The sequence below is a fragment of the Aulostomus chinensis genome, chromosome 21 (assembly GCF_037954235.1).
Source record: "Aulostomus chinensis isolate RoL2024-O1b breed Wild chromosome 21, RoL_Achi_v1.0, whole genome shotgun sequence".
Classification (NCBI taxonomy): Eukaryota; Metazoa; Chordata; class Actinopteri; order Syngnathiformes; family Aulostomidae; genus Aulostomus; species Aulostomus chinensis.
In genome coordinates this window covers 2,100,503-2,244,681 of record NC_141340.1, presented here as the reverse complement: position 1 = coordinate 2,244,681, position 144,179 = coordinate 2,100,503, and the positions used below count along the sequence as shown (strand labels likewise).

Below are 144,179 nucleotides of genomic sequence, written 5' to 3'. Positions count from 1 at the left end.
AGCTTTTATAAGTAGATGGAGAGATTTAAGAATGAGGGAATAAAAGTAAAGCGATAGCCGGGGAGACAAGGCTGAATGAAGGGAGGAAGTAGGTGTGGGGATGGAGGGTGCTCGGCGGCGCCTGAGCGGACTGATGCCGCGTGAAGGTGACCTGGGATTACTCTGCTCCCAGTCCACAATCTCAGCCTGGTATCTGAAACTCATCGCCCGGTGGAATGAGCTCAGCTGTCCACATCCCTAAGTAAGTCTTGGGCGGAACAAACAGACAATGCCACCGGGTGTTAGCTTGCTGTAGATGTGGAAGATGACATCTGGTCGCAGGAAGCTGGCGAAGATTCCCTGCAAGAGTGGGATAATGAAGGCTTGTACTGCAGGCCCAATGCCTGATGGGAAACATCCTGGTCCTGCTTGTCATTACAGAGTGATTGTTGTGGCAGCAGAAGGTGATGTAAACACATTCAGAGAGATTCACGCGCTGCCCGCCGCTGTGTAGCCGCACACGCTGTCGTTTCCTGTGCTAACAAACATGCTTTTTCCAGTGTTCAGCTGCAACATGGTCCCATTTTATAAAAGCAGGAAAACATTCAAATGGGCACTGCTAACTGACTGCACGGCCACCAGCAGATATTTCACACATTCAAATGAGACTTCGCCCAAGTTTGTGGAGGTTTCTGGAGCTTGGAGCTTGCGTTTCTTCTCTAGACTGCAGACAGAGCCTCATGTGTTCAACTTGAAGCTACTGACAGCTAAAAAAACCAAACAAACAGCAAAACTGTCCAAAAACATCAGTTTGTGAGCTCTCAAATGCGTCACCTGGTGTATCCTGTACGATCAAAAACAGCTGGATTCGCTCGTGAAACGATCCCGCTGACCGCTCCTCGCCAACCTGGTGTCGGCAAAAAAGTTCTGCCTCTTTCTCAAGGACACAGGACGCGAGGTTAGAAGATTCATCACAAATCCCTCAGGGTAAAGCAACATTCCATTTATTCCAAAAAAAAAAATGCAACAAATTCGGACATAATCCTCCAACAATACAGCCTGTTGGAGGATATCTCCTCCAGCTGTCAATCGTCGAAGAATCATAAATTAGAAATCAGCTATAATTACTTCCCTGAGATTGTCACTAGCTCATCAATAACAGATTAAAAAAGGAGTAGCCATCCATAATAGAAACCATGTTTATCATTATGTTAATTCGTTATAGGGCTGATGTACTCGACACACAGCAACATAGCCAGGCCCCGAAGAGCGTTCTGACGAACAACAATTAAATCTGGAGTTGATGAGGAGATCTCACTCAGTCACTCAAAAGTTGCCACAAAACGAAACCAGGCCGACTTGTTGCGGATGAAATGATAAAACTTCCCTGGTTTCATCGGCTGTGTCCATCAGCTGCACTTCTCTGGCAAACAAGGCGAGGGAGATACGGGCGAACGGCGGCAGTTCGCTGGAACGAGCTAATAGAAGGCAGAGGAGATGGAGAGACGGAGGGAGAGGGAGATGGTGCATTAGAACAAAGGAGGTCTGGGAGAGAGGAGGGAGATGCTGAATAGATGGGAGTCAAAGGGGTATTGACATGAACCAGGGAGAGAGGGGGGGATTTACATTTCATTTGAATGAGATAATGAGCAACGCGCAGCGGTGGGGAGATAGTGCAGCGGCGCTCCCGCAGCCCTCCGGTGGAGCCGCGTTCAACATAAATACTCTGCCATTTCAAACCCATCAAATAAAAAGGGACACACTCATCATGCCCTTGTATTCACTCCTCACCTCTTCATGCTATATTTGCTTATGCACACGGGTGAAATATGGAGCCGCTGCAGCCCCACTCCTGCCTGTGTGAGTGTGTGTGTGTTAAAGCTTAGGGGCAGCTTTAATTAAAAAAAAAACAACAACAACTTGTGATTGTAATAGCTTTCTTCTGGTAAGCTGCAGCCTTTCCGTGGTTGAGTCTTGATTAATGAGATTATCATACACTCAACTCCTTGTTGGTCCCAAAGTATCATTGGCGAAGAAGCCGCGCGGCTAAACAGAAGAACTTCATACAGCCTATGGACAAAATACAACTAATGAAATACTGTCAGCTCAGAGCTCTATGCAAATGAAAGATGCGACAGGAGACCTGTCAGAAACGCTGCAGGATCCGACTCAAGTAAACGCCTGCTTTAATCGATTGTTTAACTTTTAAAAAGGAACACACCAACCTTTTTGGGATATACATTATGCTAGTACATTATCATCCTCAGAGCCACACAGTACGATGAGATTAGGGAGCTGAGACCCACGCTAGTTGGCTTAGCAGAGGAAGTGCTGGCATACCGGAGTTTGAGTAGAGAGTTGCACGTAGCCGGAACTACTTTCCTGACTGGGCGCAGTGATTTGACGCAGCACTCTGGAACTTGGATCAACAGAGCCAAACGTTTGTTGAGGACGAGAAGAGCGACTGCTGCTTGATGCTAAACCTTCCCACCCACTACCAGCCATTGTGCTAAGCTAACAAGCCTGGACCTGAGCTAGCTGATGCTAACACTTCCCACCCACTACCAGTCATTGTGCTAAGCTAACAAGCCTGGACCTGAGCTAGCTGATGCTAACACTTCCCACCCACTACCAGTCATTGTGCTAAGCTAACTAGCCTGGACCTGAGCTAGCTGATGCTAACACTTCCCACCCACTACCAGTCATTGTGCTAAGCTAACTAGCCTGGACCTGAGCTAGCTGATGCTAACACTTCCCACCCACTACCAGTCATTGTGCTAAGCTAACTAGCACAATCTAGGATGGAAAAGAAACAACTTCACTCTGAAACTTGAACATGAAGCTTAAGCTTTGTTTTTACTGGTTATTCTTTTCCTATATTGACAAAAAATACAGTGGTGATGAGGCCAATTGGTTTCTCTTGCTTATGTTTTTCAATGTTAGCTGGCTATTTTGTACCGCTGCATTGCTCCAGGTTGTCACCCACCGTTCAACCTATTAAATCAGAGTTCAGTGGCCTGTGTTGGCTTTGTGCAGTCTGACTCCTCAGTACATATTTACAGAGGTCCCCCTTCTGGCCTTTGTGGGTTTTCTTATTCAGCTCCTGCTTGCACTCAGATGATACTCTTACCGCCCGTCCCTGAGGTTTGAACTTGGCAAACAGGCCTTTATGTTCTCTACCCCTGCAGCCTGGAACCACTTATAGACAGATTTACAGAGAGATGAGCTTATACCGACGAGGGCATTCAGAAACATACTGAAGGACTTGGAGGCAAATTCAGTTGGAACTTGCAATAACGTCATTCGTTAGATCTGTTTCCTCCGGAAAGACTGTGTGAGCTGTATGTTTTGTGTCATGTGCCTTTCGTATTGATGCAGCGCTGTCTTGAAAAGGATAAAAGATTAAAGTGATTGTTTCTGTGTTTTAAACAGAGGGTGTTGAAAGAGAGAAGGAGTCCTACGTAGGCCTTCCTCTGGTCAAACCTTTGATTTCGGCTCTGAGGAGACCGATTCGTGTGACATGAAACAGCGATTCCTTGGTTGATAAACCATTGATCTGCTGAAGTCCACAGGGACTGAAGCTTAAAACACACCGCCGCCTCTCATATGACATGCATCCATGGCGTTCTCAGCACAAACAGGATGTGTCACACTGTAGCGCATCAACATCATCAGAACAGCGTGAAATTTAGATGAAAAGTCACAAGTTAGATGTGTCATGACGGGATTGTGCAGGATATACCTCACGATATTCCTCGTCCCCAACCAGGAGCCTCAAAACATCCATTAGTTATAAGGCCAAGTGACGGATAGCTAGTGTTTCCATAGAGCAAAATTTAAGTGAACTTTGGAAAAACCCCAGCTACCCCAGAAAGTCACGATTGTTGTGTTTCAACTGGTGACGTGTTTTTCAAATTCGACCAGCTCCGTCCATCTTTTTCTTACATGATGTGCATCACAATATGCATTATTAATGACACCAGGAGGTGAAGAGAGGAAGTAGGGACGCATCGGGACCTGGGATGAACAAAAGAACCTTTTCTCTGTCGCTCTTCAGGGGCTTTAACACTGGGGAAAAAAACCCACAAACAACAGTCCAAGAGACAGTCGGAGTTCCTTGTTTAAAATAAAGTGGATTGCTAAGTTCTATTTCCTCATCATTTATTCCCCATTAACTGGATATCCATCCATCTTCTCCCTCTTATCCTGTTGAGGGTGGTGGGGGTGGAGCCTATCCCAGCAGCCTTCCCCCTGGACAGGTCACCAGTCCATGGCAGGGCCAACACATAGAGACAGACAACCATTGGCTCTCCCAGCCACGCCTACGGTCAATTTAGAGTCTGGATTAACCTGGTCCCTCTTGATGTCTTTGGACTGTGGAGGAAGCTGGAGTACCAGAGAGAACCCACGCAGGAACAGGGAGAACATGGAGACTCACCCAGAAAGACCCCGTGCTGCAGCCGGGGCTCCACCCACAACCTTCTTGCTGGGGGCCACAGTGAGGACCACTGCTCCACCGGGCCACTCTTCCTATCTGGCATTTGGAATTTTTTTAATCATGAAACTGCTTCCATGTCATTCCTAGCCACTGACACAGTTGGGACTCGACTGGGAAGCTAATTTGTCATTTTTTTCCCCAACACCTCGACATGAAGAATGTCCTGCTCCAAGGGCCGTATAGCTCACTAGTAGCCCGTTAGCTTGTTTAAGCCACCAGTTTCCACAGTCAAGCCAAGCTGCTCTCGTCTGTTCAACAGCATTTTAAAAACTAGAAACACAGAAATGATTTGCAGACACAGTTTATGGAGGTAGGAGTGGATGGATGGACTCCCCTCTGACTCGCGGTCAATTGAGAGCTTTGTGAAAATGAGACAAAACGCTTTACATTGGAGTTCACATACAGACTCAAAAAGGGAGACAGGTATGTCAGTATGGGACAGTGCCAGTATGTGATGACCTGGAAGTAGAACCAGCTTGGATATTTGAAACCCACAGAGCAAGAGCGAAATATATATATATATATATATATATATATATATATATATATATATATATATATATATATATATATATATATATATATATATATATATATATATATATATATATATATATATATATATATATATATATATATATATATATATACACACATATATACACACACACACACACATACATATACACACACAGAGTATCAGAGTTTAGCTTACAGGAGTGGAGACAAGTCGTCTCAGAGTAATGGCAAAGTTTGAAAAGCTGCAAAACACTGACGACGTTGGAATCCATTTTAACTGCTGAAGTCAAGCTGCAGTTACTGTGAGGAGCCGCTGAATGTTGTGTTGTGGGCCAGCAGGCGACGGACCGGTGTGAGAAAAGGGGACCGGTCAAAACATTTAACTCTGCTATCACGGGCAGGATGTCTGGAACCTCACTCTGAATTGTGGGAGAGCAATGAGGACGCATCTGTGGAGAGGGGCATCATTACTGCAGACTCGGGGGTTCCACTTTTGCATGACGCCTGTCTGCAGGATCACCAGTCAGCGGTGCTTAATTGGCACAAATTGCTGGTGATGGGACGTTTGTCAGGAGGGCAACACTTGCTGAGCTCACTCTCACTGGGCCTTTGTGGTCAGACCTCCACCTGAAGATGATCCCACACTAAAAATGAAATACTGGCTCATAATAACAGCTGCAAAGACAGTTAAAAACGTTAATGCCTTACACTCCCGTTGTACTCATGTCTATGTTGCTCCTGAGGTTTTTAGAGGTATTTTTGTAGTCCAGCAGGAGGTCAGCATCTCTTCCCTTGACCAAAAGCTAATGGGATTTGTAAAAATAGTGTTATTGCCAAAACATCCCCTTTGTACAAATTAAATTTTATGAGATTTACACATCTTGTTTAGGAAGAAAGGGCGGCATGGCTTGGAGGTAGAATGACCGTCTAGCAACCGAGGGGTCGCTGGTTCGATCCTCACTTCCCCCGGTGACCATGTCCAAGTGTCCTTGAGCAAGATACTGAACCCCTAAGTGCTCCTGATGGCCCTGCGACAGACTGGTGACCCGTCCAGGGTGAACCCCGCCTCTCGCCCAATGTCAGCTGGGACAGGCTCCGCCCCCAGCCCTTAACGGATAAGCAGTATAGAAAATGGATGGATGTTTAGTGAGATAATCTGCAATGCTGATGATCGTACTACATGAACACACTTCCTCAGCTTTGATGACGTTAAATTTCAGCAGCAAACTTCTTTAGGCCCTTGGGTAGAATTTCGATATTTACAGCCATAGTTTGGGTCGCAGAACAAACGTTCAGTTGTCTTCAGCTCGTTTACCAAAGCAACCATGCATTTCTAGATTTAGGGCTCGTGCCTGCGTCGCTCTATTACAGCAGTATCTGTTATTAAGGTGGGCTTTAGATTTATTCCTCCATATTCTGATTTAATTAATAAATTATTGTGTTTCTTATCCAAACAGGACTGTGAGGCGTCCTTGCTGTGAGCCAACTCAGGCAGAGCACACTTACTCTTAAGTGCAAGAATGAATCATTAAATCATTTACCCCCTTGAATCAACTGTTCAGCTTCTACCACAAAAGTTCCCTGAAGGTCCAGCAAACTGTGTTCTCCGGGATTTTTACCACCTCTGAAACATCATCAGCAAGGGCTTTCAGCTAATGAGGATTTTGGTGGGAACGCCATCGTTTTTCTGAGTCCTGTCTGGAGAGGCTTCTCTGCGCACGCCATGCATTCATAAAGAGCTTCTGTCTGACTCGCTTGCTTCGGCTAATGAAGGTACACCGCACATCCAGTAAGGTGAAGTTTATGAATCTAAAGTTTTGATTGGGATAATGCTGCCTCTTGCCTGGATCTCAGTGACACCTCAGCTATCCTGGAAATTTTGCCACAAACATATTTAAGGGAAAGAGTAGGGCAACTAAAAAATAAAGTCAAATATGGCACTTTTCAAGTATTTTTCATCCGTAGGTACACTAAGTCGAGGTATTTCCATTCACTTTCTGACAAAGTAAATTAGAGCCTGTCATGATCAAAGACTGTTTTGAAAAAGCCACTACCTCAAATGTGAAAGCTACAAATTGAATCAGATTGATGGCAAGTCAGAAATTAAAAATGTGCCTTTCAAATGGAAAATTCTCTTTTCTTTCTCTCGCTTTTTTTTTTTTGCCTTTTAGTTCAAGTCTGTTATGGAAGGAAAAGCTGAGTCACTTTCAAACTTCTGCTCCTTTCCTTATAAATTACTTCAACCTCATGAAAATGAAAACCACGATCCCCATGAAAAATCAGCACAGCGGGGTACCCACCGCTCTGAATTTTAGAATATCTTTAAAGCGCCCTCCGTGGCCCCTGAAAACTACAAAGGTGTTGTCTTCCTCCAGCTCCAGTTCCTCCTCATAGACCTGAAGATTGGCTTCTGGCTGGTTTAATTTTCACGTCACAGTGAAATGTCCAGACAGGAAATGGTTCATGTTGGGATGTCATCATGAGAACAGTGTTTGTTCCCACTGGATCGTACCACTGGCGGCTCACCTGCAGTCAGGGCCTCCTGCTTAGTCTCGTTAGCTGGATCAGCGTTGCAGGTTTGTCATTCTCGTCAGCGCGCTCTGCAAGAAGCTAGCTAGCCGAGGCAAACGCGCTTGTGGTGGGTACAATAGAATAAATGATTAAAATGACCTAGTCGCAGATAAAATAATAAGTGCATTTATTAATTATTCAGTTTGCAGTCACATTTCGATGCATTTGCTGCATGCGGCATAAATTAAAATGACACAAAGATGATTTTATGACAATCTACTTTTATCTGATTAAATTTACTCTACTGAATTTTTTTCTGGATGTGAAATTCTTAAATATTGTATCGAGATGAAGGAACTGCATTGAAACCGGTTTAACAGACTTGACCTTTTCTGCAAATTGAAAGTAAGATAAGTCCCTGACAGAATTCGTTAAGATGGAAATGTTTTGCGGCGCCTCCGACTTGATCCTGTGTGATGCTGCGCTTTACATGAACATCAAATTCCTTCCAGCGTTAAAGCTCTGCTTTGCTTGTCTCTTCTCACCCTGACATTTATTTTTCTAAGGTCGCTTTCAGTGTTTGGAATTTTTCCACTTTCGTTATCTTCTTTTTCCTTTCTTTCTTTTTTGTCAAGTCTGAAGTCAAAGTGAACCAAAAAGAAACTGTAGCGAAATGTCGAGGGGTGAGAGGCTCAACCTTTCGACATTTACAGAGGTAATCAATCAGGTTGACAGTTGCAGAGAACGCCGCTCGGGTTTCCTGATGCTGGAGAAATACGGCGGTATCCGGCCGTGCAGAGGGGAGCAGGAGCTCTCAGATGTAATTAATTTCCAAACATCATCACTGGAAAGACCAATTAAGAAAAAGGGGTCGGAGTATGTTTGGCCCCGCCGCCTCATTAAGGGCTTGAGAGAAGACGTACAGTCACTTTATGTGTTATTAGATTAGCTGAGTAGGCCATAATGGTCATTAATAAGCTGCTATCAGTGTAGCTTACATGCTAGCAGAATATAGACAATTAGCATAACAAATTCATGATTATGGACATTAATGGAATGTGTGCTCTTAGCAGTGAGGATGGAAGGCCCGAACCTCCCTCCCTGATTAAAACTGGAACGAGACAGACTCCGTCCTCTTGGGTTCGTCAGCACCTCAGAGTTTGTCAGAACTGTCAACCAGACTTGTTTTCCATTTCTTTTTCCAACTGAAAAAAGATCTACAGAGAGGTGAATGAGTAATATTGGCTGACAAGGACTCATAGAGCTTTTTAAGTTGTTTATAATGGTACAGCCACGCATTATTTTGCTCCAACTGACTCACCAAAACTAGCGTCATGTTGGAGACACAGATTCTTTAGGAATGCGCAGCCCCGTTTGTCATGGTTGTGTAAGCAAAGGGATCATCATAAGACCTGATCATTGGGTGCTGTTCCGTGATGATATGAAGATACCAGAGATGCTGGGCAACAGCTGGAGCGGCGGCAGCAAGTGCTGCTGCAGCTGTTGCATTCGTGGTCTGCAACGAGACCCAAACCCAGCAAGACCCTATGGCCCCGACAAACTCAGATGATGGTTGTGGTTGATTCATAGATCAAACCAAGAAGAGTACCATGAGTGAACTAAAGTTAACGGAGGACAAGCACAAGGCTACTAGCGAGGGGTACATCAGTACTACGACCAACAGAGATGAAGACACGTAAACGGTAAATGGACTCATTTTTATAGAGTGCTTTTCTACCTTAGCGGCACTCCAAGCTCTTTACAGTGTCATCTCATTCACCCGTTCACACACACACTCACACACTGATGGTGGAGGCAACCATGCAAGGCACCAACCTACTCATCAGGAGCAATTACGGGTTCAGTATCTTGCTCAAGGACACTTGGACATGGTCACCGGGGTCGAGGATCGAACCAGCAACCCTTCGGTTGCTAGACGGCAAGTGGGGCGATGAGGGTTGGTGGCAAATTCTGGAGAGTTTGAGATAGTTAGGAACGGAACCACTGACCTCAGTGGAGGGATTTGGGACCTTCATCCTGTACACCGTTGTACTCAGAACTAGGGAGAAACAATGACTATCAAACACAAGAAAACGCGATGGAGCGGTCATTGAGGTCTTGAACTTACTCAAGCTCACAGCGCACACTGACAAGCTAACAGATTTAGCTTTTTTATAAATGTTTTACTGTGTTACAAGTGGTCGATGAGGAGGGAGGCTGGCGTCCCCCTCAGGAGATGAGGGGAGGGACTTTAAGTTGAGCCGCTGCTCCTCCTACGGTGGTTTGGACATCTAGTCAGGATGCCACCTGGGCACCTCTCCAGGAAGGTTTGGCCACAGGGCATATTAGAGGCAAGGTGGAGGGACTACACCCCCACAGTGGCCTGGGATCCTCCAGTCAGAGCTGGTCCATGTGGCCATGGCAGAGCAAGAGTTTGGGGTTCCCTGCTGGTGCCGCTACCTCCACGACCCAATATTAAAGGTTGCTGCAGGTGCTTTTCCTGTAAAGATGCACACTGGAGATCTGAATTTTCAACTTCAGACTTGCAGATGAATGCAGGGTAAGACATGGCCTCACCAGTCCACCTTGATAAAGCTAGACCAGGATAACAATGGCCCTGGAACACAGATCCTATGGCAAAGAGGAGTACCCCCATTCAACTAAAACTCCTAATATACTCTGCTAATGAGGGTACTGTGTTGCTGTTGTTGTAAGGAGGGAACTGGATCAGAAACTTTATAAATGTGTCCGTACAAAACAAATACGCTGCCGTATGTATCTGTGTCTAGTGAAACGTTGTGGTAGAGTTTTTAAATTAAAAAATACCAACCCTGGCAGGTTCTGATTAAATTCACAGATGACCAAAGCAATTATTACAAAAAAAAAAAAATACTAGGAGGTACTACGTAGTTCAACAGGGATCAATAAGTAATGCATGTGCTCAATTCCAGAAGGGGGATTCTGATCTTCAAAATGCACACACCATGGATGGCTGCCTCCTCCTCCTCCTCCTCCTCCTCCTGCTCTCAAATATCATGGTTTTGTCCTGGAAGGCTATTGAGAGGAAGCCCTTGTCCCTCCAACACCAACCAGAAAGAGTTTTAGTGGGACGAGAGCATATCGACTAATCACGGGAGCCCGGAGCTAATTATAGTCTCGAGTTTTCTCCCTGAGAGGTCGTTCTATCAATGGTCATTCTGGAGGCTGTAATTTGTGCTGCTGTTGAACTGCACTGGGTGATACTGAAGGATGTTCCCACCAGTTTGCCCGTCGCTCTGATGTGAATGAGTTGGCCGAAAGAAACGTCTCTCATGTCATCATGGCGCAGCTGAACAGCAGCACAAATTACACTTACAGCCACCGAGATGACCACTGAAGCGCAACAACGCCTCTCAAAATAATTCCACAAAAACCGAACATGATAATCCTCGTGTCAAGTGAGTGAGATGGCACGCGTGTTATATTCATAGAATCTACCACAGCACCCGGAGTCATCCGCACACCGTCAGCAGAGACGGTGTGACAGCTCATTTACCAACTGAAAAGCATTAGTTTGTAAAGAAGAGAACATAAAAAGTGAAGAGTCAGAAGAGCAGATGTGAAAGAAGGCTGGGCAAGCGTTAGAGACCAATACCGCCGGAATTAATTAGCGAATCCACCTTGAACCACAAGAGCTGAGCGTTAACATCAAAAGTAGCACCTTCTCCTTGATATTTTTATATCAGACTGATGCAGTTGAAGTGTAATTTAAAGCCAAAGCTTCTTTTTTTCACCTCCCTGCATTCTCAAATCCAGGAGCGTGTCGAACTAGAAGGACACCGGGAGCCCAGACCTCTACCAAGGCCGATGCCCCGCTGCTAAATCAACTTTTACGAGGATCACCACAAAGTTATACCTCCTGAGAAACGCTCAAGAAAGTGAGCGGGAGTTTACGGCTCAGCATCACGACCTGGACCGGCGTTCATCCTCGGTCTCTTGGCTAAAGTCTGAGCCCAGTCAAACTAACTACTTGCTAGTCAAAACTTTATCGCCCACTTTAGAAATCCTGCAGTGACGCATGTTGCCGTATTGCACAGGAAACCCAAAAGTGCAATGCGCAAAAACTACCTCCAATTCTTAATAATAATAATAAAGATTCACACTCACTTATGTGGTTTTTGCCTTCTTTTTTAAGAATGAGTAGCCGTACAAAACAGGAGATGGAAACACCTTGGGGTAATGAACTCTGACAAAGCAAATCTGGAACTCATATGACTGACCAGTTGTGTCTGCCGCCGCCGCCGCCATCTTCCCGGCTGTTCCCAAACTTTGTCTTTGTCTCCGGTGATGCAGCAACGTGTCTGATAGCTAGAACCAAAGAACTAGTGCTGTCGAGGGATGGCCAAAACCAAGGCAAGGAGAGCGGGCCAGGCTGGACTTGAGTAAACTAATTTAGGTAACTAACTAAACGACAGCTTAACTGAGAAACTCTGGGTAACAAACAGGCTAGAAAAGCTAGAGAGAGAAGAGACGCAAGATCGGGATCAGACAACCAAACGTGAATATTAACCAGGTAAAGATGCTGTAAGGCAGGTGGAGACCACAAGAGCAGGAAGGAGCTGGTGGTCTGAGACTGACGGGGCCTCATTAACTTGACAAGACACAGGTGAAGCGCTCGTAAAAGGCGGGAAACTGACAAAGATGGAAAGTGACAAGCACGCGACATCACAAGAGGAAAGAGTTACCAAAATAAAACAGGAAGTGAACAGAGTGAACTGACACACATACCAGAAAACACAGTGGTGAAACACAAGAAGCACGACGACTCGGGCTGAGGTGCTGACGGCCCGAAGCGCCCAGGTGAGGAGGATGAGGATGAATGCTGGGCCGGAGGGCGTAACTGGATCTGGAATGACGGAGAGGAGAGTCTTGTTTTGACAGGCCGGTTGGTCATTTCTCTGACTCCAAATCTCTCCTGAACATTTTTGACATGATACTTCTGGGAAATAAATGTTGGTGTCGAGAGATGAAATATAATATTTGTCGCTGTTATGTTTGGTATTTGACTTATTGACTTGACTTTTAACGGCTCCGAAGAGCAGGATGTGGGAGGATCCGGTACAGGCGGCTTTAATGAGAGGAAAAAGGGGTTAAACAGCAAAGGTCGTGCATGATGTTTAGTTTTTTCTATATCCTGCAAAATATGTCTTTTTTCCTCAATTGCTTGTTACTTCAAGACTCCAAATTACCAGTAGACATCAGCACCAGACTGGATGGACCTCGTTCCGAAGCATTTTATTGCTCTTATATGATCATTTTGTGTCCTAGGAAATCTTTAGCGGAGTTTTTTTGTCTCTTTTTCGTAAACCGTTCCGAAATGCGCACACCGGCTCCAGCGGGGGATGAAAACCAAACATCTCAAAAAGTTGTCATGTTCCTTTGAATGCATCATGAGAGCCACTGATATGTCAGAGATGCCTGAATTTATGCCCCCACCCATCTTGTGTGTCTGGAGTGGCAAGTGCTACTTTCAAGGCCCCATAAAGAATGAAAACGTTGTCTGTGACGGCGCCAACGTGCACGAGTCCGGACAGAGTGAAGAAGATGGATGATGGAAGTAAATCCCTGAAGTGGAAAACAGGATCGTGAGTGATGCTGAATGTCGTGTAGATCTCAGCACATTTAGACGCGAACTGTTCATTTGTTGCTTGAGTGGGGAAGCCATCAAGTCTGCCCAAAAGTCATTTCCCTATTTGAGATGTTTTCTCGCTTCCCCCCTGTGGGCTCCCAACTTGCATGTGTGAGAGAAATCTGGCGGTTTGCAATGAGAAATGTGACAAAAGAGGAGCAGCCTGGCGTCAGAGGTTGTGAAGGACATCTGTTGGTGACCTCAGACCTCGCCAGCTGCAGCCGCCCTCATCTAAACACTCCTCCAAGGCCTCGGCCAAACCTTCGCTCTTGGCATTGCATGACAAACTTTCTGCAGCGCTCCTGCTTTGCCAGCTTTCCCACTCTCCATTTTCAAAGGATGGTTCACCCTCTGAATTTATGAGGTCCTGGAACAGGGAAAGCCCAGTTCGGATCAACTCAGAAGTTTTCTACCAAGCGTAGAAGTACCACGTACTGCTTCTAATTAATTTAAGTGAATTAAAATTAAACGAACACCAAAGAAGAATGCTGCTATCCATTTTTCTCCTGTTGTATTTTCCCGTGTCAAGACACAGGCAGACATTTTCTGGGAATTCAGAGCACACTAATTCATATGAAAATTGAACAGACACACTCAAACATGCCAGCCGACTCAAAGACGACTTCAACAAACTTGTGCGTTTGTACGTAAAAAGCTGCGGGGAAATCTTCAAACATGACTTCTGAACACGTTCATGATTCATACTCACTTATCTTGATTTAGCCATATCCCACACTGAGTAAACGACTTTCCCGTGAGAGGGAAACGAGGCCTCATATCTCCAGCAGAGCTCCGGCCACACCAGCAGGGAGGAGAGTGAAATGAAGGGGAGCGGTTTCGGCCATTAATGGAGTTTTGCTTGAGATGAATTTGAGTAGACAGAAGTAGTGACAAGTGGGAAGAGTGAAAGAGTTGCGGTTTTGATAACGCAAATATATTTGAATTTTATGCCATATTTTAAAATCCTTGTCTAGCTGAATGTATTTTTTATCTTGGTGCAAAGAGAGCTGGGCCTCCCCGAGGATCTCTGGGGAGGCCCGGTGACTGGAGGTGAATATTAGTAATCAAAGAAAATCATTTACAAAAGCCTCTGTGGTTTGTTGAAACATGGTTAGAAGATACTGCAGCTTCAGGAAATGTTCCAAGAGTCTGAATCTAATAAGTGACTCACAGCTTTCATGTATTTGGTGAATCTGAAGTTACGTGAAACAGCAAGGTTAAGTAGAAGCAAAACTTAAACAGACTTCATGTAGCATCCTCACTCCGTTATTCAACCATCTCTCATTCCACAAAGAATTTCATGGCGCTCAAAATCCATAACGAGATAAAAGTTTATCAAGAAAACAAGAATCCAAAATGGCTTCCACAGGAATTCGATTCGATTCCATGGATGCTGGCTAACAGCTAGCATAAAATGTATGAGCTGCAGTTTGGTCATGAACTGAAATAATATGTTACTAAGTGTAACTGTGTTGTTCCTCACGTGGGTCACTTGTAAAGGTTAATAATGGAGCACAATAACAAAGATTACAGTCATTAGCATTCGTTGTTGTTGAATTGCTGAAGAAATGTTAGCTTTTAGCTATCTGCAAACTGTTAGCCAGGGTGCCAAAGAAAAGATGTTTGGATCGCTGATAAAATAATGTTACGTTTGCTAACGGCTAACCATTCGCCACGGCTAAAGACCGGTTGTAAATGTGACTTATGGCATGAACTAACAAGTATTCCAGTTGTTATTGTTATATTTGAACAGCAGACAAAGTGATGCTAGCTGTTAGCTAAGCCTGAGAAAGGGGCCATGACCTGTCTCACCCAAACAGAGAATGAAATTGAACAGGCTGATAAATCATAATCTCTAATGTCTGACTTTTTCCCAGAGGTCAAAATCAGAACACATGCTGGGTGACAGACTTCTTTTCAAGCATAACCAGCTTCAATTCAACTTCAATTTTCTCCTCTAGTCTGCTGGCTTTTATTTTGAAAAGCTGCATCTTTCGTTTGTTGTGATCAGACCAGCACTGCCATTCATGGTTCACTCTGCTGCTTCTGTGTGCTGTGTTTGCTTCCTAAAAACATGACACCATGCATAAAAATACACAGGGTATTTAGACCAAGTAGCCAAGACGATACACACGCTGGTGTTGCATTGCTGTTTTTCCACGCAATTCCCTTGCAGTGTTTCTTTATTTTTTTCCAGAGGAATCCCATGACTTCCCAAGAACCTACGTGGCTGCAACGCTCTCAAGATGAATGAGACAGAGAAAGCTGTGAGAAAAGCAAGAATTTGGGGTGTAAAGAGTTTTAAAAGTTGGCGTAAATCAATAGCGAGGTCTGAAATCACCACAAACAGAAGTAACACACACACACACACACGACTTCTTTGCCCTATTTGATGTTTTGATCTCAGCGCTGTAAATAGATAGCTACAGGGTTCTGGGTTTGGATAAAAGGGAATGTGTGAGGACTACGGGCAGCAAACACACCTACACACACACACACACACACACACACACACACACTTTTACCAGCTGCAGCACAAATCAAATTCATGTGAAGCAGCCAAAAAATGAGGTAAATGCAAATCATTGGAAGGATGTGAATCTGACGTCTAATCTCACACACACGGAGCCGTCGAGGTGAATTATTGATGCCTTCTCACACTTGTGTGGGTGATAACAGGACACGTCGCACCAATCGCCTCCGCCACCACTCGGTGGCGTCATGTGGAGCGGAATCGGCCACAAAGATGAGTTCAGGTTGTCGGAATCAACATTTCTGGCCTTATGGGAAGACGTGTTCACCACAGTGCAGCGGTCACAGGGGAAGTTTGCCCTGAAGGCTTTCTGTCAGGAAGTCTAGTGGAGAGCAGTTGTACTCAGCGGTTAATGGTGTGAAAGACTGTCTTTAAACCCAAAACAGTAGCCTGTAGCAAAAAGTAGAAATACTGCATTACTCGTGTGTGCCGGTCACAGCTTGACCTTTGACCCCCAAGATTCCAAAGATAACAGGTTAATTAAAATGGGACGCGTAGCCAGAAAACCTCCTGTGGCCTTGAGGAATTCACTCACTAATTTAAGAAATTAACTCGAGCTCACCAACGTAAACTTGTACCAACATTCCTTTCCTCCAGACAGTCCAGTTTGACTCCTCCCAGCGCCAGAACCGAACCTGGATGCTGGTCCCAGGCCAAAGCACTGAAATCCCTAAGTTCCCTCAGCTGAAGACGACTTACGCTTTTCCACGGTCGAGTGACGTCTCCGTGGTCCGGCGTGGTGGAGAGTCACCGTAACGTCTAACCGTAGGGTCCATAATTAGGGATCCTGCAAGTTAGATAAGAGTTTAAAGAAAGAAAACAGCATGAACAGGGATTTCCAGTGTATTTCTGATATTTTCGATAACGTGGGTTCATATCAGCCGGTACCTCAGGGCCCTCTTACATAGAGACTGTGCTCTCTCAGCAGGAGGAGCCCTGGAGGACCAGAGGATCCAAACCCACGCGGGTCCTGGGTTGGGTCTCGGGTCCTCTACCATAAATGACACACTGTTCCACTTTCTTGCCGCGAGGACGCCGATCGCCACATTTTACAGTTAATGAGGAACTGCATAAAAGTACAGAAAGAGTTTTTAAACCAAGTTTATGTGCTGCTCTCACGGGGCAGATTGTTCCGTGTCAGTCAGTATTGAACGGAGGAACCGGCCACGGACCTACAAGACTGATCTACCAGAGGAGAACCGGTAGACTCATGTGGTCTCCCAGGATAAAAAAGATGGCGGCAGGAGCGAGGAGGATTTATTTATAAATCTTCAGAGGGGAAACGTCTCCCCCTCGACGCCCACTGGAATTAAAACTATCCTCTTCTTATTCTTCACCACAACTTGAGCACTTCCAGGGACGCACGATGACACTTGACCACATGACACGGAACTTTTTCTTGCTTTTCCGTCCTCTGAGACGTTTCAAGTCCCATCAGGGTGCAGTGGTGCAGATGAGAGGACGGCAATCAAAGTGGCAGCGTTCCTGCTGACGTCGCTAATGGGAAGCATATTTAGAACGGGCAGAGGTGGATCCCTGAAAATGAGGAGAGCACAAATTCGGAGGTTCTTTAACTCCGCACAGACGTCCCGCTCACATCAGTGTGCGTTTGATTTTATGTCAAACTCCTGCAAACATTATTGCATCAGGGTTTTATGGGCTTTCCTCAGCAAACAGAGCTGTCACTCCACATCATAATTCCTGATTTATACTGTTTCTAACTCTGCTGTGGCGCCGAGCCCATGCTCGCCGCTCACTGAAGACCTCATCCATCGCCCGCTCTCTCGATGACATCTTACACCCTGGACAGAGGAGGAATACAAGAGCGCGGAAGAATAGAGGAGTCAGGAGAGGTAACGCAACAGAGAAAGGGAGAGGTGTGTGTGAGTGAAGAAGATGGAGTGAGACTTGTTATGTTCTGAGTGACCTTCAGGGTTCCACGCGTATTTGTTCACCCACAATCGCGGCTCCTGGGAAGAGAGAGAGAGAGAGTTCTGCGAGAGCGTAGGTGTTCTGGAGGAACGCTCCAGCAACGCCCCGCTGTCAGGACCATGATCGATAAGGTCGGCTTTAATTTGAACCGCGGTGGAGCCGATCAGCCAAGTTAAACTTTAACACCCCCACGCCACGCACCGAACTAGGAGAATAACATCCCTTTTACCAGCACCGTTGTGCTGGCCGGTGACGTCCTGCTGGACTGGGAATTACAACTGGGACAGACTTGATTTCTGGATCTGACTGCGTTCCGCACTGGATCCGAACGCTATTTAAGGTTAGAATGGTTCAACGTTGGGTCCTCGGCCTCCTCGTCGGCAGCTCGTCTGTTTTGCCTTCCAAGTCCTCACAAATAGGTGTCCTGATCTCACAAAGATGTTGGTTTTCTCTCCCTCACGACTTCTCAGTGACCAGAACGCAGACAGAGCCTGACACGTACATTCAGCCTGAAGCTCACGGAGGTGGACGGCCAGCAACAGTAACACTGTCCGTTTACAAACTCTCAAGGTCACCGTGTGCCATGGCCTGCCGCTCCCTTCAGCTGTGGCGGCACTTTTTCGGTGAAGTATCACTTTAGAAGCGTTTAGCATTGTGGATTGCTAACAAGAGTCTGAAGGAGCCAGCAGAGGTCGTGGAGGTCATTAAAGGTCATCAGGGGGAAACACAAGAAGCCTGGAGCTTAGTGGTGGTGACCTTGAAGTCATCTGACCCTGGTGTAGCTCCTTCCTTGGCTTAGCATCGCGAACCGTAGCATCCAGGCTTCCAGCATCATCTGAGGGTTCATGAGTGAAGATGATCTTGATGAACTGAACCTGGAAGATCATCAACTTCTGCTCACCAGAGCTGATTTACTGGTTCAATCACCACAATCACATGGAGTGATCCTATTGGCTGCTGGGGGAGGAGCCAGGAGATGACCACTTCCTGTTGGTGGAGGAGCCAGGAAATAACCACTTCCTGTTGGTGGAGGAGCCAGGAGATGACCTCTTCTTGTTGGTGGAGGAGCCAGGAGATAACCACTTCCTGTTGGTGGAGGAGCCAGGAGATGACCTCTTCCTGTTGGTGGAGGAGCCAGGAGATAACCTCTTCTTGTTGGTGGAGGAGCCAGGAGATGACCACTTCCTGTTGGTGGAGGAGCCAGGAAATAACCACTTCCTGTTGGTGGAGGAGCCAGGAGATGACCTCTTCTTGTTGGTGGAGGAGCCAGGAGATGACCTCTTCTTGTTGGTGGAGGAGCCAGGAGATAACCACTTCCTGTTGGTGGAGGAGCCAGGAGATAACCACTTCCTGTTGGTGGAGGAGCCAGGAGATAACCACTTCCTGTTGGTGGAGGAGCCAGGAGATAACCACTTCCTGTTGGTGGAGGAGCCAGGAGATGACCTCTTCCTGTTGGTGGAGGAGCCAGGAGATGACCACTTCCTGTTGGTGGAGGAGCCAGGAGATGACCACTTCCTGTTGGTGGAGGAGCCAGGAGATGACCACTTCCTGTTGGACTCCAAACCAACATCATCTCTGACGATAACTTCCTGTCAGACGACAGAAATGCCTCATTCCTGACAGGCTATCTGCCTATTGGACTACAAACACACTCCATTCCTCACGCGCTAACTTCCTGTTGGGAAAGCAAACGCACGTCTAAAGAAGTCACCCGAGACTCTCTATCTTCTCTGTGACAGGTCTTCTTGACTTGTTAATTGTTTGTTAGATAATCACCGTGTAATGACACAGTGGTTAAGGGTTTCCAGACACAACTCAAAACTTTGGCTCAAAACTATTGTTCCATTTTCCTGACGTATTTGCTTTTTTGCTGAGGAGATTTTGGGCATCACTTTTATCTCTTTACAAACCACAAAATACTGCCAACAGCAATAAAAATATCAATTTTCACCATTTTTTTGAGGGGGGGAATAAAATGTTTCATAAATCAGGTTATGAATCATATATGAACCAACGCCTCGGTAAAACTTTCAGAATATAGATTGGAATATGACTGGAAAGTGTGTAAGTGGAGATTTCTGGCTCAGAGGACGAACTCCTTTTGAAAAAACATGTTCTTTCATTAAATTTTACTGAATTAACACACAAAACATCTCAATACAGAGCAGTTCTGAACCGAAAGACACATTAATAAACTATTGCTTATTTGAACGATGAACTGTTTGAAGTTTATCGTTTGTTTGTGCCTTAATTAGCTTCAAGTTCCACATACATGGCTGGCTCTTCCTACATTCTAGAGGCACAAAGAAGTGACGCAGGAGGGAAAAACACATCTTTCTCAGGCTACCAGGTTTTGATTGGTTGAAAGGCAAAATACACTTCTTGGGTGCAGGATCACTTCATCCCTGGAGACCTGAGTTGGACCCAAGACACGCTGAGACAAGACAAGACCATCATGTCCTCGGCATTGTCTTGAAGCCTGAGTCCTGCTGCTGGATATCAACTTTTTGACACAAGTATCTGCTAAAAAAAACATCTCCAATTCCTATGTGGCAGATCAGCTATAAACATGTCACATGTTGACACTGAGGAGGGGAGAATTTGGGGGGGGGGGGGTTTGAATAAATATAAGCAGCAACGATAAAAAAAAAAGTTATTTTCAAGGAACTTGTCCAGCCTATCAGAATAATTGTTTTCTACTCAAGTCTCAAAATGCCAAGTGCATTTCACCCACCTCATCATGGCAGCGCGCGTAAATAAAAGGCTGTAATTATCTATGTCCTGACACGCGGTCGGGGACCTACCTGAGTGGAGGTGTGTGTCAGGAGAAAGGTCTGTCGATCGCGGCAGTAAAACACCTCAAATGACACCTTAAAATTTCCTTTTAGCGCCATTTATGGATGAAGCAGCTGAGACGTTGTTTATTTGACCTTCCAAAAATATGCAAGTTTCCTCCTGCATCCCCCAGAACAGGAACTTTGGCTGAATGTTGCTGAGGTGTTCTAGCAATACGAGCATAGCTAACTGCCCTTCGGGGCCAAAGATAAGCTGATTATGGGTGCTTCAGCTCATGGGGGGGGGGGGTTCGCTGGTTTGAAATAACTTTATTTTAGGGCTCCTGTGTGTTTACGAGCAGAAGCTGCGTCTCATAAAGTTTGCGGCACGAGTCTTAACGGCAGGTTCGTTCATTCGAGGCAGATGCATGCGCAGCAAGGAAGGCTTCCCTGGTGCAGAGGACCCGGAGCTCTCACCTTGGATGCTCACTCAAGTTGCATGTTAATAGCACTATTGGGAGCCCCCCCCCCTCGCCGCCACCGCCGCCCCTCCTCCCCCCTCGTCCTTTGGTCCAGGTGATTACAGAACTTACAGAAGTCTATGCACTTTCTTTTCACTCCTTTACCTCCGGCGTCAAGGGAAATGAACCTCTGACGGTTTGCCAGGTGAAGTGAACGATGGAAAAAGCACTGGAAGGCGGTTGCGATTCATCATGAGGCGCTTTTCATTTTGTGGGAGTACGCCTGGCACAGCTGTTTGAAATGGCACCCCTCGCCTGCAGACTTTGGGGAAGGGCGCTTTATGAAGATGCATGAGTCGGAAAACAGACTATTAAAGTTAGTGAGAGTTCATTAACCTTGTAGAAGTAGGCTCCGGCTCACATAAAGCGCCATATTTCAGGATTCTGCCTGTCACTTTTTATCATAAGTGCTCTTGGTGGCCTGATAGTTCATTTCACACGTGAGGAGCATTAAATGAGACAAAGACAATAGGAGCCACGCGCACGTGGCGGCTAATGACTGATTTTGTGGCGTGTTATTAAATGAGGAATTAAACTCCGGCGGTTCATCAGGTTTTCTGCCTCTCAAAATGGGTCTCAAACTTAGAAACACCACAAGCTGGGTATAAATGAAAAAACACAGAAGGTAATCGTTATCGAACGAGATGTTGTTGTTGTGCTAACACGCCTAATCACGGCCGGCTCAGAGGGGGGTTGCGCGGCGAGCAATGTGGAGCGATCAGTCCACGAGGAAGGCGATGCAGAGGAAATGAGCGAACCAAGATGGCAGCTTTGACTCAGAGACAGAGTGATAATAGTTTCTCCACCATCTGTGTGAGTCATCTGCTCTCTCCTGTCACCACGTCGCAGGTTCTCAGCACCATCACCATTATCAATGCTGGATGTTCCCCCCCTTTGGGCTCCACTTCAGATCATCGCAGTGAAAATAAACATGGAGGGTCTGGACAGTCCCAGAGAGGAGCTTATGAGCAGTTCTGTATAAAAGTATCTGGATTTTTTATTGAGCTGTTTGCGTGGATATTATCTTTGTGGGTATAGAGCCAGTGGCACATTAGGATAACCCCTGCCAAATTATGGAAGGAAAATAATGTGAGCAGATGTACAAGCAAAAACACACACACACAAAAAAGTTAATTTATGCAAATCACTACTGGGCTTTATTAGTTGAATCTGAGAAGAAAAATAGGCACAGCACTCCCCACATTGTTTTTTAATTTCTATTGAGCTCACGAAGATGCATTTTGTGCCCTGCGTACGTCTTTGTACCTCTCCGGAATGCAGAAAGTGCTCGCCGTGTACTTTAGCTCAAAGCTAATGGAGGCTAACAGCAGCAAAACTATCCAAAAATGTCTCAACACACTGTAGAGTTCGTCATGATCCAGGCCGTCTTTATCCAGCTGTACGCTGGGTAATCAGCAAACACTTTGATTTGTTCTTAGAACGCACAAGAACACACTTCCTGTTTGCAACAAGCTGGCGCCTTCAGTCAGAGCGACTGGTTCAGCCACGCTCGTTCACTTTAGCCTTGAAGTGGATTGTTAGTCTAGTTGTAGCTTTTAATTAAAGCGTCGGTGGATGATTGGGAGTACGGCTGGATAAAGAAGAGGAGGATAATCCTGGATGATGCACTTGAGAGTTTGTACAGTTTTGCAGTAGTTAGCTGTCAGTCACAATTAGCCTCAAGCTAAATTTACACGGATGGCACAGAGAAGCAGTGCAGGAGGGAATAAAAACATCTGCTTTGGTTTAACAAGCCTATTTCTGAGAGCTTGAGAGACTAAATACACTTTTTCGAATGCAGTATCACTAAACCTGAGACACAGACGCCAGTCAGCAGACGTGCATCTGGTGCCAATCACTCACGCGTCTCCTGCCATGCAGCCTCCAGGGGAAACTCCCACCAGGGCACCGCACAGCCAGCAGCTGCATCCATCTGCAGGGTGTGAGGGAGGCTGGCTGTCCAGTGCTGGGGTTTAGTCAGCAGACAGCGGCTGTTGAACGAACACACACACACACACACACACACACACACACACACACACACACACACACGTAGCTTTTATTAGACCGTTACCAACGGCAGGAAGCCGGCCACTCGTCCTGCTAATCATGGCTTTGAAAGGATATTTAGTCAACTTGCATTTACGTGACTCACCAGAGTCGCTACCATGAAGGTTTGGTCTCATGCTTGCTCATGCCTGTATGAGTTCTGTTATGATGGAGTCTTGGTACTAAGTAACCAGTAATATCTAGAAAGAGTGATTATTATTAATTATATGATTTTACGGAGCAAAAGGAGACAACAGAAAGTTGCAGGAAGTCTTCAAACGTTTTGACAGTTGAAAAAGTTGCGATCCAGCAGACGAGCGCGAATGTTGGTGGACGAAGAGCGAGGCAGCTCATTATTTTCACCTACAGACTTTTAATTTGTTGACACTTTTCTGGATCCACGACGTGAATCCAACACTTCCCTGGAGCCACAGGGCCACTTTGATGGTGGGAGGAGCCGCTTCACTTCATCAGTCGTCCAGACGGCTGAGCCATCAACTTCAAGACTGTTTATAATGCGCTAAAGTCCAATCTACTCCCTGAAATCATTTAAAGTTCTTTGTTGTTAATTGAGCGCTGACACTTGAGAGGCGGCTGTGTTTGTTTCAGTCCTCGGCGAGCGCCTCAGCGCTGCCTACCACTCAGATCTTGCTTCCACATCCCTTGCACTCATTTGTGTGAAATCAGAAGATGAGAGGAATTAGTTCCTGTCTCTTTACCCCCTCCTCATCCTCCTCTTCATCCTCCTGCAGGAGTGGAGATGTGGTGGCTCCTTTGAGGGCCCATCTGTTGTGCTGCTGGAGCTTTGGCCCGGTCCATGCCTGACTGGAGGCCAGATGATTAGGCCTCCATCCAAGGCAATCGGCCCAGGTAAGTCACAGCTCCATCGCCCTAACCGGCCCTATCGAGGAGAGGCAGGGGACGGGTGTTAGAGCAAAGCCATCGCGCAAAGCCTCAAGTTGTGCTCAAATGAGGAACACGAAAGTGTACAAGTCCATGACATGAAAACCTTTTCATGCATTTGCCAACGAGGACGATGTCTTCACACGGCTGACGTACGTGTGAGACGTGAGAGGACACAGAGCGCCGCCCTGCAGCCCTCGGGGAGCCCGACTCCTGAGGCTTTCACAGTCGAGCCGACACTCCTCGGTGCGGCCGGATCAACAAATGAAATGAAAAATCCTACTAATGCCCTCTTTTACTGCCTTGCACTATTTTATTATTTTTATCCTTCCAGCTGTGACCGACAGAAACACTGGGAACCAAAAACACATTATTCATCATCATAAGTGCTAAACAGGCAAACGACAGCCTGTTTGGAATAACAAATGAAGGGGCTGCACGGAGACTCACCCAGCGACCTTGTGCTTGAGGCTTCTCAAATTGGAGTTTGAATTTTGTGTGTGTGTGTGTGTGTGTGTGCGCGCGCGTGTGTGCGTGTGCGTGTGTACGGGGGCACATCAGTCTTTGGGTGATATGATTGGCTGCTGAACTTTTTTTTCAATCAAACTTGCCTTTCCTCTGCAGGGTGCTCGAAGTCTAAACTGTCGCAGCTTTTCCATCACTCGGGCAGCAAACCAACGGTGAGCGAGTGAAACTCATGCAGGCTGCAGCGACATTCTGACAAACCAATGTCTGCTCTGACGCATTGGTTCGGCGGTTTGTACTTACAAACACTTTTCATGACGCTAACCACACCCTTCACCTGTCATGACTCATCATATTACATTGGCTTCCGACAGTTAAAGTCATTCCAAGTCAGTGAGAAACAAAACAAAAGTTCTCTGAACAACAAAATCCGATCTTTGTGTGGTTGAACCTCCACTAAAGGATCCCACCTGACACCAACCAGTCTCTTATTGTCAATCATCTCCAGAGACAGACAAGAAGATGCAGACCCATGCAAGTTAGCTAAGCACAATGAATGGTAGTGGGTGGGAAGTGTTAGCATAGCTCCATCTGAAGTCATCAAAACAAGAAAACCTTTGAAAACCAATGGTTTGTTGAGGACAAGATGAGCAACTGCTGCCACTGCTGGACACACAAGCATCCTGGACCTGAGCTAGCTGATGCTAACACTTCCCACCCACTACAAGCCATTGTGCTAAGCTAACTAGCCGTCACCTGGTTCAGTCGAGTAGTGTTAATGAATTAAACTTAAATAAATTCATCCATCACCGTTTTCCAGTATTCAACTCCTTCTGAGGATCCCTCCCAAGCCAACTGGGACATCGTCCCAGCTCCGTCTCGCCCTGAGGTCCTCCTTCGTGTCCGTCCAGCCAGATGGCAGACGTACAGACGCCGTCCTCACAGGAGCCCCGTCACAGAGCAGCAGCTTCTGTTTCTTTCAGATGGTCTGAATGCTCCAAGAGTGGAGGAGAGAGAGGCCAGCCACCCTGCAGAGAAACCTCATTTCAGGTGATTGTGTCCTCAATTCCTTTCCATCAGAGTCCTTGGTGCTGGCTGAGAGGGTTGGGATGAAGATGGACTACTAAATACCACCACTATTTCACTGCCTTTGCTCAGAATACAGCCACAACAAAGTGGCGAGCTCATACACTCCCAGCGATGTGAATGTAAGCAGGAAGTGCGTGGCTGTAACTTCAAAGCCCTGACACTTCTTCCTCTGTGACTCTGAAACGCTGCGCTGCTCATCTGCAGAAGTGTCGTTCACGCAGCGATAGTTCATTTGTGCCTCGAATCCCGTTAACGTGTCAGCGAACTGACGAATGACATCATCCTGACAGCTGTTAATCACTGTGAAGACTGGAAGTGTTCTCTAGGCTGTACAAGAATATCACTTCTGTCCAGCAGGATGTTGAAGTATAACTTTGGAAATTATGATATCAACTGCAAGTACGCAGGGAAAAGTCAATGCTGTATAATTCTATCTGCACTGGAAAGTAATATACGTATATTTGTATGTGTTTGGTAAATGTATTCGTTTTCAACCGCATGGATCACTTCTTGGCCACTGTTAACATCCTCTTTGTCTCAGCTAGCTTTTCAGTTAGCTCCGAGCACGCGAGAGCGGCGCTGGGGGAGGCGGGGCAGACGCACAGAGCTCGGCGGAGGAATGAAAGCCTCCGTTCTGCTAATCACAAGTGAGAGAACCCACAATGTGATGTTGGATCTGACATTTTGAAATGCAGCGGAACGTTTCTTGTAAATTGCCGTTGTGCGATAAAAAAAACCTCCTTTGCTAGAAAATCTCATTAAACGGCAGAAATGATCGGTGCCAAATTCAAGACGCAGAAATGCCCGATGAGGAGAAAATGTGAAACAAAACTAGTGAAACTGTCCCTCCATGTCCTGATGTATATCATATGAAGGTGGTAGGATCCTGCCGTGCTGCAGCAATGATGTGTGGGTCCTGTTAATTAACCCATGAATGACCTGTCTTGTTTCGGCGGCGTTTGTTGGACCGTCTCCCAGCAGGATTACGCCAAACTACAAATCCCACCAGACTTGGTTGGAGGAGTGTAGTTTTGGAGAGAGGAAAGATCATACGACGTTGACCTCAATGGAAGTTCCTGAACTCACCAAAGTCTCTAGTTGGAGGCACCATGGAAATCAGTGAGGATCCTTTTTCGCACAAATTCCCTGGTTCAACTACGACAGAGTCCACATCATGGTTACCAAGCAACAAACGCCGGAGAACCGCTTCTGTCTTATTTACAGCATCGGGCTTCGCAGCTTTGACCTCAAGCAAGTATTTTTTGTTCCTAAACAAAATGAGACCTTGACCGACACATCATGACTCTCCAACAGCGAATTTCATTTCAAGAACTGTTGTCGTTGAATGAAAATAAAATTCATGTTTTGCTGAAGTACAAAAGAGCAATAACCAGCACCCAGAGCGCATCCGCTGCAGAACCAGGCATTTCCTGCGTCCACCACAACAAAAGGACCCTTAACTTACTCTCTATTGTTTCCACGGCGCTGGCACGCAACTTGAACAGATTTATTGGCATTTCCAAAGAGGTTTCAACTTCCTGTCCCAAACCCAGGCTGAAAATTTACATCACAAAAAAGCAGCACATTGCATTTTTTAGCAAATATCACTCAAAGAAGAAAGAGGGTTTATTGGGGAGTAACTGAGCAGCAGATTAATTACTGTTTGGTGCTCTAGTGGGTGTTTCTGACAGCCGAATGGTGGTAAAATAAACTGCAGTGTGTGTGTGTGTGTGTGTGTGTGTGTGTGTGTGTGTGTTCATACTTGGGCTCATTGATGGGTTTTAATAGTTTTCCTACAACAATGGAGCTTTGTGACACAGGGGAACGAGGCATTCAAGGTTTTTTGATGCGCACGCACACACACAGACACACAAATAGCCTCACTTCGTTGTTGAGATCACTTCTAAAAAAAAAAACAAAAAACAAAAACGACGACAATCTGAAGATTTACCAAAAAAAATTAACCGACTCGTGTGTTGAGCACTTATGAGGCTCCAGGTAGGAAAAGAAGTCAGAGATGAGATGCTTCCCGCTGTCGCCTGCGGCTCCTTCACCATCCCGTCAGCCTCAAACGAAACGATTAATATAGCCGGCCTGTTGAAAGGTTACGGGAGGTTACTGCAGCGAAGTCGACTAGTTCACCCACATACGGCTGTTCAGAACTCCTCGAGCATCCCGACCTCGCTTCAAATGAAATTACAAGCCACCAACATGACTGTTTGCCTTCCAGCTGGCAGCGCTCGTTTAAAATAAGCAGTTTTAAAGGGAAGATTTGCACAGCATGAATGAATCTCTGCTAATACCCTGAAATATATATTCTCCATGCTCTCCTTTTAGACGAGGGCGCGCTATGCAAGAGGCGCAGATTACGGCGGAATCAGAGATTGCCACCTCGGCCGTCTTTCCCCGCGCGCCGGCTCATATTTACGTTAGATAACAAACAAGAATTCCAGGGGTAAACATCCTGGTTTACAGTGATTTCTGGAGCATTTTTCTCCTTTCTTATCTGGAAACAGAGGGGGTGGAATATTTCTCTGGCTTCTGTCAAGGGTTGCTGTGTGCTTAGAAAGTGCAATAATTTCCATTATTCCCAGTGAATGCATCAGCTACTCTATGACCTGATTCGGCACCACCCCTGTCGAATGGGGCCCTGAGCACAAAGGTGGTGAGGCTCGTGCTTCTCTGGGCCTCTTTGTTAAGCTGGTGGGAGTTTGATTTGCTTGAGGGAAGAAAGAGGAAGCGTTCTGACGGGAACGACGCCTTGTTTTGATTGCTCTTATTGCAAAGCCGCAAACAGAGCTGGGGGCAATAAAGGAGGTCGGGCTGCCTGATCAATACACACGTTTTCACTCTAAACACGTTGAATATGTATGGAAGCAGAAGCGATTCCTCCTGCTATTTCCTGGGCCAACGATATGTGAGATGCCAGCTTGATTTTCTCGGTAAATGACACGATTCGGATGCAAGATATTTGAGCAGGGGGGCGGGGGAACTGAGAGCTGAGCTCCCACATCACCGACACATCCCTCACGCGAGAGGCAGCGGCTGGAACGTAGAAATAAGAAGGTGCTCGCTAGCAGACGTGTTGGCCTTTAGCAGCCTGTGTGTTCTATCAATCGCTCTCTAAAACCTTTAGAGTTCGAGCAAATAAACGCAAATAAAGAGCCGTGGCGTTCCCTGTGATACACAGAGCTAAGAGCAGAGCTGCTGGTTCCCCGCTCGCCCGCCGGCGGTTCCAGAGACCGGGGAGAGCCTGCTAGACGTGTTCAGCAGATGCTCCTGTGCAGTCGTCTCCCGTCCGTCCAAAGCTCACATCTTCATTCTGGGCCGTTTCTCCAGCTGCCAACAGGTCAACTTAAAAAAAAAAAAAAAAAAAGACGACTGTGGTGGATCTGAAATGTTGCGTTGAAGCGTCTGTGGGTGTCAGGACGTCAGTAAATGTCTCCTGGTGCAAAGGCCTCTATGGTTCCGTCGGTGTTTGGTTGCCTTGTGTTTCTTTTTTAAAGTTTCAGCTTTCATCCCAAGGAAGTCTAAATGAAACCCCTCCTCCACTGCCCCCCCCCCCCACGACTTCTCCCCTGACGTTAAAAAACAAGAAGCTGGTGGGAAACTTTCCAACAGTCACTGGATTAGAGGAGAAAACAGCCCCGAGCTGCTGTGGCGCCATGTGCAGCTCCGCCCCTCGTTCTCTGTCATCCTCGCATCCTTCCCATCATGCCGCAGGCTTTTTAATAATTGAATTAATTATATTGACATTGTTGAGTATCCTCTCCGCATAGTAATGGGATCACTGAGCCGGTGAGAACGTCTGTCAGGCCAAGGCTGCTCCCCTAGAGCTGCTCCCCTAGAGCTGCTCCCCTAGAGCTGCTCCCCTAGAGCTGCTCGAGTGGAGCTGCTCACCGAGAACTAGTCACCCAGAGCTGCTCACCTGGAGCCAAGGACCTAGAGCTGCTCACCAAGAGACACTCAAGTAGAACCATTCACTTAAAGCCGCTCACCTAGAGCAGCTCAGCCAGAGCTGTTCATCGAGAGCAACTAACCTTGAACTGCTCATATAGAGTTTAGCACCTAAGTGCACCTAAGTAGCACCCAAACTTCTCACCTAGAGCTGCTCGAGTGGAGCTGCTCACCTAGATCTAGTCACCTAGAGGTGCTCACCTAGAATCAGTCACCTAGAGGTGCTCACCTAGAACTAGACACCTAGAGGTGCTCACCTAGAACTAGACACCTAAAGGTGCTCACCTAGAACTAGTCACCTAGAGGTGCTCACCTAGAACTAGACACCTAGAGGTGCTCACCTAGAACTAGACACCTAAAGGTGCTCACCTAGAACTAGTCACCTAGAGGTGCTCACCTAGAACTAGACACCTAGAGGTGCTCACCTAGAACTAGTCACCTGGAGTTGCCCACCAAGAGCTGCTCATATAGAACCATTCGTATAGATCCTCTCACCTACAGCTGCTCACCTAGAGCTCATCACCTTAAACTGCTGACCTAGGACAACTCAGGTAGAGCTGCTCACCGAGAGCTCATCACCTTAAACTGCTCACATAGAACCCCTCACATACATCTTTCCTCCTGGAGCTGCTTACCAAGAGCTGCTCAAATAGAACCGTTCATCTAGACGTGTTCACTGCACCTAAAGCTGCTCACCTAGAGCTGCTCACCAGAACTGCTCTGGCTTCTTACAGAAACATGACCAGTCCAGTAGTCACACGTGGCTAGAACAGAGCTGCCGGGGTGGGGATGAGAACATCAGCAGTACCAGTGGTGTATTCAGTAGAGGCTCTCGCCATGTTGCTCCACTTGATGTCTCTTTAATTGTCTCATCACGGTGGAACACCCTCACACCCCGTGACAAGTCAGCTGCTCACAGCTCTCACTAAAGACTCCTGAGAAACTTTCTGTTGGGTTAGACTTTCGATATCCCGCCAGGTTAGAGATTTTGTCAGCAGGTGGTCGTCAAAAGAATCCGATTAATCCGACTCCTTGTAACTTGAGTTAAGTATGATGGACTTATCTGCACACAACTTCTAAACTTTGATGTTAGAAAATTAGCAGGTGCGTCTTTAGAAGGTTTTCCATCATCTACATTTCAAATATCAAAATCTCACGCCATGAGGAAGTCCGTCTTTATCAAAGCTCCCATATGCAAGCCCGGTGGGCACCGGCGCTGCCTGAATAACAGAAAATTAAGAAATGGAAGAGAAGGCAACACAGATGCAAATTGTATAAATGTCAAAGGTGGTAAAAATCCTTTGGATGAAAGTCACTTTCAAGAGGCGATTTAAAAGATGATAGTCAAGTTGCTCCAAAGCTCTCAGAGATCTGACAGGAAAAGCCTTCTCACCTTTAGATGTCAAGTCTGCTAACACTTTTGATTCCAGAACGTGTTACATTACTGTGTGTCGGCGAGGCGCACGTGCAAAAGGTTCCAGATGAAGGGAAGTTTGGTTCTGTAGAATCGCAGAAGGTCACAGGCGAAACTGGGGGCGCTTGGTTTGACCCGAGTGGTTATGACATCATGCAGTCTGAATATCAGAATATAGACGCAGGTTGTTGCAGCAATATGTTCGTCATTTCTTATGTTGTGTAAAAACTTTGGGTAGAATCACGAGAAGATTAAAGTGGCCAGAATAGAGCGCTGCAGGGATGAGGTGTTTTTGTAGTCCAACGGGAAGTTAGCATGCTGGAAATGAGGTAGTTTTATGGTCCGAACAGCAAGTTAGCATGTCAGGGATGAGGTATTGATGTCGTCCAATAGGAAGTTAGCTTGTCAGAGATGATATATTTTTGTGGTTAAACAGGAAGTTAGCTTGTCAGGGATGAGGTGTTTTTGTTGTCTAACAGGAAGTTAGCTTGTCAGGGATGAGGTATGATGTAGTCCAACAGGAAGTTAGCATGTCAGGAATGAGGTATTGATGTCGTCCAACAGGAAGTTAGCATGTCAGGGATGAGGTATTGATGTCGTCCAACAGGAAGTTAGCTTGTCAGAGATGATATATTTTTGTGGTTAAACAGGAAGTTAGCTTGTCAGGGATGAGGTGTTTTTGTTGTCTAACAGAAAGTTAGCTTGTCAGGGATGAGGTATGATGTAGTCCAACAGGAAGTTAGCATGTCAGGGATGAGGTATTGATGTAGTCCAACAGGAAGTTAGCATGTCAGGGATGAGGTATTGATGTCGTCCAACAGGAAGTTAGCATGTCAGGGATGAGGTATTGATGTAGTCCAACAGGAAGTTAGCATGTCAGGGATGAGGTATTGATGTTGTCCAACAGGAAGTTAGCTTGTCAGAGATGATATATTTTTGTGGTTAAACAGGAAGTTGGCATGTCAGGGATGAGGTGTTTTTGTTGTGTAACAGGAAGTTAGCATGTCAGGGATGAGGTATTGATGTAGTCCAACAGGAAGTTAGCATGTCAGGGATGAGGTATTGATGTAGTCCAACAGGAAGTTAGCATGTCAGGGATGAGGTATTGATGTCGTCTAACAGGAAGTTAGCATGTCAGGGATGAGGTATTGATGTCGTCCAACAGGAAGTTAGCATGTCAGGGATGAGGTATTGATGTAGTCCAACAGGAAGTTAGCATGTCAGGGATGAGGTGTTGATGTCGTCCAACAGGAAGTTAGCTTGTCAGAGATGATATATTTTTGTGGTTAAACAGGAAGTTGGCATGTCAGGGATGAGGTGTTTTTGTTGTCTAACAGGAAGTTCGAACTTCTGTTTGCAGTTGTGTCAAATAAAGTTGCTACGAATGTTACGAGTCTCCACTGGGAAGTCGGTTGTTTGTGGTCATCGTCCTCTCTCAGGATACTCTGATACTTGATAGAGACACAAATATTCACTCATACGAGCCAAACACCTGTCTGACTGCTATCAGGATTATTCAAAAACTACAGGACCCATACTCCCTGCATTTAATGCAGCATTAAGGACAGCCTGTTAAATATGGGGCAGATGCGTCCACCAGAACGGACCACTGAGTTCTGCTGAGGTCTCAACCTCACACACAGTGTCTTCAACACAGGGCTTCACACCGCGTTCTGCTCATTTCCAATAATTAGACTTCGCTAAACAACATTAGACATCAGAAACCCCACATTGAAAATTCTCAGCTGAACCGGTGGATCCTTCCTATAAAAAGACCCTGCTTGCTCTGCTGCACGCTGGAATTCATACGTCTAAAAACGGACCTCATCTCGAGGTGAACGCCTCCGATGTTCAGCTGCAGGCAAGCTGCTTGTTTGTGGCACGAGAAAGTGTCAGGGTGCATCATGTCGGAAATTCTGGGGAGCAGAGATAGATCAGACGCCCCGCTGTAATGGCCTGTAATTAGAGAGCTGATTAGTAGAACTAATGACCCAATAAATGGTCCTTCTCTCATATCTCACTGTCTTTAGAACGAGGCTGGAGCAGCAGATAGGGGACGAGCGGCGTGGCGGGATGACGCCAGCCTCGCTCTCGTTAACCTAATTAACATGGATACAGGTGATGATGGAAGAAGATGGGAGGTGCCAGCTGCATGGTTTTACTCTCATCCCCGGCACGGGAGGAACTTCGCCTTCTCCTCCTCTTCTTCTAGTTTTTTCCAAGTTGCCTCTCCAGTGTCTGAGGAGCTCCCTCTCTGAGCGCGCTGCAGGCCGCGGGCTAATAGATGGCTCGGGGCACGTCAGACGGAGAATAACAGTGCTTATTATCTTCTCTACCTCCTTGAAGTAATAGATGAAAGCCTCGCCATCATGTAATGGGCTACTTAAGTCTGTCAAGGCAGGAGAAATTTTTTACCCTGTCCTTATTTGCCTGGCTCCTCGCTCCCCTCTTTTGTGTTAAATACATTTTGTCTGAATGCTGCAGGGTCTTTTTCCTCCCTCTTCCCTGACATGATAATAAAAAACCACACAGGCGATGTGCTTTTAGTACCCTTCTGGCTAAAGCCCTGCAATCAGGAGTCATTTAAGATATGACACATCCAGGCGCTAAAGAGCCGTCTGGCCAGACAGGAATAATGACGCTGTTATCCATACTCTGACATCATTAATGAGGCGGAAGAGAGGGACAAACCCCGAGGTGAGGAGGGGCAGAGCGAGGCAGATAAATGGGCTTGTTTTTCACGGAGATCAGTGCGCTGATGTTTTTTTGGCGTGCATCACTTAGCTCTCTGCGGCGAACTCAGCAGGGCGTGTTGAGATGTCGGAGACGAGGCCAGTTGATAGCAATGATGTGAGAAGCCATGTTGTCTCCGATGACCCTCCTGATGACTGCTGAGGTCTTTGTTCCAAGTTCAGCCCTATAGTCCCCTCAGCGGATCTCTACACAAACCTCACCTGAGGTAAGAAAAAGCTCCACAGCTCAGCCACGACCCAGCGCCATGTTGCTGTGGACGCACGTGTGTGCATCCCGAGATCAGGGATGACTCGTCCCAGCGTACTCGGCGCTCCACGGCGACCAGGAGAACGAGAGAGCAACGTTGGCACCATCAAGTGGAGCAGCTCCTGAGACTGCGAGCAGAGGAGGAGGTTTAAGAGTTCTGGAGCTCCAGTTCTTGGGGCTGAAAACACACAAACAAACCCAAAACAAATCCAGACCGGTTCAGCAACTATCAGGTTCTCAGAACGTTCTCCCGCGTCACTGACGCTCTGTCCCCCTGGAGGACAGACCGCAGATAACAGCATGAATTCTGAATCTGCTCGCTGACTATCCGCTCCTGGACTTCAGCTGGACCACATCTGGCAGAACCACCAGGGAGCTCAGAGACTCCCTTTCCCTTCCTGATACTCCAAATGCTTTGGCTTTTTCCGGAACCCGTGGGAGGTCCGAAGGGCTTAAAGGGTTAAGATGATACAACCTTCAACAACAACACCAATCTGACATGAATGTTTCTGAAATGGAGGCCAGGCTGGATCCTGACGCTGCTCCCGCCACTTTCACGTCAGCTGTGGATGCGGAGCAGCAGAGCTGGGAGCTGGAACTCTTCCACAAGCACCTTCGAATCTGACAAGGAAAATCATCATTTAAAGTCTCGCTCAATATTTCACCGGATCACTGGAGCGCAGAAGAGACGGCCGGACCGGATATGATTACCATCACACGACATGAAAGAGAGAGAAGAAGAGCATCAATAGTTTCTAATCATGTAAATCCACACTGATACACATGAAGTCTTCCACCTCAGTCGCTCCAAACACGGCGCGTCAACCAGAGCCACAAAGAGAGAAACAGGAAGGAAAAGCATGAATTACCTGAATGAGAGCACCTGGAGCCGCACTCCTACGCGTGATGGACGACAGGAGCTCTCCTGGGGGGCAGAAACGTGACGCCATCCACAAAACAACCGCCAGATGACACGACTGAAAAGAGCCGGTCTGTTTGTGTTAGTGAGGTGAATCGCAGGTGTAGAGGGGTGGAAGCCACGCCCCCACACAACACCTGTACTCCTCCTCCATGACACACGCGCACGTTTATTCCACTATTAGTCAGGAAATTCCAATATTCTGAGTGGGTCTGGGGTGTATTATGATCATACACATACATTATTAAAAGGTGCTACATGTAGCCATCACAAGTGTCTGCATGCTGACATCAGAGATCGAAGACTGAACCGACCAGAGGGCTGAGAGGGAGAAGGTGCTTCTACCAGCCCGTCAGCTCCCTCAGCACCAGCACAGTTCTGGCCCTGCACATCCTCAAACAGAGCTGAACATCCACTGACAGCGCTCACAAGACCGGCGTCGTGCCACCAAATCTTCCTGCTATCTGCTGCTAGCTTGGATCTCTGTGTGGTGGTTCAGCTCAAAAGTTCTGGTGCCCAAACACAGCGTGTAGAACCACCAGGGTCCGCCCATCCCCCACTGTCCGACTCCTAGGGACACCGGCTCCAGGGGAAATGTTTAAGTTCAGCTGTTTCAACCTCTGCTCATAGTGGAGAGGTGAAAAACAGGCCTTTCACCTCCAGGGACAAGCACCTACGGGTCACAGCATCGCCTCCACAGGTGGTTCAATCACGCCAACAAGTCGCATCACAGTTAATAGAAACAGACACTTAATACCCTCTTGCACTGTGATTGGTGGCATGAGGTGCAAATGCTAATCTCCAGCATAATGCAGTTTACTTCACATGTGGTTTTGTGCCCAGTGTGTAAATGTCATCGTCGGATGCTAGAAGCCAGACAGCTGACAGCAGGGGCACAAATCTCAAATTAATGCACCTAAAATTGCTGCTTGAGCCGTTTGTCCTCCTGGATGAGTCAGTCACCCTGGGATCAGGATGCAGGTGATGGTCGAGCTGCGTCTCAAGTGTTTCTGGCAGAAATCAGGCTTTAGCGGGAGTCGCCGTCCTCCCAGTTCCAGTAATCAGAGCTCTGTAAATTACAACGGCTCGGGAGATAAGCTGTTTGGAAGGCTCGCCGCGGATCAAATGGGCAATCTTGATTCAGGCCAACTACAAAATTAGCCAGCCAGTCTCAGTTATTTTTCATCCTGTTTTTTCCTCCTCCTCCTCCTCTTCCTCCTCCTCCTTCCAGTGAGAGTTTAGTTTCAGCCCGTATGCGCAGGGAGGTTGTTCAGAGATCAGATGATAACAAGATTACAGGCCGAGCAGGAAAAGAAGTTTCATGATTTTAATTCCTTCATAGCTGCCCTCGAGCGCATGAATGTGGCCAGATGAGAGGATTAGTGTATGGATTACATACATGATTAAATGTAACAACACTTAAAATGAGAGCGTCTGGGACTCTAAAAGATGAATTCGTACATGTTTGGTCCAAGTCTAGCAGGGTTTTATGAAATTAGTTTGGGTTTTATATCCCAGGGCGACTTTTTGTTTTACATTCCCAGTTAGATTGCTGCAGAACAATCATAGAAACATGGCTTCTTAGAGCACATAAACATAGCGTCATCCTGATATTTGATTGTTCTGTGGACTGTAAGCTAATGTCAGCTAAGCAGCAGTAAACATTCCAGCAGCCATAAAGTTCCAGAGACAGAGCAGCGAGGACCAATCACAGGCCGGACCTCTAATTGGAGCTGCTCCCCGCAGGCTCATCAGAGACGGTGGAATAAACGGGGCAATTCTCTTTTATTTCCCCCAAATCTGATCAGAGGTGTGATGAACAATGAGAGAGAAAACAATCCAGTGCTTTGGGATTCGCCCTTTTTTCTCCATTTCTGTCTGAAATGGAGAAAAAAAGGCAGAGAGTTGTTTTTGAAAGATGACGTTCCTCTCCAGTACTGCACTGTAGCAGTGTGATGGTGCGTTCAAGTGGAACGCTTCAGCTTGTTCATTTGGATTTCTCTTGTGCACATGGTAAACATGACCACATCTGAAGTAGTAGCAGTAGAATTAGTAGTAGCAGTAGCAGTAGTAGCAGTAGCTCCAGCTATGTATGTGCTTCAAAGCTGTAAGCTGAGGCGTGATGTGGTCTGTGCGTCTGGCCAAGTCTCTGGAAGTTTCAGCCTCTTCCAACTTGGGTTATTATGATTTTTTTTTATTCTGATTCTACAGAAACAAACCGACTCAATCCGACTGAGACGCGGTGAACTGATTCTGTCCTCCAGTGTCGCTGGGATGGCAGAGAAATAATTTTGTTTTTGCAGTGGAAAATCTCAGCTGGAAATATGCAGAAATACATTTTCAAAATACTAGTAAAGGAAGTGGTATTTTTTCAAAATAAAACACCTGACAGATTGGTTCTTGTAGGACAGTTTGTGTGTTGGGAGGTTTTGATGAAACGACAGGAGTTTCATCTCACAAGATGAAGTTAATTTAGCTGGATTTGACTTTAGCAACACCCGTGAGCTTGACTACAGACACAAAAACGACTGTTTTAACACCATAAAGCATCTCAACCGTGACAGAAGCCAAGAACAAACCAAGATAAAATGACCAAATCAGCAATCTGGGCAGACGGAACATTGCGCCTCTGAAGCAGCGAGCATCCCTCGCCGACCAACATCAGAGCAGAAGTTAGCGAACGAGGAGTTCTTGCATATCCCGACAGCTGTTTAGGAGGCATGGATGTGGAGGGAAGCTGGGCCGTTTGAAGTCAGCTAAAATCAGCGGGAGCTGTCAAACCGATGTTTCTCTAGTTTTAAAGGTAAAATGTGGGGGGAGCACATGTGAAAACACACTTCGGCCAACATCAGTTTCAAAAGTGACAGCTCTGATTTCTGCAGCCGGCTCCTCTTTTTAACGACTCCTCTTTGGCTGTGGCCGTTTTCCTGCAACTGTGCAGTCCAGGCTCGTGCTCCATGAAGGACGTTTTCATTCCTACACAGAGGCTAGAAAGCCTTTTTTAAAGGTGTTATTGATGTCCATCTGAGACAGGTCCAAGATCCTCCATAACCTGCATATTAAATCATTAAAGACAGAAATGGAAGGACAGAAAATAAATCCATGCAGCCCTCCGGCTGCGCCATGGTTTGAATACGTCCTCGTGTTGTTATTACGACCACGGAGACTAACTTTACACCACTCTGTCACTGAGCTACGCAGTCTCATCTCCGCATCTCTCAAATCCATCACCGACCGTTTCAACCAGAGGAATAAGCTGCAAAATGACCACAGGATTTTTTTTTTTTTTACAGTCATTTGGAGTTACTCTCTCCTCGCAGGACGACTTTGTCCCCCAGTTTCACCTCGCTGGAGAGCATCCAGGGAACACTTAGCCGCCGGTCAGGACAGTTGTTTTCTGACAAATTTAATAATGAAGAGTGGAGAGAACTGAAGAGAGGACGAATCAAAGGACTTTAAATGTGGACAGAACCAACCAGAAGCGCCTCCCACAAAAAATTAATGAATGACTCAATAGATAAAGCAGAATGCAATTAAATGCACCACCGTCACATTACAATGAAGGCAGACAGTAATTAACTGATAAATCGTGATTTTTGTTTTCATCGTTTCTTCTCCTATTTGCTTGTGATTTGGGAGTTTCAGTCCTTCGCGACCCAGAACAGGAGCCGCGTGATTCCTCCGTTCAAACCATCAAAAGCTGAGTTCGACGGCACCGAATGATCCCCAACGTACGACATCGAGATGCGTTGGCGATGATGCGCCCTCGCTGCCTCACACACCGCATCACCGTGAATCGAGGATCTCACTGTAGTTCCTGACAGTGTTAGAGCCCCTCAACCAATCGCTGGAGGGTTCAGAAGGAGGCGAGGTTGTGTGTTGCCATGACATCATCCATGAGTTAATGTTTGTGTTTTACCGTGGCGACCATATTCCATCACGTCTGCGGCGAAGCTCGTTGGTGTAACGCGGTGATGTCACGCATCTATTCAGGTACGACATGTAATACAATTTTAGTGGACTTTCAATTTCATGCTACATTTACTTCAACGCCACCGTTTTACACCGGCAGACATGTTGTTGTGCTGTGTATTGATATCTAACATTTACTCACCGACGCTTTAGCAGTTGCATTTAATAGCTTGAAAGGTTCCGTGAAAATGAAAAGTCCATCTTCATGTTTCACTCCTTTCCTCGTACGTGTCAGACGGAACCGCAGCAGCGGAACATCCCTCCATGTCTCCTCTCCTCTCGCAAACAAACATCCTGAACTCTTTTGGCTTCCAGCGAAAGGTCTTTGTAACCCTCGAGAGGGCGGATAGAGAAGTGGTTTTAGCGTCTCACCGCCCCGGTGAAAGGATTCATCTCACTCTCATGACTCGATGCCGCATGTCTGATCACATCCGTAAAAAAGCTGCAAGATCCAAAGAGGAAGTGCTCTAGTTTATATTGGACTGGACCATGACCCCGATGACCTCATGGTTGAACAGTTGTTAGCTGTCAGGAAGCTAACGGAGACTGACGGAGCGACTGGCTCTTCATGCATTCTGGAGTCACAGATTCAGGGGGAAATGTGAGCTTGTGAGCACTTGAAAGGCAAAACACACTTTTAGAATCGCTTCAATTCCAACGTTGCAATTTAACAGCATCCCAATTTCCTTTCCTATTAAAATCTGATGATTTTAGCTTTACGTTAGGTTTCTTGTTCAGACATTCTTGGCAGCGGGAAGATGATGGAGGAGGGGTTTCAGGACTCTTTTGAAATGTTGAATAATTTTTAAAAAACAAAGGGAGAGAATCGGCATCTGATTTAAATGTTTCTGAATCGATGATAGGAAACGGGGGGGGGGGCTTGTTCTTAAGGAACAATAAAATAATAGATGAGACCTCGATGAAGAGATGGAGGCTGAGAGGGAAGATCTTTAATGCCCACAACTATTTGCTCACCACTCGTTTTTCAAGATGTTTTATGGGCTGAGGTATCGAAACAAATATGAAGACTGAGCAGTCTCAGAGAGCTCCATCTGTCCACTGGAGAAAGTAAAAAGTACTTCCCAGCACTGTGTGACCCTCTCAACTCCAATTACATGCACAGCCTCTTCTTGAGAATCTCACCCAGCTCACCTCAGGTGATAGACTCCAGCTTCATTGGCGATGCAAGAGGTGTGCGCTTCTTGCACCATCTTTGTTCATTACCTCTTGTCTTCCATTTACCTCTGAGAAGGCTTCCATCTCCTTGAGTCGAGATGAAGAGCGAGCAGCTTGAAGAGGACCATTAGTCCACACTTGGTCCAAGTTTCAGCTGCAGAAGAAGAGGAAGTAGTGAACTTCAACCTGATATGTTGCCTGAGTGTGAAACCAATGTAAAGTTGCATGGAACATGGAAATATCCCAGGAAATTGTTCTCCCAAGAGCCAGACAAGAAGATAGAAACCCTTCTCTCGGGAGCTGAGACCCAGGCTAGGTAGCTTAGCATAATGAATAGTAGTGGATGCGAAGTGTTAGCGTAGCTCCGTCTCTGCCAGCATTAATATCAGGAGAGTTGTTGGTAACCTTGGTTATGAGCACCAGTTTAAAATGAGAAGACATTGTCGTGGTAGAATCAGACTCGTAGCCAGAACTACTTTCCTGACTGGGCGCAGTGATTTGACGCAGCACCTCCAAAGCTCCACTGGAACTTGGGTCAACAGAACCAAACGTTTGTTGAGGACTAGAAGAGCGACTGCTGCTACTGATGAGGAGGAGGAGGAGGAGGATTCCTGCTGGACACACCAGCATCCTGGACCTGAGCTAGCTGATGCTAACACTTCCCACCCACTACCAGCCATTGTGCTAAGCTAACTAGCCTGGACCTGAGCTAGCTGATGCTAACACTTCCCACCCACTACCAGTTATTGTGCTAAGCTAACTAGCATGGGTCTTGGTTCCCAAATGTGACAGAGGGGAGAGCCTAGTTGACATTAAGGAAAACAACATTTCTCCCCAAATTTGACGTCTGCTAATGTAGTCACGGATTAGCGAGGGAACAGGACCCAAATGCAGACAGCAGCCAAGGGGAGTGCAAGAATAAGGATTTATTCCAAAAATCCAGACAACACAGGGGGTTCAAAGTCCAAAGGAAGGGAAAAATAAAGTATCAACAAGGGTCAACAGGCCTCAGTCCTGGGCAAATTAAAAGTACAAAGAAGTAACACAGAAGGACATAAAAAGAAGGACTTACGGGAAACACGGAGGAGCAGAGAACAAGACAGGGGATCGACCATGACAAAGGGAACAGGAATGCCGATCACGGTAACAGCAACAATGACCCGACAAGAGACAACGGGAAACACAGAGGTTCAATACACAAGGAAATGAGACACAGGTGGCGCAATCATACACAGGTGAGACACGTGAGGTCATCACAGCAAGGCGCACACAGGAAGACAAGACCCGAACTTCAAAATAAAACAGGAACTAAGGACAGACAAAGACAAAAGGGAAGCACAAAGGAAGAAAGAACAGAAACAACAACATAAAACCAGAAATCAAGACACGGACGTGACAAATGTCGTCTAAAGCCATTGTACTCCATGGCAACACAGCACATGCACTTGTTTTTTTTTTTTTTAACAAATTCCACTTTTCTATGTTTGCTGGCACTGCCAAAGCGTTTTGGCACTCAGAAGCTGGGCTGGATTGGCGTGGACAGATTACCATTACAGATGGACGTGCTTCTCCTTTCACCCCACGTAAACACAGGGCTTCCCCCATCGTGATGCACGCTTGTCCCCAACCCTCCACGGCTCAAACCCTGCTCATTTGCAGATGATTCCTTCATTTTTAAGACACAGTGCCTTCCCGTGAACCTTTTAGGGAAGTGGGAGGTGCAACTGTGATGTCACAAATTGGTTTAGCGGGCTCCTGTTTGACGGCTTGAGTTGCCCACACACTCACGCTCTAAAGCAGTGGTTCTCAAGCGGGGGGTCGGGACACCTGTGAGGGTCGCAGGTTCATTTCTGGAGGCTGTGTGGGACATCCTTCCACCTGTTTATGGGGGTTTGGTCTAGATTTGAGTGAGTGTGTGTGAGCGCATCTGCACTTGAAAACTAGAGTCAGCAACATGAAACGTTCATGTTGGCAGTCCCTCAGGACTAAGAATAAGTTTCTGTCCATTTGAATTCTTTTAGGTCTGCGGTGCACAGGCTGACTGACGGTGCAGTTGTTTGAATGAATCTCAAACCAAAGTCAAAAGGGAGCTTATTGATCCGTCTGGGGGCAGAGAGGTCCAGGCGGCCGAGGGCAGCGCGGGGCACGAACGGCTACCTGACTAATCTGGAGAATCACAACTGAAGAAATTTCGTGTCTTTTAAGAACTCTTTGGTAAACCGCTTCCATGTAGTACTGAGTTAAGTGGTTATTTTTGTGGTAATTTCACGTATTTCTAAAAGGTCACACTTGCCGGGGCATGCAGTCACCTGTGTTTTTGGTGGTTAAAGGGCTGCAGGTTTTTTGTCTCTGAGGGATATTGTGCTGTGGTGCGTGGCTGTGGAAGTATCCCGTCATCCAATCCTGAATATTTGCAAAGAAGCAAAGATTTCCTGCAAGATGGGAGATGCTAACGTAGCTGAGAAAGCCTTAAAACCTGATGGTTTTGTCGTGAAAATGTCCTTTCATCTCTGCTAAACAGTCACCAATGAGCCTCTGGCTGAATTATGATTGACAGCTGCCGAAGACCAGGTGTTGTCCTCCATTTCAATTACAAAACTGTTGCGGGTCGATGTTTGCTTGAAGCTGGGATACGGAGCGTGTTAAGGATGAAGGACCCGCTCTGGCACCAGCTGCCGGCCTCCACCCAGCCCCTGATTATGGCACCGCGGGGAGGATGGCGGCGTGTCAGTTTGAAATACTATGGCCCTGGGTTAGCGTGTTTTGATGCCAGCAGGTCGGGTGAAAACCCCAGCTGGATCATGACTTTATTCAAGGTGTGACGAGAGCACCGGCGAGCGGGGGCTGAGACGGGGCCCAGACGAGGGCATTTGCAAGACCAATAAATTACGTGGTGCATAAGGAGCTGAGGTGACAGCCGGCTGTATTTACTCTCTGCCCTTCTTGACAGCTCTGTGGATGCAGTGTTTCTCTTCTTCTTTTGAAAGTATCTCGCCTGCAGAGGGACAATTAAAGAAGCTCGGTTTTAGAGATAGAGGGCCACTGCTGCATTGATTTGTTTCTGTTTTTCTCGGCGATGGATGACAAATGCTGCAGCAGCTGACAGAGCGGTTGAAGAAGTAATGCATTTGCTTGGGTCTGATGAGAAATATAACAGATAAAGTGCTGGGCTGAGGGAGTTTTTCCTCAGGACTCTGAATATGTGGAGCACTTCATTCTGCACATGTTGTTCTCTTTATTTACTCTGCATTTAATAACCTGGAAACTGACGTGACACGCAAGGTGGACTCCAGTTCTGGTCCCGGTCGTCTGGATAAGGCTGAGTTTGGTTCACAACTCAGGAGAAGAAGAAGAAGGGTTTGTCTCAGGCGGTGGATGCTCTGACTTCAGGAATGTTTGGAAGTGATTATCCGCCCAAATTATTCTGTAGTTTCAGGGCTCAGCACGAGATCCCCGGAGCTCCGTTTCCACATATGGAAATCTGGTGTTTGTAGTTTTAAGGAATCTTTAACTCTGCGTAAATTCTTTGTGAATACCAAACACCAGAATAAAGGTGGGGGGCAACAGTTTGTGTGACATCGTCTTCATCTCAGCTCCCATCCCAGCTTGAGTCCAGGCTGGTTCTGCTTCTGTCTCAGTCCAGCAGGCTGAAGTGGTACCGTAGATCAGAACCCTGCCACACAAGGTCTTCTCTCATTCACACCAAATCTCCCGAAAGTCTTGAGGGAATTTCAACCTACAAATTTGGCACAAACGTCCACTGGGACTCAAGGACAAACTGAAGAATGTCGGTATTTCCAGTTTCTGTCCGTCAGAACCTTTAGATCGGACCGCCGGCGGCCAGGGAGTCTGGAGTGCTGCTGACTCACCCCGTGAACTCTGGGAGAACCCGTCCTTTTATCCATCATTCTGTGTTGTTTGTGCTGCCGGTTTCAAGAAGAGGAAAATAAAAGCAAAATAAATGAGGAACGAGAGAAATTTGAGTGAAGTGGTGGATGGAGAGACAGCCAGAGGAGGGAACAGAGAAAGTTGGAGGTGAGTGAACTTTGTCAGCCTGAGATGAACTTCCCCCTGAAACATGGATGAGCTGCATTATAAATGGCTGCGCTCTCACTCGCAGTGCAGCATTTTTCTGCTTGTCACAGCGCCGACGAGAAGCAATAACACAAACTGAAAACACAGCAGAGCGCCGTCAAGTACGCTGGGGTACGGTGAGCTCAGTGGCTCGGCCGGACGCGGGTTCAAGACCGGGGTTGGGTTAAAAACCTGCTAGCGCCTCACTGTCGTGATAACAAACCCTGAAGACGTTTGAAATCATGTTAAAAGCAGTAAATGTCATTGACTCGATCTGGAGGCAGATCTGAAACCTCATGCACGATGATTTTTATCTCTGCTGTCAGCAAAAATGTGGATAAAGCTGTTAAGTCCAGGGACAAAAAGCTTCTGGTTTCCCGGGAGAGAGGATGAGCGATGTTCTCCCAGTTGGTGAGCCTCCTCGCGTGCTGGGAGCCCAAACTACCAAATAAAGAATAAAAACTAATTATTCCATAAATAGGAGCAGAAATTACACAAAACTAACGTTAGCATGAATGACATTAGCTCTTTTTTGTTGCTTCTACCTGCATGAAACATTGAGAACCTTTTAATTTCTTCTTTTCATTTTAATTGATAGATTGAGTTTCAGTTTGTGTGTAAGTTTTCACATTTCGTTCTCTTTTTTTTTCTTTTATTATTTTGTCTTTGCAAAAATCAGAAAAACTCAATCAAGTTAAAATCAAAGGAGAAGTCAGTTGGGGGTTTATTAACTGCATAATTATCTTTTTCTCGTGAGGTCATCAGGTCACCTGCCTCTCCGTCTCAGGAACAGCTTGAGGGGATTTCCTCCCGCTGGGTATTTGGAGGTCAAAGGTCACTGTGTCCGACACTGACTGTGTAAGATGTGTTTTCGAGCTAACGTTATTTCTGGTGCATTTATGTGAGTATTTACTGGAGAATTCACTGTTTATTTTGGATTACTGCAGTTTTGGTACACGCAGCTCGTCTGTTCCTCAGTAATGTGACTTCTCCTGCGGTTTATTTCCTCCGTTGGCTTCCTGATCATCCGTCAGCGTTTGCCAGTGTTCCTCTCAGAACTCGTCTTGGACAGCTTCAGTCTGCCTGAGCCGGGACAGCGTGGGCTTGTCTCAGTCAAACAAAGTGATTGTTCGATTCCTGGATCTGTCGCCAGTGAAAAGGAAAAACCTCCCGACCAGATTCAGGAAAACTGTCTGGGTTGCCCCTTGGGTTTATTAAAGCCCTGCGGCAGCAGAGCGGTCCGACCGCATGTGGTCCTGTCTCGTGATACGCTTCTCATCTCATCTACACAATAGCACACGAGTGCTGAGCTCATTACGGTTTGACCCTAAAAGTAATTGAAAGTCTACTTGCCAACGCAGGGAATTAATCTCATGTTTCTGAGCAATGATGAATCAATCGCATTCAGACGAGATAAATCACAAGAGGCCAAACAAACAAACGGCAGCGACTGTAATTATCAAGAGGACTTGGTTTTGTTGCTTCACCTGAGAACAGGCAGACACTCCCGAGCCTCCACGGAGGACGCCGCCGCCAATTATTTTTCTTTGTCAGCCACAATTGATACGACACTTAAGGGAAGGCTACCGACGTCTGCTGAGCGGAGGAAGACTCTGATAAACAGACGCCATTATTTGCCTCGATGGTGCTTCATTGGACAGTCGGCAACCGTGGGCGTCACTGTGCACCTCCACATTTACAGTTCCAATAACATAAAAAACACTACACATGTCTGAGGATAGCTGCATTTCCCTTAAAGCTACAGTATGGAACGTTTGTTGCCATCTTGTGGCAGTGAAAGTTACTACAACTGTCAACTCATGTTTTTCGTCAGTTGTTGTTTAGTAGAGTTGAGCCTCATTTAACCTTTGTGAAAGGATTTGATTCACGATCAGAACTTGATTTATTCGGTTTGATAACGATCAGACAAGAAGAACCACAGAATTCGCCCGTAATTATGTTAGCAGGTGGCTAACGTTCGGCTAACTTCAGGGGCGCCCCAGTACGCACTTCCGTCATACCCACAGTGAACAGTTAAACACAGCTGTTTTAAATAAACCTGGCTAAATGCGGCTTCGCTCTAACAGACTTATTAGTCCTGTAGCAAATAAACTGAAAAAATAACCTCTGAGGGAGGCTCTTTAAATAAGAACACAAATAATTTTGTTAAATTATCTGTGAGACTTGTGGTTCTACACCGAGGACAAGAATAACAACACAAATAATTATTTTGTTTTGTGGGTTTCCAATTCATTTCTAAACAACATCTATCCTTTTCCTATTTTATTATCACAGAGTTTCACGCAACAGTGAATGCTAATCACATTTAAATGACTGTTTGTGTCCAAATCAAACAATGAGAAGTACTGAAACTGAATAGACAATCCAGAAAAGGAACCCGGCCAGCTACTTGGTCTTTCTTAACTTCTGGTGTCTGTGGGGTTCTGGACGTGAGGACACGGTTCTCACGGTGGCAGAGTTCATAGAATAATCGCTAGAATTAAAAAGATGCGGACAGAGCAGAGGAGGGGCAGCGAGGAGACGCTAAGAAGGCTGGAGAGAGGCGAGCGAAGAGGGAAGCCAGCGCTTTCATGTCCTTCCAGTGCTCTCTCACATGCAGTCGGGGTTTACTTCAAGAAATCTGCCGCCTGTGGTTCTTCACAGAGCTCTAAATTGGCCCATCCGTGGGGTTTGTTTGCACAAAAGGGAGACATTTGGACAGGGATTATCACCGGCCCAGACCTCCATGTCTCAGCTGTGGTCGTCTGCCAGAGACGCTGCTCCTTGCCAAACTCCTGCAACTCTGAAGCAATTGTGTGAGCATCGGGGTGTAGTTAGAACAACATTTGATGTTTGAAGGGTCTGCAGGCTGCTTTCTTCACTCTAAAACCAGACACAAGATGAAGGGTGCGAACAAGCTTGACAGTGTTCCACATCTAGAGATGGACGCCGTAAAAACCCCACAAACGTGAAGTCACAAGATTAAAAGCGCCCCCTGGTGGCGGGTTGCACCGCAGATCCTACATCCTGCCCCTACGATCGTGATGCCAACTTTGATTTTAGCACCATGTCGGAAATTTTGCAGTCGTTTTTGCTTCCACAAAAACTGTTGTTTCTTTTTTCGTGAGACAGCCGGACGTTTTCAACCATGATTCTGTCAGCAAACAGGATCTTTCCCACATTGGCAGCCATGTTTTTGGGGACCAAACCAGATGTTTTCGGCCAAAATTACAGTCCGGCTTCAAGCAACATAGCCGCCTGTGTTTGCGAGACGTCAGCACATTTGCAGCAAAACCGGTTGGTTTTAGTCAGATGTTGTGACGTTTCCTGCTTTGCTTCTGGCCTCTAAACTCGAGTATTTTCAGAAAAACATCTGGCGGTTCACCGTTGTACTTCTGGCAACAACGCTGGATGTTTTTAGCGAGACGCCCGGATATTAGCAGCTTTCATTCCAGGTGTTTGCTGTGCCTCAGCCGAGCCAGCATGTAAGCACAGCGTCGAAGTGTTCTGACATGGTTTGACTCTGAAAATATGACATGGAATGCTTCATATTCATATTCATGAACCAGAATCGAACACATTATTACCCATTTGTGGGGATGCTGGAGTGGATCTTTGCTGCCGCTCAGCTTGTGCGGGCAATTAATTGTTGTTATAGAAGGAAAGGATGATTTAGTCCAAGTACACACATAAATACTGAGAGCCTTTTCCCACTTGTTCGTTACCATCCTTCAGTTAATTAAACAACGTCTTTACTTGGAGTTTAATGTTGATATTTGATGTTTAAAGACATTAAAAACTGTTGTCGGAACACAACTGCAGCCATCGCTGGATGTGTCCACATCGCTCCACCATCTGCTGCGTGCGAGTGAGCCGAGGCAATGATTAAAGACACTCGCTTAAAAACGAGGCGTCTTGTTCATTTGAATCCGAAGCACACGACTGCTTGTGCTCCTCCACTGAGCACCAACACGACGCAACCGCCAATGCAGAAATAGAAGAGCATTTAAATCAGATTTCCCTTCAAAAAAAGATCAAATTGCACTGCATCATGTCCTCAGAGGCGCATGTTTATTCTCTGCCTGTTGGCAGTGGAGTCGGTGTTTGTCAGGGCAGCGATCTGGTACACGGAGGAGCGCCACCACAATAATAAACAAAGAATGCTGGCTGCTCATGGGGGTAGCGGCGGGCACAAGAGTAGGTCACGCAGGACGGGAGAACACATTTGGAGTCATGGTGGGAGCTGAGATCCACTCCCCCACATCGTCTCCTTTTCATCTTCATCACCCTCGTGGCGGTGGAGCTCCTCAGATGTTTAAGAATAAAAAACACATCGGTGGGGGTTGTTGGCGGCGGCAGCGGCGGCAGCGGCAGCGTCTTCCTCACATGCCCCACAGATGTAGATGGAGACGCAGCTACTATAGAGGAGTGTCATGTTTGCCTCATTAAAAACCCTGGGTAAGGTGAGCGCCAGTGTGCAGACAATAGGGATAATAGGAAGCCTCGCAGTACTTCACGTATTCACACGAGCGGGACACGCACGCCACATCACTTACAAATGTTCCACTAAACACGAGGAGCCATCGGTATAAAGCCAGCAGATGGAGATTTGGTTCCAGAGGAGCTGTGAAACCCATTAGGCCCGACAATAAGAGAGAGCGCATGCATCTGCTTTGAGTAGTGCAGGAGCAGAACGCCTGAATTAATGCTGCAGCTCGAAGGTGAATTAATCAGTTAATTAATCAGCGAATCACACACACGCGCGCGCACGAGTCCCTTGATATGATGATAAGATACACGCATGTTCTTTGTGTTCTACAGAAGGTGGTTTCACAAGGTTTTCATGTTCTGGGCCCCCATTTGAAGTGATGTGGTTCAACAGGAGGGCGGCGTGGCTCAGAGGTAGAGAGGCCGTCTAGCAACCAAAGGGTCGTAGGTTCGAGCCTCACTTCCCCCGGTGACCATGTCCAAGTTTCCTTGAGCAAGATACTGAACCCCTAACCGCTCCCGATGACCCTGCATCGAACTGGTGACCCATCCAGGGGGAACCCCCCCTCTCACTCAGTGTCAGCTGGGATAGGCTCCGCCCCCCCGCGACCCTTAACAGGATAAGTGAAACAGAAAATGGAGGGTTCAATCAGAACTGTTTTATCTGCTGTTTCTGGGTGGATCTCACCAGTATTCAAACATGATGAACCTCATTCTGAACCACTGAAGTGTGACTCAATAAATTATGATTTTTCCTCTTAAATGTCAAGTTTTTGCATGTTTTTCTGATTGGTGCTGCCTACTTAGTCCTCACTTTACCACATTTGCCCAAAAGAAAATCCCCAGACGTCATGTCGTGACTTCAAACATCCCGATTGACGGTGTCAAAGGGTTTTTGGCCAATTTTGCTGCGTTGAGTCTTTTTGTTGTTGTTGTGGTAGCTTCATCTTTAATATGGTGCAGATTTGCAGATGTCCTTTTTACACTTGATTTCTTTCAAAAAACATGAAGAAAAATACTATTTGTGAGTCAGTAAGCATAAAAAAAACAAATTTATTTACTTTTTAATCATTTTATTGCATTATTTATGAATTGATCTAAAAAAATTATAACTTGTTTGGGTTTTTTAAACTTTGTTTCTTTTCTATTGACTTATTTACCATTTTCTGGTACGTCTCCTTCAGTTGTTGCAGGATCTTCAGGAACTCAGTTCAGTCAAACGTAGCATCGTAAGCAGCTTATAGTGTTTGCCCCTGAGTTGTAGGTTCATTGTCCTGATATCCAACATTTCCTTCTTTCCTCTCTCATGTTCAAAGTGTGTTTTCCATGTTTCATTCCTGGCAAGTGACATTTGGTCTGCGATCATTAAACGACGACGCTTTCTTGTCATGGCTGCCGGCGTCCGATTCTGAGTCCATTTCCTGATTCCCTGTTTATGACAGAGAGCAGTTGCGTGTCCAGACGGCTTCCATCATGGCACACCCAACACTAACGGGGACTTAAGGAAAATTGTCACATCTTAAATGGATTAGGTTTGGGTTAAATCTGATAGTGAGCCAGTTCTCTTCCCTCCAGTCTTGCACTTGTTGTCGACTGAGAAGTTGCAGGCCATGAATACTGACAGCATGGGGAAAAAAAAAAAATCAAACGCTCACCAAATTGGGGTGTTCAGAGAGAGCAGGGCATCTCCTCAGAGCCTCACCGAAGGGTGTCATTAGCCTGACGACAGACACCAGCGCTCCGATTCAAAGCTCCCTTTGTGTCTAATTAAGGGAAATTATCCTTCACAGTTCTGGCAGGGCAGGCGGCTGGACAGCAAATAGCTTCACCGCTGAAGTGGCGTGTCAGGATGACTTCTTAGACCACCTCCTGTTTCAAATTGAGGCTTTCCTCTAAGCTAAGGTGACATTAGAGTGACTTTGAATCAAGTGGCGCAAATGAGACGCGTCTTATCAGGGAGACGAGCAGGTATGGAGGACAAAATGCAGACATTATCAGGACGGATGTGGAGACCCGGAACTGCTGGAACGAACACGTAAAAGGTCCTAAAAATGAATGCCTATGCCAATTAATGCACCACAAATATTCCCATTTCTAAAAATACATTAAACTAAACGTGCTTCTATGTCTTCTAACATTCATGTAAATTTCACTATTTCCTACACGGATTTCCAACATTACTTTGTATCGGGCGGAGATGCAGACAGAAATACATTCCATAAGTACTGCGATCAAAATAAGCAAAAACTATCAGTATTCATACAAAAAGGGACAAATCAATTAAAAAATCATTTACATAAAGTTAAACAAAGGTGAATAAATACAGAATAAAAAAGTATAAAGGACCATGAATCCACGGACTCACGTCTATACTTACATATTTAAATGCATACTATCTAATCTGGTGAGACCGTTAATTATTTCTGTATTATTTATTTTATTTTGACAGTTTCAAAGAATGAATGAATATTTCCCCCAAAATAATAACTTTAAATTCCAAAACACACTTTGAGCGGATGTCTATATTACAGTCCTACAGAAACAGCTTGGTTTGATTTTGCCAAAATTAATAAAACTCCATTGTTAGACATAAACCTCATTTAATGAATCGTTAATTTGAATGTTTACAACTATGTAGCCAGTTACCATCTGTGCTTTAACTAGTGATTATGTCATAGCTGTCCAAATATCTAAATCCAACACAACAGCCAGATTTCTTTTAAAACGTATGAATCAGATTGAATTGTTTAATTAGACTGACGCTGAAATAACAGCTGAACAAAGCAGAACTGTAGCTGTTGTAGTTTCTCTTTATCTTCTCCTCTGATCGGTTGTCTGACCTTGGACCTGAAGTGTTGTTTTGAGAATAAACCTCTGTGTATCACATTATCATACTTTTAAAAAAAACACACACACACACACACACACACACACACACACACACACACACACACACACACACACCGTGAGTGATGACAGGATGAGATGAAACGTCACGGAAGTCTGGCTGCGACAAAACCCCGGAGACCAAATGTCAGGATGCATAATTGAAACACTGAATATAATTTGCTGAGTGAATGTACAAATATCAATTATCAGTTCTAACTGTTGAAAATAAACACCCTTGTCTGTGTTTTCATGTCCTCTTCAGGCTGCTTTCACACCCAGTCAGTCACCACGGGGTGAGTTTTCAGGTTTATCTCAACAGGAAAAGGCGGGTTTGAACTGAACTGGAGTCACAATATTCTGACTGAGAGAAGCCACACTGTGAGCTGGAAGGTGTCCACAGGAAAAATAACTTAATTAAATTTAGCATTTAGCGTTCTGCTGTTTCCTGAAGTCACATTTAGTCTACTTTCTTTCTAATTTTACAATGTCTGATAGAAATATTACCGGCATGCTAACTTCAGTGGTATCTAGAGTAACGTTAGCAACGTTAGCTGATATACCGTTAGCCGATGTTCTTTTAGGCTATCTTGACTACATGATGACTAACTGTTAAAGCCGGGCTATGACGACCTTATGTACATGTCGATGTGACGTCTGCTTCCCAGTGGCCTCAGATATTATACATAAAAGTGATCTTTTGCGTGCCGTCCATGTCGGTGGTGTTTTCATGCTCTTAACACTTGGAACGTTTACTGTACACAACCCCAGGATAGAAGTTCCCAAGTTATGGTGTTAAAACAGTGTGCAATCATGTGACATATCATGAAAAATTTTACTTCTTTTAAGCTGTTGACTTTAAGGTGTCAGTTACTGCCCCCTACTGGATTTGTGAGTTTAAAGTTAATGAAATATTTCAAAGGAACAGGGCAAATAGTGACATGCGTGCCCCCCCCCCCCCCCCCCACCACAATAATTGTATTTGTTTATGTCATGAATTCAGGTGCAGTTGTGGTTTAAGAGAAATACTCTGGTGTCCAATGTTCCCACATTCATTACCTGAGAGCGAATACATGGATTTTTTTTTTTTATCACGATTGTTTGACTTTTATTTTTTCTCTTTTATTAAAATAAGTCCAGCAGATCTCTGTGCCACCATCATCACCATTGCATTGTTTCACGGTTTCATTTATCTTGAGAACAATGCCTGCCTCTGGGGTTTTGATCACAGCTTCAAGGTCCCTGATGCCTGCACGGAGCTTGAAAACAGCATGAGACTTCAATTTCTCTTCTCCTAATTCATTTTCACTCAAACAGAGGAATTATAGTGTCTTTAAGAACCTTCGCTGTTCTGCAAGTTCCGTTTAAGATCAATTTACTTGTATGCAGAATGACAAATGCTGGCAGAGGGGTGGTATTATTTTGACAAAATTCATTCCGACAAATTACCTTTAAAGTCTGCGAATCTCAAACATTAATCCAATTATGATTAAACACTTTGTTATGGTGATTATTAGGACATGACTGCTAGAAGCTGTGGCTCTAGCTACGCCTACCGGAGAGCAGTTACTCAGTTTTGTGCCCGTGAATATAGATAATGTGATAGATGTTCCCGCCAGTTGTTTCCCACTGTTATGGCTATTAAAGACTGTGGTGAGGTGCCAAGCGCTCAGCAACAAACAAGATGAAGAATTAGATGGCAAGTCAGTGAATTAAACCAGCGTTTCTTAAAGTTTTTGAAGTCCTGCACCCCTGAAACATCCAACCTCCTGCTGTGTACCCCTCGACCGCCACAGATAGCGCTAGCACCACCAGTGGCTAGGCTAGCACTGCTAACGTTAATGCTAGTGCTACTAAACACGGTGCTGGAAGCCCCAGAGCAGATGGGAAAATGGACATATGGTTGCCCTATCCCCCAGTTTTGTAAAAATAGATTTAAGTAAATAAAGGATTCAAGCCTTTTAAAAAGCAGTTTCCCACTTGTGTTACAGCTTCTAGAGACCATGTTAGTTATTAACATTTCCTTCTACTCAGGGCTCAATAAGCAGCATGTCCACATGTTCACTCTAAGTGTGTTTTCACAGAATTGTTGGAGAGGGTGGGAAGTCCAGGTCAATCACTGTTACCATGCTGCTACGTTGCCGCTCCGTACCAGGTAGCCTGGAACGCTGACAGAGCCAATCAGCACCAAGATGCCATGCATCCCCCCCAGAACCTCGCCCTCCTATCCCAACACCTCATCGTCTCGCATTAACCTCCCCCAGTATCGCAGGAATGTGCTGCCCTCTATTCAACCCGGAGCTTCATCGGAGCAGAGCTTTTGTAGGCAGCCTGTAGTTCTTCAGCCCATCAGGCAAAAACAGTCTCCTCTGAATAACGTCTCCGGACACCAACTGCTTCTAAACAGGGAAGGGGAGAGACGAGGGGCTCACATAGATATTTCTTTTTTTATCCACTAAATATGTAATCTGTAGCGTTCTGCTGTTCAACAGAGTTGGGCTATGCCCTTGAGTTGTTTGGTGCCCAAGAAACAATTTCATTTTACAACCAAACACACAACAGAATGTTTCTGAACATGTTATGAGGGAAGTAACCAGCAACGCAGTACCAGAATCTTCATTAATGTCTGAGCAGCGCTGCCCGGCTTGGCTGTGGTGACGACGTCTTGCGAACCATCACAATGCAAAGTTTCGGTTTGGGGACAAAAACCACTGGATTAGGATTAGGGGACGATCGTGGTTCAGGTTTAAATAAAAATAAGTGATGAGCGAGGGATTATAGCGTCCCAAAGGTCTCCTCCTCGCTCCTCCTGCCACACACTGAACACGGGTTTCATTCCATGGAGGAACGAATACAGATTTATCATGAGAGCCGTCTGTGTTTGATCACCTACATACTTTAATCAGCATGAGTCACAGACTGAAACCAATTAGTTTTGAACCACCTTTATTAGAAGGGTGGTGTGATCCTCTCTTTCTTCAGATTGCACAGCCCCGAGATGGTTTGTATGTGTCGGTGCTCTATATGAATAAAATGGACTGAAACTGACAAGAAACCTGCTCCGCTACCACGCGGAGGGTTTATTGATCTTAATCAGAGTTTATCTCAGGCAGATTAAGATGCCGTGGGGTAACAGGGAGGAGCCTGACTGTCACGTTCAGACTACAGGTATCTGGTTGATTCCCTTCAGCCTCTTCTATCTCACATCGATGCCAGACCCTCCAGCCTGCCGGCGTTCCTCACATTGTCGCCGTTGCCCAGCTCGCCAACCATCAAAGCCCTCACATTCTCTCTTCTTTGTGCCCTTGGCGCGTGTCTTCTTTGGCACGGCGAGACTGAGAAAGTGTCAAGCAACGCAACTGTGAGTTCACTGACCTTCACGGATATGCAGCGCGCCTTAGTCTGCAAAAATGAATCCATTTACCAGCCTGTCCTCCCCAGATGAATGAGTACCGTGTCAACAAGACAAGTCTGTATACTGAGATGGAGGGAGCGATGGACGGATTGACAGCTAGGTGTCTCAGTTGGCTGGAGGACTCATACAGTTTGTCCATAATGGAAGCCAATGTGGACTAAAGGCTGATTTATTCCTTTGTGTTGGGTCTTTATGGACTGTACCCCATTGTGAGTATTTATCCTTCCGCATCGGTGTGGCGGTGTTGCACCAAAGTCACACCTCCAAAAAAGTTAGTTGACATCAGCGATGCAGTTTTCCACCGTGTACCGAAATAACTACAACGCTGAAAAGAGAAGGTGAATGGAAGCTTGATGCCACAAACCAGACTGCTCACGGTTGTTGCGTTTTATGTCACTGTGACACCCAGATCCTCATGTAAGGAGGTGAGCGCCAGCTTCCAGAAGTATAAACTGGCTTTGAACTGATATAAAGAGACGTGAAAAAAACTTTCCCATGGTAAAACTTGAGTAGGGGGATCCCTACATGCGGAATAATCCTCAGAACTGCATAATGTCCAAGATTTCTTAGAACAAGACACTAAGGTTTTAAAGGCTAATATTGAGTGCTCACAGTCAGATTGTCCTGCTGTTGGTCATGTGACCATCTTTGTGTTTTGTAAGACGAAACAATCTCACGCAGCAAACTGCTTATGAGGACTACTCAGGTTATGTGTCTGAAGATTTATTCCTGTTTGGATGGTAAATAAATTTGTTGTTTGTAGGTTAAATCTGAGCAGAGATAAAAGTCACTGCTGCACTACTTTGTTTCTAGTCACAGTTTCCTTCAATTGATTTTTGTGTTTCACAAAATGCTAAGGAGACGGAGCTGTAAAAGACTCCTTTATGCGTCTCTGTAAACAGCAGAAAAACAACAACAAAAAGTCCTGTTTTTTAGCCTCATTTCCCACTTTCTGGGAGACTTGACGTATGCGTTAATAAGTACTAAACGAGCGATGGGTAGCAGGCGTGGTGTTTCTCCCTCTGTTTGTTTTACAGAAACACTGTTATCATCTCTCCAGTGACGACAGGTCACAGCTCACTTGTATTTGCACGTTAAGCAGCGGCACAATTTCCTTCCTTTATTATCATTTTCTTTTTCTTACCCTGCGGAAGCTTCCTTGGATTTGACATCAAAAGCTATCTGGCAGAAAATGTCAGCTGAAGCCGTAAGTTTTTTTTTGTGTTTTTTTTTAAACAAGGTGATTATTGGCCTGTGTGAAAGGTCACCTGTGACACAGTATCTCTGAACCCTAAGATAAATGTAGCCGCAGCCGAACACAGCCGAGCCGCTCACATGCATCCGTCTCCATTCAGCCAACAAAAGAAATAATTGGCTGTAGACTCGCTCAACTTAAGCTGTGCGTGTTTTCATTTGTTTATGGAATTCGCAGGGTTCTGATAAACTGCATGCAATTCCACAGCGGCTGAAACTTTTAAAGTCTTGACGCTTTACAGCAGCTGACGTCGCGTTCACGCCAGGAAATCTCCCTCAGACTGATTGCGCGTATGCAGTTATTTTGTTTTCTTCCACAGGTGAGCGCCTTCTCCACTCATACAAGCAACAGAAGATGGAAGAAGATTGCTTTTTATGGATTGCATTCATAACGGCTGGGAGTGATGCATTCACTGGCTGGCTGTACAACCCGTGAGTGGATGATAGAAAGCTTTTGCATTGTGCATCAGCGCAGCGGGTTCTCCTCTGCTGGCTCTGGTAATTTCAAGTAGTAGACACTTGATAATACCAGGCTGTGTTGGGCTGCGCGTCTTTAGAACAGCTATGGAAGCTCATGAAAAAATAAAGGTTAGAAACTGTTCCTCGAAAAACATTTGCCTCAGTGAAATGAAGCTGTGCTAAATCCTACAGACAAGCGAGTCAAAATGATGAGATTCTAAATTCAGACCAATGCGATCGGGGTGATCAGATCAAAAAGTCAAAAATTCCTGATAAACGTCGAAACTTAGATCAAAAACCTTCTCATTAAAAGTTATTATTTTGACTTTGTATCTCACTCATGTGAATAGGAATATTTTCATCAGCGGGGCTCTCCCTGCAGGATCTTTTTTGTTGTTCTGATTGTGTTTGAAGAACATTACCTGCAATGTTCTGGTCATGTTCTCTGAGGAAAGTTTTTATTTTGTTCGCTGAGCTTTTTCTCCCCAAAAAGTTGGGACAAATTTATCAAAAACATTCTTTCAAAAAAAAAAAAAAAGTTCTTTGAGGCAACAGTTGTTGCTGCTAAAACGTTAAATCTTGTCTTTGGGAACGTTAGCTAGGGAGGGAACGTTCCCTGTGGACTGGGACGTTAGGGCGGGGTTAGGATGGGATGTTTATCTGTCATTTTGTTCTCATTCTCTATTGTATATTTTATGTTCCTTTCATTACGTCTGTCCTTGAGTATGTGCCCTCTCTTCATCGGCCTCATGCACCAGAACCCGTTCTATCTTCTAACAAGACCCAGGACCAGGTGGAGGGACCAGGACCCCCCAGTCAGAGCTGCTCCAGGGAAAGAGAGGTGGTTCCCTGCTGGAGCTGTTACCTCCACGCCCAGACTCTGGATAAGCGGTTGAAGAGGGATGTGTGATGGAGCAGCGAAGGTCAAGTGCACAGGTGAAGGTGTTTCTGATGTTGCGCGCGGCTCCCCGCTGAGGTTGAACCAACTTCGCACCAGATAGATTGAACAGGGCTCTTTCCTTTGGCCTATTCATGTAAATAATGAAACAATTTCTCTCCTCAACCTGCTTCGTGGACTCGCTTCCAGAATTAATTGAGGAATCTTTTCAAGTTTTCAATTAGCTGTTGTTGTTTTGTTTTTTTTGCCGTTGTTGACATTCACTCTAATTGCTGGGAAACATTCAGCCAGTGGTTAGAAATGTAGCTATAATGGGGCTTTATTCTCCCTGTCAATCTTCTACAATGGCAAGGAGAGGTAAGAGGAGCTTTACTAATAATTACGGCAGGATAAGATGATTCTTTTGCCTTCCTTCCTTGGAAAACAATTACACCGTATTCCTCACAGGATCTCATTACGGTGAACATTGACAATAGTGTTTTTGTTGTTTGCAGGCAAGTTGCTGTGCTCACAATTGATACACATCTCTTCTTATGTCTATTTTAACCTCTTATTTCGTTAACTAGGCACCGACTGGAATCAAAGAATCTTTCATTGTGTTCCTCAAAAGAACACAGTGCTAAAATTATTTGGGTTCCCAACATTCCACCCTATAAAAGGTCCTTTGTGGTTAATATTTTAGTCAAAAAACATCCTCAGACTGCTGGTTTTGTCTGATTCACGATAGAAAAACACAAACATATCATACTTATTTAGACTCATATCACTACCTGATTATCAGAAAAGCTACTTTAATTAATGTCGTTATCTCAAGAGTGATGTGTTCAGGAACTTGGTGCATGTACAGAATACATTAGTATAATTTTGCATTGATAAAATAGCTAACAACAAAATCAAAGATGCCGTGGAAATACGTGGATTCTAATATTTCCTCAAGGCCGTCTGGAGCTATCGCACTAATGAGGACGGGACATACGGACAAACCAAAAATACAACGCAGAAATATCGGTCGCATCAGCAGACGCCTGTGTAATGAAACCTAGTTTACTACTCCAGCAAGTAGACGGACCCTCACCAACGAAGATTGTTTAATCCCCCGCGGCATTCATGAAACCACTCTGAAAGCTCATTTCTGTTACCAAGATATCTGCTGCAACGTCTTGATTTGCAACAAATTTAAGTCTGTTCTGACGACCTTTCTGCCCTCTGGAGTCACAAAGAAGTGATGGAGGAGGAAGAAAACAGCCTTCATGGGCTCAACACAGCAATTTGTGAGTACCTTTGAGGAAAAAAAATTCTCTTATTTGGTGTTGCCAGAACTGATCACTACTAGAGTCCAAACTGGAAACGGTTACAGGCCAAACAGGACCATAACAACTCCCTAGCATGAAGGCATTTGAAGAAATGAAAAAGGCTGATTAAAATGGAGGAAATTCTCAACTCTTGCGGTTGAAGAGGTTCGGTTTAGCAGAGAATTCCAGGAAGACAACTGGACCTTGTCGTTTTCATCTTCTTACTTTTGGTACCTGCACTTTGAGCCACCAAGGTCAGAGATGTAAACTTCAGATGGTCTGTCCACATGAGGCCCGGGAGGCCCGCGGAGTAAAATGGAAGACATAAGTTATTTGGGTTTGTAATTAAAAAAAAACAAAAAAAAGGTGGAACAAACACTGAAGTTCAGGGAAGAACCAAAGCTGAACGGGCCTTGTTCCTGTCCAGACCCAGATGAGAATTAAGTCAACCCCCCGACTCTTGCAGTGAGGTGAAAACTAGGCTGTCCTGGCAGGCTGCTTCCCTCGGGAGGAAGTGGCAGATGTACAGAACCACACTTGCCTGGCTCAGTGCATACACAACAGACAATTCTACACACACACACACACACACACACACACACACACACTACAACCCAAAAGCTCTCCAGGGTTCTGCCTCAAGCCGAGCCAAAAACCAAAGCTGGGGTAATCCCGAGGGAGCTCAACTCTACTACTGGCTCTCCTCTCAAATCCTTCTGGGTCAGAAAATCCAAGGGGTGTGTGTGTGTGTGTGTGTGTGTGTATGGGGGGGGGGGGGGTGTTCACAGTCACATATAGTGCTGTTGTCCCCATGGAGAAAGAGAGGATGGGGAACACGGGCGCCATTTAGGCACAGCGGTGTTCCGTGACTCAGAGGCTGCAGCTGAGACCGCATGTTCTATACCATCGCATCAGTGCCAGCACGTACGCGTCAGCACCTGACTCCTGGGGGTGAGCAACACTTGCGATTAATCAACTCTTCACACAAGAGAGGGAATCAATCTGGACCAATCAGGTCTTTTTTTTTTCGATGAATCCGGTCAATCGCAGCGCTGGGAGGTTTCCCTGAATCACGGCAGCGCCCCGCCTGGTGCCGACCAGGACTTAAACAAGCCAAGACGGGAGAGAAACGTTCAGGAAAATAACTAAAAAACATACGCAGAGATGATGTTGTCAACGTCGCTGCGGGGAATGTGAAGCACTGCAATAACAGTGATTAGCAGAACACCACGTCAACTTAGTGATAGTTTCCACAAAACTCTGACATTTTGACATTTTTGCAGCATTCAGATTAAAAAAATGCCTGCAAGACTTTCCGTAACGATTCAGAGAACTGCACTTTTGATGATTACTTTTCTAATTATTACTGAGAAGTAGGGAAAAACGGGGTAAAATGAGCCTGTTGTGATTGTGTTTCCACAAAATGAAAATGTGATTGTTGCGAATGGTAGTTATTGCATAGACGGCAGGTTGTTGTGCGCTCAAGGGGAGTAAAACAAGGTCCCTGCCTGGTGGTTTCTAGGACAAAGGCCGATCCAGAAAGAGGACCGTAGTTTGCCTGAGGCTAAGTTCTTCTTCTGTGTGTAAACGTTCACTATTAAATCTGATATTCAAAAAAATGACACGCAATTAAAAAGTTTGATACACTCAAAACACCTTTGAGATCATTTTAGAACCTAAATTTAACAAAGACAAAACCTGTGAACATGGCGGAGCAGTGGTCCTCCCTGTGGCCCCCTCCAAGAAGGTTGTGGGTGGAGCAGTGGTCCTCCCTGTGGCCCCCCAGCAAGAAGGTTGTGGGTGGAGCCCCAGCTGCAGCACGGGGTCTTTCTGTGTGCGTCTCCATGTTCTCCCTGTTCCTGCTGGGTTCTCTCTGGTACTCCAGCTTCCTCCACAGTCCAAAGACATCAAGAGGGACCAGGTTAATCCAGACTCTAAATTGACCGTAGGCGTGGCTGGGAGAGCCAATGGTTGTCTGTCTCTATGTGTTGGCCCTGCCATGGACTGGTGACCTGTCCAGGGGGAAGGCTGCTGGGATAGGCTCCACCCCCACCACCCTCAACAGGAGAAGAGGGAGAAGATGGAGGGAACCTGTGAACACAGTTGTTGCAGGCAGTGAAGGGCTGGATGGACAAGTTGGTTCACTGGTCCGACGGCGACAGTAAACAGCGAGGAGGTAGATGACAGGAGGATGAGGAACAGGTGTGGCGACCGCACAGGTGAGTTAAAGAAACAATCAGGAAGTGGGATGTGAAGGCCACACCCAAAGAGAACAGCACACAGACGTCCTCTCCTCATTTATCACTATCATCCTCTATTCTTTCCTTCTGTTTACAGTCTAGGATGATTTAAGAGATTCGGTACCATGAAATTGCTCAATTAATCTATGAAGTATTCTGATGTTCAGAATAGTTGACTTTTATCTCAAAACCCCCAGAAGAGGAGGCAAGTTAATTAGATGTGATTTTGACCTCATTAACACATTGTCATGGATGTAATTGCAACAAATGATTGATTACGTTGGACTCCATTCCTGCGCCTGGATTCTTCTCCTGAAGGTGTAATTTGATCAGAAACGGACATGAAACACAACAACAACTGCATTCACAACAAAGGTGAGTATTTCCTCACCTGAGGCTTCAGCTGAGGAAATATTTAAGAAGGAACCGTTCTTATCCTAAAACACTTCTTAACTTCAGGGGGGTCAACTGTCATTTTGGGTGGGTTGAGTGAGTCCCATGCTTGTTAGCATAGCATCATGAATGGTAGTGGATGAGGAATGTTAGTTTACCCCTTAAATGTCATCTTCATATTCTGGATGGAACATCCTACATGCATCCCTAGAACATGCAGGAACATCCAGCCATAACAGTCTGCTACATGTTCCTGGAAGTTTCCCGCCGGTATCTCAACGACTAATGAGGCTACATCGTTTCCTCACGCTGCTAAAGGTAGAAAGTTACGGTCCAACAACCATTTTAACAAAATATAGAATTCCAGGCAAACTCTATTGGAATATTTTCCTGAAATCCCAAAGTTTTGTCCATAAAATGACCTGGAAGTTCTAAAGCTGCAGGTTCAGGATGTTTTTCACCTTTAAGAGGATATTATCAGCGCCCTTGAGAATATCGGCGAATCGCCCAAAAACAAAAGCAGGAGACAGAAACACAAGGACAGGACGCGCACGCGCACACACACACACACACACACACACACACACACACACACACTTCTAACTGTGTGTATAAATGACTCATTTGAAGATGAATCCTTGAAAGGTGCTGATATGAATCCCTGATGACTTAAATTGACTGCATCCCGGGTTGAAATGTTCAAATTTCCTCCCAGCATAAATGTAAGCAGGAGTCAGTCAGATCAGAGGTGAATTACAGTCATGAAATATTTATTTTAATATCCACATACAATCTGTGAGCTGATGCTGCATCCTGATAACGCCTTATTTCCCCAAGCAGCCAAAGGTCAACATCTGCTCCGCCGGTTTGGAAAACACAGGAGGCCGGGTGTGTGTGTGTGTGTGTGTGTGTGTGTGTGGCTGCTGCTGCTGCTGCTGCTGTGTTTTTTTGGGCTCAGACTCTCAATCACATAAATTGTCTTGGTGATAATGATGCAGTTACAGCTTAGAGCCGTGAGCACAACAGGAGCTCGGCTGTTAAACGGATGCGTGAACATTAAGTCGCAGGATTCCAGTGTTCCACTTAAAGGGGTAGTTCCCCTAAAAAGAACATTCGATGGGATCGGAGACTTTTCCTCAAAACAACTCTACGGGACGTCGGGACAGTTGGATTTCTTTGAATTCACTGTATGGAAGAATTTTATAGTTCTATTATTTATTTGTTCCCCTTTGGAAACTGGTCTCCGTTACCTGTCACCAATTACTGCGGCACCTTTCCCAGTGGAACCCCAGACAGTTACGTAACACAGTGTACAGTTACCCTGCCAGTTAGCCGCTAACTAGAGGCTGGTTTGTAACACTCGCTGGAGGCTGGACGAGAGTCACAAAGCAGTTCGACTGACGTGTCACACAAATGCCGCAAAAACTCCAGCAGGACTTAGTAGTGAGATTAAGATGTAAACATGCCAACAACGCGCTTCAGTCGTGAGACTGCGGTCAGAACATCTCAATCTGATTATTTCCTGCTCTGACTATGACCTTATTTAGTTTTAAAGCTCTTTCCAGGGTGGACGTTGCCTCAACCGTGTTAATATCAGAATATTACCCTCCTGGTGAACCAAACAGTGTTTTCCTTTTACCTTTTGCAATGAATATCAATACTTCATTTGCTGCTCCTGATTTCTCCGCTGTCGTTCCCACCTGCCTCCATCAACCTTTACCGTTCACCCTGAAACACAAATAAAAGGAGCAGTGTCGGACAGCGAGGCTGTAAAATCCCCCAGACCTCATTTATTTAAGCATGCTGTGTTTTTAAAGGACAATAAATTCCCCAAATTGTGTTTATCCTACTAAATACAAATAAAAATCTAAAAACTGCACAATTTGATGGCCTCTTATTGGCTCCAAATTTTATTGGTGGATAAAAATATATTTTTTTTTCCAGGGTATGGAAATATAACAGTAAAGCGAGTATAGAGCTCGACTCCGTCAGCACTGAATCAACATCAAATCAACAGCAATTTGTAAAGTAACCACATTGTAGTGCTTCATGCTGGCATCCAGGCTGGAAGAATCACGTCCTCAGATTGTTCTGAGAAGGTCCCCACTGCCAGAAATGATGCCATGATGGACCAGAGGAGGAATATCTCCCCTGGTCCGCTCGTTGGCTGGCCATGCAGGAATGAAACAAGACAAGAGTGGTTAGACTCACTCTATCTGATGCAACATTCATTCCAATAAAATCTAAAAAATTGGATTTCATTTGCATCCCCGTGTGCACAGCATGTACGGATCACTCTGCACGGCCCCTCGCATTTCACACGTCTCGTCACCGCAGAGAAGCGAGATGGTCCCCGCGGTGAGACGGAGCAGCTTCCGCCGGGGGTCCCACACCCACATCATACAAATATCCACACTCCGAATACATTTGCTCAGTGGCTCCGGGAGAACCTGGAGGAGACTGGCTCTGGAACTAAAAGGCAATCTGGTTTATTTGCTTGTTGACTGACAAGCCGTTGCACATCAGATTTGTGAGACAGAACATCAGCTGACTGACTGTAGAATCAGGTCACAGTCAAAGCCGACAAACTTCAGCTTGAATCCCGTCAGATTTTCTCTGATTCTCTGGACCATCACCTCCAGGAACATGCAGAGAAAGCAACTCTCTATCCAAATTATTCATCAGGCCGGTGGAAAATGGGAACAGAGCGAGTGGTAACTAATTGTTAAGAAAAGAATTTTCTCCTTCCTCAAAACCTCATCAATCCTGCATGTGCTGCTGACAGATTCTGGACACCCTCGCCACAGGTTCTGGTTCGTTGTTTGAATAATTTGTGGCATTGTTGTTGCGCGGCCACAGCATATCAACAATTTAGAGCAGATATGCGGTCTCTGGCGGCGGCGCTTGTCTTGTTTGGCATTTCAAACTATGACAACCTTTGTGTGACAGTTGTGATCCAATATAGAGACAAATCCCACATCTAGTTTGTCATATAGAACCCTGGTGGTGCTGGCGTTTCCACGCAGCATGACAGCTTTGATTAATATCACACCTCCTGGAATCAGAAATTCCCTTTGATTGAAATTAAAATCAAGCAAATTTCCTAGTATTGTATGTCCAAAACAAAACAGACTGACAGCCATCTTGTGTGAGGCAGAATTGGTCAACATGTGACCAGACAATAATTTGGTGGTACAGCTACGGGGACGACAGCTGGAAATTAGCATGTAGGCTAAAGCTGCTGCCTTTACAAATACTGCTGCAGTTAAATAATGGGGACATCAGTGGCACTGAAAAAGAAATAGGAATAAGGAAATGTGTCCTCTTGCCTCTTGTGAGGAAGCCTTGAGTTTGAGCGGGTTGTGCTAATGCTACCTATGGCTGCTAGGCTACTTTGGATTGTTTTCCTCCAACAACACTGCACAAGCTTGCAAACTTTTGGTCAAGCTAGCTAGATTGTAGCAAAGTGTTTGTACTGGAAATGAACAGTTTGCTGCTGGTCCTGATTTCCCTGCAGCACCTGGCTAATTTTTGTAGCTGCACGTGGTAGCTAATGCTTGCTAATGCTTTCTAATGCCCTGCTGTTAGGAACGCACCATAAATCGGCATCTCCTGACATTGCGGGAGACAAAATTTTACAGTGAGAATGAAACGTGTTAGCAGCCATCACTAACTGTTACAACACTGTTCAATCAACATTTCCTTCATACTGGTAAATTAGGAAATGCAGCAGCCACATTACGTGACTGTTATCTGTCAGTGACTGTTGGTGGTGCACGTTTGAGCACTGACGTTGGGTACCCGCTCTGGGTGGTTTGACAGGTCCACTCCTCTTCCTTCCTGTATAAGTGCATGTGAAAGTAACAAGGGGCTGAATCACAAATCCCACATCCAGCAGCAGCAGCAGCAGTCGCCGCACGTCCATCACATGGCAAATAGCAGTTTGCATTACGGCGTTCCAAAAGCTGCTTTCAAACTGTCAGCTCATCACGAAACCGCCAACTGTCACTCGCTAGAAATATAGCTGACAATTAGGAGGCTGTCATTGTCTCTCACGTGTGAAATTAAGCAGCCGTCCGCCATAGAATGGACTGGAATTTTCTCTCCCCCCTTCTTTCTTCAGTGTTTTCTCTCATTATCCCCCACTGATGCTTCAGAGACTTTGCCCACATGTCAATTCTGGATTTGGCCATCGACCACAACACGCAGAGGGCATCTGGCATGTCCCGAGGTATTCCTCCATGTGACCATGTGACAGGAAACCGCTGTGTCCCTGCACGGGGGAGGAACAAAAAATGATGGCAAACTCGTTGCAAGTAAGCTGGGATGTCATCAAATCAGGCTCTGCTCTTTGAGCATGTGTGCTAACTCAAAGGAGAAATAAGTAGAATGAGCAGCTGACCATCTGATGTGGATCTGATTGGCTGCTTTTAACCACCAACGAAGCCAAAACCTTCACCCTCCTCCTGTTATTTGTTTTACTGGGTGATTTCACACATGAAATGACAGCGACATCTTAATGATGATGCTTGTGTCCACCACTTTTATCTCAAGTTTTCAGTTGGGCAGCTCATTTCTGGGCTCATTACCTCGTTGCTAGGCTTGTTTATCCCAACACACAACATCTTAATTGAGATAAGAAACCGGCTCTGTTGTGGGCGGGGTTTGATCGCACCGGAGGTGGAGCGAGATGATGAAAAGATCCAAGCATGTTGCCTTCATGTTCCTGGGAAAATTAGCATAAGCAGCCCTCAAGGTGGAAACCCAACTCAGCAAGTGGGAGATGGAAGAATTTGTGATTCGAGTTGCCGTCATGTATGCAGAAGCAGGTGGCCAAAAGTCAGTGTTTGATTCATGTTTATTAGTTTTTTTAATTAATTCATGTATTGAATATCATTTTACTTATATGGAATTACAGTTAATTGCTGTCTTTGCCGAGTGAGGCACATCAGCTATAAACCTTATTTATGCGCATTAAGCCTAGAAACAAGTCAGGCAAAGCAACATTTGAGTAACAAAAGATAAAGCTCAAATCCGTTTGGACAGAAACGTGATTCTCTACGTGGACGCTGGTCTCTGCCAAGCCGACGCCACGGTGTCATGATTAAAATCTCATGAAGACAACGCGACAGCACATAAATGCAGCATGTGAGCGCGCCCGTGAGCAACTAGCGCCACTCCAACCAGGTTCACCTGTCGAACTGGGAACACGCCACCAGGAATGTTTGAGGTCTTGACGCCACTCGACACGGCAACGATTGTGGTGGCAGCTGATCAGCTGAGTCACAGTTTAGGCCGCTGGCGTACACGCAGGTGATGGTGCTGTCAAATGACACTGTTCTGTTTACTTTCATACGTTGTCTTTGGCCGTTTAGCTAGTTTTTGTGTTGCTAATGTAACGGTAGCTTTCTGGCTGGCTAAATAACAGGAGGAGGAAAGATCAAACTCCTGAGATGACTTAGCTTGTCGGTCACTTTATCGGTTCTGGGAGTCCATGTATGTTGTTATTCTTATTTTAATGCTCTTTCCTGAGAGGAGGGGACACCTCCGAGCTGCCCGACTCCCTATAACCTGAGGAAGGTCCAAGGATGGAGGTATATCTTGGGAATTTGTCCTGAAAACTTCCTTTCATCATCATTCTGAAACTGTCCACAATAAATGTTGAGGATGTTTAATTTCTACTCCTTCTACTCCATAAAGTGGCAAAAATAGTCTGCAATTTTAAGTTATATAACATTTTCCAAATGGGATGGCTGTGACTTTTGAGGAAACATTTCGGCGACCCTCCTGCTCCGTGCCGTCTAACAGGGTTACCAACTAATGTCAGCAGCGCCGTGATTAAAATGGAAGAGAATACGTTCTGCCCCATTTAAGGGTTTTCTTCCCCTGACAAGCTCTGTTTCTGCACCTTTGACACTTCATAACATCATCATCATTTTATCTTTGACTCCATCATTTTTTCTTTGCCTATCTGTCTATCCATCTATCTATCTAGGTCTTACTTTAGTTCCATCTCCGTCTGTCTGTGCCGGTTTTCCAAACCCCTCTAATTGTTTTCTCATCTCTCTCTCCGGGGATGTGTAGGCATGGCCTGATTATCCCGGCTGATCGATGTGATTTATAGGTTCAGGAGGCGAGACATGCAAACTTTCTCATCTCCTGAGGATAAACCCAAGAAATCAATCACACAAACTCGCAGTGTGTGGGCCCCTCCAGACCTGAAAACTACTTTCTCCAAAGACCATCAGTGGAACAGCAGCACTCGTTGAATCCAGCTACTCTGTCTGAGTTGGCCCCTTTTGTCTCCCAAACACTCAATTAAATCTTTCTACCTTTATATATTTGATGCTTTAAAAAAAAAAATGCTATCCTGCAGAGCTTAAATTCCTGGAAATATATAGTAACTTTCACAACAGTTAATTAGTTTCAGACACTGCGCTGTGCAGTAATTGCCACGACACAGACGGCCTCCTTGTTAACATCATCACGTTGGTCCTCATGAGGCAAGCAAGAAATCGTGGCGGTGCAGATAATTCATGGCATTTAGTTTCATTAGAGAAGAAACCGCAAGAAAACGTCTTTCCGACAGATTTCATTTGTTTTGATCTTAAACAGGATTCAGGCTGGTTGTGGAGGCTCTGGGACAACAAAAGCCTTTCAGAACACTACATCAGAACCTCTTCTACAGTCTCCATGATGCATCACGTTGCACACCTGCCTGGCAGGTGTGCAACGTGAAATCAGGCTGCGTTAGTCAGAGCACGCCTGCAAGATCAATGCAGATCATTTTAGCATTCAGATTCAGCCTTTGGGCTGAACAGAAGAATTGTGATGTGTAGCGCATGTAAAAGACTGAAAGAATTATCTTGATTCAGGTGGGCAAGGATCTTTTGAAAGTATCCAGACAGGTCAGACTAGCTAGCATTAGCTACAGTAAATGTGTGCGGAAGCAGCTCCTAGGATGCTAGTTAGCGTAGTTTTGTTCTTCAGCGTTGTTACTTGTTGACGACCTTTTTGACCGACCACAGAAAATGTTCTCCATAAAAACGTGGAGATGAGTCTTGAACCTGTGAGTAAATGAGCCCCGTTGAATCTCGTGTTGTCCCTCGTCTCCATTCTGGTTGTTGTAAGAGAACACGCCACAGCTACAGTTGGTCATTAGCGCTGTTTCCAGCTGCAGCTACAGCTGGTTTCAGTGGAAAGGCTTTCATGAACTGACTGTACTCCACCGTCCCAAGACTCTCGGTGCTTGTAGGATGTAGAAATAAAAGAATTGTTTGCAATGTCAAATTTATAAGATGATGCTGTAACAATGTTTATAGTTTGTTGCACCAAAAGAATCCAAAAACAAATCAATGATTGCAGGTTGGAAAACACAGTGATGTGAATTCGTTGTCAGAAATGTCAAAATTGTGGAAGTATGAAGTACTGAAGGCAGCCAGGTTTTAGAGAAATTCACTTGTCAGAAGTCATCAGCTAGCTCAGGTCTAGGCTAATTAGCTTAGCACAATGACTGATAGTGGGTGGGAAGTGTTAGCATCAGCTAGCTCAGGTCTAGGCTAATTAGCTTAGCACAATGACTGATAGTGGGTGGGAAGTGTTAGCATCAGCTAGCTCAGGTCTAGGCTAATTAGCTTAGCACAATGACTGATAGTGGGTGGGAAGTGTTAGCATCCGCTAGCTCAGGTCCAGGCTAATTAGCTTAGCACAATGACTGGTATTGGGTGGGAAGTGTTAGCATCCGCTAGCTCAAGTCCAGGCTAATTAGCTTAGCACAATGACTGGTAGTGGGTGGGAAGTGTTAGCATCAGCTAGCTCAGGTCAAGGCTAATTAGCTTAGCACAATGACTGGTAGTGGGTGGGAAGTGTTAGCATCAGCTAGCTTAGGTCCAGGCTAATTAGCTTAGCCCAATGACTGGTAGTGGGTGGGAAGTGTTAGCATCAGCTAGCTCAGGTCCAGGCTAATTAGCTTAGCACAATGACTGGTAGTGGGTGGGAAGTGTTAGCATCAGCTAGCTCAGGTCCAGGATGCTGGTGTGTCCAGCAGGAATCCTCCTCCTCATCATCATCAGTAGCAGCAGTCGCTCTTCTAGTCCTCAACAAACGTTTGGTTCTGTTGACCCAAGTTCCAGTGGAGCTTTGGAGGTGCTGCGTCAAATCACTGCTCCCAGTCACGAAAGTAGTTCCGGCTACGTGTCTGATTCTACCACTACAACGTCTCCTCATGTTAAACTGGTATTCATCACCAAGGTTACACACAACCCTCCTGATATTAATGCAGGCAGAGACGGAGCTACGCTAACACTTCCCACCCGCTACCAGCCACTGTGCTAAGCTAACTAGCCTGGGTCTCAGTCTTCTTGTCTGACTCTGGGGACGATGGATTATAAACATAAAAAGTTGTGGATTCCTTTAAAAGTCATTTTTACTTTCACAGCTAAAATTTTGGAGTCTGTGGAGCAGTTGGAGGTTTTTCTGTCCCTCGAGGGGTCATAGAACAAAATTTGAGATTTTTTGGATCAGAAAAAGTCATTATATGACAGAAAGCCTCTATTTGTTGGCTCTGGCGGAAAAAAAAAAGATGTGTGGCGACAAGTTAAATAGACTTGAACACTTTCTCTCCATTGTAGCCTCTGAACAGTCGGCAGGTTTAATACCTCAAAATGTTAAGAGGAAATATTTGTGTTTGTGCACACAGGAGGATTCGGATCCACCCCAAGACCTGAATGGTTCCTCCTTGGCTCATGGTCCACCCCACCCCCCAACCCCACCCCCACCAAGTTTGGAGAGAATCCTCCTTGTAAGTTTTGGTGTGATCCAGCTGAAGCCAAACCGACTGCGCCACAAACACAACCGCCGTGGTAATTAAAGACCTCCTTTGAAAGGACTTAGCTTCCTCCGACGCTGCAGCGGTGACTTTGATTCCGTCTCTCATGAACATCTCGCCGCTTGATGAGCTCGTCAGAAACACTCATGAGCCTGCGGGAACACGAGCGCGGCGCTGTCGCCGGAGCAGCTTTATCTGCCTCCCAATGACTCAATATATTCAATAAACTCCAATTAGCTTCCTTTCAGTAGGATTAATCATTAATTAACCAGGGGACAAGGGTGGTAAATATTTACTTATTCATCATACATATTTCTGGCTGGGCTCATGTTTAGTTTATGAGTCAATTTTAGTATAATGCGTGTTCATGTTCGACTTATTCTGATCTAAACGGGCCGGCTGTCTGATTGCACATTCATCATGAATGTCAGAGCTTTTATCCCTGCCTCCAGTCAAGAGCAGGGACCACGAAGTTAATACTCTATCACTCCCCCTAAGAAGAACTGATTGCACCATTCAGGAGGGTCACATACACAGTGCGAGGGGTCGCCGCAAAGGAGAGAACAGAGGGAAAACTAAGGGGGGGCAAAGTGTATTTGGAGCCCTGCGGGTTCATTCGCTGCCTTTCAGCCACGACGTGTAAACATTCAGGGATGCAGGAGAGAGGGATGAATGCAGCTCAGACGCAAGAGGGAGAGCTGGAGGTGGCGAGCGCGTCCACGGCGATCTGAGCAGGTAGAGCGAGGAGGGGTGGTGAGAGAGTGCAGGGAGGGAGGGAGTCTCTTTCCACCTGAAGATTACTTTGTCTCACTATTCATTTACCCTGCGAGCAGGAAGGAGCAGCGACGAGGAGGAGAAGGAGGTGCTGCTGTTGACTATCATCTTTTTTTTTCTTTTTTTTTTTTGCTCTCGCTCTTCAGCCGGACTTCTCTGCAGAACCCCGCTGATCTCTGAGAAACAGAAGCAGCTGCGGCAAAAGACACCGTCTGCAAAGGAAAAGAAGTTTCATCCAGTTTCTTCTGGAGGATTTCCAGGTAGGCTTGAATCTGTAAACTAAAACGCATCTGATAAAACTGCTTTTTATTGCTGTGTCTGGATGAACGCATGATTGACAAAGATAAGAGCAACCTGTTAGAAGGTAAGTCCTCCGTTCACTTTTATGTGCTGAAAATGACGCCCCTACAAGTTGTGAAAGCCGGAGCGGCGTGTTGGATTTATGCAGAGCATTTAAACAAGGATGGAAGTGGATGAGAGGATGAGCAGGGGGAGGCAACGAAAAAAGGAAAGGAAGAGGAGAGGACTGAAAAAGACAGAGTAGAGGGGGAATATGAGGCGCGGGGATGGCGTGGTGGGGGCTCGCTGGCCGCCAGCTCAGTAACCAAGGCAGCTGACATGAGGGAGAGCCAACAGGGGGACAGTGGGATTTCTATTTTTCACCCTCGCTGAGATACGCCGGGACCCTGCCAAGTCCCCTGCCTCATCCCCCACGGATAAAGATTTCATTGTGCGCCACTGTGACCGAATTCATTAAGCATCTACATTACTCTCCCCTGGCTGCGCTCCTCTCCCCCTCTCTCCCAACTCCCTCTCCACTCTCTCGCTCCGTCTGCTCATCCTTCTCATCCTCCTTTCATTATAGTCTCAATTGGCCCTGCAACCCATGTTGCGTCTATTTAGTAAAGCTCTGCGGTGAATAATAAACACACGCCGAGCGATTCTCTCCGAAGGGTCACTTTGGCAAACGCTGGCCCAAAAGTTGATCCACATTAGAGTCGGGGCGCCACATGGGGTCGCTCTGTATGCGGCGTGGGGGTCACAGGAGATTTGACGGTTTTGATATCCTGTTGTGCTGTTTAATAGCCAGGGTGGAATGATGTAAAAGTGTCAGGAAGTGCAGAATTATTGCAATATTCGTTATTTACATGGAGGTGGACTCTTTTTTGATGAAAATCTGACTTCTTTTCAGCACAAAGTACTGCTCTGATTTCAGCAGCTGCCAATCGTGGCTTATTGAGTAGCTACGTAACAATTGGCCGTGGTTTAAAAGCTTAGTTTGGGTCTGCTCCTTTAGTTTGTTCACTGTGGTCCGAATCCGTACGTAGGAGGAAACGCCTCCGTGTTGGCAAACCATCAACTGTTCACGCAAAGAAATCTCACACCAAACCATGAAACAATAGGTGGCAGTAGGGCACCTGTAAATCGGTTTGGACTGCTAATGAACCCCAAAAGAGAAGAAGAAGAAGAAGAAGAAGCCTGTGATGAGTGAACTGGTCAGATTCGTCTTGGGTGAGGGTAGAGAGTAACTACAAGCAGGTTCTGTCGTCCAAGCGTTGGTGTGGTTCAGGCTCAAACCGGTGGAGAATGCCGGTGGATTGCCGTTGCATCACAAAAGAGCTGTACGGAAGCGTAGCGAGACCGTCTCCTCAGCAAGGGCTCGGTTCGGAATGAATGCCGGGTAAACTGTTTGTATGGACGTGCCGCTGTGGTAGGCGGCAGGAACAGAGGGAGTGATGCAGGTGAAGTCACCGGATGGTTTCAGAGGCTAATTTTCAAGCTAAGTACCGTTTGCCGTGACGGGACTGTCGTGCAAAGACGCAAATGTTAAATCTCAACCTTGCTGAACCAAAAATGAGCTTCATATCAACATTCTCCATTGCCAAAGCTGCAGTTCAGGAGTGGTTCAGTTTCGGCACAGGAAGCCTCTGGCTAGCGTTGCTTAAAGAGTCCCACTGCAGTCCAGTGCTCATCGGTTCCACCACATGGACTCTTTAACAATACCACACATACCTTTGGCCCAAACTGAGGCGCAGTGAGAATCATGTTTATATTTTTTGCTTCAGAAGCTTTGGTTTTATAGATTGTTGGAGGAAATGAGTCTGAGATGAGTTAAAATTGATGAAAGTCCAGCTCCCTCGTTTCCAGGTTGGTGGGTTCCAGTGAAATGCCTGAAATCAGGTCTGTGGTGAGCAAGAGCTGAAGCTATTTTCAAGCTTAGTGGTGGTGACCTTGAAGTCATGTGACCCTGGTGTAGCACCTTCATAGGCTAACGTTAGCTTAGCACTGCAAACCATCACATTCAGGCTTCCAGTATCATCAGAGGGTTCATTAGTGAAGATGATCTTGATGAACTGAACCTGGAAGATCATCAGCTTTTGTTCACCAGAGCTGATTTATTGATTCAATCACCACAATCACATAGAGTGATCCTATTGGCTGCTGGGGGAGGAGCCAGGAGATGACCACTTCCTGTTGGACTACAAACGTATCTCATTCCTGACATGACCACTTCCTGTTAGACTACAAACGTATCTCATTCCTGACATGACCACTTCCTGTTAGACTACAAACACACCTCTTCCCTGACATGACCACTTCCTGTTGGACTACAAACACACCTCTTCCCTGACATGACCACTTCCTGTTGGACTACAAACAAACCTCTACCCTGACATGACCACTTCCTGTTGGACTACAAACACACCTCTTCCCTGACATGACCACTTCCTGTTGGACTACAAACACACCTCTACCCTGACATGACCACTTCCTGTTGGACTACAAACACACCTCTTCCCTGACATGACCACACCTACAAACACACTGACATGACCACTTCCTGTTGGACTACAAACACACCTCTTCCCTGACATGACCACACCTACAAACACACCTCTTCCCTGACATGACCACTTCCTGTTGGACTACAAACACACCTCTTCCCTGACATGACCACTTCCTGTTGGACTACAAACACACCTCTTCCCTGACATGACCACTTCCTGTTGGACTACAAATGGACTCAAATGGACTCAATTTTATTCAGCGCTTTTCTACCTCAGCGGCACTCAAAGTGCTTTACAGTGTCGTCTCATTCACCCGTTCACACACACTCACTGATGGTGGAGCTACCATGCAAGGCGCCAACCTACTCATCAGGAGCAATTATGGGTTCAGTATCTTGCTCAAGGACACTTCCACATGGTCACCGGGGTCGAGGATCAAACCAGCGACCCTTTGGTTGCTAGACGGCCACTCTACCCCTGAGCCATGCCGCCCACTACAAACACACCTCTTCCCTGACATGACCATTTCCTGTTGGACTACAAACACACCTCTTCCCTGACATGACCACTTCCTGTAGGACTACAAACACACCTCTTCCCTGACATGATCACTTCCTGTTGGACTACAAACACACCTCATCCCTGACATGATCACTTCCTGTTGGACTCCCTGTGGAACTCAATTGCTATGTTGATCTGATACATGCAAAGTCACAGTCTGGAGATTTCCAAATGTTCGTCCCAGATTTTATGTTAATTTGTCAAAATGTCATGAGCACAATTGCGGCTGCAGCCTTCTGTGGTGGGAGTTTTTTAACTTTCACGTGTCCGCATGCTAAAATAATCAGTGGTGACTGGGGAGGCGAGCGAGCAGGACACGAGTCAAGATGGATTCAGACAGTTTAGTGCTCGCTGCTTCTACAGTGAACTCAGACACGGTCTTTTCATGCTTCTCTTCACATTGAAGACGGAGTCGTCACCCTCCAGGTAAAAGGCTGGTAAAAAGGCTCCTTATTGTTTCGGAGATGCGAGACGCTTCGCTTGTGGTGAAATCAATAGCCCAGTAAATTCTTAATTGAATGACTGCAGGCCCCCAAGCCTGATCGTGCTTTAAGGGCAACCAGAAGGCGGTATAGAGAGGAATAACAAGGACCCTGCTGCCATTGTTGTGGTCCGGGAAACAACGTCATGCGCGGCGGCGGCAGTGTGTTAACACTTGTACACCTGCCATGTCACACTTGAGCTGGAGCCAGTATCACATTACCTCCAATTAGCTTGGGTTCCTTTGAAATACTTTTTTCTTTGTGGCTCATTTGATCTTCGCGCAGCTCTGTTTGCAGGGTAATTTGACACCGGGGCGCGGTGTCAATGATGTCACCAGGACTCAGAGTATCTGTTAGCAAAGAGGCACCTGGTGAAACGTATATCACGGCCCTGATAAAAGAGCAACGCCGCTGCTGATGGATGGGCGCACCTCAGGGCTCCTGTTGACATTTCAGCCAAAGAAACAAGAAGAAAAATGACCCTTTTTTTGAAAACAGAACAATAATTTAGTTTCCTTGTTGGTGCCTGCAGAACGACGGCCGTGGCATCAGAAACCCCCCCCCCCCCCAGCCGCCGCCCCCAGGTGAACAGAGGGGATGTGAAAGTCTCTGTTCTATCACGTCACTAATCAGAAAGTACGGTCAACAGCCTTTTTTTTTTATCCATTTCCATCATGTTTTTATGAATAAGATGTTGTATGAATCAGGCTGTGAATGATCTATGAACGAGCGCCTCTGGAGAAACGAGCTTTTCTATCAGAACCTGAAAGTTTGGTTTCTGTCTGACAAGCAGAGGTTTCTGCCTCCAAGGATGTGTTTTGGGGGTTTTTTTCCTAAATTTTTTTTCATCGTATTTTGTTAAACACTCCAATGACACATCAATCCAGCAGCACTGGATAAAGAAACAAGAACAAAAGATGTGTTAACACAACACAGGTTATTTGAATGGACCAGTCTGCTGGCAGGATTTAGCCCAGGTACTATCAGAGATCGGTGTGCTGACAGAAAGAAGGACATTGTTGACAGCGGAAGATGAACAATAGCGTTTGTATCGATACATACGTGTGGAAATAATACATGTATGTATCGATACATACGTGTGGAAATAATACATGTATGTATCGATACATACGTGTGGAAATAATACATGTATGTATCGATACATACGTGTGGAAATAATACATGTATGTATCAATACATACGTGGAAATAATAAATGTATGTATCGATACATACGTGTGGAAATAATACATGTATGTATCGATTCATACGTGTGGAAATAATACATGTGAAAATGCAGAAATAGCTTTATTCCGTTACCAGAACGTATTTCCTGATGATTTCGTCATTTATTTGTTTGGACTTCGTCTTTTTTTGTGGCGTCCTGTATTAAAACGATGTCCTGCGTTGATGATGATGATGTCACTAAGACTCACCAAAGATTTGAGATATTTGTCACCTGTACTTGAGTACTCTCTTGAGGTACTTGTACTGCTTTATACTTCTGCTCCTCCACATTTTAAAGGGAAATTCTGTACTTCGTATTTATCAGGCAGACTTATAATACAACACTAAAAAACGAGTTATCAACGTTTTTTGGTGTGTGACAACTTATAAAATGTGGCATGAGATCAGTAAAATTCAATAAATTATCTGGTAGCATTTAAAGAATACAGGAATATTAATAATAATTCATATTTGTTAGTTAACCCCTAGTTCAGAGTCAACTAATGTTGCTAGTGATCATTTACTGATAGTCTTTATGTTGCAATAGAACAGAGGGATGGAAAAACTGGGTGTGGTTATTTAAGCAACACCCACCTGATAATAAGGGTCACAAAGAACATTAATAAATGGTTAATTACACTAAAGTAATGCTTATTATCATAAATATTATGAAAATGGGGCTGCATAGTGGAGCAGTGGTCAGCACTGTTGCCTCACAGCAAGAAGGTTGTGGGTTCGAGTCCCGGCTCGGGCACGGGGTCTTTCTGGGTGAGTCTCCATGTTCTCCCTGTTCCTGCTGGGTTCTCTCTGGTACTCCAGCTTCCTCGACAGTCCAAAGACATCAAGAGGGACCAGGTTAATCCAGACTCTAAATTGACCGTAGGCGTGGCTGGGAGAGCCAATGGTTGTCTGTCTCTATGTGTTGGCCCTGCCATGGACTGGTGACCTGTCCAGGGTGAACCCCGCCTCTCGCCCGTTGACGCTGGGATAGGCTCCCCCCCCCCCCCCGCGACCCTTAATGTAGGAATAAGCGGAAGACAATGGATGGATGGATGGATTATGAAAATGCAGGAGTTATTCGTGTTCCCTGATGATCTTATATGGTCTTTTGGCTGAAAAGTCCCAAAACAACCATGGATCCTCTCACACTGGGTGTCAAACAGCAGGAACACGACGGATGGGAGTTTGATGGATCTGGTTTGAACGTGACGGAAGCTTCCCTACGAACTGAAAACCAGCCTCATAGTTGTGATAGAATCCTGCTGACCAACTCTGGCTGAGGAACTCTTGAGTTAAAGAAAGTGCTTGAAGTGGACAAATGGACTTTGGCAGCTAAAAATATCTCTTTAATTTAAACGGGCAGAAGCACCAAAGGTAATATGCCTCCTTAACCTTAAAGAACACCTACAGCAGTAATAAGGTAATTCCCCATCACCATCTTGACTTGTAAACACAGACTTTTCCCTCGGTGTAATACAACATCCACGGGTGTGTAATCCTTGCGTGTGCGTGAGTCATTGTTTGTGTGTTGGTTGAACAAACGCCTCAACGCTCGAGTCTGATCAGGCACCAGAAGATTCAGGTTTTCATTTCATCAAGCTGCTGCTGCAACTGCGTCCAATCTCAGGCCGTGAATTATTCCTCCATCCCCTCCTGGGCTGAAGAAAGCAATCATGTTTTCACTTCATTTCTTCTTGCAGGACTGAGTCTCTGGCAGTGGATCCATTCAGAGTGAGAGTTGCTTAAAGTAATAGACAGAAACACCTCATCTCTGAAATTAATTTGAATTGATTCTTTTTAGTCCGTCTCCTCCTGCTCTGACAAGGTTTTCAGAGGGAAATTTCCAGCATCCAAGGCCACATGTAAAAATCAATTTCTAAATGAAGCTGATCTGAGAGATGAGTCGTCTCTTAGTGGAGCGCTTGCCGTGGACGGGAGAGCCGTGTCAGTCTCAGGGTTGTACCACATTTGTCTTATTTGCTGCATGCTCAAGTACAGCTCAGTTTTCCCTGAATAAGTGAAGCCTGCAGTGGACGATAGAGGGAGGAACGCCACGAGAGCTCCAAACGCCACCTGAAACATGCATGTTGATGTTTTCTTGGTTTTAGGTTCAGCGCTTTAGCTTTAGCCTAGCATTAGCTCACTTGAGTAGAAATGCTAAGCCGTCCGACTGTATTTTACTTGATATGGGCAGTAAAGTCACGTGTGGCGTCTGTAGTCTGAACCTGATCCACTCTGCGCTGCACAATGCCACGAGAGCTCGACGAATCCCGAACAACTGGGAAGTTCTTAGCGTCGTGCAGCGCAGAGTGGATCAGGTTCAGACTACAGACGCCACACGTGACTTTACTGCCCATATCAAGTAAAATACAGTCGAACAGCTTGGCATTTCTACTCAGGTGAGCTAATGCTAGGCTAAAGCTAAAGCGCTGAACCTAAAACCAAGAAAACATCAACATGCATGTTTCAGGTGGCGTTTGGAGGATGGTTTTCCCATTGCTTCAGCCGTGTGACGGCAAATAGATCCTGGTGTCCGACGCTGTTGACGTAACAGTGAGGGTAGAGCGGCTCTGGTTGGGTCTGCACAAGTCAAATGAATTACAAACCACAGGAGGAAGAAATTAATAAACTGCTTTGTCAGAAGGTCTGCTGTTCCAGCTGTGACCAGCATGCTGAAATGGCCAGAGAGTTCAGGTCTGGTCCTGGAGGGGGCGGTTCATGCACGATGGGAAGGACTGAAAGTAAAGAGGACATGTCAGTCCTTCATCTTGTGGTTGAGGAGACTGTCCCTCGCTGAAATGTCATCTGTTTAATTCATGCAAATGTGCTCAACAAACAGTCCTTCCTGCTCGGTTATCACTCTGGATTAGAGACAAACTCCTGAAATATAAAACTCGGATCTGCTATTACATCGAAACCAAACATACCCTATTTAATGTTTCACCATCAATCTCTCAGGCAAAAATAAACAGCGTGATGACCTTCAGCAAAGGCCAAAATAATCAGCGCACCACGTAAAAAATACAGAGTGACCTTGGTCTTGGAAAACACTGATAAGTGATTTACTGTCCCCAAAAAAGGAGCCCAGGACTCACTGATGTTAGCTGAATAAATGAAGGAACGCGTGGGTGAATAAATGACAGTTTGCTGCCCCGTGTGAGGGAAGGAGTCCCACCTGGAGCCACCTGGAGCACCCACCCACTGCCCTCTGGTCTTTGAGCAGCGCTAAGCGGAGTTTAGGTGTCTTGGTTTGCATAAACTGCACTTGTTACCATGCAGTGTATGAACATCTTCTCCTCCCAGTCACTTAACAACGCTCTCCCACTCCCATCGCATCTTTAACCAACACCGATCTCACAGCAGAGCGTGATTTAGACTCCCGGGAGCCTTTGAGGTGCGATGTGGTGGTGGACGGTTCAAACAAGTCCTGGACTTCGCAGGCTGTTTGAGAACCTGTTTGGACCTTCAGTCTGACTCGTTTCTGGAGGCAAAGCTCGCGTTACGTCCCGACATTCCACAGTGGAGTTTCCCTCTAGAATTCGGTTCCTGTCACGCTGCTTCTGTGGTTCGTTGTCAGTGTTTACAGGTGGCACTTCGGGGTGAGTGTTGCAAAGTGTTGCTGTTATGTTCAGAATGTTGTTGTTTTCTTTAAGTCAATTTAATATTGCAATATTGCATCCATGCAGTCGAACCTGAGGTGTTCACCTTTAATGACATGTCCCCTGGAGTTTTACGAATTTTAAAAGAATAAATCCAGATTTAGAGGTGCGCTGCGCAGGAGCTTTTTCACAACAAGCCTGGGAAAAATGCAACCAGCCGGAAGATTAAAAGAATATTCATCCATTAGAGGCTAATAAAAAGCTGCGCGTGCTCTCATCTTCTCACTCAGCCTTCCTACATACCCAGGCCTGTATGTGCATGCAGCTTTGTGTGTACTTCTTCGTCCGTGTCCATGAATATATACCGTATATTAGCTCTGAGTGTGTGTGTGTGCGTGTGTGTGTGTGTGTGTGTTCGTGTTCACGTCAGTGCAGATTGCTCATAAAATATGACCTCTGGAAAAGTTTCCTGTTTGCATTTTCCTCTTTGAACTTCAATCCATTATCAGCAGGTATCAAATTCATCCCAACAGGTGTAGTGTGTTAAATGATACGGACTCGTGGCAGCTTGCCACAGATGCTGGGATGAAAGAGAAACAGGAGATCAGGCTGTGGCGAGTACTCGCTCCCCCCCCCCACACACAAACACACACGTGTACCTGCGTCTTCTGCAGCTGTGAGGCGGGTGAGCGCCTAAGACAACCATCCTGATGGTGGCCGGTTCTCTTTCTTTATTTTTTTTCTACCTTTAAGGACCTGAAGATGTACTATTGTACTGTAAGACACAGTTTGCTCCACCATGTCTGGAAAGCCTTTATCTGAGCTTTCCTCAACATCAGCTCTCATCTCTATCCCGAAGCATCCGGTCGATACAGCGGGAGACTTGCAGACAAAGATGCCAGCAAAAAGAGTCTCACACGCATTTGTTCCCTGCTGTTCGCTGAGACAGACAGGAATCGCTCGTTTGTCTGAGGTGAAAAATAAAGCTCCGGCTACACTTTTGCCCTGTAGGTAGGAATGAGTCACTCGGCGCTGGACCTTCGACACCTGCTGATCAATTCAGCTTTTAAGCCCATTTTAGACAAAGAAAACGAACGTGAAAGTGGCCGATTCATCATTGATAATTCAAACTGACAGTAAAGGTCCAGAAAATGAACGGCCAAGTCTGAATTTATAAAAAGCAAGAAAGCAACAGACAGACGCGATTGGAGGAGGACGGGACAAACCCAACCCCCGCTGGGGGACCGCCTGTCTTGTCCAGTCCTGTGTGACGGTTTCAAGTGCTTAAGGCTGAGACCAAGACTGAGTCAGTTTACAAACCAATGTGTCAGGTACCGTCGTGGTTTCTGACAACAAAACGTGTCTTGCTTTGTGCCCGTAGTATTCAAACAACGAGTGTGCACCCATCGGCGTGTCTGCGGGCGTGTTGAAAGGGTGCAGACATTCCTGACGTGATGCAATTTGAAAACAAAAACCAGGTGTGAAGGCAATTGTGCAGTTGTTTTCTGCTGCCGAGACACACCGGGTTCGTCTGCGACGCGAGCTCAGCGACAGCCACGTGGCCGATAGCTGTCGTAATGGTTCAGAGAAGCCGCACCGATGGCGTCCAAACCCGTTTCTCTGCTCTTATTGCGACGTGACGCTGCTGACATCTAGAACAACAGCACCTCCCTAGAAACAGAGCTTGATATTTGACTCGCTTGAGTCACGCACCAGGATTATCTTCACTCCACTTGGATCGATCATTTGACTAAACCCAGACCCCGACAGTATAAAAACATCCCGCCACAACAGCTGTGACTCAGTAGCCTCCGAACGCCGCCTCCTCCACCTCTGTATACGGATATTTCTCCTCTTTTGTCAATGTCATGCGGCTCGCTACTTCCGTGTGGTCATAACTTCTACGGTGCCTGTGAGCGCCGATGGTTCTCAACTCTCGTACGCAGGCAACAACCTTCTGAGCTGCAGAAAGTTGCTGTTTTCTCAGCTTTTTTGTCTGAGAAGTGCGTTTTTGATGAAACTGATGAATGTTGAAGTGCTTGTAAAACAAAAGAGCGAGTGAGTGTGTTCTGTGTGCCTAACACTGGAAGCTCTGTTCTTCTTTTGATATGTTCCCTCTTTACATATTCATAAAACTGAATATTCTGTTAAAGGATCAGTTAATTCTGTCAAAAATTCTGGCTGGCAACTTTTAGAAAAGCAGCTGGTGGAGAGTTAATTAACTTTAGATTCAAACTTGGCTGAATTTTTGAAGTTATTGTGTTTTCTAACAAGGCAGACTGACACTGAATCCCCCTCCACATTTCTAACTTTAAGTAAATAACATCTTTTAAGTGACTTGTGATATCTCCCGCCAGCAGACGGATGCTGCGAGCCGGGGGAAGAACTCCAGACAGATCTTACTCACTCATTTGTGCCGACACAAAGTCCCCAGAGTTCATCTGTTTGATGGCAACCCCGACATTGGGTAGCGGTGACGGGTGGTGGCGATGGGGTGGGGTAGCTACGCCTCCCTCCCTCCATTCACACATGAGCTGTTTGATCTCACTCTATCCCGGTTCAAAAGAGATCTACCCCTCAACTGCAGTCATAACCCGCCTGAAAACACACACTTCAACAGCGCTCCCCTCCTCCTGCTAGCATTAAACTACACTCCCCCTTTGAAATCACATTACCTGTGTCCTCTCCTGGAGCTTCGGAGAGAATAGCAGGAGATGAGACAGAATGGAAGATGTAGACAGGAGTGAAGCGGGGAAAATAACCACAGCAGGAGTTCGGTATCGCCTGTGTACAGCGATCCCCCGGTAAGGCTGCCGGATTAATTCTCCTCCCAATTGCATTCAGGATCTCACATTTCTCCCAGGGAGATACTAATGTAGCATGAGGCAGCCATGAAATTACACTTGAAGGAGAAACACATACAGTATGACTTGTCGGTCAAAAGTGATACTGGCTCTGCTGTTCAAACTGGATGCAGTACTGAATTTACCAGCCATTCCAGGGTTCTGACAGGTGCTGGAATAACTTGAAAATGCTGGAGTTTGAATGTGGAATCTTCAAGGGTTTGAATGAAGTGCTTGAACATTGCTTTCATCGCAAATCGTTTGGTCAGCAACACCACGGTTGTCTCTGTTTGAGGGAAGAGGAGGTCTCAAGAGGAGGCAGCAGCCTCAAGTGGTCTACATCTACGTTGACCATTTCTGAAAATTACAACACCAAAACCTCGAGGAACACCGACATCTGACATTTGTAGATTGGTTTTTGAGGACCACAAACTGTCAAAAGTACGGCAAGATCAGATCCAGGTGCAGGAAGAAGTCCACAAACGCAGTTCTCAAAATTGAAGTTTTTCTTGGAAAAGTCAGAGTCCAGACATTCAGTTGGTACAGGAAAACACCCCACAAAAGCTAGGACACTGGGGTTCAAGGCTCATCAAGGCAAAGGTAAAGTCTCTTGACAAAACACGGCTGTGAACTGCAGGAAGCTTGCAGAGACACTGGCACAGACGGAGTCAAACGCACAGCTTCAACTGTGACTCAGTGAACCACAGGTGAAACCACTCAGGCCGGGCAGGCAGGGCAGCACGGGGAGGGGCGGAGTGTCCAGGTGAGAGGAGGGAGACAATGAGTGCGCGGATAAGCAGGAGGAGAGGCGGCCTCGAGGCAAGGCGGGGTGTGACACAACCAAACGGTGCTGGAAAAGTTTGAAAACATTCATGGAAATGCTGGGAAATGCTTGAATTTGACTCAGGAGAAGCAGCTGGGAGCCTCTTGGTGTGGAGGCACCGGCTGCACGCAGGTTGGAAGCAGGAACAAAAGGCGATACACACATTGAGAAACTAGCGAGCAATTAAGCTGGCATGGCGGCTCTCTCAGATTCAGTCTGTAGACTTGAACGCTGTGGTCGGGCGGGAGTTACTTGAGGAGGAATAATTCGAGCACGAATCGTTGGTCTTGCAACAATCAGCAAATGAAGGCGAGATGAAGAACTTTTGGCTTCACCCATGAAAGTCAAAACAAAGTCCTCAAGAGGAACTTGTGACCAACAGAGAACCATGTAAGGGGGCGCGCCCAGTGAGATCCTGGCTGAGGAGTGGGTGACAGCCAGTAAACACAAATATTAAAGCTAAAATCCACTCACAGGTTAATATTTCTCTTGTTGATGAATCATTGTTGGTCAGTTTGGCCACATTTAACAGGTGGAAGGTCTTAGATGTCAGATTAGGGATTAAAGCAGTCAGTCAGTCCCCCCCCCCCCCCCCCCGGGTCCGTGGCCGTATGTTTGAATAAGTGACTGTCTTGTACAACAAGCTACCTCGCCTTGTCAAGTGGGCCTCGGGATCCATGTTTGCCGTCACTTCAATCCTTAACTCCTGCCTTTAAATATTTGAAGAGGCAGCCTGGAATTAAGAACGAGGAGAGGAGAGGAGAGGAGAGGCAGCGTAGCGCAGCAGCACGCATGGGAATGCATTCATAATGAGCGCAGCACTCTTGAGTTATTCAAGGCGAGCGAGCAGAGCGAGCCGCAGCAAAGTTAACTCGTTTCACACGCGTATCAAGTGACGTGAAGGCGGGATTGTTGTCCCGCCGCCGAGCCGGGACGCAAAGTGAAGGGATGTTTCCTCTTTATCAGATGCGAGCTTGTGAATTCCAGGTATCAGGTTGTTTGTGAGGGACGTAAGTGACGATGTTCCAGCGCCAGGCTAGGGAACCTGATTCATGCAGCAGCTCGGAGATAAAACTGCTGAGACAAGAGCCAGCAGAACAAATGGACATGAGACAGAACCAGAACAGCGCAGCACACAAACAACTATGATGTTTGTTGTTGCGCTGACCGTAAGTTGTGTTTCTGTGTAATTAAATGGGTTCTAAGCGTTTGTTCTACGTTTATCGTGGTCAGCAGATGGCGCGAGAGTCAATGCCACACGTGACTGCAACAGAGCAGAAGAAGGAGAAGAAGAAGAATTCATCTTGGCCGTTGAATTAGTCGTCGACGTGTAAAATCATTGTCACACAACTTCAGATCTCTGCACGCGTCTTTAACCGACCAATCACATCCAAGCTTTCAGTCACATGACCTTCATCAAACCACAAAGAACAACAAAGAAACGTCTGAGGAGACCTTAAGTACCGTGGCACCGTTTATGCTGTTAGCGCAGAGCTAACCAGAAGCAGTTCAAGTCTCTCTTGTGCATGCGTGTTCTGTCCTGCAGGGGGCGATACCCTCTCTCAGCGCTTTTACTGGCCGATGGAAACGCCAATCAACATCTGCGACGAGTCCCTCCCTCCGTTCATGGTTCTACTGTGTTGGGTTTTATGGAACAGTTGTTGAGTCGTAGCTGAACGGGCGAGAGAACACGCAGTGTGCAGCCATGGCTTACACACGACATGGCATTCAGTACGGCGGTGTGACATCATCGGCTCCGTCTGATGCTTTTGGCGCCTTTGAGAAAAATCTCTCCTATCCAAGAAATAAATGAGTGGAAGCCATCTTGTAGACGGGGTGCCCAAAGTAGGGTGCAGGGACCCCCAGGAGTCCTTGAGGGGGTTTTTTTCCCAAGGGGTCCTCATAAACGGAAGGTTTATATTTCACTTCTGAATGCAGCAAATGTTAGAACTATTACCAAAAAAACATCCTTAAATATATATTTAGTGTTTTTAGTTAAAAAATCCTAATTTCATATATATTTTCTCACTTTTTTCAGGTAATTTCTTGCAAACTTGATAATGTTGTTTTCCTGAAGTGCTTGAAAAACATTCCCAGATGAGCGTAAATTATGCTAATCGCTAAATAATTGGCAAAAATACAAACATAAAGTACGACGTCATCAGAGCTGATTCAGAGTCATCTCGAAAGATAAAATTCCCGAATGAGTTCTATCACCCCTCCGCAACTCATCGTGTTGCCCCGCTAACAGCCAGCCAGCACGGATGGTCACATGACCTGAGGCCCACAGCAAAAGTATATTTACTCTTTGGGAAACGAGATCGATGAGGCGTGTTCTTGTTTTTAAGGGCGTCTGAACCAAAACACCTGCGGATGTGAGCAGTGCCTTCTGAGCCTTCAACGGGGGTCCACAGCTCACTGAGCATCGACGTGAGGGTCCGGTTATTCTCGTCACCCCCCCCCCCCCCCCAATGGGCGCTGGAGGGGCTCATTATCGTGAGAGAAGCGCTTTCGGAAGGAGTCGTTCAAGCCTTGCGAGTGGCGTTTTATTTGCTTAGTGGGCACTCTAATCTGTCAATTTAACAGCGACAGCTTTACACGTTCGGCGTTGTTGGATGGATTTATTTTTACGGCTGGATGTTTATTAGAGCTACTGAGGTAAATTACCTCTCTTGAGGAAACTGCTGCAGCTCGCTGGTGTCCAACTGTTACTCAGCGCCGTTTTTTTTCTCCTCTTCGAGTGTTCAAAATCATCATTTCGCTATAACTTTATAATGTTGGGTGCTATGAGACGATCAGCGCGCCATATTTCTGTGGTTCAGTGACAAAGACATCAGAACCTGCAGCTGCTAAGGTGCTTGTTCCTGCCACTGAAAGCTTGTAAGTGTTAGATACTCGCCGTATTCACGGGTTCGAGGCGTTTGTTTCCGGTCCATTCAAATCAGCCAATGATGAAAAACTCTGAGCACGAGTTCCTACATCTTCAGCCTCTGAGTTAATCACAAGTGTGTGTGAGAGAACGGCACCGGCGGTCGTTTCCCTGTCAGCACCAGGTGAGCCTGCACCGATAGTGGACATGAGGGTATGAGAACAAACTGGTCTTCCCCTGAGAACTCAAGCTGTTCCTCGCCAGTGTGTCTGAAGATTCCCCCAAACTTCTTGTCCTTGTTTTGTCTCCTCTAAAGGTTCCTCTGTCCTGTCAACCTCATGCTGGCTAAATGTCCCGTGGCTGTGTATTTAGTACACACGCAAAAGGTAACAACCACTGACCGCAACCTCTCTGATCTTTAAAGTCAAACATTAAAGAAACAACAACGTTCAAAGTAACAAAAAAATCAAATTTGAAGACATCATCTGGAAGTTGTGCTAGGCGTTCTGCTCCGGTTGTACGGACATCAGCTGTCTAAAGGTGAGAGAGCGCCACCTGCGTCCGTCTGGAACCAGCAGCACCACGTTGCTAACCCCTCCTTCCCACATACGTGAGTCAGTGACCACATACAATGACACCTTTAGCTCACTCTGCAGTCGCTGACTTGCTTCCAAAACTCCACCTTCTTTTTTTATTTTCAGTCCAAAATTCGCTCGACAATGTAGAAAATCTTTTGCTGCAGATTTCAGGGTGACTGCGCGCTGGCAGAAATAAGCTAACAGGCTATTAGCGAGCCACACGAGCGACTGCGGTCGCTACACTTTTGCGCGCGCACCTCTTCACTGATCTCGTCAAAAACCAGACAAAAGAGACATTTTTAACTGCCTTGCAGGAGGAAATATCCACCCATCACATGACGTTTTAAACTCCGGATGTTGGTGTGAGAACGAGGCCAAAGGAAGACGTTGTTGAGCGGACCTCAGCGTGTGAGCGTGACGGTAAAAACACTCTCAAAGCCAGTTAGTAGGTCGGAGCAGGAAAGCAGAAGACGCCAGGTGTAGATTAGACCAGATTCATCCTTTAAGAAGCTTATTTTTCAAACATGATCAATGATCAGTGTTGAAACACAGGAAGAGGGAGTGTGTGGGGAACCCTTGTGAGCGTGCCAAGCTGAAACAAGCACAAACCCAGTGATAGGAGGCAGGATGAGAAAGCAGGAGGGAGATGAGTAAACACAGTCACAGGAGAGAAAGCCAAGTGGAAGCCTGCAGAGTTTTGGACTGAGGATTTGTCTCTGAGCTGCTGGATAAGTATGTCGTCTGTTCAGCGGTCGAATCCACATCTGGTGAAACCTTTACAAACACAGCTGGCTCCTCCACTCGCCTGCTGGAACACCTACAGACGGGAAAAAACCCACTTGTGCTGCGTTATCAGGCCGCAATCAAGTTACTGACTCCCATGGTTCTATCATGGTTCTAATTTTAGTCGCCGCATCACATTCACTGGTCATGACTCACCGCGCGCGTCCGGTGTTATAAACATTCCTTTTAAACGCTTAAAACAACCAGAGCTCGGATGCAACTGAGGAAGAGGGACAGGTTTAACTTCATCTGGAAACACTCAAGTGTTACTGTGCAGCTGCGTCTGGAGGATTTGGAGTCGTTTTCACAGCGGTTGTGCTCATTTATGGTGCTCCAGATGACCTCTTGACCCCCACTGCATGGCGGCGGCGTGGAGACACTGTTGTGACATCAGTTTTAACGGCGGAAGCACACAATATTCCTGGTGTTGGAGTCGGCGTTTGACACCGTTCACCTCACCGACGACCTTTCACTCGCCTCAGCAGAGCGTCAGTCCTCCCTGAGACCTGACACAGCAGCAGAGACGAGTATTTAATGAAGCTACAGGACACCGGGGGGGGGGGGGTCGAGTCCCCCTGCAGTGACGCGTTCGAACCTCCTCTGTTTTCACATTCTTGAGAGGGGATTTGAATTCCGTTGAGTTGTGACTAATCAGCCCCGAAACGAAGTGGGTTCTTCCTGGGCTGCTCCACACTCCTCCACCGCGCTGGGTGTGTTTTTGTGTAACGATCAGACACACTAATGAAAACATGAGCTCCTGAGCAGAGGTCGGCTTAAAGGTCAGATACGACCAGCGGGAACATTTGTGGGTGAGAAGGTGACGTGAAGGAGCGGTGATTTTGAACACCCCAGGGTGGACAGACACATGCAGTGAAAAATACGTCTTAACGCGTGCAAATGCAGCGACATCTGGTAAAAGATGGGTGAATCTTCCTCCATTTCCAGGCAAATCTGAACCCAGGATGAAGCCAGATTTGAAATATCATTCGTCGGGTGACACACACTCTGGTGCGTGGAGGAGACCTCGTTGAATCGTCGCGTAAATCATAAAACACAGTCGTAAAACCGACAATCAAATCATCTAAAGAGGCCTTAGACCAAATGGGTTTGCATGAAATCACCTTAGTGTAAGGGGAGCGTTCGCCCTGAACTACCTAAGTGTCCCCTTATGTCTGGCTCGCAGTCACAAGTGAACAGTTTTCATGACATTTGAAGGACCCAGGAGATGGAAGTGGGTGATTCGAACGTGACGGCTGCAACTCCGAGGTCAGCGCGCACCGAACGTCGCGGAACTTGCTAGAGAGTCCAGATTGGACCAGACTTGAACCGGACCGGCCGGCGTCGAAGCCTTCACCGTTGATCCGTGTTTGTTTATCCGCCCCCATGCTGTCACGGTAATATTTAATGACTTCATCCACAGTTGTTTCACAGCGGGATTCCTCTCATCGCTTCTCCTGCTCGAGCTGAAATGGACTTGGAATTATGTTTTCCCTTCGCTTGAAAGAGAGCCACATTCCTTCCAGACTGGTTTTCTCTTCCTTTTGTGTGCTGCTGTCCAGAAGCTTCGATCGGTGCACGAACGACGGGGCGAAAGCCGCGAGTGCTTTGAAGAGGCTGCACTGTTAAGGGCATTAGTGTGATTAAATTGTGTTTGGCTGTATGATGTCAGGCTGCTCGCTGCCTCTGTACTCAGTCGGACGACATGAGCCGACCGCTTCATCTGGAGTGCTGGCCGGCCTCAGACGCCGCGCTCAGCTTTCACTCTTCTTGATCTCATCTGGGTTCTTGCAAGAAGACGCTAGTTTTGGTTGCAGATCGCAGCATCAAGTGATCCAAAAAGGAAAGAAATCTCAGTTACAAAAAAAACAAAAACCTGAATAACGAGGGACTGAAAGCAGTTCTTCAAGTGGGATGTACAGGAAAATAATGAAAGGGGCTGAACGCTGCTCATCACCCGTCACTTTTGGTTTTAAATCGCCAGAGTTTGTGTTTGTACAAACTAAAAGGTCTTCTATACTCGTCACAGCGTCAAAAATCTAGAGAGCATGAACATCTGATGCGTACGTCCAGCTGCCTGGAGCTGAAAAAGACTTCAAGATCTTCCCCTCGTCCCCAGAATCCTGAGTTCTCTTTTATTCAACAGCTGTTGCAGCCTGAGCCCAGGCTTTGTTGCCGTTTCTTAAATCTTTTTTTTTTCACGTGTGAATACAAGGAACATTTTAGTCTCCTGTCTTGCCAGGTATTTTCCCCCAATTCCCTAAACGGACAACGCCTGCGTCCAGTGAGTCAATGCTTGTATCAGCAGAGGGCGCTGCTGCTCAACCAAAAACACACGGTGCCACTTTGCTACAAACCGCAGGTTCCTCATAAATTGAAGGCGCAAGTTCAAGTTTTTCCTCAAATATGGAGTTTCTGTTCCGTTAACGAACCCGAAGAACGACAGCTTGTGTTTGCGTGAGTCGTCTTAGCCTGGACGTCGGTGTGAAATTGTGGGGTTTAGCATTAGCTTGTGACGGAACCAATCACACCTGAAGCTGCTTTCTGAGAGGTTCATTATCACCGGGTCACTACAGGAAGTAATGAAGTGGAATATATTTTTAGAGGACCTGCCCTGCCATGAGCCTTTGACAGATTTCAGGGAATTAAACGTCACTCCACCAGTTGTGTTGTCAAAATGCCGCCAAAGCTGGCGCCAAAGCTGAACATAAACAATTCTCACATCCTTAAATGAGTGTGCAGACAGCGTTGCCGTCAGCCATCGCGGGGTCATCCTCAATGCATCAGGCTGTCGTTCTAATTCTGTCTAGCTGGAGAGAGATGTTCTATAACAGCGTCCATTCAGAGCCGCTTCATGGGAGACCTCCTCCACCGGCAGTTCAAGTCAATTGTCAGCATGATTTATGGAGATGTGAGCTATCTCCAGCCTGCCTCCTCAATCTTCCCCTGATGAATTGGTACTGCCAGCCCATGTAACCGTCGTTTGTTTTCTTCACGGGACAATTTTCATCCCAGCTGACAAATTAAATCTGCCATGTTTTCGTGGAAGCTAATTTTTCCCTTCCCTCTAATTTTTCTGTGTATGACCTGCTTACCAGATGCGGGTTAGATACCGAGGAAGGAGCCGCTCTCGCCGGTTTGGCAGCTGTCTCCTCCAGAGTGGCGTAACATCGATGTTGGGAACTGTTGATTTGGAGTCTTGCAGCTCTTAGATTTACGCATCACTTATTGTCCCAATCATCCCAGCAACACCAGTACAGCTTGATTAATGGCAGGATAAAAGGCTCTGCGCATTACCGAGGTGATTATAGTACCCCTGGAAACTCTTCTGAAAAGCTCCTCCAATCAACGTGAGAGGTGGTAACTTTATAAAGTTTGGCTATTTAAGTTTTTAATTGACTTGTCTCCACTAAAAGGAAATAAAAGACCGTGAGCCATCAGTCGTATCCTGGAACTTTGTTCCTCTGCTTCCCCCAACTTCCCTGCAGATTCTAGGAAATTAACGACGGTAGCCAGAAAACTAAAAAGGCTTTGACCCCTGTAATGACCAGTGTGTCCATCTGAGTCGCTGTCTTCAGACACGGAACGCACGGCTGTAAAATACATAGTAGAAGAAGAAGAGTCGACTACAAACAGGGAATTACCTTCAGCTGGACGAGCTGGAACTGTTTTTAACGCAATACTTTATCCAGAAAGTGTATATTTTGCCTCCAAGGACTTCAAATAGGTGTCTCTCAAAGACAGATTCCCTCCTGCTTGACTTCTTTGTGACTCAGATTGCAGGAAGAGCCAGCCACGTATATCTAGCTTGAAGCTAAAACAGTCTCAGTGCCTGTGGATTACTGATCTTACTGCTGGATCAAGACGATGAGGATCCTACCAGACAACCTGGAGAGTTTGTATTCAGACGTTTTTGGACAGTTTAGCTGTCAGTCTCCATTAGCTTAAAGCTAAATATACGTGGCTGTCTCTTTCTGCATTCCGGAGACACAAAGAAGTGATGCAGGAAGGAGAAACACTATTGAGTGCTCAAAACACCTTTTTTTTGTGAGTACTTGAAAGGCAAAATACTTCTTTTGGTTGAAGTATCACTTTAAATTCACACAAATGGTCGACGCACTCGACAACTCGTTAGCCTGAGTGCTACAGCAAAGAACACTGCACGTATGATGTAACATCTGAGGGGAGTCGGTGTAAAATCTGCAGTAATGTAGTACTACTTAAGGAAGAGAGTCTCATGAAAGAAAAACTCCAATTAGAGGTGCATGATACTGATAGTTGGCCCTAAACCAGCAGAGCAGCACAAGAGACCAGTAAAGCAGCAACCTGTAATTTACTCAGCTTAGCAGCTTCACGTCCCTGAGCGTTCAGGGCTCACGGACAATGCAGCTGACGCCTGTGCAGTGTTCCGTTATGGACCCTCTGGAACCCACCTGTTGCAAGCAATGAGTGCGAAACAATTCAAAAGTACTTTTGCTTTTATTTCGTCAGTACCTAAAAAGTACTGACAGCATGCGATGCTGACAGCGAACCACACATCCTGAATGTAAGTGGATGAGAGCAGAGGAGGCTAGCAGAGAGTTGGCAACAAGGAAAACAAAAAAAAACCCTTAAAAAGACCCGCTCATCCAAAGGACTTCCAGCATGTAGCAGTACACCTGCCAAGTGTGAAGTATTTTGGATGAACAGTTGTCGACAAAAGCTGAAAACGAACCATCTGCCTGTGTGCTCTCTTTTGTGCAGCAGAAAACACAGACTGACATCCTGCGATGAAGGCTACAAGAGGCAGATTCTTCTGAGGCCAACACTGCACACAGAATTACAGGGAAAAATGTCACAAAAAGTACTTCCTCTTCTCATTCCACTTCCTGCTGATACACCACAGCAAATCACTAATTATCAGAATTCTTGATTTTTCTGCTGACCGGCAACAGTCGTTCCTCCAGAAGTTGGAATTGAACGAACTCTGGGGCGCTGAAAGAGAAAGTAATTGCGCTGAGAGCAGCGGCGATGGTGATTCATGGGCGCGGCGGATTTCAGGAGGCAGGAAGCAAACCTTGAAGCATTTAAGACTCTTCATCACCCCTCTTCTTCTCTCTCGCCACACAACGCAGAACAACACAAGCGCACGTCGGCGCCGTCACACTCTCCAGAGTATCACCGCCTCTCGTGCCACCTGGGAGATGGATGGGGCAGTGGCGTTTTCTGATTTAGTCGGCACAATGTGGCTGAGTGATTTTTCTCCGTGGAGTGCCTCCCCCCCCCCTCCTGTCCCCCTTGCGGCTCAGAAGATTGCCTCCCTTTTTCTGGCCTGATTGCCGTGATGACCATTAATGGACATCTTGGGCACATTTAGGAGGAAAAATGCTGGTTTAAGTCGGTAATAAGCAGGGGAAGCATGGCGCTGGGTACATCAGGAGGTTTTATTAAACGCGCTGTAGGGTCGAGCGTAGAACTCCCACGTGGGCAGCTGAGCATCATCGATCTTGTGTGTTTATCAAGCTGTTGGAGGACAAATAACGCTCACCTCCTTCACACTTAACTAAAAGGAAAGAATAAATTCATATAAAAATGTGTACAAACAGAGCGATGTCAGTTTGCCTGGGGTTGGGGGAGGTTCTCATTGTCATGTTGAACAAATGTGCTGTCAAAGCTGCACTTTCAAGAGGGGGCAACGCGAGAAGCCGCTCGCCTGGAGGCAACACGGGCTGAAACAGAAGGAAGGGAGGAGGAAGTAAACACAACAGGCGGCGGAGACAATCCTTGACATTTGGCTACGAGCACTCGTCTTAGCCGCAGCTGAATACATGGTCTCAGCGCGGCGTGATAGATTCCCTGGCAGGTGAAGAGCGAGTGCTTTGGCCAGATCTCCGGAGAGACGAGTTATTGGGCTCCGGTTGAGGAGCCTGAAACACTCAAGAGTTCATTTGACCTTCTTCCAAACAGAACAAATCAGATAGTAACTTTGTTCTCCTGGGCTTTGGCCCAAAACACTCCTGCACCTTAAAAATAATAACGCCTCGTCACTGACTTCATCTCATTCAAAGTGCTTCGAAGCGCCTGTGTGTTGGGTGCAGTGGCATGTAGTGGTGAGGTTGCAGACTGCAACTGAATGCCCTTCCTCAGGCGGCGTTAGGTGGCCGCAGCTACCCCACGTACGTTCTGTAACGGGGTTTTGTGAGAGATAATGGCTCATTTGCACGCTAAGACAAGCTAACAGCAAAATATTGATGACTGTTCTCAGCCTCAGACTTTAATCCAGAACCAAGTGCCAGACTCTTATCTTCCCTTCTGCGTCACTTCTTTGTTACTCCAAAAGTCAGATAACTTTCTAAAAACGTGACCTCAGGGCATCCACGGACACTTTGTGGGCACCCGCCGCCAACTAGTGCTTGGGTGGTGTAATGACAGCAGGTACGCAGAGACACAGCAGCACTGAGCAGGAAGTGTTCTCGTCAGGGTTTGTCAGCTCAAATCAAAGTGTTAGTTAGCCGTCAGTCTCCATAGCTTCAAGCTGGACGTCCGTGGCCGGCTCTCGCTGCAGGTACAAAGAAGTAATGCAGGAGGGGCACAACATCTTTGTGAATTCAGAACTTGAAAGGCAAAAAGGATGAAGCATAACTGTATCAGGCAGGAGATGCAGGTATAAGCAGACTGAGCGAGTTTAAATGTATTGTGTATGAAGGCAGTGGAGACTGTCAGCAGCTTGAGACCGTTATAAAATGAAGACACACTTGTTTTCTTGACACGACTGCAAACATTGTTCCTGCAGCAGACCTCGAACATCAAGACCGCATCGTGTGATTCCCCTCAGACGAGAATATCATCATCGTTACACGGAAAGTTTGAGGACTCCAATGTCCTCGCTGCAGGCTTGGACTCGACGGCTCTCTTCCCCTGATCTCCTTCTGCCCGCCGCCTCCTGTTATCCTATCCGTAAGCCCCTTGTGCACCTCTCACTATTCTAGTCAGTCTAACCTGCTGCCTCCGAGGGCTTTCATGCTTCAGTAGGTCTACATACACCAAGATGGAGCTTCTTGAATGGGCAGATAGGTCAAACACTAACAGAAGCAGAAGTGCAGTCGACACAGGACTTAGAGCCCGACGTACAGGCAGCGCGCGGCCAATTATTTTTTCCTCTGCTCGGTGTCTTCTCCTCAACTTTGCACATGTACAAACACACCGATGCGTCCAAATGAAAAGTCTCTTGTTAAAAAGCGGAAATGTCTGTTAGCGAGCTGGAAAGGTGTGGGTGGAAAGCTTTTTGTTTCCCTGCCTTTATCCAGTCTGACAAGTTTCCTGGCGATTCTGTCAAAGGCTTCGGCATCGGAGGAGGGCATCAACCTGCGCTGGCCCCAGTAAGAACGTGTGAAAATCAATGATGTCTAGATAAGCTCACTATCAATCCTGACATCTGCTCTGCCTCCTCTTCATCTTTTTCCTACACGGAGCACAACAAGAAGAAAAACAAGCCTCCGAAAGGTGGAGGTGGGGGGTGGGGTGGGAGTTGTACCACGCAGGGGAAGACAACACTGGAGGTGGTTCTGGGCAAGCTTGCCGTTGAGGAAGACTCACTACACATTATGTTCATTTCTCTCAGGCGCCGCCTCACATCAGCAGAGGTGGAGAGACGTGCTCGAGACCTGAGACTGGAAAGTTCACATCCTGCTGTGAGAGCGGAGACGTGAAAAACATTTTGCGTGTTTCTGCATTGCCCTTCGAGAAAACACGGGTAATATTTCTACGTGTGACAGGGCAAAGCCTGACCAAAGACTGAGGACACGCCCACGTCACATCCCTACATTTGACCCCGAAAACCTCTCTGCTGCAACTGCAGTGTGACGGAAAACTCCACCGCGCTGCGTTTGTAACACTGGAAGCCTGAGCTGTGTCGTAAAGCCGTTTGACTGCTGAAAACACCCTTAAATAAACGCTGCAAGATCTGGTAGCGGTGTGATTAACGTCTACAACGGAATAATCAACAGTTCCATTTTTGGCAGCACTGACTGACTACGGCCGAGCTCGGACGAGCCCAAGTCTTCTCGTTCGTTGTGACCTCCAACCAAAGTGTTTTTTGGGTGAAAGCATCACTTTCATTTCTTTTTACTTGTTCAATTTATATATATATTTTTTGCATTTGTTCTATTGTGTATTTCCTGCCTCATCGCTGCGTTCGTCTCGGCAGGCTGAACCCGTGACATCAGAGACAACTCACGTCCTCTGGCTGTTAGACGTGTCGTGAACGAGGACCAGACACGCCACCGTGGCATCTTTGTTCCCGGCTTTCTTTCATTCATCTGGCCTCCCTCGCTCCGTTGCAGACGCGCTGAGGGGACTGAGACCCAGTATTCTTCCACTGCCTTCCCAGCCTTGACTTATCTCTTCTGCCATCATGAGGCATGACAGGAGGTAGGAGATGGAAGATTGAGCTCTTCTGTAGCAGAGTGGGCATCGAATTACCAGACCGATTAGGATCAGCATTGGAGGCGCACAACAGGCCTCTCAGGGATCGGAAATACCTGCTGGAGAGGAGGTGCAGGTCAGCGTCGGAGAGGCTCCGAGCCGCAGCTGCAGACGGGCACATGGCTTGTGGAATTATACATAATGAGTGATCCAAGTGTTTGGCACAGTCTGGGCCGGGTGAAGGATCGCAACCGAGGAGGTGCACTCATGTCTAATTCAGAGATTCTGGATGGGGGACGGTGTCCTGTTGCTCTCAGCGGCGTTGACGGGTGAGGCGAGGGGGGAGGACTAAATGAGGAGTGAAGGTATAATCATGGCCTGACAGCAGAGCAGGTTGTGAAGAGGCAGATTGTGTTGTTACAGTCCTTCAGTTTCAGGTTTCCAGGTTACAGATTGTTAGTTTTAACAGCCTCTTTCAGAGGCGGCGCTGCTCATGAGGGCAAGAAGTTCTGTTGTTTGTTTGTTTTTTACAACCAAAGTTTTTTACTTCCGAGGCTGTCGGTACACGATGATCTAGAACAGCAAAGTTTGGCAGGAAGTCACTGACGGGGCTGAAATCTCCTCATTGGGTGGTGGCCATCTCTCCCCGCGTCCCCTCGTCTTCCCGGAGACCTCCGTCACGGAGCCTTGGACGTCGCCCTGCCTTTCACCGCCACGTCGCTGCAATTTGCAAGATGCAAGAAACTTTATTGCCATGAAGACGTTTGTTTAATGCTCCACCTTTTTTTCTCTTTTGAATCAGAAACGCCTCTGACACCGGTTAAGAATGCAGGGTTGGTGTCGCCAAGTCTGCTCCAATCTGATACCACGGAATTTATCACCCTCGAAACGGGAGGCTGCTGGCTCACTTGTCTCAGTCTCGTATCACCAGCGTTGCCAGATTGGAAAAAGTTAAGAATTCATGCCAGAGGCTTTAAATTATCACATTTTGAGGGAAATTGTTTCAGCCAAGTTTTCATGGTGATGATGAACGTGACACGAGCGTGTGAATTACTCAAACAAGCCAGCCGGCCCCCGTGCTGCGCGGCTCGTCGGCTGGGGAGTCGCAGCGAGTGACGGGCTCGACAAGCGCGCGTCGATGAGAGTCCTTGAACATCGACACTTGTCCAGTTCACCCTTTCATCCTTCAGTCCCAGCGGACATTCGGAGAAATTCCCTCAAGGTGTGCCAGAGATTTCACCTCTGCCTTTTTTAGTGAGCAATCCCTCAATTTGGCACACGTTTTCGCACCGATTCTGTATCTGACAGTGGTTCACAACGACCTGCCAGAGACCTTCCACAGCAGCAAGAAGAGAGTTCTCTGTTAAAAGTTCTGCAACTTTTGATCTTTAGATTCCAGTCAGGCCAAATATTTGTCAGGTTGTTGTGCAGTTTGGTTTCAAGATGTAAAATTCTCCCCTTTCAGAGGTGCGAGTGTCAGTGGACCAGTCTGACGCAGCCGTGTTGTCCTCATGAACCTGAAGAATCCCCTCCGCGTGGACGTGCTGTTCAAGGCAGTTCTGTAAACAATGTCAAGGTTCCTGTGTTATTAGCGAGAGCAGCTTTGTGAGCAGGAAGCCTTCGAGAACTCCCTCGTCACGGTTCTTATCTGCCTTTCCTCAGTAGCTCTGTTTAGTTGGACAATATTCAGCTCTTAAAACAATATGTCACTCAAGAAGTCTATTTTGCCTCACAAATGAGTGTCTTGAGGTCTCAAAGACGTTTGTTTTGGTTTGCTAGCCATCATTAGCGTCAAGCTAAGTACGTGGCTGGCTCTGTCTGCATTCTGTCGTCACGAAGAAGAGACGCAGGAGGGGAAAACATCTTCGTGAGTCAGTATGCAAGTTTCTGAGTACTTGAGAGGTAAAGAACACTTTTTAGTGAAGTATCGCTTCAGTGGAAAAGTGACTTAAACTTAATTGAACATGTGACCTTCGGTTTGAGAAATGAATTAATTACAGGGTTTTATGAGGTAACGGGGAAGTGGGAGAAGTCTGCGGGAGTCGTTGGTTATATTTTGTCTACCACTGCTCTGTGCCAGCCCCGATTTCCTCCTGGGCTCCATTGTGGCCGTTACCAGCTCGCCCTGCTGGCCGGCCAGATACAAACATAATCCCTGCGTGGCGAGCCAGGAGCTCGGGGCAGGGTGCATGTTTAACATCTCCATTCTCCTTACACCACTGTGGGGGAAGCAGTCTTGGCAGGATCATGCTCCAAGTTCAACACGAGGTTGACAGCCATCTGGTCTACCACGCTGAAAATCCTCAAATGGCAAATACCACCCACAGCTCGGGCTCTGTGTCCCAGCGAGCAGAGCGGCGGTGGCAGCGGCGCCGGCCAGCACATCAGCAGCCCAACGTGGAGAGATTAGATCAAACAAACATGCGTAGGGAGGGGGCACATCTTTTTAAACAGAGATTGTTCTCGTTTATTTATTGCGGCGTTAATCGGCGGGAGGAGTAGACTTTGCGAAGGCCAGGAGGCGCAGCCATCCAGGAGATCAGGGTTTGTGAGCCAGTCAAGGCTGCGGATGCACAGGGGCGCTATCATCCTCCTTCGCTAACACGCCCTCTCGGCTCCATCATCTCTGCCAGGGCTTCTATAAATCACTTTTACTGCAATGGAAACATCTATTGTGATTGCCTGCCCTTCTATTGGCAAATGTCATTGTCATAATAATACCTGGGAGGGCTCGCTTTGCTGTGATTATGAGCGCCACGCTGGTGCGGCGAGGTGGGCCGCAGCGAATAATCTGAAAGTGAAGAACATCCTCAGGGGGAGGGTGACTTTTACACAGCAGTTAACAGCTCGTGAGCTGTGTTTGAAAAGTTGAGTGGAACAGGAGGGCTTCCAGCGAGGAAGCGTTCCATCCCTCAATTATCTTCAAGAGTTCATGAAACTTAAAGGGGAAATCAGCTCCAATAACACTGCAATAACGTCCTCACATCTGGTAGCAGGTGACGCGTCTCAAGGGACCCCATTTCACCGTTTTAATAGGCATCTTGAATCACTGAAGCAGATTTGAACATCCTGTTTTCTCCAAAATGGAGAATAAAATCACTGGAATTGAGGTCATTTTTAGTCTCTGCTGTAGTACCTGAAATAGTCTGGCTCGTTGTAGTACCGTCAGCAAATCACAGAAAAAGAACGCATTTAAGTCCCGCCCACATCGAGGGGAAAGACTTCTGGGTGTTTGAGTTGGGTTTTGTCTGCTACCAGAGAGCGGTACGATTTCTTAGAGTTTCTTTGTGTTGGACGAACTCCAGAGCGGAAGAACCGAGAACTACCTTTTCATGCGCTGCCAAGCAGGAAAACAGAGAAGAAAGGAGGGAAAAACCGTCTGAGGCTCAGTATGTTGATGTCGTACTCGTAGCGCCCGGCACTAAAAGAAGTCAAAGTTTAATGTGCTTCATGATAAATCCATTTTTTAAATCAAATGTGACAAAGGCGTTGAACTTCAGGTCCGGCGTTGGCTCCGAACATCTCTACCGCAACTACACGAACAGACGAGCTTCAGAATCCAGATGCATTCGAATCCTGGTTTAGACAGGAACTGACAAACCAACACAAACTTTGGCAATAAAGGAAGAAATACAAGTGCAAAGTACAGAGTACACTCAGTACCACATCAGCTGAGAGGAGAGCCGCTAATCACGGTGACTGTCGCCTCACTTGAGTGCATCGCTCCATATTCATCAACAACATCCGTCAGCCTCTCGCTGCACGAGTTCCCTGCAGCAGTGTGATAAACACATGTCGAGACACGGAGACTCGCGCTCGTCAATATGATCGATCAGCTGACGCATCACGCCTGGGGATGAATTACACGCGCCTCACGATTGCTGACAATTAGCTAAATAGGCAGAGGATTGATCTGTTAGCAGCTAAGCAGGCAGACGAGTAAATAAAACGTGACTGTTGAGACAGAGAGGAAGAGGAAAGTTAGTTTAAGTAGATTTATTGGGTGCAGTGGAGGAGCAGGAAGCCACCCTGGAGAGGACGCATTCCAGGTCCCACAGGAGAATTCCCCCGAGTGTTAGGAGGCAGCCCGCTGGTGTTTGACACACAGGCTCCTGGAGAGGATTGTTGCTAATTTTTTGTTTGCTCTGGTGTCACAACTTGCTATTTTTGGCCCTGAGCTGTGTATATTTGCAGCCGTGTCCCAAGCAACTACAGCTGGTGTTTTTCCGGAGACGCTGTCAGATGTTTCTTTGTCCAACGCAGGCGTTTGCAGCGAGACGTCCATCACGTTCGTCAAGGAGCAAGACCAGCTGTTGTTGGCGAGACTTTGCGACCTTTCTGACGTTGTTCTGGTGTTCTAGCTGAGACATCTGGATATCTGTCTCCAATCCAGACCAGACCAGAGCTTCCCTTCACCGAACCGAACCAGACTGGAACCGCAGTCAAAACTCTCAACAAATATTGTTTTAACCCTCGCTGCACCAGGAAGCTCCGGCTTCCTTCCTGACAGTCACAAAGTGCCGGCAAAGTCAGACGAAGTAGAAACCAAACTGAACCACAGCGAGGAAGGAGAGGCACCAACAACGCGTCTGGACTTCCAGTCGGCGCCGGCCCATTCGACCAAGACACAAACAGGAGCTGTCTAAGGGAGTTAGGTAGACTTCAATCAGCTAAGAGGTGATAAAACATAATTAATTCAGCCCCCCCTTCCTCTGCTGGGGATGAATTCACAGCAGCTGGTTAATGGGCGACTACATTCAGTTCCTCCCTGAGAAGACGACCCTCTCTATTTATTCAGCACACAAGCGCCGTTTCACGGGGGAGGCTCACAATACATCCCCACGCCATTAAACACACTCGCTGGCGTGCACCGTTACCTGGTGAGACGTCGCCATCCAGCCACTGCTTCTTTATACCTATTAACTGTACGTGAGAGCGATGACAGATCTGCTCCGCCCTCTTCAGATGAATGAAGGGATAAAATATGAAGAGCAGAGCGGCCGCATTACAGACCCCGAAGTGACCTCTGTCTCTCAGGCATATTCATTCAAACTCCTGATGCCGGTGTGTGTGTGTGTGTGTGTGTGTGTGCGCGCGCTGATACATATATAGATATATAAACTGCACTTGTACCTAATCAACTGACAGGTGCCTGTTTGTCTGGGGCCCTGCTCAGACCTGAATTAAGACCCTGTTTGGAGGTGGTCTGGGTCGGATCCTGGACCACATTGTAAGACCACCTCATCAGCTCTAAATCCCTGCTGATTCCATCTGTGGAAGTCACTTTGTACACAGAGTTCGAATGTTCGATCCAAGTACCGTCTTTATGAGCTCATCTGTAGGAAGCAACGTATCACTGGGGAACATCTGGGAAGGCTCGGTTTCTCAAGAACACGCCAGGGAGGTCCAACTGGGCCACTTCACCAACAGACAGTCGTTTACTAGGAGCAGGGTTTTAAAAGCAAAGCAGCCAAATCAACAGTAAGCCAGTGCTGGACAGGCCGTGTAGTCCGGCTCCGTAGGCACCTGGTCTGGTGATCTTGAGGACATCTCAGTGCCCATCTAAGGTTCTTGTTCAGTTCTGAAGAGGCGGACTGTCTTCCAGAAGGTCCAGGTACCTGCACACAGCACTGGAGCTCCCACGGCCTGCGTGACTGGGTTAGACAGTCACCAGTACGTGTCCTAGGTATTCCCAGTGTTTGACATGCACACTGGCTGGGCAACAGTCTTCTTCTTCTTCTCCGTTACAACCATGTGTGACATTACTTGCGCCGCCATCTTCTGGTGGCATTGCGCTACTTAGGTCATTCACAACTGCTGATGTTTTCGTTCATTCCGACAAATTGGCAGTTGTACTTAAGATCCGCTTGACAATTAAATGGAAACTGAATTTATCGCCGCCGCAGCCGTCTGGCAGGCCGCGCGGGCCTCTTTACACCTCCTGTTAAAGAGTGTGAGACGTGAGGGGTGATGCCTGCGTGAATGAGTTCGCATCAGATTTCTGGGCGCTCTGGTGTGAAATGTGCACCGGGAAAAATTCGCCGTTTGTCTGTGAAGATCACAATGGGCCGACGTGGCGAGATCAGAGGGGTGGTGTGGTCTGAGAGGGCCGGGATGACGAAGTGTGCGGGTGAATGTGAGTGGGAGAGCAGGGATTCATTTCAGGCCTTGCAGCCAGTATATCCCTGAGAACTGGCGCACCGGTGAAAGTAGGATCCACTTCCCCGAGGCGCTGGTCTCCCACCCCATCAAGGTGTGAGGAAGCAGAACAAAAGCGGCTGAAGGTGGAGACGTGTTCCAGAGGAGGCTGAGAGAGCAGGCAGCTACATCCTGTCCTCTGTGACAACCTGAGCCCCTGGGACTGTTAGGGAGAAGGTTGGTGCTCCCTGGCGTTACCTGATCGCAGAGGAGAAACAGAATAGTGAAGGGATAGACGCTCCAGAGAGGCAGTGACATGCTGGCTGTGACTTTTATAGAATATATTCAATTTGAGCTTTCGAAGTCTCAGACAACAAACTTTAATTTGATTCTGGGGTTTTAAAAGCTTCTGTTGTTGCAGCTCTGTGTTATAACACTGTAGACGCAGACTGGTGATCTGGCAGTTTGGGAACATGCCAGAGGGGTCGGCCCACCTAATGGGCTGTTAAGGCCACCGCCACCAGTAATGTGGGTAGAACATACGGAGAGGAGAACGGACCTCCTGGCTGGAGCGTGAGTCTGTTCCGTAGAGCGAGAGGGAGGCGGCACCTGATCGTGGCGGGGCTATGAATGAAGGAGCCTGCATCACCTGAAGATGTTTGTACCTTCAGACTCAGGCCGAGACTCTCATCAAAGATCTGACCGTGTGGAGTCCAGTTACTCCAGTTCCTTGTTCTCCGGACCAAATCAAACATGGCCGCCTCACAGTGGTCATGCCATTTAACCAAACCACAGTCTTCACGGCCGGAATGCGACAGCGACGTACCAGTGGGACCTTTGAGGTTCGGGGTATACAGGTTATGGTATACTGCCAGGTTTACTTGTCTGTGTATATCTGTGTACTGGTCGAAAGGTTCGGAATACTACTGGTGTGGCTTCAGGCACGTTGCTATGGTAGCAAACAGCGGGCGGGACCTCTTCTCACATTTCAAAACAAGTTGCCTGTTGAATCAAAGCTCTGGGGCGAGTAAACCAGCATCACGTGGTCCATGTGAACAGCGAGAAGCTCTAATTAGAAAGACACACAGGACTAAATGTCGCCGATGAGAGACGAGCAGGACTGCACGTGCGAGGTTTTTATAAAAGTCGCTCTTTGGTGACGTTCTATATCTCCTCAAAAGAAACTGCTGCTGAGATCAAGGCAGACGCCATCCAGATGCAGTAGAACTGTGATTCTGAAGCGCTTCAAAGCCGGTGACTCACTCAGCGCTGAGCAACTCTGGAGTATAGCGCTTTGAAATGAGGATTTTATTAGCAAATAAAACACGACTGAGTGATTACATGAAAAACAAACTGACAAGAAAACAAACATTTCATTGAGGGATTGATTTTATGCCAAGAATGATTCAAACTTAATGGCAGCAAACTCCACATCTGGATCCTGGTGGATCAAAGGAGTTTGCTGACTTCTCTTAGTTGGACTACAATGCTACGTGACCTGATTCCCAACCCTTCCTCACATTGTTCCCCCAATACGAACAAGTACTTTGGTCTGAATGGGCTTTTTATAATCTTGCTGATGTGCAAGCAGAGCCGCACCATCAAGACTACGTTGATGATTTTCTTTCGCCCGTTATGGGAAACATAAAACGGCATCGACACGAAGAGACGGATGCGTTCAGCTGGCTGGTGTCGCCCGTCAACCAGGGAAGAAAGGAGCGTAATAGTCCGACCGACACAAAGAGAAGGAGAGCAAAGAGAAACACCGAGATGCGGATAATTACATTTCTACCTTTCTCTCTGGCAGTTTCATCGCCTTAATTCTCCTAATTAATTTCATTATTTTTGGCCCTGGCTGTTGAGTGCAGATTAGTTCTCTCTGAGTTGTGGGGATAAACACATGGTAATTGCTTATTACTCTCCGAGCCGGCGTTAGATTATACTAAAACCAATGAATTAGAAAATATCCAATCACCTTTAGCTCCAAATCTCCACCTGCTGCTGTTTGGATTTTTCACGACTGGACCCTGAACCAGAGTAGAGCCCTGTTGGGCCCTGGCGCTCACACAGCAGCTCCAGCACGCCCACACCCAGCAGTGTTAATGATATTTCCCAGTTTTTTGTTTGTATTTTTCTACAATTTATAGCTTTTGTTTGCTTATAAACCTTCTGAAAAAAAAGCAATATAGCAGAAAAACTGAGTTTTCTTCAAAACGGCACAAATAATTGCTGTTTTTTTTCCCTTTCCTGGCGCAGCTCAGAGGCACGAAGGTTTTAGATTGGACTTCCCCAGCGTTGTTGACGCCGTGTCCCCGCCACGCCTCCAGGGAGACGCTTCAGGAGCTTACCAGTTGGGTCACTGGGTGCCCCTCTGAGTCAGTACTACTCTGGTTTGTACATCAGGGATATCTCCTAGTATCTTTCATTCAATACCTCCTCTGGCCGATTACACGAATTCACTACTTTTGAATCATAATCCGCGTGATCGTTGGCCTGTCACCGCCACACCAGACGGCGACTGGCAGAGCGAATAATCCAGCCGCCTCATCTGGTTTAAGTCCAAACTTTTCATCCGGGTTTTTGTAGGTGATTAAGATGACAAAGGTCCCATGATGCGGCTGCAGGCAGAGGTTTGAGCCGCGGCCGCTGACTGCACCCACACACGCCACGACTCCACCGACTGGCCACGACAGGAATGGAAAAGATGGGCTTGGGTTTCGCTCCACGCAGGTTCAGACACATTTTCATTGCAGACTAAAATATTCATTTCTGACATGTATTTGTGTTTCATCATGAATATTTCATCGTTATTAGAGGAATACGCTTTGTTGAAAGTAGACATTTTCCACGCGGATCTCCCTTTTGATCGTTATAATGCATTAAACATCAGGAATGAAAACAAAGTTTTTTTTAACGGCAGTAGTTTTACTTGTAGTTGAGTAATATTTCAATAATGCAGCAGAGCTTTATTTTCAGAGCTCTTTCCATCTCTGCGAGCGCAGCCTGCGCGTGGGGGACCACTATTTCAGCTGGAGCATCCACTCACAGCATGCAGCCCCTCGGCAGACAAAAACTGAGTTCTGTCTGTTAAAGAGCAGCAGATCTTGTTTATTGGAAAACTGTATCATAACAGTAAACACGCACACGCTTGCAGCAGCTGCCTGGGCTGCGGCGCAGGCGCGTGTAGAACGCCGGCGTGGAACTCCTGGTGAATACCGTCCATACAGCGGCTGGATCTAAAGCTCTGGTTGTGTTTCACCACATGGGAGGCGCGAGCTGCCCGTTTCAGATTCAATTTCACAAAGGAAATGTGTTACTGAATGGAAAAAGAAATGTAACAAAGGCTATTAACTCTGTAATTTTAGATAAAGGATCCTGGCAGAGGCAAAAGAAAAGAGAGAAAGAAAGAAACGGAGGGACTACAGACGAGGGAGCTCATCGGTTCATACAAGGAACACACGGCTGCGAGGCGGGTGCACCTCTTTATCTACTTATACACACACACAAACTACTACAGATACTGAAACTGCAGTTTATGGGGTATACATATTAATATGTGTGTTTGTTTAAACAATAACTATGATAAGAAATGCCAGCTCTGGGAAAAAGGCTGTTTTGTTCAGTTTCCCCTCCGCTCCGTCTCACGGTGCTCTAGAAGGGTTCCCAGGGTTCTTTAGCATCTGCTAGCCACATCCATCAGCGTTACTTCACAATGTCGCGTCAAAGGAAGGTACTTAGTTGAAGAAACAACTTAACGGCTAGTTCCGATCAATGGCGGCGTAATATTCTTGGTGATGAGGTGCTCTTCATTTTAGCTAGGCCTGCTGTTGTGCTAATTTTGACCAAACCGATAGCTTAGCTGCTACAGCCTGTTGTGATCTTCCTCATGGAACGAATCCATTAACGGACTTGGTTTTGTAGCGCAGGTCAAAGTGTTTGTGGATCTCTGGGCAGACGCCGGATGAAGAAGTGGATGACTGACAGTTGGTACCTGGCTCTTCCTGCATTCTGGAGTCACCAGAAAAATGCAGGAGAGGGAAAAAACACTTTGTGATCTCACAACGATTTTTAATTTCAATGTCGTTGCTGCACCTTCAACCTGTTTTAATTTCATCCGCATGTTTCCCATATGGAGGAATATATTAAAACCTTATTCGTACGGCGGAGATTCCTTGTTTGAACTCCTTATATGAGGCAGTCATTAAACGGTCAAGGCCAGGATGGAAAATGCGGGCGCGTACGAACACAACGAAACGCTCTCAGCGCCGCGATGGAGGCTGATGGACCTGGGGGATACAGCCTGTAGCCCAGGAAACGATTCACATGTATGTAGATTGTGTATAGAAGAACATCTGGCACTAGAACGTACATCCCTGCACCCCCCTCACACGTCTCTTGTAATACCTCTGGACAAACGTCCACGCTCCATCTGCCCAGCTCGCCTGTTGGGAAGAGACATGTGCTTTAGCACAAACGGCAGAATTCCAGAGAACCAAAGCAAATAAAACTGCACGAGTGATGAGGCAAACTAAACCAAGGAGAGAAGTTGTAGCTTGTGGCCTACAAGCAACTAAAATGGGGGCGCGCGTTACATGTGGTGTCCTAGAAAGACGGATGTTTTCTGCCGTTGCAGCCCCAGGACTCTGTGGAATACAGGTATAAGATGCTGATGTAATTATCATAACAAAAACAGGAAGCATCCTTTTTCTGTTGCCACAGTGATTCCTCTTCTCTCTCTTTCTTTGACTCATCGTCTCCCTCGTCCCCGTCCTCGGCTGCTATATCTCGTTACGTTGCCTCTTCACCAAACCACACTGAAAATTGGCAGCGGACAAAGAGGCATTGTTAGAAGTCCAACACTCAGTTCTTGTCACGCTTTCATCCCTCCTGATGGAACACAAAATGTCTGTGTCCAGATCTCGTTACAGGGTTTAGAATCCATTCACAACATCATGCGCTAGTCAGCGCGGCGTCTGCTGGTGGCGACGGGAGTGTTCAGCCTCCAGCCAGACATCTGAACTTCCACACCTGAACGCGACTTCCAGGAGGAGTCTGCGGGTGAAGCCGCTGCTCTCGGGCCTGAGCGCTTGGTTCACACCGACTCAGATTAACGGGGACTTTCTCCATTTCTCAGATTGACACTTCACACAAAGAGCGTGGTCTTCCAGGTGCTATCAAATATCTGTTGCTGTTGTTAGCCGTTTAGCTTGGAGCTGAATATTGCGCGGCTGGCTCTGGACGCAGCCTGAAGTCACGGACAGGAAGAACCTCCAGCGAGTCAGAGTTCCTGTTTGTGAGGACGTAAAGAGGCAGAAGCGTCACTTTAAGACCTGCTGCATTTTTTTTTTCTAGGAAGGCACTCAGAAGAAGCCTCCCGTCTACTGTTGCTTGAGGCAGAAATGTCAGAATCCAAACTAGTCGGTGTGAGAGCGTGTTACCTGCTCCACATTCACGTCTTCTAGTTTTTAATACTAATTAGTCGAGACATTTTGCTCTAATCGCTAGAGAGCCAACAGAGTTAATGACTAACTGTAGCCACCTGCCCCTCTGAACACTAAAAAAAGAAAAAAAAGACTTCTTACGATCCGCTGCGGGCTCCACACACACACCGTCTTATGAACACGAGCCGACTCCACTCACAGATCAAATCCACATTTTGGATTCATCGCTGTCAAGTCCACGTGTGCGCCGACCCAGCAGTGGAGGAGCCGAGCGGTTTGAAGCCTGACTAAATGTCTTGTGATGGACTGGGGGGGCTCTCCCAGGACACGGCAGCCTGGCCGCGCCACTAAAGCTAATACGCTCCGACAGCTGCATATTAGCTGTGCATCATCTGCTTTGACGCAGCCGTTGATCTCACTGGCGGCAGCGGCGCGGCGTACATACCTGTACCTGCAAGGCATGTTTGTACTCATCGACTGAGGGGCAGCTAGCGTAGCAGCCTCACCTCCCAGATTACACCTCACAGACCGTGCCGCTCGCCGTCGAAGGCACGCCTGGATTTAAAAGGTAGCGGGTTTGAGTCATGCAGAATGCACGACGCGCCTTCTTATCGCAGGCTGCACATTGTTTACTCTCGTGTTCTTGTTGGAGGAGGACGCGTCCGGGGGAGACGGGCCGTTCATTTCCCAGGAACAAGACGGCGAGAGCTTCCTCTCCCAGAGGCCCCTCTTATGAACAAGACAAACACCAGGCCCGTAATTAAAGATGGAACAAAAGCTCTGTCAATTGTGTCTCTTCCCATCTCCGCTGGCGTCGTCGGGCATTAAAGCTAAGAGTGGCGTACACAAGCTAGCGCTCCTCATCTCCACGCGGCTAAGACACGCCGTGCCCCGTTGAGACGCGCCAGCACTCAGGCTTCTTTGTTTTGAGCTTCATTATATCCGTGATGGAGATAATGAAAGTCTTCAGTGTTTGCACCGCACGGCTGAGCAGGTGGGATTTGGAGTCAAGGACACGTCGACGGGACTCTGGCTGGCAAAGCTGCAGGTTGGAGTTTTTGCTGCACATTTCTGCTGATCTGGAGGCAGATTCAGGGACGCAGTCTTCCCGATGAGGTCGGCGGCCACTCAAATGCGTAATTTCCCCTCTCGTTAGACGCTTGAGAGATGTTGATTCATGATGAAATTCCAACCCTCGGTCACTCAGCTACTCGGTGATGAACCCGTTTGTAGTTCTGGGTCGGCGGTGGCATCAGTCACCCTTCACCGGGATGACGCCAGCAGTCTAATTAAGTGACCTGATGGAGATGCAGTACACGACTCCTTCATACATTTTTGATTCTTTATGTTGTATGAGGACATTGCACGAGCAGCACCGGCCTGAGTGAATCCCAGTAGCAGACATCATGGACTCTTCCTGTGTCTTCTCCTTCGTGGCTCCCATCACCCGTAAAGCGCCGGAACACCGGCTGATAAGCTGCTCCTAATATTTCATGTCAATCTGGCTTTCTGGCTTCAGCGTCTCCAGCAAATGTGCACACGTCGACTGAGTGAATGTGAAGGTGTCACATTATGCTGCTTCGCCCTTGAGGAATGAGTTGTGGTTTAACTCCCCCTCAGATGACGCCAAAAATCAGCCCCAGAAGTGTCACATCCTCACAGCGGCAGCTCTGATGTCAATTAATTGTGACTTCAGGAGCGCCGGCCCGCTTTCTTCTCCTCTCGTCAAAAACCAACTGTTTCCACGCTCCCAGGATACTTTTTGTCACTTCCATAAATGAGGTTTTAAAATTCTACCTCGCTCTGTGTGGCTGTCAATCCGCTGCACAAATGACTCTCTTTTGCAAAGTAACGGATGGCGATGCTTCTCAGGCGCCTCTGGATTCGTCGGCCCAGAACGGTGCTCCGCTGTGGGGCTGAAGGAGTCATTAGAGGAGTCGGGGAGGGATGAGTTCAGATCAGTCTGTCACCAACTCCTGGGATGCCTCCACAGTGCCGCGCTAATGGGAGCATGATTGAATCAGCTAGGAAAACAGGTGCCAGCTTTTGTTCTGAGTCAAGGAGCCACTTTATCCAAGGCTTCATCTGTCCTCGCTCTCCCTTGCCGTTCCTCCTGATACGATCTCTTTGTTTGCTCCTGATCGCATTCAAGATGCAAACAAACCGTGACCGCGTGGAATGAGACATTTGCTGTCGCTTAAGCGAAACACGTAGAAGAAATGGGGTTCAAATGTTTCTGTTCAAATGTTGTTTGCATTTTACGCTCAAAGGAAGCAAAACAACAGTGTTTTCATCTGAAGGCAAACAGCACCGATGAAGTTGGTGTGGGTTTCAGGACACGGGTGGAACAAACCTCTTCCATCAGTTGATCTCATTTCACGATTAGAGAAGCAGGAGAACTCTAAACCCGGGGAGCAGGAGAGCTTCTCCAAACGTATCAAACATTAAGAAGGTGCGTTTGATGGAATGCTTCTGATCTCTGGAGAAATGGAGGGAAAAAAGGCATCAACTCTGAGGTAAAAGTTCCTCTCTGACATGCAAAGGACAAGCGGAAGACCGAGGTGAAGACTAGAGGAGGGCGCAGTGATCCACCGTCACACCTCGCCGGTTTCATCCAGATCACGTGACACAAAAAAAGACAGAAATCCGGGTTATTGTTCAACTGTCCTCCTTCCAAATATCATCGGAATCCATGCTCAAGCAGTTGGGGGGGGGGGGGTTATTTGCTCCCAGAGGCACTTTAGAGTTTGACCAGATTTACACCAGAGTTTATGGTTGAACCTGTCGCTCTCTCTCTCTCTCTCTCTCTCACACACACACACACACACACACACTCACTCACTCACTCAGATAAACATACTGGTCCAGCAGCACCTTGTAAAGTCACCAGCAAAGACCTCAACATAATCGCTGTGAAAGGGTTCACCGCCCGGTCCAGCGTTCTTCGCCCCCCCCAACTAGCATGTTTGCAAAGGCTTGTGGGTCTGTGACCTTCTGAGGTGAACCTGGCCTTTGAAGCTTTTAGTTGCCAGGTGACAGAACAAAAACTGTTTTCTTCTGGATGATTTAACGTGCAGCGATAGTCAGCGCTAAGACTCCAGGTGAGCTCTGCTGGCAGGTTTGCTACTCCGTGGCGTTAATGAGGAGTTCTCCCGCGGACGGCTGGGATCCCTCTACCTCTTGTTTAGATTTTCCATGTTTATGGAAGATGAAACCAACTCTGCGGGAGCCGTTTCCCACTGTGATCCGGCAGGTTTGGTTCAAGGTGGAGGTGTTGTTGAAACCCCTGCTCCACTGGCGCTTACTGTGATCGGCGTAGCTACAAACACACAGAAAGCAACTGAGGACACATTTATCCACCGTGTGTGTGTGTGTGTGTTTCAGGTTGTGCATACACCCCCCACCCGCTGCATGCCAAACGTGTAATGGAGCGCACACACTCCTCTGATTGTTATTCTACTGACTCCAGGAAGTGGGGGGGAGAGACTTGACTCAGACGAAACTGCTGATAAGAGACGTGCACTCCTGCGACCGGGACGTGAACCAGAACGATTGTGAGCCTGAGTTCGTTAAGGCAAGTCCAACAGGGTTCCCCCCCCTCCTGAGAGGGGGGAACCCCTCCTGAGAGGGGAGGGAACCCTCCTGAGGGAGGCACGCTGGCTGCTCTCCCATCATTCCTGCCCGCATGAATGAGGACTTTTGCCCATCACCATGTTTTTCCAGTACAATGGAATCAGCCCTCGGCTTGGCTCACTTTGGCTTTCCACTGCACCGTTTGGTCATTTTGTTTCTGATTCATCATCACGGGGAGAAAATAGAACCAACAACAAGTGACTTACTGAGTATCACTTTAAATCTCTACTGCAGCACATTTTCAGATAAATGTGCTTCTCTTCAATTCAAGCCTTCACCAGACAACATCAAAGCATTGAGAAGCATTTCAGTACTCGATCTGAAGGCGATCGCTGCGCCTCTGGAAGCTGGAAATTCCAACAACATTATTAGCTTGAAGCCCGTCTTGAGTTACCGGGAACAGCGTTGGAGCGCAAGCTTGCTCCTTTCTTTCTCCGCCCCTTCAGCTTTGTGCTTGCTGCCGTTTTTAAAGTTTGCCGTGAAGCAATCAGAATCAGAATTCTTTATCGATCCCGGGGGGAAATTCTGTAAACAACAACTGCAGAATAAGTTTACCGACTCTCAAAGAAGTCGTCCAATATAATCCACGTCTTCCAGCCGCGCGCTCAGCAATCCACAAACTCAGATTTGATCTCTTTTGGTTTCCCCACTCATTCATTGAGTCACAAGGGCTCCACCACACACAGTCAGTCTGAAACGTAAGCAGCACTGCGGCGTTGCCGTGAATCACCACTGCAGAACCACGCACCTTTAGTCACAGCAGGCTGTTTTCTCTCTCAACACCTGATGATGCAGCGGCGGGATTTTAAGTGACAGAATCTCGATAGAAGCTGCGCTGTTTGAGCCGCGGCAGCTTAAACACTCGGCTGTGAGTGAGTCGCTTTTGTCTGCGGTGTACTTCAGGCGTCTGTCCTGCTCTCTTTGCAGCAGTTTGGATGAGATTGAAAAGGCCGAGTCTCAGTTCCCATCCTTTCTTCGTCAGTGCCGAAAGCCAAAACCCATCAAAGATTGTTTAGTTCTTTATTTCTAGTTTTGACCTTTCTCTCCCTCCGTCCACCTTCGCAGCAGGAGAACTTGTGCCAGAAAGCCCTCGTTGTTTGTACGCTATCCTTTCTTCTACATTCATTTTTGTTGGCTAAATTATTAACTAAGAAAAAGATTGCAGACAGACGGCATTCATAATTCAGGCTTTTCATGTTCTGTGTGCATTTGCGCCTCCTGTCAGTCACAACATGTGTGCCCCCTTTAATTCCTACTTCAAAAGTTACTTTCATTTCAGATGCGGCAGCACGGGGGAGGTTACAGGGACAGTGGAGGGGTGATGAGTAATGACAGAAGGGGGAGGGGTAAATATCAGGCGTACGTTCCTGAGGGTTGTGGTCTTGCTGCTCCGAGGCCCCACGTCTCCTCAGCTCCCGTCAGCTCATCAAGGCCAAGTCCCTGCCTATCCCCGCAGGAACACCGCATCAAACAGCCCGGGGAGCCTTTTATCCCAAACAGAATGCCACCTCGTCACTGCGGAGGCACGGCAACAAGCCCTACATGGATGGCAAAGTTTAACACGGCGGAGTGAAAGTCAATACCCTGCCGAGGTGGCGTAGCTCAGACACAAGAGAGGGAAATGATGAAAAGGTCACAGGAAAAATGGGATCTTGAAAGAAACAGCTTGGCTGAGACAGGAACGCGCCAAGCAGGAGTCCAGATGATGCCAGGCAGCCCATTAATGTCACGGTTCACTCTTTTGACCTCATGCCAATTCTCATGTCTCACAATTAAGGCCAAACATCTTATTTTTGTCTTTTCCACCAATTACTGTAAAGGTTACTGCTTTTGTGAAGTTGTGAACTTGTGTATCCTAATCTCCCTCAACAAAGGGAAAGTGCTTCCACGTCTGTTTTCCTTTTGTTTGGACCTGTAGCCAAAACCAGACATGAAAAGGTTTGACGACGCACCCCAAAGACACAGTAGAGCTCTTTGTACTCGGGCTTGTTCTGCTCGATGCCATTTTTAATCTCAGGCAGAAGGGAAGAGAGCTGCTCCTCTTATCTTAGATGACATGGAGGCTTTGCTGCCTCTCTCTGGTGCTCTCTCATCTTGTTCTTCTGAAACGTAACCCTCTTTCATGCTTCCCCCTCTTGGTGGTTGTGGTGGCAAAATGATACACTGACTGAGACTGGCTGAATTTTGTTTGGGATATACCATCTGAAGGCTGTTGGATGATAAGTGAGGGTAGAAGGGCGGACCGTGAGCGGGGCATTAGCTTTCCCACCCTGTACTTTTCATCAAGTCCGGTGCACCAAACTGTTGCCATTATTTTTAATTGCCTACTGGATGCAGAGCGCTATTAAGAGCTTATTTAACCTTCTAGAGAGTGTCAGGAATGTTTATTCAGTCGAGGATTCTTCAGACCTGTGAGTGGTGGATGGCTGTTTGCCCAGTTGGAGAATCAGCTCAAACACGATTTGCAGGAGGTGGAAAAGTCAGACAGATCAGGCCAAAATCAAAAATGTGAAGCTAGTTCTTAAAATATGACAGCATTGATGTGTCCCCAACTCGTTCCCACGCCAATCTGTTCCTCAGAAAACGTCGTTTGCATGCCACTGTAGATTTTTGCAAGGTTAGAGGACAGTTCAGACTAAATACCAGGAACATTCTTGCAAGCAACTCGGAGAAAGTGAAAGGATTCAGAACAAGAGTAGGCGCCCTCATGGAGTCCAGACCACCGTCAGGAAGCTTGGCGCAGCAGCACAGATGTTCATTCAGTAGCACTGCATCGTGTTCCTTCACCTGAGGTCAAACCTGGTGATGTGGTAACTGGGTGGGGGCATGCTAACCCCCTAGCCGGGCTAACACGAGTCAGTCACAGTCCATCGTGGGCTGTCACTCCAAGTTTTACTTCCCGTCGACCTTGCATCTTAAAACCTTGCTAACCTTCGGTCAGCAAACTCTTCCTGCCACATGCTCAGCATGACGGGAAAAGAAAATATGTTGCACGGTCTCATAACTGTCAGGTCTCTCTCCTAAAAACGGTTGGACAATATCAGCACTCCGACAGCTGCTGGATCGACTTCATTTGTTTTTGAGGTCAAATGGAACTTTAATATTTGTGCAGATTTATTTTGTTCTCTGCAAGAAAATCCACTGATTATGGTGATTCCATTGGAATTACTTTGGCCGCTGTGGCCGTGTCCCTTAATTGAAACTTGAAGGATGTGAAGAGGACATGTTACCTAACAGGCATAAAATCAGCTTTCCTCATGAAAGCCCTGTGTAAACTTTGGTGGAGGTGCTCTGACGTGGCCTTTGCAAACCTGCAGCCCCTCAGCCTTTAGAGTAGGCGTACTTGATCTGGCATGTGAAAGTACCGTGTCCGTGTAACACGCTGCACATTAACCCAAAACCAAAGTCCAGCAACATGCAGAACATAACTGTATCCAATCTATTGCTACGCCGGATCTGGGCCTTTGTGTGGGGACCCAAAGGGACTTGTTTTCCAGACCATAACGGACCTTAAAAGCAGACAGAAGCCCTTCCTTAAGCCCCTATAGGTTCAATTTGTTCTGCCAATTATTATCTTTGGCTCTGCCGCGGTGAAGGGGCCGGAATGCCTCCCTCCTTACGATCCGCCCCAACAAAGAGGGACCCCCTGCCTTTTTTAAGAGGGGGTCCAATCAAGCATTCACTGACAGATTGGCCGGGGCGCTAACCAGTCACGTCTTCAAAGAGACAAAGACAGTGGGGAGGGCAGCGGTGAAAGGAGGAAGGGGGGGGGTTGCGGTGAGGAAGAATGACCTGCCAAATGAGAAAGAAGACATATTGAATGGGACAGAGTGGGAGAAAGAAAAAACCATATTGAACCGGTAGAGAAGTACAACCTTTTGACCATCTGGCTCGGTGGGTGACAACAGCCTTCTTCTGTATTTCTAGAGCTGTACAACACAGCAAATTACTCTGTCAGGAAGATTAAGGAGAGTCAAAAGGCTGTCTGGTGGAAAAAGAGAGCAGTCATCCCAGTGGAGAAACTTTACCAGCATATGGCTGAAGCTCCGTCACTTCATTGCCACTGTAATATGGGAAAAGCTCAGACGATGTAATGAAAGAAGCCGAGCAGCAGCCTGCTTGTGAGATGCATTCTCATTTTTGTTTAAACATGCTTGAGTGCGTCTCCAATACGCTTCCCTCTCCCGAGGACTGATAGGTGACACTGAAATCCTCCTTTGTCCCGCATTAAATCCACAATTGCCGAAATAGAACCCTGCTACTCTCATGCTAAACAAGAATCAGATCTTGGTGACCATGACTAATCCTACGGTGTGTGTTTCAGTGTGTGTGCTCAGTGTGTGTTCGTGTTACTTTCTCTGGATCTTTTTCTCCCATTGGGGACCCTAATTACTTCTACTGTGACTGGGCGAGCGGTGGAATGTAAGGCTTCATCTCTGGTGCTTGTGGATCCCTTTACAGAAGCAGATGTGTGCCGCTCACGATGCTTGAGGGTAGACCCCCCTGCAGGACTTGGTTTGTCTCAAGGATCCAAGAGCCCCGCTGGTGAGGTTTCCTTCCCGTGTCAGCGGCTTCATACACTTGCCAACACCGTGACATGACGTGCTTTCACTCACGAGTAACTCGATGTGTTTTGATGCAAAAACAAGTATCACTTAGGAGGAGTTTGATGGAACACAAAAAAAGAGATGGAGATGGAGCCCTCTTTTTTGAATCGGCTCAAACACTTCTTACTGTTAGCACTTGGTCGCCATTAGCTTCAAGCTAAATATACGTCCCACCAAAGTTAATTCCTCCCTTGTAGCTGCCTCGGCTGCTGGTCACAGCCATGCACAGCGTTGCCTCCACCTCCACCCTCTGGCAGTCCCACTTTCTTCACTCCTAACCAGCTGAGGGAAGCCCACAAGTGCATTTCCTTTTCAGGCAAAATATCCAGAGTTTGCTTCAAAATCTGCCAGATAAAGACCGAAACACGACGACGACGACACAACCTTCCATCTCGTGTCTCCTTCATCTCAATTCCCTGCCTTATTTCACTGCACCCCTTAGAGTTTTTTTCTCCCTCCAATTCCTCTAATTCCACCCCATCCTGCTGTCAATCTACCCCCCACTCCTCTCCCGCTCAGTCCACCGCTCCTTCCAATGCCCGAGATTGCTGGAATAGCCAGAGGAGGCCGTCCCACTGATTGTAAAGAGAGGGACAATTGGTGCTTTAGTCTGATTGGGTCCCTCAGATAAGCAACACCGGGGAGGCTATGAGGGGCAGAAAGCAGCAGTGACAGAGCGGCGGCAGCGACACAGCGTATATATTTACATGTGGTACAACTGGGGAGAGGGGAAACTTTACAAAGAGGACGGCGAGTGTGGACTCAAGGTGACTTTGCAGCTTTCACAACTTTTACAAGGGGAATTTAGTGAGCGTGGAGGGAAAAGAAGATATAAGAGAAGACTTCAGAGAAGAAGGGCTGAGAAAGAGGAATAAAGTTGAAAAGGAAAGAGGTAAGGCGTGAATTTTTTTTTTGCTTCAGAAAAAAAAATCTTTGAGTTTCTCCTGTTTTGAAACGCCAATGAGATGTTAGCAGGGACTGGGAGGATGATTGACTGGGGACTTGGCAGCTGGAACCAGATGATGCTTTATGAATTAATTGATAAACAGTGTTTAAAGAGATAATATATCGGCTGTCAGAAGGAGGTCAAGGTGAATATCAGAGAGAATTTGAGGGTGTTTGGGGGGCAAAAGTGGGGCTCGAGCACCCAGCATGGCTTCTATTCCCAGCACGTCTGCACCGTCGCTGCTCGGAGAGGAATGCCTCTCTGGTTTCTACGGACTTCTGCTTGGCATTCAGACCTCATTGCTCAGCCTGAGCCAAGGGTCTACTCTCTCAAGATGAGGACCTTTCTTTTTTTTTCTATCAAAACCATTAAGCTATCACCTGTCTTGTAAGCTCAGGCTAACAAATGAGACTTGAGATTGGCGTGTGTGCTTTCACCAGAGACTTCTTGCCACTATCAGCACCGGCAGGAGGCGGTGGATGAACCTATGAGAGACGAGCTTTAGGCCGTATGAACAATACCTGTCAGCTCTGATGGTGGCATCTTAGACGACATTCCGGTACAGGACGTACTGGAACAGGGAGGAATTTCCAGAGGCGGACGCTCATCCTGCTCAAGAGATAGAAATGAATTTGAACGTGTCTGTCCTGGAGACGCTGCTGGTCAATTTGCTTTGGAGTGACACTGATTGCAAACTTTTCCAGATGACGCTTATGTATGGTGACATCATTTCCATGCACCAGTGCCCGGGATGAATGCCAGTTTGTGTGATTTAATTTCCCCCATAAATGACAAGGCTCTTTTTTTATGGCTTCCATTGAGCGATAAATGAACTAAATGTGCATTTGGTAGTGTGGGGAAGGGGGGGGATCCAAGACGGGCACAGGGGAGTAAGGGACCGGAGAATAAAGGGCTCAAATGAAGTAGTAATGTAGATGTGAGCGCGTTGGGAGAAGAACGAGTGAACGAGGTCTAGAATTAGAAAACTACAGTAGCAGGCAGTCAGAGTGTCCCTGTGCCAGGGAGGCCACATGGGTCACGGCTGGCAATCGGCAAGGACGTCCTGGTGCGACCCGTGTCACGAAACATGGGCCCGGTGCGGTCCGGTCATGATGCATCGTGATATATCACATTGGAAAGATAAGTCACTGGAGAAATTCATTCAAAACTGAATTTCAGAATTCCAACAGTGTTGGAAGAAGATGAAGAAGCTCAACTAAGTGGCATAGAAACTAGCATTTTGGCGATTGCAGACGACCGCACGGATAGAGACACTATTCTTCGGCGAAGGTCATGTGATTTGGCTACGTCATAGTCCCAAGGCATTTCTTCAAGTACAAGAGCTGCATCCTTCCGACTTAGAGCAGTCTTCAGGATCCAGGATCTACAAGATCTACAATCCGCATCATCTTTCCAACAAAATCTGTCCATCAGTTTTTGAGACATCCAGCCAGCAAACAGCCAACCAACCACGCAGGTGATCGCTGATGAGATCAGAAATGTGCAGAGGAACAGGAGCTAGCAGAAGCAGCGTCTGAAGCTCAGCCAGCTCACAAAAGCAAATAACGCGTGGAGGCAGGGACAAGTAATTTAAAGCACCGTACAGTAAACCAGCCGCAGGGAAGGGGGGGGGGGCTCTCATCGGGGTGTAGCGGTGGCGGCGGTGTGCGTATCTTCACAGGCTGAGGCCTGGGGAGCTCCCTACAATTAGAGAGCATGGTGGAGGCAGGTTCAAAGCCTGCCCCGTGCCAGCGTCTCTGTCCTGAGGGGGCATGAGGTTGGAGGAGTGAGGACGAACGGAGGGTAGCGCTGACAAACACACTGCCATGCTGTGTATCCTTGGAGGACTTATTTTCATACACACACACAAAATACTGTGTGATCTTGAGAGAGTTTGGCCAGAATACAAACCTCCCTTAGCCAGACTACGTCTTTGAAGACCGCCATCCCTCCCTGCCAGCAGGCTGAGGGCACCGGGTCCCTGCTGCCGGCGGTGGCAGTAGAGACCTTTAGAAACCAGGGGGGCGGGTCATTGGGTCCTGACTTTGTACACCAGGGGCTGGACTGCAGGATCACTCTCCTTATTAAAAGTCAGCCCAATAGCAGCAGGTGGAATTCAACTACAGAGCAGTAAATATTCAGGAATGTAAAAATAGTTAAGGAATGCAACCTGTCACACTGGGGAACAATTCGATTCAGCAGCTGTACTTAAAGAAAACCTTTCACCATTCCGCTGCCTCGGCTTGTTGAAAGACATTTTCTCATGGCAGGGATTCAGAACCGAAAAAGTGCATTGATGCAACCCTCCCCTGCGTTAGAGATATGCAGAGCCTTCGCCATCTCTTCCCACCGTGCCTAATCAATCGTGGTTAACAAATTAGCCGTGACGTTTTGCCCAGCCAGGGTGGGTGGAACCGTTTCATGGATCCACCCAGTTTTATAGGACCTTTTCCACAGTCCGGGAGGCCTCTTTTTAGAGCCGAGGTGAGTGGAGAGCAGACACGGCCACTGTGAAATTAACACTTAATAATGCTCCACACGGTCGTGAGAGGGGGCCACGCCGGTGCGCCGCACACTGAGCTGCCCTCGGTGACCTCGCCTCAGGAGTTTGATGCTCCACAGGCCTCCAGGTGCGCAGGCACTTGTGCTCACCGCCGATCGCCATTAAGATGAATGATTTGGTTTTCAAAGTATCAGCAGCGAGCGTCTCATCTCAACATTTATCAAATGTTGCACATCGAAAGCAACATTCGAATCGCGTTGTTTCTTCGGGATTTTAAAATGACAAAACTTCCTTCTTTCTTTACGCTGGCTTTGATTCGCTTCAGGACACGGCGGTCAGAGCTGGTCCCAGCAGAAGGACTCGCTGGTCACAAGTTTAATGGGTTCATAAACTGGAGGGTAACTGGTTTCTGGTTGTTGAGGGCTGCTGGTGTCTCACTGATACCAACGGGTACCATTGTTTTCTCCTCCAGCCCAGGTGTGGTGGAATCAGTCTGTTTCCCGTTTCCTCGCTGGCGTGCAGCGGCGGCTTGATTTCGTCTATGGTTGTCGGATCACAGTTAATGAAGCAGCAGGTGGACTTGGACTGGGATGATACAACAATATGGCCCATCATTTTGTCACACCAGCTGCTCCCCCTGACAATCACCGCCTTTTCCACTGTCACTCAATTTACTCCTCTGCAAACACCTTTATTTTCAGGGCTTTCTTGCGTTTCGAAACATGAAAGATCTCCCCATCACGCCTTCGCCTCAATGTGCGCTGTCGTCTGGATAAACGACTCGAAATTCTGTAATTTGTGTTTGAATACAAAGGCTGATTTTCACCTGGGAAGAATGTGTCAGCCGGTGGGAAAAAATACCTCCTCACCTTAAGCCCGGCAAAGCTTTGTCATATGATGGCTCCACTCCCCCACCTCCCCCCGCTGCCTCACCCCTTCATCCTCCCCTCTGCAGCCTGTGTGGCAACACCAGCTGCCGCTCCTTTAAACAAGTGAAAGGCACAAGATTATCCTGTGAAAGTTGTGTGAAATGTTTTGCCAGCACAATTATGTAGCATGTCACCTCATTAGGCACGACAAAATGGAGCAAAACGCCAGGGTGCAAGCCGTGACCTCTGAGGGGCGGAGCCGAGAGGCGAGCAAATTTTACTTCATAATGGCAACCAGGCGGCCTGAATAGACTGAGAAGAGGGAAGCAGGCAGGTCAAGTGTTCCTCGTCCTGCCAAGCGGCCCTCGAGGGGATTCGCCTCACACACTCGGCCCTGCCTCCCGCTGACAATGGCGCCACGCCCCCCACCCTTCCCTGCCTTTTGTACCTCCTCAACAATGATTAACTGAGTTTGCCGATTCAGAGTCTGCAGCGGCACAATGTGCTCTCTCTTACAAAACATAATGGAGTCAAACCACGAGTCAAACAGTCTCTCTTTCTTCACGTTTTCTTTCCTATCAGCCTGGAACTTCCCCCCCTGCTAACAGCCTCTTTTCTGGCCCCTCTGACTGCTTTCTTTCAGCCTTTTCACCATAAATCTGCCTATTTTGCCGAAACTCATTAATGCAGGAAGCGGCCGCTGCAGTACAATACAGATGGAAGGAGGCAGCATATGTGCTGCATGCGAATAGGTATTGATTGGCTAAAAAAAGTGTTTCATGCAGAATTGACCTCACTGATCCTAAAGATCCGTAAGATGGTTTTTATCAAAAAGAGCAACGCAGGAGGAGATAATTTTTAGAGGCGTGAAAACCAGCATGTAGAAAAATACCAAGGGGCTTTCAGATGCTGAGCTATGGGTGAAGAAAATACCAAGAACACTTGTAATGAGCGATGTGCAGCGCTCAGGGGAACCTGTAGAACACGGTGTGAGTAAAGCTGAGCAGAGGTGGTAACAGCAACGCTACAATCTCAGAACATCACACCCCCGGGCCTTTTGCAGGAGGTGTGAAGGAGCTCACCTCTTCTCATGACAGGAAGAGAAGAGAGGGAGGAAGAGAGGGAGCGTCGATAAACTTTTTTTGCGAGACTTTTTGAAATGAAATGCCTGATTGTGTTGAGCAGGAGGGAAAACAGCAGGTACAAACCCGTGTCATCGCCCCATTTTCTCCTTCAGCCTCAGAAAAGTTCCAGCATGATCAGTTCTAACAAGTGTGAAAGAACTGTTTTGTTCACCTGCCTGAGACAAGACGATGCGATTAAAGGGATAGACTTTGGATTCAGCAAATCAATTTAACATCTGTAGCTTTGCTACAGAACTCAGGCAGAAAACTGGAAATACCTGATTGAAAAACTCTGAAAGTAAATCAATAAGTAAACTAGAAAACTGTCTCTTTGCTGCTTGGCTCCTACTTGGATGATGGAGCAGGCTGGTGCTGCACCGTGGTTCAAATGGGACTTCCTGCATCCACTAGGTGGCGCTGGGGAACACACACCTACCAGAGCTTCCGTGTGGTTGATCGACAGAAAAGTCCCTGCTTGTTCGGGAACTTCAGGGGGTGGAGCCTGCAATGCCCCACCCCCTTAATTTTAAGCACCGTCGGAAGCTGAATGTTCCATCGCCTCTGTTTTCTCGCGCACCGTTTAGTTCCCTCCAGAAAAGTCTGGCGTGCACCACATGATGTTGCTTTACATCACATGAAGACAACATAGTGGGATCTTGACGTACGTCGGCGGATGGTGGTTGCATCCTGTGACCACTCGGCAGAGCTTGTGCACACGAGCGCTTTGGCACCTTAAACATGCGATTCCCCCGACAGCCAGTAGGGGGCGAGTGTATTGGTTGCTAGGAGATCAGATGCATCAGAATGTTGATGTGACACTAGAATTAACGGTTTCATGCCGGTCCGACTGAAACGGCAATTTAAAATTCAAACGCAGGAAAAACTGAGTAAGGCTGCCGTTTCAGTTTGAGAAGCTGTTATGGAGTTTTGTTGATTTGCGATGCAAAACAACAAAACCTCTGCAACCAGTTGTAAGAGGGCGAACCGCCACTGAAACGAGAGCCGAACGACTCCTCGCCTGGCAAACTCGCAGCAATGGTGCGACCATTATTGTTCACTCCGTCCCTTCCTGCCTGACCTTCTGGTGGAGGGAAAAGCCCTCGGCTTGGGACGAGGACCTGGCAGTTTTCAAGTATGACAGTTTATGGAGTATTTAGAACTCCTAAGAGAACAATTTATGTATTCAAGGCATAGTATGTGTTGCAATTGGTGTGAAAAATGTACTACATCTTTGAAGTACTTTTGATTTGGTCCCGAGCCTGCCAACACCACCAAGCTAAGCTAAGCTAATTGCCGGTTAGACACAGAGGATTGTAGGCTTGATAAGGCGGAACAATGCCTTCCCTCACCAGCGGCTCAGCGTGCTGGTTTGTTTACTCCAGTGCTTGAACTGCTCTGTCTACCCCGGCGGAATATCATGAAAAAATAGATACCGCCCAAGCACAGTAGGGTAGATAAGACAGGTGGAGGAGAATCTTACACAAGGAGAGAGAGAGAGGATGCATGACACTGCTGTTCTGGAGTCTTTAGAATGTATTTTTGTGTGTTTTGTGTATTTCCTCGGCTTCACTACGCCAACTTTTGTGTTGACTTTCCGAAAAAAACTGAAAAGGCACATAGAAACAGGACCTCTCCTCTCCTCTCCTGCTCTTGTGTATTATCTCCATGTGACCTGATCGCTAGCGTAGCTACCCCCCTGCTTACAGCACACAGCTCATTACAACTCAACAAAAACTCAGTGGTGGAGGTGTAATCTGGCGGCAGGGAAGAGGATTGTGGCTGTGTGTCATCCTCAGGTTTCCAGCTGCGCAACACCAGCCGGGCTCAGAGCACAACAAAAGAAAGAGGTTGTCCAAGAGCACGTAGATGTGAGACTCATCTGCCCTCCCCTCTTCTCCTCCAGGACACCAACGGGAGCACAGAAGAGGAGGACCACAAACCGGAAGGAGAACACGTCTTGTCTAATAATACTCTTGACTTCACAATGGGAGCCCGATTGCGTCTTCCAGCGGTCGCCGGCACCGTGCTCCCTGTGGCCTTCTGCTTTCTGACCCTTCTGCCTCACAGCCTTCAAGGTAATCCGGCCGAGAAGGTGAACGCCGGCAGCTCGCTGCCACTCCAGCGGGTGAAGCGAGGCTGGGTGTGGAATCAGTTTTTTGTCTTGGAGGAGTACACCGGACTGGAACCACTATATATTGGAAAGGTCAGTGTTCATCACTGTTTGAGCAGCCACACACAGAAAAATGCCCTTGACTTTTCCACGCCTGTGAAAACACTGTCATGACCACAAGTATGGAGGACCGCAATGGCCAAAATGTGAAAAACCATAAATATACGGAGAGAAATGCTCCAACAACGAATTCATGTGCCACAAAACACATCAAACCTGATGTTGGTAATAAAGGGACTGTTAGACAATCGTGACACGCATCAATATTTCTGCCGTCGTTTGCTAGTGTTCATTTACCTTTGTGTTCATTCCTCCATTGGTTCGACACCCCGTTTCATTTGATCCATATTTGTTGTCCCTCTTTGCAGATACATTCCCCAAAATCCCCTACAGTGGGAAAAAAAACAACAACAAAAGCCAGAATATGAATGTTTCGAAAATAATTGAGGAATTCACACAAAAAAGAGAGAAACAGTTCAGTAAAGAAAAAATGTATGCAGCGCAGGTTGATGGCACATTTCTTTATCTTTTTTTTGGTGTATTTAATTACAGGATATTCCTTGAGTCATTGATTTAACAGGAAGTCAGCACCATTACTTCCTGGTGTTAGGACTGTACCACTCTACGGGCGGGTGTTGAGAATCAGGTTTCAAAAACTTGGCAGAACTTTCTGGCTTCACCTCCTGGTCCTCACTTGTGCGAGGCTCGGCAGGTTGTCGTGGCTGTGAAGCCGAGGTTTCAGGGCTGGTTGGGGGTCATTTCCCTGCGCAGCCTTCCTACATGCTGCACCTGGTGTGAGAGGTGTAGGTGTTGCATCACCTCTGACTTTCAAACAGAGCAGCCTGAAAGCCCCACGAGGAGCTCAGCAGCCTGGAGGTCAAGTGCTTCTCGGCCAGAGCAGAACTCATGAATGCAAAAGAGAAGATCATGGGTGGGCTTCGGCGACTGCCGAGCAAAAAAAAAAAGCCCCAATTTAATTCATGGATGCACTCCATCCATACTGAATCAGCCCTTCTTGTGCCCACTTTGAACCAGAGCCAGACGGCAGTGATTGAGGTAATTGACTCGAACAGAGACTTCGCTCAGTCGCCTCCACTCCTCCGAGGTGGACGGCACGTCGGCAGCACAACTGGCGAGGTCTGAAAGGAGCAGCGAGGGGCTGGTCGCAGAGAGGCGCTTTGATCGCTCAGTCACAAAAGTGAATTGAACACTGGATCGATAGTTGTAAGGCCGTCATCATCAGCAGAGAGGCAGGACAATCTCGCCAGGAAAATTGCAGTGATGTCATTAAGACAGGGTTGTTCGGTGAGGCTCTTTAAGTTGTCACATTTGCAGCATGTGTGTCATTGCGGCCACCTAAAATATAAAATGACTGTTCCCTCCATCTCTCCTTCCATTTGTTCCCCTACGACGGCGGCCCCGGCCGCTGCTGTTAGCAGGCTCGTCATGTCCAGATTTCATTAGTTCAAATTGATTAAAGTGGATTTAAGCTGCAGCGAGAACCTTTTTAGCTGTAATCTCTCTCAGCACCGCCACTCGGAGTCCTTATGACGAGTAAAACTGTACGGTGTATTCTTCGCATTTTGAGCCTCAGCGATCAAAGACGACGGTTGTCTCCCTGCATCAAACGACGGCCCTGCCAGTCTCAGGTCGTGCAGGAAAATCACAGCCGCCGCATTGACATGACGACTGGAGCGTTACTTTGGTGGTCCAACGTCAGGTTAACGTACCTGACACGCTTCATTCTGTGTGTACCAGCCGGATCCAAAGTAGACTCGGGGGTCGGCGCATTCCGGAGGTCAACGTTCCCATTAGCCAGGTTCTTTTAGCTCCAAAGAGTTGGTGGATTACTGGAGCAGCGCTGGACAAAGAAGACCTGGATTAGACCAGATTAGGACTTTGAGAGCTTGAAAACTGATGGTTTTTTTGCTGTTGCTAGCCGTCACTCCCTGTTAGCTTCAAGCTAAATACACATGGCTGGCTCTTCCCACATTCTTCAGTCACAAAGGAGTGATGCAGGAGAATGACGGGTGGCCTGCGACAGCCCTGCTATGGGCCACTCTTGGGCTTGCATGGTAATTCACACGTCAAGAGCTCTTCCTGCAAAATTCCTTGAATGTGCTGCCTGGTGTAAAAACTCTTGATCCCAGGTTGACTGAATCACGTCCGTATTCCTCATCGACCTAAAGCACTACAATATTAACCACCCATCTTCTGAAATCGCCCTCTGGGAACGACAGAAAGCACCTAATTAGCGGGGAATACTGAGGATTCCAAACGTCATGTGCTGTGGCGGGATACCGGCGTAACAAGTCCTGAGAGATGGCCGGCGGCGCTTTAGAAAGAAGAGCTCCATCTGCGTTTGCGGTGTGAAGAATTCCTCTCGGCTGCAGCAGCATATTCACATCCTTCCCATGGATTCCTCGCTTCCATTTAGCGTGACGGCGCCGATTCTTTTCGAGCCGTATTTTTCTAATCTGACAGACTGAGACAGGATGGGACACTGCAGCGTTCAAGGAAGCTGGGAGATCTTCCTCCCTTCACCTTGTCGTGGTGAACTTAGTCTTCAAAGCTGCCAGGATGTTGCATTTCAGGCTTAGGGCCGGCACGGCGACCAGGCAGGTAATTGATAGCCTGCGCCCCCCCTCCCCCACCTCACTCCCTTTCACAGCTCAGGTGGAAAGCAAAGATCAACGGAGAAGGCAGCGGATGAGGTGGAGGGAGGCTCCCGCCTGAGATATATCACCATGAGACACGAGGCTGAAGCCTTCAATGGGGTGTTGATTAAAAAATCTATTCTTGGCCAAGGTGGGCCGCACGGCGCTCTGCAGGAGAGGGTGCAGGTGGGCGGGTTGTCCGACGAAGTGGGGGGGGGGGGGGGGAGTGTATTGTGTGTTCCCAGGGAATGATGGGTATTGTGATGATTGCCGCTGAACTATCGCTGAAATAACAGCAATAAACATCGATGGCCTCATTTCACTTTGTCGCCCCGGACAACCGAAGGCTGGCGAGTATCTTGAAAGGAGTGTGCTCCTGTCGACGACGGGTTGTTATTGTCAACGTGTTGTTGCTGAGCACGCCTGTTGATTATATACAAGCCCAACATCAAGGACCGCATTTAATTCGACTCCGTCTCTCGGATGGCGGTAAGAGCTCATCATAACCCAGCCCTCCACAAAGTAAGGAGCGATTTCGCATCAACAAGCTGGCATTTGCACTTACAGGCCACAAAGGGCTTCTGATTGCGTTCGACCGTTGCCCCTGGCAACCAACAGGCTGTAAACTATGATTAGATTCCTACCTACAGCTACAGCATTAGGGTCCAAATATAATCACACACCACCCACGGCGACCGTCAGTGGATTCAGCCACTGGGCCAACTGTGACGCTGAGGGAAAGCAACGGGGCATCGGCACACGTGGCTCTTAGTCGTGTGCAGTGTTCTCACAAATGTGATGATTTCATTTTTCAAATTAATTTATGTTCCAGTTTTCTACACGGCACGTGAGCGTTTTTGTCTGTTCAGTGACGCAAATATTCAACTTTTTTCCTTCTTGTTCACTATTTTCTTTTGATTTTTTTTTATGCGTTTCCTTTGTCAGGTCTGTGGTTTCACGATGATTCGTGGCCATTCTGTCCACTTTGGAAGCTTCTTTGGTCGGTACAACAAACCTTATTTTTGTTGACCTTTTTTTTGTCTAAATTAACCGGAAATGTTGGGTCGAATCCCAAACAGTCACATATTTTATGATGGGAATCAACTGCAAATGTCCTTCAATAAACGGCTGACTGACGGACATCCATCGGTGTCAGTTTCTGTACGAATGAGTTTTGAGGTAAACGGTTTTGACCGGCGTGTGAACGTCTCCACAGCTCCACTCGGATATGGATAAAGGCGACGGCTCCATCAAGTACATCCTGACGGGCGAAGGCGCGGGCACCACCTTCACCATCGACGACAGCACCGGGGACATCCACGCCATCCAGAGGCTGGACCGGGAGGTGAAGGCCCAGTATGTCCTCCGTGCCCAGGCCCGCAACCGCCTGACAGACCGTCCTCTGGAACCTGAATCCGAGTTCATCGTCAAGATCCAGGACATCAACGACAACGAACCCAAGTTCCTGGACGGACCCTACGAAGCGTCTGTCCCTGAAATGTCCAGAATAGGTAGGTGACAATAAATTAGGCTGGCGGACGGATGAAGAGAAGAAGCTGTTTCTCTCCAAAGTCGAACAACAGCAGAGTCGCCCTCAGAGCTGTGGCTGGCTCTTACCAGCTTGTCTCCGTCTGTTCATTAACTGTCCTTAAACCCACTTTCGTTACTTTGAAGTAAATTAGCATAGTTAACTACTACTACTCCAGCACCAGAAAAACACTCAAAATTTAGATTCATGGAGCTGAACTCCTTCCTCACCCTCTGCTGTCTTCCTCCAGGAACATCCGTGATCCAGCTGACGGCCACAGACGCTGACGACCCCACATACGGCAACAGCGCTCGAGTGGTCTACAGCATCCTGGAGGGCCAGCCCTACTTCTCTGTGGACGCCAAGACTGGTACAACCGCATGCATGTTGCACAAGATCCTCTAAAACACTGGACCTGAGAGCAGGGAAGCCTCCTGAAACCAGGAGCTCCAAGTACGAATGATGTCGGATGACTTGACGCGCCACTGACAGTCAGGATTTACTCACTGGCTGTCAGCGAGCGCTACCCCCCCCCCCCCCCCCCGTTCCTAACGCTGTATGACTGTAGTTGCAGCACAGTCTGATTGCAGCAGGCCACACGTGGGGCCCTCGTGTTTGCCATGCATGCGTGGCTCAGAGTGGCCGTCTGGTAACCGAAGGGTCGCTGGTTCGATCCTCACTTCCCCTGATGACCATGTCCAAGTGTCCTTGAGCAAGACACTGAACCCATAACTGCTCCTGATGAGCTGTTTGGATGTTGCATGGAAGCCTTTACTGTGTGTGTGTGTGTGTGTGTGTGTGTGTGTGTGTGTGTGTGTGCGTGTGTGAATGAGACGACACTGTAAAGGAGTCAGTTTACCATTTCTTACCATTGACCACCAGCTCATCGCGGCTCCTGTTGTAGCTGCGAGACTCACCCTCTCACCTGGAACAAGGCTGCTGCAATGAATACATGAAACTTAACTCTAAAATAGTTGCAAGTCAACGGAGCCGTCAGCTTACTGGTTCAAGCTCCTAAGAATCTGTTCGTATTTTTCAGCCTTTGGAGTCTCAAATATAACGACTTTAGCTAAATTGAGACTATAAAATGTTCTTTTTTCACACCAAAGTTCAGAATAATGATCCCAGAGGAATGTCAGGTTGCCTGTCACACACTGAGAGATGGAACCCACAACAGGTTGGAATTATGAGATCGATTTCGTCCACTCAGCGTGGCTCGGCTATTAGAAAGCTAATGTTATGCTAGCAGGATTCAGAGTGACTAATGGCATTGTTACTGTTCAGACAGTAAACACGACTCCTGCTCCAACATGGCTGGGCGGCACTGGGGACGCTGCAGTCACTGGTGGCTGAACCTCTGCAGCCAGAAGACTGGGAGCTGCGACTGTGGCAGATTAATAATAGCAATAAAACTTTATTTATATAGCACCTTTCATAAAAGGGGCTTAACTCAAAGTGCTTTTTGACAGTGAAGAAACCAGAGAATAAATAAAATCAGGCAAATTAAAACAAGTGCACAATCAAACAGCACAAAGAACAAGGAATATGTGAAAGATGGAAAAGAAATGGAGGAGGAGGGAGCTCTGGCGTGGGGAGCTCCAAAACTGGGTTGCAAATTTTTAAAAAAGGCTGGGCTTGTCTTATTTTGTGATATCTAAATGGTAATGGAGGACTAAAAAATGAGAAAGAATGAGTAATGTAGACTGGTCCCAAACCATTAGGAACCTTGTAAACAAGTAAAAGAACTCTAGAGTCGATCCCTGAAGGCACAGGGAGCCAGGGCAGGTTAGCTAAAACCGGGCTGATACGCTCTCTCTCTCTTGTTCTAGTTAAAAGCCCCGAGGCAGTGCTCTAAATTTATTATAGTTTATCAGCAGATTATTTGGGATGGAAAGGCCGTTACACTCATTTGAAATAAATGCATCGCTACATGGATTCCAGCAGAAGATGTGCTTGAGAGTCAGTCATCGATGGTCTGCTTTCCTGTCTTTAGGAGGAGAAAGAAAGGTCTTTGTCATCTAAAAACACCAATTTGTAGAACTTGGGAGGCAAAATACTCAAAACTAGAAAGTGCAGTCGTTTAGAAACCGTAGCTTGAGAACGTGTAGCTGGAAGCCTCAGCACAGCTGCTCCCATTCCTCCTTTTTTCCGCTTCAGCAAATAAGTGCATCACTTGTCCTTGGTTAGCTTAGCATCCTATATGCACCTCTGTGCTCATGACCAACAGTGAACTGAGGCCACGCTTGAAGGTGGAGTGTCTCGTTAAAGAAGGGCCCTTTGTTCTAGCAACACGGCATTCAGCTGAACCGGCTACTTCCTCTTTGACAGCACATCTTGAGCTGAATGCATCGTTTGTTTCGAGTGACTTTTCCATCACATGTTATGACTTTGTGGGATAAGTGAACAGTTTCCATAGCAACAACTCTGCAACAACTGGGGGAACCAATCAAATCATTTCAGTGTCAATGCAATTTGGAGGACAGTCCAACAAGTAGCTGATAAAACCCTGTCATTTAACCTGTTGACTGCTGCCGTGCAGGAATCTCCACCATAAAAACACGCCGCGTCATCACGACACTCGTTTTGATGCCCGCTCCTTGTGTTCACTGCACAGATCAATGAGAGATCAAGAACAGAAATCAAAAAATAGGTTCCTTTAATCTATTTTACAAAATATATTTAATACATGTTCTGACGAGTCCAGGACTCCGCTGACGTAGCCTGGCCCCCCTCAAGTCGCCCCACGGGGGCACCCTCAGTGACGTCGCACCACGGAGGGCTTCATGGTGAATGACCCTCATGTAGTGTTGCACTGCTGAAACTCACCCCAAGTCCCCTTCCTGTAGTCCACCCTGTGTTGGCAGCCGGGCGGGACGTCCTCCTAGCAGCGAGATCTCTGTGATTACAGCTCACGGCCACCTTGATTCAACTGAGCCGCCACCTTCAGGACGGAAGACAACAGTTTCATTACACAGCGCCGCTGGAGGACACCAGCCTCCTCTGACCCCCCTCTGCCTCTCTCCACAGGCGTAGTCCGAGTCTCTCTGGCCGACATGGATCGGGAGACCAGAGAGAACTACAGCGTGGTCATTCAGGCCAAGGACATGGGTGGCCAGCTGGGGGGGCTCGCCGGGACCACCACCATCAACATCACCCTCAGCGACGTCAACGACAACCCGCCTGTGTTTGACCAACGTGAGTGTCTCCTCCTCAATGAACAGGAGCAAGTTATCGAACAATTTACAGCCATGAAAACGCGGTCATAAACAATGAAGCTGACAGATGAATCACAACATTCGCTGATGTGATTACTTAGGACTCCCAGAGGTCCTGAACGTCTGCATGCATTAGTTTCCAAATTACTGTTAATATCATTTATTAAATGGCATTGTTGACAAGATCATCAGGAAGAGTTTATTGTGAGTCCACCAAGGCCAGAGTGAGGAAGACTCGTCCCCCATCTATGAGAGCGTCTCAGCTCCTCCCAGAGGGGCAGGAAATATTCCTTTACTTCCATGACAGCACCAGTCAGAGCACCATTGTTGGGACGTGGGAGGACCAGAGGAGTCCCACCAAAGGTGAGGTGCCACCAGGCAGGATCCCGATCCGGAACAGTTCAATCAACAGTGGGTGGAACCTTGAACTGCCAGTGTCTGGGTTTGGTCCCAGGTCCACAGGCCCACGTGCAGGGTGTTTCAGGACTGAGGCACAAATTCTATTTGTAGCTCCAAAAAAATCAAACATCTCTCCATCCTACTGCCTCATTTCTCTTCTACTGCTCTGACCCCCGCCCCCCCTGTCTCTTTGATTATCCCAACCTCTGCTCCTCTCATTAGCGTCCCTCCGAAGGTCAGGGGTTGTGTGGCTGTCCGCGGGGCTCTCAGCCTGGCTGACGGGTGGCCTCTGACCACAAAGAAAACACCCGCAGCCACCGTCCCCCCCCCCCCCCCCCCCCCCAATTAATACCATCACTTGGCTGGAACTTTGATGGGTGGTGAGGAGCTTCAGGGATTCCCCCTCCGTCAAGCACAATGTGCCGATATTCCCATTTGGACTACTGGGAATGCCACAAATTGGGCAGCTGTCACCTCTTCTTTGAGGTTAAACAGTAGATGAAATTCGAGCTGACCCCTGAGACGGTATATAACCCAATTGGGGAGTGTTTTATGGAGCCATTTATTTCCTCCTGCCTGAGATGTGCTGCTGAGTGATCAGTCTTGTGGGTGAAGCTGGAGGTTTGGCTCCCTCTGGAGGAGAAGGCGGTGAAACACATGGCTGAGGGGGTGTTCCTCTCTCCCCCCCCAGGGTTGTACCAGATGAGTGTTCCCGAGACGGCGTCCGTGGACTCTGTCGTGGGTCGTATCTGGGCCAAGGACAGGGACGTCGGGGTCAACGCTGAGATGAAATACAGCATCATTGATGGAGACGGCAGGGACACCTTTGACATCAGCACCGACCCCACCCACCTGTTCGGCATCATCACCGTGAAGAGGGTAGGCAGCCTTTGAACTCTCATGTCCGACCGTATTTGGGGCCATGAATTTAAACAACAACTACATGATAAAACACGTGAAACTGGATCCACGCAGAGGAGAGGGGCCTGCAACCCTCCACTGGAGCGGATTTGCAGACACTTCCAGCTAAAACTCCAAATTCTACCAAGTACATTTGTCTAAGTTACACTTTAACTGCAAAATGATTCGCTAAATTAGAGGAATTTAACAATCACTTAGCTGAGGAAATAACTTCAGCAGCCCCTCCAGGAAGTCTCGCTCTTGCAATCGCATGAATTCAGGTCCATTAAACACAGTTTTCACAAGGTCCTGCGTTAAAGGGTCTGTAGGGGCTCTTGAGTCCAGCCCTGGTTGAACAGGGTCGGCGCTGCTCTTCCTCCTGGCTCTGGAAGGTTGGGAGAAGGAACCTGAGGTCAATGAGGTCTCACGCCTGCATGTAGAATCTGACTGAGGCTCAGTAAGTGGGCCCCAGTGCAGGGAGCTGCAGCCACCAGGCAGGAAGGTTCAACCACTTTTCTGCTAATGTGCTGCAAAAATAATCACATAAAAACTTTGGTTCGCATCGCAGTTCCAGACCAAAATCTGCTGCCAAATGAAAGCTTCTGATTGCAGCAGCCATGATACTAAGGAGCTGGAGCCTGGAGGAGGAACCAACCTCCTGCAGCCGTCCAGGTGACACCGACCTATTCTGGACTGTCCGGCTCCTGCTGTCCCACCATCAGCTGATCCATCAGCGCTGGTGTGACAGAGGGGACTTAGCCGTCCAGACGAGCTAACATCAGGGCTTCCTCAGTGACTGTTCCTGCATTCTCCTACCAGCCCCTCAACTTTGAGAACAAGCCCAGCTACACCCTGAAGGTGGAGGGAGCCAACAGCCACCCGGACCCGTCCTTCCGCCACCGCGGGCCCTTCAAGGACGTCACCATCGTGCACGTGAGCGTGGAGGACGTGGACGAGCCCCCGGTGTTCGACTCGCCAGCCTACTACATCGAACTGCCGGAGGACGCAGAGATCGGGACGGTGCTGAAGACGGTGTCGGCGAGGGATCCTGATGCTGCCAACAACACTGTGAGGTGAGGAACACGAGAACTGCAGACAAGAACTGCACGGTAGCGTTGAGGAGGCTGTGGGGAGACACGCCTCAGACGCACCTGCTCATGGCAGAGAGAACAACTATATCACACAAACTGACAAGAACCTTTCAGAGTCACACTTCCTGAGCGACTCACAAATACTGATCTATTGGCTTGTGGACACCAGGCTGTCCCAGCGACTGGTATTTATGGAACTTCATCATGTGACTGGCTGTCTCCGAGCCATCCATCACCGCTGCACTGAAGAACTCCGAATTCATGTAGTTGCAGCAACTGATTGGTCCAGACGGTCAAAGTTTGGAGTACTTATATACTTATAATTCTTACTACTACAATACACTTATAGTCAGACAAGTTCTTGAGGAAATATCAAGCTCTGACTCCTCCTGTCCGAAGTGTTTGTTGTACATGATTCATTCCTTCATTCATAGATGAAGATCTGATCATTTGTGGTGAATGTTGTGATAAAACGACAACAAGCATGTGTGAAGAAAGTAAATAAGCTGTTAGTGAAAGACGGCAGCAGAAGAGTGCAGTACTGCAGCAGAGTAGTAACACTAGTTGTTCTCTCAGATTTGGTAACTCTGCAGGTGTAATGTGAGCTGGTGTCCAGCAGGGGGCAGCAGGCTGCAGCTGGATGCTCAGAGCCTCCTCCATGCCCGTGTGTGAGCCTCACCAGGGGAGGGAGGCTGTGTGTGTGTGTGTGTGTGTGTGTGTGTGTGTGCATGTGTGTGCATGTGTGTGATGAGGATGAGGAGGGTGAACGCTGATAAAACAACAATAACTCAGGGAAAACAAGCGTTCACTCATCTCAATTATGGGAGGGTGTGTTTGGTGTTGCACCGGAGCAGATGTGCTGGTGCTGGACGGTCCAGACTGCAGCGCTCATAAACTAATTAGACATAAAGGCTTTAATTAGGCTATTAATCATCTGAAGGAATCAATGACTGCAGCAGTAAACGAGCGTTCCTCAGGGCTCCGTCCCAGATGTCCTGTTTACAACCTCGATTAGGACGCTAAGTTAGGAAAATAATGTCAACAACACGGAGGTAGCGTGTGTGAGAGAGTGTGTGTGTGTTTTGTTCATCTGTAAGAAAACAATGCAGTGTTTATGTGGAGAAGGGCCCCAGAGCTTCCTCCATGCTTGGAGAGTAAATAGAGGAAAGTCTACAGTGGAAGGCGCGAGAGTGGGACACGAGTCCCTCACTGCTACCCACTCTGTCAGGGTGGCAGTGAAACCAGCCAACGCTTCCTGTGCTACTGAAACCATGAATCAACAACCAGACGATCAGAGCTGCCTGCGCTGCTTCCATCGGCTGAGTAAAGCTGTGACACACTGGGTTCCTCTGCGCCGCCGGCTGAAGACGACACAAGAAGAAACAGCAAGTGTTTATATCAGAGCTTTGGATGAATATACGACGCCCCACTTCTAGTGAGGTTGGAGAATTTAACATCTAGAACTGAAGCTGCCACTCAACAAGGAATCTCATCAGGCGGCGGCGTTCCAGCTGTGACACCAGGGACGAACTGTTAGGAGCGTCACACAACCTCAGAAATGGCTGGACTCACTATCAGACTCTGATCCAGTCAGCCTGATAACATCTGGAAAGTCTAGAGGAGCCACTCAACTATATTATCTGTCACATCTTAGCTAGCAGGCTAACAGCAAGTAGCACATCCCGCAGTGCTCTGCTCTACTGAGCATGCTCAGTCCGCCACAGTATGATTCGCTAGGGTTGTTTCATCATGTCAACAGCAAGAACTTCAAATCTGAGCCACTGCTGCTTTAAATCTCCAATCTGAACATCACGTACTGAAATCCCTCAGTATCAGCGCCACGTTTCTATAGAAGCAGGCTTGAGTAGCGTCCCGCCACCGAGAGCTGAGTGACAGAGAGGAGCCGAGGCCAGATACGGCGGCGGCAACATCAGATGACAGATAATGACAACAAGCAGCAGGTGACCTTCAGTGGCAGCCTCATTTCCATTTTACATCTTTCACCGACGGCAGCGTGACTGGCAGATATATCTGAACGCACTCTTTCACCTCCTAGTTCCCTCTCACTCACACACACACACACACACACACACACACAGAGTCCTCAGGAGCGATGTTAATAAAGATCCTTCAGGGAGATCGTGCCCGTCACAAGTGGCATGCAAACACAAGAACAAGAACTCTGATTGGAGTTTGAAAACGTGGGTCAATTAGCAGGAGTCACATGTCCCATAAATACGCCAACGGTAAACTAGCGTGTCATGAAGGTGTGAACGGATCATGTGTCAATCATCTTTAGTCTAATTGAATCGAACTCAGGTTCTTTTCTGTCTCCTTTGTTTGTCACTGAGCAGGAACCTCTAGGTTCTTGGTGGATTTCCAGGGGACACAATTAAAGGTGGCCACAAAGGCTCTGACACGCCAAGCTCATAAGGCTGTGGGGAACCTGCTCTCTGCGACATGGGGTCCACGGCCTTCTTCCTTAAAAAGTTGCCGTGTTCCTTTGAGCACCCTTGAAGAGAACCTGCTCTACATTCCTGCTCCTCTGGCGTGTTCTGTTGCTCGTCTCACAGCAGCGTTTTGGAAAACAGAGGCAGGAGCTGAGCCAAAGCGGCGCGCTGCAGGTCCTCAGAGCCCCCGCGTCAGTTTGGCGGATCCTGTGATTAAGCCTCCTCTTCTTCTCGTTGTGCCCTGAGAACCTGACGCCTTATCGCTCCCACACACGCAGGCAGGATTACAAGCTCCCTCACACAAGCTCACTCAGTGTGTTCCTCGTCTTGTGTCGTCAGGTATTCCATTGAGAGGTCCAGTGACCCCGAGAAGCACTTCTACATCGAACTGACGACCGGGACGCTGATGACGGTGCGTTCGCTGGACCGGGAGACCGTCGGCTGGCACAACATCACCGTCCTGGCCATGGAGATGAGTACGTACAGACGCGCCTGTTGCTCCTCAGGAGTGACGGAGACCTGATGCATGAACGCGTGTTTGACAGAATCAGATCAAAACACACAGGATGGAGGGCGACGTGCCCCCCTGAGCCAGCAGCTTTGCTAGCACAGGCAGGAGTAGGGACTGCTCCCAGCGCCACATCAGTAATCCTGGGCTCCATCACTCTGAATCATACACAGCAGCCATATTTCTTACTTAGGTTGTTATGTCACCACTGTAGAAGCTTTCCATGAAATATGAGCCTCCTTCCTGACCGGGATGTCACGGCCGGCTCAGACGGCGTTGCAGCCTCAGGCCAGATCTCTTATTTATTCGTCTCACCACCACATTGAAGCGCTGCCGGAGGCTGCGGGTTCTCACAACCCTGCTATGGGATTTGTAGTTTTAAAAGTTTGTCTTCTTAATAGCCCCTGGTCATGATAAGTTCCTGTTTCCTTCCATGAACAAGTGCAATTTAAAAATTGCTACAATTCCAACAAATGCGAAAAGCTAATTGCTAACAACGGTAAGAACTCGAAGTCCTGACGAAGCTGAGCTGCTCGGCGGATGTTTGTGCTGATGCGGTTGCACATCCCACTCACCTTCACCCTCCTCCCTCGCCTGTTTGTTTCTGTTTGGTGGAGCACCTAAAAGGAGATGGTAATTGGATAATTGGATTAATGACTAATGAAACAACTTCCTGCGTAGTGGCTAATTAATGAGGTGAGGATGACGGAGGGACGAAGAGTGGCAGGTGACGAGGAGGAAACTCGCTGGAACGCGGCGAAGATGTTTAATCTGCCGCTGAGAGTCAAACCAAGTTTCAGTGTTTTCACACAAATACTGCAGTTTTTATTCCTTTGCAGTAACGATACTGCTGGAAAACTGTCGTGTCAGTAAGAGTCAGGTTTTCCTTCTTTTCACGTTTATGAAACTGTTGAACTCTACAAGACAAATCTGACATGTCGGAGATAAACAGCGTCTCTGATAAGTAGCACTCTGTGCTGCAGGCAGTTTTTTATGATATACTGTAGTCTTTGCAGTAGACAGTACCCGTTCTGAGAGATAGTACTCTGAGATTTAAGTTTTCACAGTTGTACTGTGCTGCATTTAATCTGATATTTCTCACACTGCTGAGTCTTAAAGGAGAATGTCAGCAAAGTTAAAGCCTGCACACACACACACACACACACACACACACACACACACACACAGAGCTCTGCGACCTCCAGAGCCAAAGTCAGTCCATTGATTGATCGATCATGTGATGAAGCCTGAGAAAGTAGTTACTGGGCTCTAATTAGGTTTCCACTGGCTATTACACAGCTGGTTAAGGTATGCAAATGACTGCTGGCTAATGGAGAATAATAGACTCCCCCCCCCTCCAGAGGCACGATCCTGAAGGAGCTGTGTGTGTGTGTGTGTGTGTGTGTGTGTGTGTGTGTGTGTGTGTGTGTGTGTGTGTAGATAACCCGACCCAGATGGCCAGCGTGGCGGTGGCGGTGAAGGTCCTGGACATCAACGACAATCCTCCGTCTCTGACTCACTACCTGGAGGCGTACGTGTGTGAAAGCGCCAAAGCAGGAGAGGTAACCAGCACACCTGAGGATGGAGGCAAAACAACAATACGATCAAACACGTGGTTTAAGACCTCACTGTTGTTCAGTCTTTGTCATTTTTTCCAGCCGTTTCAGAAGACTTTTGTGAATTAATTTTTGAAATTTTTTTTAATAAATCTGTAAAAATAAGGTGCCTAATATCCCACCTATAAAATATGATGGATGGTCAATAAAATAAGCTTCAGTTTAATCAGCTGCCACATTAAAATGCAGTTTGCACTTTTGATGTGGCACGTCATAAAGTTAAAATTTATGATATGAAAATGTCCAAATTATTAAAAACCAACTTGTTATGAACCAAAAACACACAAGTGATGAGTCAAAATTTAATCTCAGATTTAAGACTCAGGTTTGGAATATTTTGATGACCGAGTTTTAACGATGACCAATCATCTGTCACGTCTAACTCAGCTGATCCAGACAATCACGGCGGTGGATCCAGATGAGCCTCTGGGGGGGCAGCACTTCTACTACAGTCTGGCCCCAGAAGCCGTCAACAACCCCAACTTCACCTTGAGGGACAACCAAGGTAGAACCGGCTTTCAGACGCACTACTACTACTCCTGCTACTACTCCTACTACTACTACTACTACTACTAAACAACGTTGTTTGCTTCCAGACAACACGGCGTGGATCCTGACCCGACGTGGCGGCTGGTCTCACCAGGACCAGACCGTCTTCTACTTGCCCATCTTCATCTCTGACGGCGAGCAGCCGGTCCAGACCAGCACCAGCACGCTCACCGTCCGAGTGTGCAGCTGCGACCAGGAGGGCAACGTCATGTCCTGCAACGCTGAGGCGTACACGCTGCCCGCCAGCCTGAGCAGAGGAGCACTCATCGCCATCCTGGCCTGCATCTTCGTGCTGCTGGGTGAGTTCTGGTCCCGATCCTGATGGAGGTTCAGGCAGAAACAAGGAAGCGCTCATGTAGCCAACGTGTCAACACTGGTGGTTGAAGAGGGGAAGCAGTTAAACCGTCCAGGTACCTGAAACTCAGCCTGAGGTTTTGCTCCGTTGATGCTGGATCCTAAACCATCCCCCAGTGCTCTTGTAGTTCACACTGAGGTCAGCACCTGCATGCAGCTGAAACCATGACCCCACCGCCGAAAGGTCACTGCCACCACCCCGAGGCTGTCATGGACGGGCTATGGAACCGCTAGGGTTACCTTCCTGTTTGATATTGAAACAATTCTCACAATTCAGGTCCACACTGATCATTTGTGACTCCAGAACGAAAAACCCGCAAGTCTCCTTGACATCCAAACCCTTTTCAACAAAAGTCTCTAATGTCCCACAACAGAAACCTTCATTCTGACCCTAAAGCTCATCTTCAGTTGTAAACAGCAGCTGGAAAAATACTGGTGACTGTAAATCAGCCTTTTGATTTCTCTGTTTTCTGTTTCTGTCTGGTTGCCAGTGATGATTCTGCTCATGCTCTCCCTGCGGACCCAGCGGAAGAAGCCCTACCTGTGTGATGAGGAGGAGAACGTGCACGAGAACATCGTGCGCTACGATGACGAAGGTGGCGGTGAGGAGGACACGGAGGCCTTTGACATCGCCGCCATGTGGAACCCACGGGAGGCGCATCATCACCTGAGCAAGATGAGGCAGGACATGCTGCCAGAGATCGAGAGCCTGTCGCGCTACGTCCCGCAGGCCTGCGTCATGGGCGGCAGCAGCGACAGCAACGTGCATGGGTACGTCCTGGCAAAGCTGCTGGAGGCCGACATGGACCCCTGCGCCCCCCCCTACGACTCCCTGCAGACATACGCCTACGAGGGCGAAGGCTCGGTGGCAGAGTCGCTCAGCTCACTGCAGTCGGGAACGTCCAACACCGACCACGAGTACGACTATCTCAACGACTGGGGGCCTCGTTTCAAAAAACTAGCAGAGATGTACGGCGTGCTGGAGACTAACAGTCCTCCAATGTGGTAGGACGCCGCGCGGCAGAGGAAAACAACAACAAAGATGAAAGAACAGACACAGAAGTGTGCTAGAAAGACACCACAACGCCGTGATGTCTCCCGTCATCATGACTGCTAGCACTTGAATTCCTGCCGAATCCTGGATTTTCCACAGCCTTGAAGGTGCCCGCAGCAGCCGTGTGAGCTGGTTTTATATCTCCCCAGGAGACGGGGCTTCAGGGTGGGCCGGGTTGGCAGCCTTGAGCGACCCGCCGAGGAACGGCTTCAAAGCACACGTCAACTCCCCGTCTGACCCCGCCACGGGCAGAGCCCCAATGGTTCAAAGTGTTGATTTATGCCAGAGATGAAAACACAACAGAGGGACTACCTCTCCCCCAGCAACTCAGCAGCCTCGCTCGCTCCGGCTCTGCCGCTCAACCACTTGGGTAAAATGAAAGTCATCGCTGCAACCGCAGAAATGTTCGTCTCTTCCACCTGTGGCCGGTCCTTATTTATTTCTCGCGTTCCGTGTGCTGTATTTATATTTTTGCTAAATTATTTGGGGTTCCAACACTGTACTTAAACTGCCGCTATGTGAGGTAAGAGATCACATACATGCTGTAACATACATGATGCAACTGCCCTCGTTTGTCTGTGTGGAAAAACCTCGTCCCTGATAGGAGACGGTGATGCTGTATTCCCATGTGGGTTGTCCAGGTTGATATCTTTATTGTGTTATTGTTTGGTATCATTTTGTATTGTAACTGCTTTTTATCCAAAAAAACATCCGGACGTTGTACATCCACGAGGATGGCGGTGCTCTCACACCTTTCATTCATTTGCTCGATGAGTTCCTCAAGCCGGTTCGGTTTGTTTCAGCAGAGTAAAAGTGTCACTACAGACACGCTAGGAGGCAGTAATGCTACTATTAGCTGGTTAGCCAACTGCCAGTAAACCCAAGAGAAAAAGAAAGTGAGGTTTTTTTTTGTAGGCCAATCAAGAATCTGGTTCCCTCCACCAAAACCAGTGAAATGACTGCTGAAATAAGATCATCTTCACTAATGAACCACTTTGATGACGCTTGAAGCCTAAACACAACGGTTAGCAGTCCAAAGCTAATGTTAGCCTATGAAGGAGCTGCACCAGGTCACATGACTCTTGAGTCTCCCTCAGACACTCGTTAGCAACCCGTGTTTCCAAGACATTGAAAGACTTCAATGCTCACGTTTTCTGCTGCACGCAGACCTTTTGAACAGAGAACTCTGAGAACCTGACCAGGGAACCAGACGCTCAACAAAGATGACGTGTTTCTAGTTTTGGTCCCACGCCGGCACCGCTCCATTGAGGGAGAAAGTTCTGATTTTGAACTTGTATTTCTGTTTTTCCTACACAAACCGCTACACTTTGAAATTTCTAACACGTCCAAAAATGTGAAGGGCGCCTGAAGGCTCAGACAAGCAGAGAACACGGTAGAGACCCTATCACACCACAAAGGAACCGCACCAGCTCATCTGGAAGCCTCCCGAGACCACCAAGTTTCACTGCCCAAACGACCTGCCCCGAGACAGAAAACGATCCAAACGAGCCAGGTGTGACAGCGCCATAGAAGGGAAGCCATGATGGATTCACCCCAGCAGACACGTCAGTGCATCCTCGAACCTGGAAGAGCACACGACCCAGTCGCCTTCATTCCGGATCCACCGCTGTGCCGCAACGAGGCTTGACCTGTCCCGTTAGAGACACTGCTGTTGCTTCTCCGTGGCTTATAATCCTCCGATCCTGTGGACTACAGAGACGTTTCTAATCTGCGTTAAGTGCCAAATGTAAAAAGGACAGGACAGACATTTTGAAAGAAAAACATACAAGCAAAACAACACCAAAAGACAAAAAAAGAATTTCACGAACTGAGAAGGAAGTGAAGGTACATTTTGATAATTTGATTTACTTGAAATCCATGTGCTCACTCATGCTACATTAAGTGGTATGTGAATGTAGATATTTCTTTTGTATTCTTGCTAATAAAACACTTGAAAAAATCACCTGCTGTCCTCAAACCACCTGAGTTACAACAGCGATGCAAGAAAATCTGAAAAGTTCCTTCAGTTTGGAGGAATAAAAGTGCCTCTTCTTGCAGCATAATGCGATCCCTCAAGCATGACAGGATTATAAGTACCTCAGAAGATAGCGTAGCTATTTAAATTTGCAATCATATGCTAAATTGTTCTCCAAAGTGTTATTGCAGATGATTCTGTTTTCATTACTGCTTGCCTCACAGTCCTTAATTTGCTCGACTTGTTTTGTTTTGTAGCCGTTATGCTCCAGCTTGATAAAAGCGCCGTACCTGAGACCCAGAAATACTTCCATTTATAACGTTGATAGAGCCAGCGGGAGTCAATCAATTATGAATGAGAGTCTCTGCTTAATTGCTCGTGTCAATCAAAGTAATGCAGACGAAGGAAGAGAAGTTCTGTGTTAAGCAGGAGGAGGACGGTGGCAAATGTAAATACAGGTAGAGAAGAGACGGCCAGATATTCAGGGAGGAGAAGAGGAATCTCGGGGATCACCCGCCGCCATGTCTCTGTACATTGTGGTTGAGCTGAGGCTCGGGATTGCCTGCTTCAACCGCATTCAACGGTGAAATTGCACAGAAGACAAGCCTGTTCTATCCCCGGGATTTGAATATTTACACCTAAATGCGTTTACATCCTCAGCGTGCTGAGCAGAGCTCCTCTCCGCCAGCGCAGGTCCAAACCCACCCCAGTCAACACCTTCATCCCCCTCCCGCGCTCCCGTTTGTAGAAGGTGGCATTCAAAGGACAGCGGCCGGATATCAGAAACACAGCGTGTCACGTTCAATTTGTGTTACCTCTGTTTTTATGGTGAGCAGCTGGGGTTGGTCTCCCGGGGGGCAGCTGACCAGCGGGTCACCGTAGGAGGATGAAGAAGAGGAAATGAATGAGACTGGAGGAGCAGTGGGGGGTCATTCAACCCCTCTCCCTCTGACCAGTCCCTTCCAGCCTTGATCTGTGTTTCTGTCAGACATGAATAATCAAACATGCAGCGATGTTAGTGAGCACACTTGTTACTCCATCACTGACACTAGGACTCCAGAACTGAACATGTTTAACACTTTGTTAACGCTCTACTGATAATTACGACATAGTTTGAGCTCCAAGTGTCAATTTAGCAGGAATGTTCAATGTTTTCCTGCTGCTAAATATGTTGGCGATGCCAACATCAAACACGGACGATGGTAAAAAAACAATCTGCTTTAAGATGGGGTTCGTGAGGCGAGACTAATTCAGCAGGCGTCGGTGTCAATGCGGCTCACTAAATGAGCTTGTATGAACAATCTCTTCTGAGTCGGCAGCTCGAATGTGAGAGAGCTGATTTATTCCCTGGCACCCAACACGTCGACCCTGCAGGCTTCTGTTTCTGTTCGCGCTGATACTCCCGTCATTTTAATCCCTCCCAGCAGTGACCTCGTGGGAAGGGGTGATCATTAAAGTCAGTGAAAACAGAAATCTCAGACTGTCCACGTCTGGATGAGTTGGGTTTCCTATGATGTGGCCGCTAAGTGACCTGCCGAGGAGAAACTGTAACTTTAGCAAGCGAGATTTGATGAAAAACATCCAGAGACAGAGCCGGAAAACAGAGGGATGATTATTGGTTAAAAATAGAAGCTGCGACTCTGCAGCCGAGTGTGAACAAGTCAAGTTAGTGTAAATCCCTGTAAGACACCGATGATGCGCCGCTCTTCTCAGGATGTACCGGCAGGAAAGAGCCTCACCGCAAATGCTCCTATTCTGCTGCAGCTTAGAGGAATAAACCACCAGAAACAAGCAGAGAAAGATCTGTTAGGGAAGATGGAGGGAGAGAGAGAGAGAGAGGTGTTTGACTAAGGATGGACTCCAAGTGGAGGAAAATGAAAGCGGTGGCGGATCAGAGGGAGAAAAGCCAGCAGTGATTTGAGTCTGTATACATGTTTTGCTCTCTTAACTCCACATGTCAGAAGGGGTGGACCTGCTCTCTCTCTCTCTCTCTCTCTCTGTGTCTCTCTCTCTCTGAGGGCCTGGTCTTTGCCGTTCTTTCTGCTCCTCAATTTCCAGCAGAGCAAAGTGTTTTTCCACTTCGCATTAGGGGATGATTCACTGGGGCTGCTGCGGTTTACCCTCAGCAGGATTAGAGCGGGAAGGCTTCCTATTATCTTCTACCGTTGGAGCTCCTTCGTCTGTTAGAAAGAGCAGCGGAGCTTAAGACAAATTAGCCCCCCAGTGCCTTTTTGGATGCCAACGCCCCGGCCTGGGAATGGCCCAGGGAGAGGATGGGGCAAATGAGGGGAAGAAGAGGAAAAGGGATGTGAGGGGGTGTCTGCAAGGGGTTTAAATGTTCAGTGTTGGAGAGGCTGCTAGGATTTAAGTTATGCAGTGGGACAGGGCAAAGTGTGCCCAGGAAGAAAAGATCGGATGGTGTGAGCGCTACGTGCTGACAATCGCTCCTGACAAGAGATTCACGGTTTGGAGATATGAAGTCGCAGCGAGGCACCATCGGGACTCTGAAGAGAGAAAAACATTCACAAAACACTTGTAAAAGTTCAAGCATGAAGAGAAGATTTCTTCTGTCCTTCAAATAGAGTCAAAGTAACGACTTAGCTTGATAGCAGCTGTGAAC

At 47.2% G+C, this 144,179-nt stretch overlaps 2 protein-coding genes and 1 long non-coding RNA gene across 5 annotated transcripts in view; 2 read left to right on the top strand and 1 right to left on the bottom strand.

Annotated features, from left to right (window-relative positions):
• Positions 1 to 12,138, bottom strand: part of mc4r (melanocortin 4 receptor) — a 32,267-nt gene extending 20,129 nt beyond the window's left edge. The window contains exon 1 of the mRNA XM_086191494.1: positions 11,767 to 12,138. The gene's annotated coding sequence lies outside the window, so the exon portion shown is untranslated. The remainder of the gene's footprint in view (positions 1 to 11,766) is intronic.
• Positions 12,139 to 54,338: 42,200 nt separating this feature from the next.
• LOC147241346 (uncharacterized) lies at positions 54,339 to 57,543 on the top strand. Its single transcript, XR_015110842.1, has 3 exons — positions 54,339 to 55,167; positions 56,317 to 56,428; positions 57,214 to 57,543. It is a non-coding gene; the product is annotated as an uncharacterized LOC147241346 (long non-coding RNA).
• Positions 57,544 to 70,055: 12,512 nt separating this feature from the next.
• On the top strand, positions 70,056 to 141,518 carry LOC147241345 (cadherin-20-like). Of its 3 annotated transcripts, XM_086191057.1 has the most exons (13): positions 70,056 to 70,078; positions 71,026 to 71,139; positions 122,997 to 123,296; positions 127,137 to 127,431; positions 127,699 to 127,818; positions 130,476 to 130,643; positions 131,754 to 131,941; positions 132,782 to 133,035; positions 135,843 to 135,979; positions 137,452 to 137,573; positions 138,015 to 138,132; positions 138,224 to 138,475; positions 139,022 to 141,518. In XM_086191057.1, the coding sequence occupies exons 3-13, from the start codon at positions 123,078 to 123,080 to the stop codon at positions 139,537 to 139,539; spliced, it is 2,391 nt and encodes a 796-aa protein (XP_086047183.1). In that variant the 5' UTR covers positions 70,056 to 70,078; positions 71,026 to 71,139; positions 122,997 to 123,077; the 3' UTR covers positions 139,540 to 141,518. The 3 variants fall into 3 exon arrangements, with proteins under 3 accessions (XP_086047183.1, XP_086047181.1, XP_086047182.1); XM_086191055.1 differs by lacking the exon at positions 70,056 to 70,078 and having other exon boundaries at positions 70,696 to 71,139; XM_086191056.1 differs by lacking the exons at positions 70,056 to 70,078; positions 71,026 to 71,139 and adding an exon at positions 121,973 to 122,225.
• Positions 141,519 to 144,179: the final 2,661 nt, after the last annotated feature.

Excerpts from the sequence above, each read along its gene's own strand:
- LOC147241345 (XM_086191057.1), top strand. The coding sequence starts at position 123,078 with ATGGGAGCCCGATTGCGTCTTCCAGCGGTCGCCGGCACCGTGCTCCCT. Across the intron at positions 131,942-132,781 it reads GCATCATCACCGTGAAGAGG|CCCCTCAACTTTGAGAACAA; the intron begins GTAGGCAGCCTT and ends TTCTCCTACCAG. Across the intron at positions 137,574-138,014 it reads AAAGCGCCAAAGCAGGAGAG|CTGATCCAGACAATCACGGC; the intron begins GTAACCAGCACA and ends CGTCTAACTCAG.